At 48.0% G+C, this 132,028-nt stretch overlaps 3 protein-coding genes across 4 annotated transcripts; all 3 read right to left on the bottom strand.

Annotated features, from left to right (window-relative positions):
- Window positions 1-35,280: 35,280 nt before the first annotated feature.
- On the bottom strand, window positions 35,281-53,441 carry IGF2 (insulin like growth factor 2). The gene is made up of 4 exons (XM_059849042.1): window positions 52,923-53,441; window positions 45,192-45,354; window positions 38,345-38,511; window positions 35,281-37,896 (listed from the first exon to the last, which is right to left on the bottom strand). The coding sequence occupies exons 1-4, from the start codon at window positions 53,025-53,027 to the stop codon at window positions 37,654-37,656; spliced, it is 678 nt and encodes a 225-aa protein (XP_059705025.1). The 5' UTR covers window positions 53,028-53,441; the 3' UTR covers window positions 35,281-37,653.
- A 19,374-nt stretch (window positions 53,442-72,815) lies between these two features.
- Window positions 72,816-76,067, bottom strand: INS (insulin). 2 transcript variants are annotated; one of them, XM_059848176.1, is made up of 3 exons: window positions 75,992-76,067; window positions 75,272-75,475; window positions 72,816-73,063 (listed from the first exon to the last, which is right to left on the bottom strand). In XM_059848176.1, exons 2-3 carry the CDS (start codon window positions 75,456-75,458, stop codon window positions 72,927-72,929), a joined length of 324 nt encoding a protein of 107 aa, XP_059704159.1. In that variant the 5' UTR covers window positions 75,459-75,475; window positions 75,992-76,067; the 3' UTR covers window positions 72,816-72,926. The 2 variants fall into 2 exon arrangements, with proteins under 2 accessions (XP_059704159.1, XP_059704160.1); XM_059848177.1 differs by having other exon boundaries at window positions 75,272-75,509; window positions 75,992-76,039.
- Window positions 76,068-84,589: 8,522 nt separating this feature from the next.
- On the bottom strand, window positions 84,590-107,256 carry TH (tyrosine hydroxylase). The gene is made up of 13 exons (XM_059849041.1): window positions 107,153-107,256; window positions 102,589-102,792; window positions 99,528-99,702; window positions 98,618-98,706; window positions 98,337-98,404; window positions 96,586-96,636; window positions 95,654-95,799; window positions 95,180-95,315; window positions 94,984-95,053; window positions 94,656-94,712; window positions 93,981-94,076; window positions 93,684-93,817; window positions 84,590-91,412 (listed from the first exon to the last, which is right to left on the bottom strand). Exons 1-13 carry the CDS (start codon window positions 107,240-107,242, stop codon window positions 91,253-91,255), a joined length of 1,476 nt encoding a protein of 491 aa, XP_059705024.1. The 5' UTR covers window positions 107,243-107,256; the 3' UTR covers window positions 84,590-91,252.
- Between the last annotated feature and the right edge of the window lie 24,772 nt (window positions 107,257-132,028).

Genomic DNA, 132,028 nt, shown 5'->3' with positions numbered 1-132,028 from the left:
AAATGATATGTTTACTGAAATAGCAGTTGCTGCCGGGTTACCCAGTGGGAGAGAGCTCTCTCTTACCACACCGGTCCGAGATCCCGGTGTCGCTCTGCTCCGTGGCCTTCGACACCCGTGACTTCCCCCTTGCCAAGAGGGTCCTGTGGGAAAAAGCAGTGGTGGTGCTGGCCAGAGCTGAGGCTCAGCATCCTCCAGTGGCACCTTTCTGGTGGTTCCGCAAGCCCTGGAGGAAAGGGGGGAAAGGAGGAGGATTTTAAGGCATCGCTTTCCGGAAAAAGCATGAGTCAGAGGAGAAGGGGCTAAACCCAGGACTTCAGGGAGGGTGTCAGCGCTTCTGTGGGAGTGGGAGAAATGCTTGGGGCAGAGGACAGGTACTGGTGCCATATGGATGAAGACTCCCTCCCCAAAGAATGGGCAGAGGTGGTGGCTGGGGAGTGGCGGAGCAGCTCCTGGGTACAGCAGCCCTGGGGGGATGTGCCACGGGAGGAAGGGTGATATCCTTTGTGGTCACAGTAAGGAAAACACCATTCCTGATGGCCGGGATGAGATGGGCATGTTGCAAATGCCCCAGGCAAAATCAGCCAAGGAAGGGAAAAAAGGGAGGTAGCCAGACAAAAATAAAATCAGGGAGGGAGGTTTCTCCTTTATCCCAAGAGTCAAAGCAAACCACGTGTGTATTAGTACATGTGTACATATGCAGGTGCACACACGCTCACCCTCCTATGCACCCAGTCTCCTAAATTCAAAGGTAGTTTGTCAATTTATCTTTATTCCACTAAGATTCAGACAGCAAAAAACCCAATAATTGAGAAGCTTTTGCTCAGGATGACTGCCAAGCAGACATCAGGTTGGCTGCAGCACTGTTTGGTGTGGATATGGCTCTCCAGTGATTCATAACCAGCCCAATGAGAGCAGGGTTCATCAGTGCCCCAACCAACAAAAACACAACTGCAATGTTTTCAGTTCTTTCCCTTCTCCTTTAAAGAGAAATACACACACACGCAGAGGGAAAACAGAGCTAGAGAATGCTTTCTAACCTGGTACAGCATACTACACTAATTCGGGGATGCTGTTACTCATGCATCATTCACGACCCTGCCAAAACCGGGAACAAACAGTCCCTACAATCTTGATTGGACTGTCTGAGCTGAACTTTGTAGAGTTTCCCAATCTGAAAGAGCCCAAATAGGAAACATCCTTCCCCACTGCTAGCTCCTGTAATTGGCAGCATAGCAGGCAGTGTCCTTACCCTGATCTGCTTCTCTATTGATATTTTTGTCCAGCAGTGACTGCAGGGCAGGTGAAGGGATCTGCAAATGTCATGTGCTGTCATCTTTGCACTGGGTTGCCTCTGAGACCTCATAGGCTCTGTGTTGGGTCAGCTTTCCCCATGGTGACAAAGTCCCTGGAAACAAGGAGGAAGTTGAACACAGACATCACCTCTGCCCTGGAGGTAAAAGCATCTCCTTGCTGAGATGGCCTTTGTTCTGGTTGCTGTGGTGATCATGCTTTTTGGTGTCTTGTTTGACACCACAAGGGTGGGGGGGCACTGCTGCCAGGACAGCCAGAGGCATCTCCTCCCCCCAACATTTCTTGGTGAGGAGAGAAGGGGAAGTCACAGAATCAAAGAATCATTGAGATTGGAAAAGACCTTCAAGATCATCAAATCCAGCTATCAACTCCTTCAAGGTGTCTCCAGCCGGTGCTGAGAGGGGCCAGGGAAGTGTGCTATTTGTATATGTGCCATGAGTGCATCTCAGCACCACACTGAGAAGGATTGACAGGAGCTGCAGAAAGGCTGAGTAAAATTTTCCAAAATACCTAAGTGATGTGGAAGCCTCCTGTCCTATTTTTAAGATGTGACTGAAGCACGTGAGACCCAGAGCCTTAAAGGTATCTGCCTCTGCAGATAGATCTTTAGAGCTGGGCACCTAAAAGTGCACCTCCTGCCCTGATGATCCATCCTCCCCAGTCTGGGATCCTATCCCCTCTCAGTCACATCATTTCAGACCCTGACATCCAACAGGAGGTTGCCTCTTCTGCAAGCCCTGCAGGGACCTGCACAGACCTTTCTGTCCATCCCACAACAGAGATCTCCTCTCTTTCCTTCACTTCAGAGTTGCATTGTACTTGGGTTTTACTTCCAGCCATGCTGCCCCTGGGGATTTTTTCTGCCTTCTTTCCTTTGCTTTTGCAGAAACCCCTGCCGGGTGGTAATTCCCCTCCAGCCCAGCCAACTTCCAGCTGGGACCCAACCCTCCAAGCTGCTTTCTGTGGGCACATTGCTCACAGCAGAACTTGTAACTCCACAATAGGAAGCAAGGTGACTTTAGCTGTGTCTTTTCCTGCTGGCCAGTGGGGTCTGTGAGCTCAAGCCCGGATGGCTCGGCCCAAAATATCTCAGGCTGCTTCCTCAGCAATGAAATGTCTCCTATTTATTGCTGCTGATTATTGCTAATGACAAAGGCAGGTGGCTGGGGACAGCAAGAGGAGAATGGCAAGGCTCAGAGAGATCGGAGAAGATAAAAAGGTCAAAAAGCAGTTATTTTAGCTGCCGGCTTTGTGCAATTTTGGAAGCAGAGGACTGTTTCCATTAGATGTAGAAAGCACAGGTTTTAGCTGCAAGAGCACACTCTTCCCACTCCATGTTTTTGCAAAACTTTCTGCCTATTTGTAGCACCTCCTGCTGTATTGCTCACACCAGCCCTCCTCGCTCAAGAAATATACTGGAGCCATACGTCGGAGCCGTATGTCTCATCGGCATAGTGAGACTTGAGCAGAATCTATTGCCAGAGGCAGAAATACTCTCATGGATGCAGCCAGTAGAATAGGTGGAAATTTTCCAAATTTCTTTTTGCAGAGGGAACATTTATCCCCGTGAAAAATGTTGAGGGACTGAAGGAAAGGCTTAATAATGACTTTTATGACATGTCCTTTCCCATTTCTAACTTTTTTTAATTGTCTTTTCTATCTTACAATGCCCTTGTGGAGCCCCTACTCTCTCACTGATGTCAAAGCAGGAACAGTGAGGAAAGAAATATTGTCACCCAAGCTGCGGTGCTGAAAGCTCCTTCTTGTCAGCACTGATACAAATAACCATATAGATACCAGGACGTGCTCCTAAAGTTTCTGTCATTGCGCAAGGGCCCTTCTGGCCTCTCAGCTGCTGCTGCAGTGCAGTGCTCCTGACATTCCCATGTTTCTCCTGAGAAAATCCTTTCCCTATGAACTGGGAGATGGCATGGAGGGTGCTGCTTCACAGTGGTGCTGTTGTCGGTTAGGATGGAGGGAGAGGTAGGTAGGAGAAGATGAGGGTTTGCAGAACACCAGCAAAAGGCAGGCTGAGTGCTGGGAGCCTGGACACTTCAGCTGGCACCTCCAAACACCATCTCTACTGTGAGAATTCACCCAGTTTTTAAGTGCCAGAATGTCTATTTTGCTTTACTTTGAAGTTGCACGATGCTGGTAGAGCCATCAATGATTTGAGCTTGTTTCACCACCACACACCCTTCAGGTACCATCAGTTACATCCCTTCTGCTGTCATGCAGCACTGGCCCTCACACTAGGGAGCTGCAGACATGTGGAAGCCACGGCTGCTCAGATGAAGGCCTCTGATAATTATCCACCCTCCCACTTCCCTGCTGCATGGACCAGATAGCTGCAAGCCAAGGCCATTACTCAGCGTATCATCAGGTGTGTGGCTGTGTCCTGAGCACTCCAAATTGGCAGGGAGATGACTATTGGAAGGAAGATTAAGCCAAAAGGGCTGTGGAATCTGGCCAAATCTGCTGTCGATTTTAAAGCTGATTCCGCTGTTCCTCCCATGGAGCAAAACAACCATATTTTTCATTTTGCAAAGGACAAAGCTCAACAGGGCTTTAATTTTTTTTTATTTTCTTTTTTTGCCTTTTTTTTTTTGGTTGCGCTTGCTAGGAATTTATTGAATGCTGTTACATTATTCTTTTTGCTGTCAGGAAACAGGCTGACTGCCCTCCCAAAGTTTGGCTACTGAGCAACTAGGCTGCATGGGGCTTTTTGGCCAGTGGTGAGGCTACTGTCTTAGATGGTGGCCTATGAATGTCCTTCAAACACTTGGCATTGAAATGCTTTGCTGTCAGCCTCTGGAAGTTCCCCTATCAGTGGGAGGTGAGTGGGCAAGCACAGCTTCTGGGCCCAAAGAGAGCAAAAGACTACTACCATAAAATCTGTAACACAACATCTGCTTTGGTTTATACTCTGTGTGCTGCATTTCAACCTCAGAGAGTGGCCTTGAGCTCGGGATGTGTGCTGCATGGGCCAGGGCTGTTGGGGAAGGTGCCCCATTCCCTGGCATTGTCAGCTCATCCCACAGGCTGAGAAATACATAGTCCTTTGATGGAAAATGTGTGAAGCTGAACCCTCCTTCCCTATCCCTTCAGTGGCAAGCATGGGAAGAAAAAGCCTGCAGTATTTTCTTGGGGTGGGGATGAGCAGCAGAAACAGGTTGTGAGAAGGGACAGGAGCATGAACAGAGCAGCAAATTGCACCCATCTTCTACTCCTTCCTCCTAGTTATCCATCATGATTTTGCACCTGACCCATCCACCTCCATATACAACAAAAATTTTGTGCTTGGCCGCCTGCCAACCATCGTCTTTCTGTGCCGGAGTGGGTCTCATTCAGGGGAAAATTCCCCTGCCCTGGAGAAACCAGAGCGAGAGGCAGTTTCCCTGGGTTTATTCCATTATTCATTGTTATCCTCCCCTCGGGCCGCCCTGAACAATTTCCTTCCCCTCCCCTCCATGTACACCCTTCAAATGGTTTTAGAATATGGCACTGAAAAATAACGTTTAAAAAAAACCACCAAATACCCAAGGCATTGAAAACATTCAAATATATTGCTCAGCTCTTTCCTCCCTGCACCATTGTCTTAGGAGGGCTGGCACGGGACCAGACTTCTTCTTATTACCAATCTTAACTATTCCACTGGGCATCGAAAAATAAAGCCCTATAAAAGTCACTAATTAAATAAGTTCTCCCATCTGACCTAATACAAGCAACATGGGAGGTTGCATGATTTTTTTTTTTTTTTTTTTTTTTTTGGCTTTTTTTTTTCTTTTTCCCTCCTTTTTGTAGAGCCCACTTTTCTGACGGGGATTCGTTGTTTTTCTGGTAGGGGAGAGGGATTTCAAGGTCATGGAATGAATAAATGATGATAATGCGTGGCCGCGGGGAGAAGCGAGCCCAGCGAGCGCGCGACGAGCACGGCAGCAGCCGAGGTGCTTCCTGCCTGCCTGGTCCCTTCCAGCGAGGACAGGCCTGCAGTTGTCCCTCCCTGTGGCTGCTGAGAGTGTGCTTGTCCTCCCTGCTTTTGTTTGCCATGGTGGCTGCTTGCTTTTTTAATTATCATTATTATTTTCTTCTCTCACGACTCAAGAGCGGATGATTATCTCATCTGAATGTCGCCCACCCCAAGGCTCTGTGGGGCTCCTTGGCTCCGGGCCTTGTGGGATGTGGGCTTGCCCCAAAGCAAGCGAAACAGAAAATTAACGGCTGTATTTCCTGTTATTCTTGGGAATTTTAGATGGATGCATGAAGATAGATACTCGCCACACTGAGCTGTGGTGGTTCAGTGTGTGTGCCCATGCTCACTCTTTCTCTCTGCTCCTTGGGCTTGAGCCCATAAGCGGGTGAGTTGGGCAGCTCCAGCTCACTGCCCATGGCCGGGGCTGCATGGGGCAGTGCTCTTTCCTTTTCTCCTGACTCACTTGCTAACGAGCTCTCCTCTTGCGAGAGCATCCTGAGGTTTTCTAATAACAGGAAGCGGCATGCTGCCTGCCCCGGGGTCCAGCCACATGCGGGAAGAGGTGTGGCTGCCTCCAATTTCGAGGAACACCAGTGTCATGACCTGCCCCAATCACAGCATGCTCTCCCCTTGGCATCCATCTCCCTGTTTCCGGCACTGTTGTTTCGCTTACTACCTGAGTAACCCAAGGGATTACAGCCAGGATTGGCCCTGCTGGAGCAGACGGATCGGGGGACAGGGTTGCAGCTGATGGAAAGTGGCAGGTAGGGGTGGGGAGGCTGAGTCCAGGGAAATGTGCAAATTTACATTTCTGCTGCGGCTGCCCTGGTCCAGGTTGGCAAAGATCCTGAAGTCTTCAGTGAAACAGGTGCCAAAGGGTTTGACAATCACCAGAGGATTTCCCAAATCTCTTTCCCTTTTTGAATGCAGGATCCCTGGCAGTGTAGGGTCTCGTCCTTTAATGAAGTGATGGATGGGATCTGCCCAGCCAGACAAGCTCTTCATCTGGAGAGCCCGGCAGCACAGATCCCTGGGGACGCCTCCCAACAGTCCTGATTTAGCTTATTCTAGGCCATGCAGGGAATTATTAGCTGCAGGAATCTGCCTCTCTCCTCTCCTTGTTGAGACTACTTTTCCTATTTTAGCTTGGTGCTTTGCTTTCCCCCCACATGAGCTATTTATTCTATAGCTTTTACACCATAAAATCTAGGAAAAATAAACAGCAGCTGAGAGGGGGGCTGTGGCTATCAGGGAGGGCAGGGATGTGTGCACAGAGCTCGGAGAGGGTGGTGGGAGCCTTCCCTAATGCTACCTCATGCAGTATGATCCCTGAGCCAGGGACCCAGCATCTGCCCTGCTTTATTCCTGTGGCTGTTGTGGTTAAGCACAGCTGTTCGTTTCAAGCCCAAGGTAGCAAAACAAACCAGAGTCACCTCATGGAGCCAGCAGGCCCATTGCTTAACCCATGGAAAGACTTCACATGATTTTTCTGTGACCAGTCACTTCAAATCTTCCGTGAAATGCCCCCTGGCCATTAACGTTACGTGAATATTCCTGTGTACTCATTTATTAATGAGCGGGCCGTGGAAATGACAAACCCTAAACAAATGCAGGAGGCTGTTCATAGAACAATTATATTTGCTTTTCACCAGCTTGCAGCCTGGAAAAAACATCGCTGAATTTGGATCATGTCAATCTAGTCATGAGACAAATATGTTGTGTGACTTGGCTTAAGTGATGGGGCTCTCCACTGGCTTTCCAGGGGTTAGTGGTCGCTTTTGGGACTCAGCAAGTTCCAATTCAGTTGACACTTCACACAAGTTGCATTATTTTTCTGTGCACCATCTGTAAACTCAAAAGGCTTCCTGCCGCATGGGTCTTGTGCTGAATATGTGGTGGAAAAAAGTATCAAAGATACCTGCCCAGGCCTCCTAGGAGATGGTTTCCAGAAAGGAAAAGCAAATAAGTTGCAGACCTAACATCAGGATGAGGACAGCATGGAGCAAGTTCATTGCCAAGCTTCCTAAGACATCCTGGTGAAGGCCTTAGCAGGATCTTCTTGGCATCTTAGCCTGCAATTCAAGGGAGGAACCCTTCAAATTTCCATATTCTTCTCTACAAAGAATATGAGACACATGCACTGTTGCCAATTTATTGCCTCAGGAAAGTTGATTAGGAGAGAGGCCAAGTCTTGAGCACAGAAAGGAACAGTCCTCCATCAATAGCAATGATCACTGAATATTTAATATGATGTCCAGCATCATAAGAGATCTCAAATGGGAAGATCTGTGGACTTGGCTCTCTCTCTGGTGACTTTCTCTGGGCAGCTGAGGACTCTTGTTGCTATCTTACATTGTGAAGTTCCCTAGCAATATCTGTGTTCCTTCAGGCTACCCTGTGGGAATGACCTCTACTTTTCCATGGGTTTAAGACTGACAGCAAGAAATTGGTGTTTGGATGCTGTTCTGGGAAAAGATGGAGGAAAGTCACATCTCTTCTCTAACCAGGAAAGGTCACAGATAAAAGAAAACAATTTACTTTTCTGCAGGTGCTTCCTTTGGGAGGCACTGCCTGTCTTCTGGGAGTTCTTGTGCTTCATGCTCAGTGCAGTGAAAGCTTTTTTGGTGGGAGAACCTGGCAGTGGGTGAGGTGGTATGAATTAGTGTTCTGCAGAGCAGCAGAGGGCTGCAGGGCTTTTGGTAAGTAAATAAACCATTCGTTATTGAGCAGTAAAGAAAATGTGAATTGCCACAAAGCTTTTTCTGCAGGAAAATGTTGTCAGCTCATGATGGACGGCCAGGTTTAAGGCGACAGGGAAACTAAGTGGATCATAAATATATTCTAGCTTACCCTCTAACAACAAACCTCCAGAAACAGCTTTTGGGTGGTTGGTGCTTAGGGACTTTAAAAGACAATATAACTGAGATGTCTCCTACAGAAGGCATGCAAATGAATCAAACTATATTACAGTTTTGTTTAAAGACCTCCATAGAGAGTACAGAAAATGGGGTATTGTCTGGTATTCAGGCATACCTTAAATACCTCAGTTCAGCTGTGTATTTGCATCCAAGTAAATCTGTAATCAAAGGCTTGGAAAAAGGACCTTGTCTTGACTTCATTTTCTTTTTTTCTTTTTTTTTTTTTCTTTTTTTTCCTTTTTTTTTTTTTTTTTTGAATGCTTCAATGAAAATACCCCCATGTTTCTAGCTTGTTAGGACACAGTCAAGAAGGGAATAACTCATTACACACTTCATTATTTTCCAGATAGCAGAGGAAATCTCCTAGGAATATTTGAAATATAAAGGGTAGTATAATGTCTAAAATCAAATTACATTAATTTTGATAAAGTGTCAGCATTTGCAACTAATAATGCAAATGCTGATTTTTGGGGGGCCACTACTCAATCTGCATCTCAGTAGCAAATGAGACCAGGATTGCCTTATAAGCAGCTGCTCTGTTCATTTTCTAAATAATACTACAAAATATGGTATAGATGGATCCCTATGTTTTACCTTTCCTTATTTGCAAACCAAAGCTTCAGAATTATCCCTGATATTTTGCAACATGAGCCTCTGAGTTACAGAAATGCTGAAGCAAATCCCTACATGCAAGCAGCACTTGATGGGCTAAAATATTTTTTATGATAGTCCTAAAACCAGAATTACCCAGTCCAGTACCTGCTGAAATTTACAGTAGTGCATTAAAGCTATGAAAAACAACCTCTGACAAATAATTTGATCATAACTCTTATTTCAGTACACATTATGGTGAAGCAATGTAAGTGGAAAAGGATGCTATTGGGCACCACCTTTCAGTGCCAGACTCCAGCTTTCAACTCCAACAAGCAAAATTATCTTAACCTACTTTATGCTTTTTTTCCTGGGGAAAAAAAAAAAAAAGAAGTCGTCTTCATTTTTTTTCAGAAACTCTCTATTTTATAATATGTTTGAAACTTGAGAAGAGACTGGATATGCTTTGTCTCCATGAGTCCTACTTCATTCTGATAGATTTAGTGGAGAATGTGTCTGTGCTCCATGAATCTTCCCTTAAGAAATAGCTGCATGTATTGTTTCCAAACACTAATTCTCTCAACTTCTTAAAATCCCTTGGCACTTATTATATTCATTCCTCACAAGCAGTAGTGAAAACAAATGTTCTTTGTGTAAACAGATTTTGACAGAATGTGGGAAACTTAAATAAATATGGTTATAATATGGTATAAAAATCAACTTCAAATTTAAAGCAAACTGAAAGTGCATGGGTAAAGAGTCTTGTCACTCATCTTCAAAAAATATCCAAACCCAAATATATCCCGAGATATATTAAAACAGGTAAATATCAGCTCTGAGGCTCCCGACTGCGTCATATGTTTGAAGACATATTTACATGAGAACTGTGTAAATATACAATGTTAAGTAAAACAGTTGCTCCAAAATGTCCTTTCACATAGAACATGCTCTCGTATGTGTTATTCTGCTCCAAGAAAAATGAGCATCCTACCAGTGGTGTTTTCCTCAGCTGGCCAGAGGTGTGGGGCGTAGCTCTTCCTTTGGGGTGGGCAATGATGTCATAGGACTGATGGAAACTAAGGGTATTTTGAAACATTTACATGGCTTATTTAAGTTAGGAGGGAAAAAAGAAAAACGTACTTACTCCAGAAAGCACAACTGGCCACAAAGACTTTCTATGAGATTGGATACCCTGGGTGGTTTTCTGAGGCATGAGGCCAAAGGCCAAAAGAGCAAAGCCACCCAAAAAGTGTCATAATTACCCTTTGGGGCAATGGCTGCATGAAATGGAACTTATGTATAAAGACGAGGAAAACCCATTAAGTAATGTTATTGACATGTGTCTGACATCGCCGACAGCCAATCAGCACTTGCCACTTGTGCTCTGGATTTCTGAAATCATTTCTTAATGGAATAAGGGGTTTCCAATCCATAATGTCTTTCTACAGATGCTACAGGAGGCAGGTTTGCCAGCTATTCACGTTCCCAGCCTACATGCTGTTAATAAATTCAAAATTTAGTTGAAGCAGGGTAGTAGTCCTCTGTTATATCAGTATTGCAAACAAGTTTCAGCTTCATGCAATAACATAAAATTGCCATATATCAGCATTTCCTAAGCACCTGTCCCTGACAGTGCCAAGCCACTCTGAGAATTACAGGGGGAAGAAATGAGAGAGACCATTTTCCATGCGAGATGTAGTGCTGTGGCAACAAATATACCTTTTGATTACATAGTGCAAACAGACTTCAGTGCCAATTTCAGAGGCAAAATGAAGGAAAATAGGGTTCAGACGATGCTACAAGCCTGAAAAATGTGTCTGGACCACATAAGAAAGGCATAAATGGAAGATTTGTGACTCCTGAGGTTTTTAAGCTTTAGGGTCCAAACAGCTGTTTTACTTCCATGTTTAATAGCAAAGCACTTTTAAGGAGAAGTGAAATCAGAGCTGAAAGAGGATCAGCTGAGTAATGCAGTTGTACAACCAAAGCTGGATACCCTTTTACTGGAGGGTGATATGATGGTCATGAAGAGGGAGGTAGTCCTGAAACCAGGCAATATCTCCCCTCCAAAAGCCCTTCTCCTCACCTGCATCATGACTTGGACACAGGTCCTGTTGGGCTGGATGTGGAGAATAACTTTTCTAAAGGACAGTATATAAGCAAAGTATGCTCCCACTGCCTGGGCTTATGGAGGAAATGGACTCCTCTCTCTTTTTATGTACAGTGAGGTGTGAAGATGATGATGGCTCTAGAGAGTTGAACCTTTTATTTGATTTTTTTTTTTTCAGCAATAAGGCTCTGCCCTTTTAAAAGTATTTCTTTTTTCAGAGCTCAGAGCAAATCTACATTTGCTTAATTTAAGGAAGTTGACTCTGCTTTTGAGAAGCAATATAGTATTAATAATTCCAAAATTCAGATATTAATCACAGCTAAAAATGACACTTCAGAAAGTGCATGACTGTTAATCTTTTGGAGGTGTTTTGGATGTGCATCTGCTGGATGAGTTGTACTTTACAACTTGGGTTGGGATGGCCAGTGAATCACAGATGCTATTTCTGAGACTTTTACTTAGCCTTCCTTATACATATGTTATACCAATCTTAGCGCATATCCTGATGGCTTTACTGTGTCCTTTTGATCACTGAATCAGGCTGCATGATCTGATGATGTGTTATGCACCAGGAGCAGCTCAAACACAACCTTCCTGTCTTGCCTACACAGTTGTGGTTGGTGAGATGGCTGCAGATTGAGTTGGACGGTATCTGGCATTCTTTGTGGGAGTTTCTGCTCTGCCCTGTGTGCCAAGCAAGACAAGCTAAGGTGTCCTTCATGTAGTCAGGAATGCAAGGACCCAAGGAGGGACACAGCCTGGCAGGACAAAGCAGATGTGGGTGTGAGACTTTCCCCCATTTCCTCCATAGGGATGCCCAAGCAGACATGGACCCCAGATTTTCATGCCAAGACCCTTCTCTGCCTTGCAGGGACGACACAGTGAAGGGTGGCAGCTGCTCACCCGTCAGTGCCCCAAAGCCATCCTTCCTCAGGGTCTCATGGAAGGGAAGGGTCCCTTGAGGGAGAAGGCTAGGGCTGCCTGGCAAGGTGAAGAAAGCCAGCCCTCGGACCACCTTGTGGTGGGAGATGGACTTGTTTATCAGCAGAGCTTGCCTGGTGCCACCCCTTTTCATTTTGGATTGAGTCAACCCCCCAGACACCAGTGAATTGCTCTTGTAAACAAACACCATGGTTGTTCAGTTTATGTTGCTGCCGTTGCTGCTGTTGCTGCTGTTAAATGTTTTTCTTCCTTTTCCAGATAAAACTGCTTTGCCTTCAGAAAATGGGGCAACATAACCTTTGCAGACACTTGAGCAACTTTTAAATGTTCTCGGTTGGGATGGGAACCTTTGCTTTCCTGGTGAAAAAGGCATCACCATGGGCAGTAAACAGCTCTGGGGCACTGGAGAGGACACAGTGAAAGTGCATTAAAAATACAGAGAATCAAAACTCTTCCTTGACCTCACCACCTTTAGTGACATGTGGGAAGAGGTGCAACAGGAGTGTCCAAGGGAGTCCACAATGTCTTGTCTGTCTCTTTCATGTTCCTGCTCTATTTTCCTCTTTGTTAAGTGATTTTTAATTTCATTTTAAATTACTATTCTGCTCTTCTCATGCTTGTGCAGCCCTGGTTGTACTGATAGCTTCCCTTTGCCCATGGTTTAGCATTAGTGGTTAACAGCACAGGGTGTCCTACCAGCTGGTGTATGGCTGGCCCTGGAACTTACGGCTTTTGAGGGATGTAGTGTCCCCTCCACTGTCACCAGAGTGGATAGTTGGATGCCTCTGGCAGCAACACTAATGCAAGTCTTTGATTTTCCCATTTTGTCCTTTCCTGCTCTCTCTGTCAGATCTGGTGGCCCAGGAAAAGAGGGAAGCTGTGTCTTGCTCAGATGCCAGATCCTCCTCCGTGTGGGGAAGAACTTGGTTCTGTTTCCCAAGATGTCTGTGCATGTCTTTTGCTTGGCCACAGCAGCAAATTGGAAGTGGTGGGGCCATCTCAAAAATCAGAGGGGATTTGCCTTTGCACATCAAAGTTTGGGTATTATGAAACTGCAGATGACTAAACTGGTCTCATGGGATATTGCCTTCCCTTGGGTGAACATGCTCCCAAGGGTTTGTTTCACTCATGCATTAAATTGAGTGACTTCACTGTTGTTAACTGCAAAAATACAATTTTTTCTATGCCTACTACAATAGCTCAGCCACACACTGGGAGTTTTAGTAAAGAAGAAATTACTCTTCATTTTAGGGTCAGCCAGAAAAGCTTCCTTGCCACCAGCTTTCCTCTTTTTCTTTCTCCAGTTTTTCCCCTTGAAGCCATTGAAAACCAAGAGGCCCACTTCACACAATGCTTTTGGTATCAGTGGACTCCTCCTTGCCACACATCAAGCAACCCTACAGCAGCATGGCAGCTCTGGATCCTGACACAATCAAGTGTGAAGGTGAAGGGACATCAAGAAAAGAACGCTGCACGTTCCTCCCCCTTGGCTCGCCTCTCCTAGCACTGCAAGACACAGAAGTTGAAAGTTAAGCTTTTGAGTTACCAGCAATTTCCACTTTGGTGCATTATTGACTTTGCTGCAGTGCTTTTATAAGCCTGTTTATAAGACAATAGACAATGGGAGAAGTTGCTGAGGCTCCCAGTGGACATATGTTGACAATAAACCCCTGTAACAGAGGTCAAATGTGTGTTCCCAGAATAGCAGAGGGTAACTTGCTGCCTGAGGAGTGTCGCACTGCAAACGAACTGATACAGAAGAGAAGTCTGATTGTTTGAGCCACTGAGTCAGCTTGGCCCAAGAAGACTAATTTTCCAGAAGATCTGATCTCTCTATTTGCTGCAAGGATGTGACAACATGTCTCTCCCATTGGTAATGCTTATGTGTATGCAAAGGTCCCTGCAGTCATAGATATAAAGCTGCTTGAAACTATTTGGAGTGTAGAGGCAGCAGCACCCTGAATGTCATGTTCTTGACCAGGTGCCCCCGTTGGTGGAAAGCCTCTCTCCAAGTGAGACATGAGAGTGAATCAGACAACAGTTTCATGTGGGTGGGATGGCTCTGCACAGTATTGGGGGAGTGAAGAAAATACAAAATGCCGTGTCCTATTTTTAAGAAGTTGTAACTTAGCTTTACTTTTTACTTTTCCCTCGTATGAAGTCTCCTTGGGCGGGAAAGCATTTTTAACACATGGTTAGCAAAAAAAAAAAAAAAAAAAAAAAAAAGTACAGCTGACCTAGTGGAGATTTTGTCTTTTGCTGGCCAGTCCAGCTCCTTGCAGTTGCCAAAAAGAATTCAGAGCTTCTTTTTTTTTGCAGTGTCTTCAGATGCACTGATTATGCTCTGATAGCCAGAGAATGGTAGGATGGCTGACTGAATAGGACAACCCATAGCCATTTGTGTCAAAGACTAATTTCTGGCAGATGGGCTGCTCAGATTGGGTTTCATGTTTTGGGAGCCTGTCACACCAAGCTCTCCCTGGTGCTACAAGAGCTGTGCTGTCTGCAAGGTGTTTTGAGTAGCAATGTGAGCACATACATGAGCCCTGGGGCAGGCAGGATGGTCTGCACAGGCTGCAGAAGCACTTTGTCGTACATAAACTCTGTCTTTGAAAAAACATGGGTGTCAATCTATAGAAAATACATCCATCTACAAAGTGATCCAAAGCTGGCTCTGGGACAGTCCAAGTCTCCTCCATGTGCCATCTCCACAGCAGCAGGGAAGTGAAGTTGCTAATATGCGAGGACAACAATTGTCCTATGTTTAATGCTTATTTTTACTCTTCTTACCTCAATTTTTCTTGGCACGTGAATGGCTGAAAGCAGAGGCACCACACCCTGGTGTGGTAAGAGATATTACAGTGGGAACACATGCCAGGGTTACAATTAGATCCTAGGTTTCCCTTGATTGGCACCACAACAATTTTGTGACAAACTTTGTCTTACGAACATCCAAAGCTCTGGGCCAAGAAACAAGTGTTGGTTTCTTTTCATTCTGGAGCCCTTTAGTGAGCAGCAAGCAGTGGAGATTGGAGGCAGCTGCACTGTAAAGGTCATGTTGGTGGGCTAAATACATTTTCTTTTCCAGAATACTGTGTTGCTAAAGCCAGTGGAGTCACTCAAAGACCCTGAGATGTGTAAACTAGGACCACAATGCCAAGCTAGCAGAGGGCACTGCATCCTGGCCAATCCCTCATGCTGTTGCACAGCTATGTTCCATTCAACTTGCAGACTGGGCCTCCAGTTCAAACGGGCATGGATCAGGGTGTGAAGAGTGACAGGGTTAATGGTACCAAGCAGAAAAACTGGAGGGATAGTGTCTGCAATCAAACATGCAGCTTCAATATTTCCCAATCAAATTATTAGTTCTTCTTGATTATTGAATTTCTGCAGCCAAATTCACAGCTCACCCATCCAGCCCAGTACATTGATACCTTCACAGCAAATGGTTCATTTTGAGCAAAGTTCCTTGAGGGTTTTTAAAAATTATTTTCTACTGTCTGATCTAGAATAGATAGGTAGTAAAATAATTATTGCATCCCTGGAAAGATGTATTTACTTGTGGAAATCTTCTTCTACCTTCATGAATTCCACTGCTAGTGGTAAGTTTTGCCTTACAAAAGGAAGCCAGCAGTGACAATCATGACCTGGACACCCCTTTGCTGGTATAGTAACCATGAAGATCTTGCTGAAGGAACAATTTACGTAGGTCTTTTAAATTATATGCATGTCTATTTGATAGGGACATGCACTTTCTTGAAGCTTTTGCTGACCAGCCACATAACACACTTCTCCATTCTGTGCAATCCATGGGAGAGAAAAACTTTTATGATGCCATGCAGTCTAGTTACAGCAGGTAGCTGGCGAGTCTTCACATCCCCCTTAGTTTTTATGTCAAATCTTTCACAAAAATGCCAGAATTCTAGGAGGAGTAGGAAAATACCTGTTAGACAGTCAAACAAAGCAAGCAAATTAGCATAGAAGGTAATCTGAAGACCCAGCTAAAACACTGTCCTGAAAAGGGTTTACCCATCTTCATCTTGTCAGAGTTGGAAATAATATCGAGATGTTTCTTCTCCATTCTCTAGTAAACAGGTAGCAATGAAAATGTTTTGCAGATATTTAGACCTTAATAACCTAGGGAATAATGGAATTGTAGTATAATTTTGGTTGGAAGAGGCCTTAAAGATAATCTAATTCCAAACCCCCCTGCTGTGGACAGGGACTCCTTCCAGTGGAGCAGGGTGCTCAGAATCCATCCAACCTGACCTTAAACACTTCTAGAGATGGGGCTGGAAGTGAAGCCCCATCAACAACTTCTCCACAACTTCTCTGTGCAACCTGTTCCAGTGTCTCACCATCCCCAAGTAAACAATTTTTTTCTAATATCTAATGTAAACCTACTCTCCTTAAGTTTGAAGCCATTGCCCCTTGTCCTGTCTCTACATTCTCTTCTAGAAAGTCCCTTTCCATCTTTCCTGTAGGCTCCCTTCAGGTACTGGAAGGCTGAAATTATTCAACCTGAAGCCTTCTCCTTTTCAGGTTGAACCCAAATTGTCTCAGCCTTTCCTCATAGGAGAGATGCTCCATCCCTCTAATAAACTTGGTGGCCCTCCTTTGGACTTGTTCCAATAAGTCCAAGTTCCTTCCTGTGCTGGGGACCCCAGAGCTGGATGCAGCACTGCAGGTGGGAGTCTCACCAGAGCAGAGGGGAAGAATCACCTGCCTCACCCTCCTGGCCGTGATCCTCTTGATGCATCTCAGAGCACAATCCTTTCACCTGTGTCATTAATGAAGATTTTAAATAACCCTTGTCCCCATAGAGACCCCTGAGGGACATTACTTGCCATTGAGTCCATTGGGACTCTGAGCCATTGCTGCGACCACACAATCATCTTCTTATCCATCTAACAGTCCACTCATCAAATCCATCTCTCTCCAGTGTAAAGAGAAGGATGTCGTGGGGGACCGTGTCAAAGGCTTTACAGAAACCCAGATAAATGACACCTGTATCCCTTCCCTTGTCCAGTCCCTCCATCACAGAAGGGCACTATGTTGGTCCGGCAGGAGTTCCCCTTGGAGAAGCCGTGCTGGCTGTCTCGATCACCTCCCTGCTCCCCATGTGCCTTAACATTTTCAGCAAGAAGTTTGGAATTTCTTTGCAACCATCTTGGAGGGGAGAGGTGAGCGAAGAAAAAAAAAAATCAGTAAAATCAGCACTGCATCATCTACTTTAGCCACAAGCATTTCACTCACGGGTCTCTCTTCTCACATCCCAAATGGACTCCACAGACATTTTTGTTTCTGGGACACTGCTATGGGCAGCAAATATCCCACCAAAGCCACTGATTCAGTTGCCTCGTTGGCTGAGCTGTCCTGTAAATGAGAAAAGCAAAATCTTCCTCTACCCCACCAACGCTTTAAAAAGTTGTTCAGGAAAATTTGAAATGCAAGAGGCAGCAGCAGTCTCATATTAACTCACAGACCCAGATATTATACAACCTGAAGCTTTCCTTGCTGCCCTCAATAATTCCTGCCTACACTCACACATCCAAACACTGTTGCACACATGTGGAAACTCACACATGTGATTTAGCCTTTATTTTTTTTAAAATGAAATGTTTGATTTGCAATCAGCTAGGAAAAAAGTAGCTGCTCCTGACAGTAGCAATTGTTTCAAACCCAGAACATGGGACTCTGATATTCAGCCTCTCAGAGAAGAGGCAGAGGGGCCTGGTGTTGGTGGACACCTTGCTGAAAAACAGCTTTGTCCACCACTCAATGTAAGTGTGCCACTCAGCAGCAACCAGTGACTTCACCTTCAGCTGTCTATTTGAATTTTGCTTAAGAAAAGACAATTCTTGGCTTGCTCAGCTTGGATGCTCCATTACTTTTAATGTAAATTAAAAATTATCTGTACACATGTCATATTATCCCAAAGCCTCTGTAGCTGGTCATGATATGGTGATCTTCCCCAGCTGATCAGACAATGCTGTTCCTCTTTTCTTCTCCTCTATTAGTAGTGGAGAAAGTCAGGAAGACAATGGGTAAGGCTTTCTTGCACGTATCAAGTGAATATGAAATATTATTTCTTGAGGAGTTTTGCAGTTACTTTGACCATCCTAAGTTCTGGCCTAAGTTGGTTCTGCATTGCCTGTCATGAGAGTAGCTAAACCTTGTTTAAAGCAGATTCTCCATCCAGGAAACTGAGCTGGCAGAAAGGTTTCCACAGACGGAAACTGGAATGCTTCATGGTCCATGAGCCATGATATATTTGGGTGAACTTGTTCCTACTGGTTCTTTTGCTGCTGTCTCAAAATCATCTAGTTGCCTGCTGTGTTACTTAGTATTTGGCTGAAGGCATCAGCCCCTCTGTTCTGTCCTCACCTGCACCTCACTGTTGCCTGTTGGAAGGTATTATCCTTTCTGATGTCTGAACTGCCTGGGCGTTGCTTTCTGAGCTACTTTCAGTTCCTTGCCAACCAATCTGAAGGGGCAGCATCCTGCAGCAGGAGAGTGGTTCAAGATAGCAAGTTGTCCAGCTGGCTCAGTTGCTTTTGGAAGAAGTGTGATCATGCTGTAAATAGAACCATTTCCTGTGCTTTTCCTCCCTGACTTTATCTTGTTTATTCATGTGAAAGGTACCTGGGGAATAGCTGCGCCTGGCCTTGGCTTTAATTTGTCTGTAATTCAGCAGTGTCATTTCATTACATTGGTGCAACATCAGAGCTGGAGGAAATTCATGTGGGTGACCTATTCTTGATAGCCCTTTAAGTGTGGCCAGATGGAGCGTGACCCACTGGTGGCCACACATTGCACAGTGAGGAGCAAAAGTTACTGTGCGTGGCCGGGAATGTATCACAACTCTCATCACAGCTTGCTTAATAGAGGGTTTTGCTCCATGAAGCATAAGGCAGAGCAACCAGCTAAAGAGCTGCAGGGTGTTTCTTGGAGGTCTCTGATCAAGTGAGGAGCTGGTCTCTTCCTCCTTTCTTTGGGGAGCCTTCGGTTAAGCAGAGGAGCTGCAAGCATGACCCTCTATGGCAGCATCTGCAGTGTGACTGCATGTGCATGGGATTTCAGCTCTACTCCCTTGCCCCCAGTCACTGTGGCTTTGGAAAACTGCATTTCACTGCACCAGTTCCCCATGTGTCACCTGTAGCACTTGGAGCAAGAAGTAGCTCTGCATAGCCATATCTAAGGCACCCACTTTATTAGCATCTTTCCTGCAAGGATCTCAAAACACTTCATACAGGGAAATTTTCTAAGGTTTTGCCAAAGGGCTGCCTAGAGCCAAAGGACAAAGTGATCTTTACAGGAACACTTTCAAACCAAACTTCCTGAATGCTTTTCCAGGACCTGTTAAGGAATAGTGCTTGCATCCATCAGTCTCATCTAGTTCTGGTTCTTGTGGCCACTAAATATTTTTTCAGTGTGTGACTGAGAACTCTCCACTTTAGGACTTAGGAGAACACTTAACTCATTACTGCTGCTATGTCACCGTGTATCACCATTAAGTCAAGGCAGTACAGGAAAAAAATGTTCTGAGCCACTCAGATGGTTAAGTGGGAAGCTTCACCAAATATTTAACAGAGCCAATCCAAAGAGCAAAAGGATGGCCACCATCCACTTTGGGAAGCAGCAGTGGGGTGGCGAAATGCTCAGAGCTGCTGAAGGGTGCCCCAGTACTGAGGCAGTCAGGAATGTCTTCACCTTCACCCAGTATTAGAGGCTCAGGGTTAGAAGCAAGCTGGTTTATGGGGGTGGTCCTTGTGAGCATGAGGCATGAGATACTTGGATCACTATTTCCCATTTCATTACCACCTCATATAAAATGTTTTTAAAGAAAACCTAGGTTTCTCACAGCCCTTTAATAAAAGCTTAGAAAGGAAGATAGAGTCCTGCAGCATGTTGGGGAGATGGGATTTGCTGATATTCAACCACTCCAGCAATGCACTTGGCTCAACACCCCTCACAGCCTTACATGATTTCCAGGGCCTGAAGATCTCCTGCAGCTGGACCTATCATAGTGGTTTGTCCCAGGTGATCATAGCAAAACACAACTTCACTTTCTAGGATTAAACTCCATTATTTCCTCGCTCTTCAACAAGTTGCAACTCTCTGGGGTCAGCAGCAACTCGGCCAGATCCTGCTTTCAATTGCATACAGATGTAAAAGGCAGGGTAACGTGGTGCTCTGCTATTCCCCCTGGGCTGAGCTGCTCTGCTGGATGCTGTGCCTTTCCCCACCCATTGGGAGGCCAGACAGATCCCCTCAAAACAGCACAGTGACCCACTCCCCAGTGTTGCACTGGGACACCGTGCGCCTCCATGCTGTCTGGCTCTTCCACGGCTGGGGAAGGCTTTGGATGGAATTCATTCATTGCAATCAAAACCCAACAAGTACTGGAAGAAAGTTCAAATGTATGTGAAATAGCTTGTCCAAAAAGCTGGCAAAGGCAGCTTATTTTTCCTGTCTTACAAGAAGTTATGCAATCAAGTGATTAATTACCCGTGGCACAGTCTGAGGGGTGAAAGATTAATATTCCTGGAGACTGCTGCTGTTGACCTTGCGTTATACCCAGCATGGGAATAGCCTGAGCTTCCCAGCAGAATAAACCTTGCTCAATGGTGAGATTCTCTTCTCACTATAGTTGAGTGAAGAGGTTAAAGTTTTATTTTTCTTCTAAATTCTGTCCATCCAGCAGGAAATAGTACCATCAAAAGTCTCCCACCCATCTCCTGGAGAAAAAATAAAGCTCGAGTCTTTTATAATTCCAGGGCTGTGCCTCAGCCAGCTGCGGCAGTGGAGTGGGAGCCCAGCCTTGGACATGGGCGCAGTTGGGAAATGCTGTAGCAGCATTGTGTGTGTTAACCAGGGTCCAGACAACGCTGGGAACCATCACAACTGGTCGCAGTTAGTCCTGGGGGCACGAATCTCAAATTCAGTCACAATTGTAAACATTGGTTCTTGCCTGCGCAGAATGCTCATTAATGCACATTGTAATATTATTTCTTTCCTGGGGGAAGAAATCCTGGGATGTGACAGAAGTTAAATCTGTGTGTGGTTGCAGCACTCATTCATTCATGCTGCTTGTCATGTGCAGCCCAAGGGTGCCACGTTTCTGTGGCGTAGGAGGATGTGCCTTCCCCAGCACATTGCTCATTCCACCTTTCTTCCTCTACGCAAGCCCATGTGCAGCAATCACTTTCTGCTGGAAATCCTGCACTGGCTTGCTGTCATCAATCTTAGCTTAAACCAAAATTATCTGGTACTTTTCCCAAAAGGTTGCTTTTCAGTAGCTTTTAACTTTGTCAAACCAAGTGTTCACTTCAAGATGAAGTTATTTAGCCAGGGAAGGGTACAGTAAATCGTCAGTCATTTTAGTCACCTGATGTGCAAGGAATAAAGTGTAGCTTTCCCTATAAACAAAACCTTGTCCACTTTGTTATTGTTTTCAACACCATTTGTTGGAGTATATCTTATCATATTCTGCCTCTCATGGCTGGATTTGCAGTGTTAAATACTCCTCTAAGAAAACAAATGCTCATTATTCAATTTTAAGCTATACTCAATATATAGCTTTAGTGTTTATAGTGTTTTAGCTCAATATGTAGAAAGAGGGAGTAGAAAAAAAATCTCGTGCAATTTTTCTTTCTCAAGTAGTGGTTTCCATCAAAGCAACTTGGCATGTGAAAGCTCCTACTGAAGGAGAGAACCAAGTGTAAGAAAGGAAACCAGAAAAAACGGGGCAGGGGGCAAGGGGTTACTTCATGTGCATTAAATAAAACCTCCCATAATCTTTGGTCTTGTGAAAAGATCTATAGTGCTGGTGCCAAATAATTCCTCCCATCAGGAAGACTGGACAGCAGAGGGGCTTCCGGGGCCAGTGGGCGCCTCTCAGCTAAAACAAATGGAAGGGATGAGGCCAAAACAGTGAGAGGGTGAATGGGGGCTGGGTGGAGGGCTTAGAACAGTGTTAACAGCCTCCAAAAATGCTGCAACAGACCTGACTTGGTGCAAAGTGGAGCTCACAGCTCCTCACATAGTCAAGGATAGTGTTGGTGGTATGACTTGCGTCTCACTGTCAGTCTAGAAGAGCTTGTGCCCATGATCTCTTATCCTGCCACTGGGCATCACAGGGAAGAGTCTGCCTCCATCTTTCCTCCCCCATCAGATATTTATACAGAGTGATAAGATCCCCCTGAGCTTTCTCTTCTCTGGGCTCAGCAGTCACAGCTCTCACAGTCCCTCCCCCACAATAGATGTTGCAGTCCCTTAATCATCTTTAGGGCTCTTTGCTGGGCTTGTTCCAGCACATCCATGTTTTCTACTGAGAAACCCAGAACTGGACACAGCTCTCCAGGGTTGGATCACCATCTGGGACCAGCTGGCAATGCTCATCATAATGAAGCCTAGGATGTTTTCGGCATCTTTGCCATGAGGCCATGTTGCTGTTTGACATTCAGCTTGTTGTGCACCAGGACATTAAGGTCTTTTTCTGCAGAGCTGTTTTCCAGCTGACTGATCGTCTCCCAGTCCATACTTCTGTCTGAGGTTATCCTTCTCCGTGTTCAGGACATCCCGTTCCCCTTTAAACATTGTGAGATTCCTGTTGACCCATACCTCCAGCCTCCTGAAGTCCCTCTGAATGGCACCACAGCCATGTGATCTGTTCCTGTAACTTCAGCTAGATTTCAAGCCACCTCACTATCCATTTAGTGAGGATTCCGTCAGTTTGTCTGTAAGTATGTTATAGGAGACAGTGTTGAAAACCTTGTTAAAATTGGCATAAGTAACATTTACTGCACACTGAGCCACTCATCTCATTGTGGAAGGCTATCATGATGGCCAGGAATGATTTCAGCATATCAAATTCACCAGAGCATGAGGTTTTGAGAAACTGGAGAAAGGGAACCGCACCTCATCTCCCTCCAGCCTTGGTTTTCATAATAGTTGGAGGGAAATTGGTGTTTTAGCTTTTGTTGTAACTAAGAATGTCTGTCTCCCTTCTGGGGAGTTTTGTAGGAAAGGCAGAATTTACTGTAAAAGCTTAGTTATGTGTGCTAGAATTTTAGTCTCTGCTTTGGCATGGATTTAGAAAAATAATAATCATTTAAAAATAAACCTAGCTATTGTATTTAACCTTGGCTTGTGCAGCCAGTGATATTTTGTAAGACGTTCCAGCTATCCAAAGATTCTTTTCACCGAAGCTTCCCTTCAGGAAACAAAGTAAATTAATGATACAAACAGGAAGCAGCTGTCTTTTCCTAAATAATGATTAAAATGGGGTCCCCTTAGCAGAGAGAGGAATAAATGGGAGGGGAAAGACCTGAAGTATTGTCGGTTTAATTTTGACCAGCCTTCAGAGGACAGACTTAGAATAATGACACAACCTGTGAGGCTGGGAGGACTTATTTTCTTATGAGCCATTTTTGGATTTGAAAAACAGATAAAGGTCTTCATAAGGGGCAGATGAGCAAGACAAAGGAATGCTGCTCTCTCAAGGCACACAATCTGTCCTCTTTCGGTAGTATTCACATGGAAAGAAACATTAATCATTGTAATCATCGATGCTGTTCTTCAGCGGCTTTCATCTGCTATCAGCAATCGCTAGGAAATTCCAGGGTGTTCCTGGATGTGCTTTTTTTTGTTGGTGGGTTTTTTTTATCTTTGTCCCAGACTGTTGACTTGACACAGTTCCTTGAAATTCCACTTTAAGAAGGAAGAAGGACAAGAGAGATGGAAATTCTCGTCTCTTTCCAGCTGGCTGGGAGGAGGAGGTGGCGGCAAAGAGTGTGGTGGCTCCTGCTGTGGCCCCAGAGCTTGGTCTGGTCAGGGCTTCCAGATGTGGAGGGCCCTTGCCCCTGTGGGCTTAGCAGCTGAGCCAGTGGGTGACCGCAGAAACATATTGGCCAGAGGCAAGGAAACCATGGGAGAAAACTATGGCCAGCAAAAGCCACAAGCAGCACAAGAGCTGCCACTTTTTATCTGTCATTCCCACTGGGTGAAGCAGCACATTGATTCAACAGGGCAGTGTTGGGGAAGGTGCATTTCTTGACAAGGTGAAATCACACTTCATTAAAAATTGGGTTTGTGTTTGCTCCATCTCAGGAAATAATGTTGGTGTGTAAGCAGCTGACATGGCCCTGAGAGATGACTTGGGATGCACCTGCACTTGGTGTTCTGCTGTTGGCTTGAGTAGGTGGGACTGGGTGACAAGTGGCTCTGGTTATACAAGGAGTGGCCTAATGTCAGTTTTTAAGGCTGCAACCAGAGAACCAATGCAGAAAAAACCCGTGCCATAAACCCAGTGAGTTAGCCAGTGCCACCTCCCAAAACAGAGAGAGAGTGGAATAAACAAATCTTCTGTCTACTCTCAAACATATCATGGAGTTGCTAGATGTGGCAGGGATTTACAGGTGAAAAAAGAAGATGGCAGAAAATGGGTTATGACATGCCTTATGACTCCTTCTGGTATTTGAAGGCACCATCAGACTATCCTAGATCTTTAGAGGCATGGAAACTCCAGAAAGGCCTCATGCCAGAGCCTTTTGTCCATGAATCACAGGTGGCACCAATTTTGACTTAAAATTTTTTTTAAAACTGTTTCCTTGTAAGATGGGAGGGCAATAAGGCATCTGGACCTGAAGAAGATTTTGGCATGGTCTGTTTACTCTGCACTCAGCTACCCTAATATCTATGCAACTTTTCTTCCATCCTTTTCTCGTTGTATCTTGCCTGAAAAGCTGGTATTCTCTGAGCAAAGTGAGCAGTAGTATATGTTCATTTCTAACTGGGCACAGCAGTCTCCTGCCAGTCATATGTCTTTAACAGTAAGGGGACAAAGCTAATCTTGTGGCGAAAGTGCAAATGCTTCTTTTAGCAGCACAGAACTTAAAAGTGTAAGAAAGTTCAGCCAGGACTGTCTGAGACACTTAACAGCCTTCACTAGTTCACAGGGAAAACTTTTCCATGGAAAAATTTATCTTGAATTACTTTCAGATAAAGATGGTGTACTCAGTCACCGGGGAAATTCCCATTGATGTTCCCTCTGTGAGAAGGGAAACCCGTTATGGGCCTCTGAAGGAAAACATTGCATTTCAGCGTGAGGTTTCTGGGATTCTCTAATGGCAGTACAGTCCTGTCCCTGCTGTAATATCCCATAGTAGTTAAGATACAGACTCTGCATCTTTCCTGCCATGAGGCACACTGGAAGAGTAGCACAAGCCAGGGATTCTCCTGCAGATGCTCAGAAGGAAGGCAGGTGAGCTGATGTGTTATGGGCAAGCACAGCTGTTAAGACAGAAAACTTCAGGGACAACAAGAGAGGGAGTTAATATTTCCCTGTGGGTATGGGAGTGCCTCCACAGGGTCCCAAGAAACTGAGCAGCTGGCAATATGATCATCTTTGGTTTTGCAGATGCTTGCACATGGCACTTGCACAAGTGAGATTCCTAGTAGTGGTGAACTTCTGAAATTTGTGGGGAATTTTCAAGAAAGCACATTTTAATCAATGTTTAGATTTACAGAGCACACACACCAAAAAAAGAATAGTATTAAAAGGGAGACATATGTCATTTGAGGCTTCCTGACTCCCGACAGTACATGTGCCCTCATTTTTAGTTTAAACTAAATTAATCTATTAAGGTACAGGAAACCTAATTTCACATCTGACTCTTCTCAGGCACATGCTGGAATACCAAAAAAGGCAGCTAGGTCCTTATTACAATGTACAATTCAAGGGAAGTGAGAGGTATTATTCATGTGGGTGTGACCTGATGGCCATGCTGATTCACTCTTCCACTCCAAAGCCCTCCCTGTCCTTCCTAAGCCTTGCAGTCCTTGGCGCCTGCCCTTACAAGGGTCCTTATTTGGTGAAGAGGGCTACTTATTTTGGCCTACTCTCTTTCCTCTCTGCTACAAGTTATTGTTGTGGAAATGGCTCACAAAGGGGTTGTTTTTTGTCATTTATTTTTTTTTAACATTAGGGTCCAAGCTGCTAAGAATAGCTTCTGCCATTATTTGAGCAGCAGCAAAAAATAGTAAGAGTATCAATAAGGTGAATCTCACCTGAGGCAAGAGTCCCATTAAACCCATTGCAACAGTAGTCCACTTTTGGAGATCTCCAAGTGGTGCTTGGCTCATTTTGAAACATCCTCAGTGGGCATCCACAGTTGGTGTGACAAAAAGGATGGCAAAGTTAGGATCATAATTCTGCATCAAGTAATCCCTGCAGTGCTGCAAACATGCTGATACTTGGGCATCATTGACCCCAGCAAGTTTTGAATGGCGAGAGAGCTAGGGTTTTTGTTTCCACAACAGATGGCTTGCTATGAAATCCCAAAAATCTTCATGTATTCATCTCAGAAGACAGTTCGTGCCCTAGCCATGTATGCTTCTCCCTCTAACTGTCTGGGAGAGAGAAGAGGGTCAGCAGGTATACATATTTTCTCATGTTCTTTCTTTTTTCCCAGACCATCTTTTCCTAATTCCCCTTCAGAGCTAACTGCTGTTCTTCTTGCTTTTAGTTTACAGCAGTTTCTCAAAGCCATGGTGAGAGACCCAGGACAGGAGAGCAGCTGAGAAGAGGTGAAGGGAAGGCTAACAAGGCCACTTGGTTGTTATTCAAAGACTCATCTTTCAAATGCTGTTTTTCAGAGAAGAGAGGGGTGAGAAAGGCTCTGACTGTTATTGCTACAAATAAAGCCTTTAAAACATATCCCAAGTAGGATGAATAAAGTCCCAAAGCAGTTCATCTGAGATATGTGCTGATTTACATGTCTTGTCAGCTTCAGCAATTTTTAACACAGATGTCAATAAGGACTCAATTTCCATAGCCAACTCAGTACCAAGTGGTGACCAGAGCAGAATTATAATTCGCTGCAAACAGACAGTTGAGCTCAGAATAGTTTTGAAACTCTTTGCTAAGATGGGAACAAATAGGGCATCACAGAGGTGAGAGAGGTAGCAGTGACCAACATTGATATTATTGCCAAACACTTGATAGCATCAAACCCCGAGAGCGAGCACATTTCAGGCATACAAATATTAAGCTGTTCAAAAAATCTGTCTGCCAGCAGTCAGGATCTTCAGCTGCTCAGTCAAATGCAGCCTGGAAAAAGGTGTGCCTGATGCTTGAGCTGTGGTGAGCAGTGGGTGAGGGTGCTTGAGGGTGGTGAGCTTTGGGAAGGAACCATGCAAGAACCCATCTTGTCTGTATAAGAAGTTACATAAGGACATAAAAACAACTCTATTGGGTCAGACTAAAGGTCTGTCTAACCTAACATCCAGACCCCAACAAAGCCTGTGAGTGGAAGCCTAGGGAGAGTAAGAACAAGGGCAAGCATATACAATACTTCCCCTCAGTGTTGTCCCAGACTGCAACTATTTTCAGCTCAGGAACTTCCTGAGCCAGATAGAGTTTCTATGTATTTAGTAACTCTCAGAGGATTTCTCTTCTGTGAACTTTCCTTGAATCTATGCAAGCTTCTCATATCCACAACACCCTTTGGTAAGAAGATTCACAGATCTACTGCCTGTTGCATGAGGAGCCATCTCCTTCTGTTTGTTTTCCAGCCTGACTCTACTAACTTCCTGTAATGCTGCCTTGTTGTAAGGAAGGGACAGCAAAGCTTGACCCATCCCTGTTTCCAGGCCACTCACAAGCTCAGAAACCTCTCTCATATACCTCCCAGTCATTCCTTTTCCAGCCTTAAGATACCTGGCTGCGTTGGGAAGGACACTAAACTGTAAGGTGGAACTTTTGAAGGACTTGGGCTATTTTATTTTCCAGCCTCATTTCCCTTCAGACTCCAAAGGAGTCTTGTTGCCTCTTGCAGACATGAATGAAAGCCTCCAACTTGCTCAGGTCATGAGTTCTAGCTCTAATGCTGCAGGCACCATGCACTGGCAGAGCTTTGAGAGTATAAATAATAGCCTGCACTCAAATTCCAGGCAGGAACTGTTCCTAACCATGCCGTACACATGCACAAGCCATTCCTGGAAGCTTTCCATGATCCCATCCTCCCTTATACCTCCTCAGTTTTGCCAGCAACCCATACTCCCAGCTTCTCTTCCAGGGGTCTTGTAAGGTTATTCATGTCTACAAGCTGCACTCTGTAGACAAAATTGTGGCATTTCTGGCAGTGACCAGCAACTTATCCTTTTCTGTCATTGTGCTGGCATGTAAATCCATGGTGAGTGCCCAGGGAAACCAAGAGCCTGCCACCTGCATAAACATTACAGAATACCTACCAAAAGCATAACGTGCTCTCCCCTCCATGTGTATGTCACAGTGACCTCTGAGCACACCATCTAAAATAACCCCATGCACGGAACCAAAAATAGAAAGAAAGGAAGGATGCATTTTATGTAAATGTAGTCAAAAAGTCTGCAAGACAAATTGCTTGAAGTGGTTCGAAAGATGAAAAAATATGACTCACTTCCAGAAGGAACTGTTTTTGCTGGGCTGGACTGAGAGTAGCACTGTGTCTTAGGCATGAACGTGGTTGCCACTGGGGCTTTACTGACATCCACAGGGATAGGTTGGACACCCAAGGAACTGTGTGATGGTCATGCAGAGCAGGTGTGCTTCGTGAACAGGAACACGAGGGAGCTCTTCAAGCAGGGGATGCACTTGTTTATCTGCAGTGCAGATTTACACATAATATTTCCAACCAGTGGTACTAACATAAGGATTCTTGTCATGCTTTTGATAGAAAAAAATCCTGCAAAGCACCTTTGTCTAGGCAAGCAGAAACCGCCCAAATGGTTCAGAGCAGTGCTGTATTTAATTAAACACTGCAAGGGATGAGGTAAACGTGTTCAGAGACTAACAAGCTGCTAGCAGAAGTCTCCTCTGCCCCCCAAGTTATCATCACTTAGCTCCCCCGAAGCATGAGGGTTTAGTGTTGTTTATCAACACTTCCCCTGTGAAACACAGCTCTGTGTACCCTTATTTGTCACACAGGCAGCATTCTCTTCCCAGTGTTTTTCTTTCACTAACTCCTTGCAGCAACGAGCGATTTCACTGAATTAATCTGTGGCTGTTGACGACATTGGGTATTTTATTTCAGACCATCTTTCCTCTCCATGCGTCACTGCCTGCTGAAACCAGGGTTGCTGTTGCATGTAGGAGAGCTGAGAGAAGTTCTTCATGTGCAGCTCCATGGCATGTCCCTGCCCCACTGTACCAAGGGGACAGCAGGGGCAGGTCCTTCCTCCATGCCATGCCAGGCATGCAGTTCTGGAAGCCTGCTTTGGCCCGGGTGCGTGTCTGAGCAGGACCCGGATATCGTTAATTGCCGGCTGCCTTGAAACAGACCAGAGTCTGAATTTTCCAAAGCCGTGCTTCCATCCGTATCCATTGAGTACAGGAATGCAAGTTCACCTGGAAACCGCCTTTCCCTTTCAAGTGAGCACATTTTTGAGCTGGTTAGGTATTTCCCATCTCTAGATGGGAAATTTTTTCCACTGACTCCCCAGGCAGCGCCAGGAGTTTCACTGAAAGCCTAAATCCATCAGCGCGCCAGGAAGTGCAGGAAGCCAAACACCGAAGATTCTCATCCCATTTTCAGCAGAGGGGTCAGAGCTGCCTCTGCCCTCTGGAGCGCCGACCGATTTACCGTCATCCCCTCAGTGCCGGGACAGGAAAGCGCTGGCAGACGGACTCCATCCATCCCGGCGCCCCCATCCCTCGCAGGGATCCCCGCCCTGGCGCGGGCGCAGCCACCGAGCTGCGGGCGCTGCCTCTCTGAGCACGGGGGTTTTTCCTTTCCCTCTTCCCTCCGCCGCCTCTGAAGATGCTGGGTGAGCCAGGCTCTCCCGCACATGCCGGGGCCGGTGGCAGGGTGGCACAAAGCCGGCATTGTGCACGCTCGCCGCCCTGAGAGGCGAGCTAATTGTCTTTCCCAGCTCGGAGCAACAATTTGCTGGCAGCCAGACTTGTGTCATTATATAACTGGAGATAGTACGACTTGTAAACGGATCTCCAGAACATGTCTCTCTTCCCTTATTTTGGAAAAACAATAAACTCGGGGCTGGCTGACACCTTGATGCTGCTTGCAGGGTCTCTCCCTTAAAGGAAGAAATTCGTCCAGAGTATCACCTCCTCTTATCGAGGCAATGGGAAGTCAGCAGGGGAATCCCAGGAAAGGCAGGAGCTTTAAAAATAACCCTGGAGGGCTCTTTCAGCTGCACCTCATGCAATGCAGCAGGCTTTCCTCTGGCTGGGAAAGGAGCTGCGCAGGGAACGCTTTCGATCATAAACCTGGAGGAGCTCAGACTGCTAAAGAGGAGGAATTTGATTTCCGTGCTCACTTTCCCTCCTCTCTCAGCTCAACTCTATCCTATGCCAACCGGTTGGCCATAAGTAGGTGAGAGAAAGACAAAAGCCATCCTCACCTACTTCATTTGCCTTTCTATGCATGACTTCCAGGATGGTGAGAAATGGCCAAGGGCATCTTCTCCCGGTGATTGCCAGAACTGAAGCTGAAGGGCATCACGTTGTCACGGTCACTTGTGCTCCTTAGGCTCCTTTTCCCCTCCCCATTGCTGCTGCTCTGCTCTGGTGCCTGTATCTTCCTTAGGGAAGGAAAAGAAACTACTCTCCCTTTCTGAGTTTCATCTTTCCATGCTTCTGCACATGCTGATATTGGTGGACAAAATTTAAACTCTGAAAAACTGTTTCTCACTGGCTGCAGGAAGCAAATTAATCTTCAGGTTAACTTCAGTGCTGGGCTCCCCAAACAGCCGTTTTGCTGACTGAGCCTGAAACTGGGAATGAGGATGGGGCTTCATTATTTATTCGGCTGGAAACTCTGAATTTTCTGTGTAAAGACTAAAAAGGCTGAGAGAAAAGGGCTGCTAGAGCCTGGTCAGAGCCTGCCTGAAAGCAGGTGTCTGCATAAGGACTGCACCTGAGCGTGCCAGCACTAGAAAGGGGCTGTATACCTTGTAATGATTCCTCCTTGTCACACCTTTCTCCTGCTCTCGGTGCTAAAGCCTGTCTCTACTGTTTCTCTCTTCTGCCTCACTTTCCCTGGGCCTCCAAAGCTCTGATCATCGCATCCCTCCCCCAGAAAGAGGATAGAAAAATACTGGGAGACTGCTGCTCTATAATAACTTGGCAGCTGCTAGCTCTGCGCGTCCATCTTCCTCCACTCCTCTCTCCCCCACTGTTTGATTCAATTTCATAAATAAATACCCTGCGTATTGACGTCAGAGTAGGCCTTGAGAAATAATACTCCTGCCGCTCTCTCTGCTACGCACGGGGAACAGAGGGGACAGGGAGGAGGAACAGAAGCAACAACGTCTTGGAAGATGAAGTCTTAATATTCTCCTAATTGCCTTCCTCCCTTTTCTGCTATGCCCCAGCTGTGAAGAAAACAAAGATTACCGTTATCAGTGTGCCCTTCTGGCTTGAGACAGGACAATCAAGTATCCGAAATTCCTGTTCCTTGTGATTTTATTTTTATTTTTAAGTGAGGGGGGATAATGGGGAGAAATCTGTCCTAGAAGCTGGAGGGGTAAACACCATAGGTCTCTGTGCTCCTCACATGGAGCTTAAGATAAGTGTGCCCAAAATGCTGTCACCTTGGTGAAATGAAGGAGTTGGTTCCTCCATCCAGGGAGAGAAGACAGAAGACAGGGTTGCCATTGGAACAGGTGTGATCATAGGTGGCTTCATCTGGTATTTAGGAAGTGGTTTCTCCCAACCAGAAGTGATAAGTCACCATGGCCCTGCCAGTAGAGGTAATGGGACAAGGAACTTGGATGCTTTGGGGGGGAAACGTTTATTAATAAATTATTTTTCAAAATAGCATTTGTTTGCAATGACATGCTTTGTAATGAGCTCCCTGGCACTTGACTGCCTTTCTAAATCAGTTCCTTTCAAGTTTGACACAGCTGAAGGATGTGGTTGTGTACAGAAGGAGCACGACCTTCATTTAAACAAACTGGTGAGGGGACAGGGAGGCAAAGAGGCTGTGCCAGTACTTCTCCCATGGAAAGGCATAAAATTACATTGTTTTACATTGCAATCATTGGTATCATTTCACCTCATGGACTTAAAATTGTGCGCTATGATCCTTCTAAAGCTGGCCAGCAAAGAAATACAAGCATGTTCAAGAACAAGCTGCAAGAGCATTGAAAAGTCAGCAGAAGCTGAATTAATTCCTAGTAATTTTGAAAAGTGAGACAGGCATTTTACTGCTGCTGACAGGGTGCAAATTCTGCACTCACCTTGGCTGCTCTACCTGTGAGTTACTCAGGTATTTGAATAGCGTGTTTTTTCCATCTAAAACTGTGATATGCTTAATACTTTCTGGTCAAAGCTGTGTGTCATGTTGCCCTTTGCAGAACACACACAAAGATGGATGTCCTCTGATCACTGTTGCATGCTGTGCCTGTCCTGAAAACCCCAACCCAGAGCTGCAAGCACCAGACGAAGACCAGAACAGCCCATTTTGCATGTCAAGTTTGACCTCCCATGATGCCCAAGTAAAAAAGCACCATAGTTCAGAAATTTCCTGCCTTCAGGCTATTGCTGGTCCCTGAGCCAGAGCCTGGCAGGTTGGAAACCTCAGCTTTCAGTCTGCTGTTGGCAGGTACAAGAAGAAAGCAAGGAAAGAGGCTCTCGCAGGGCTCTCCGCAAACTCTGACATGATTTTAATGAGCAAGTGAATTCCTTGGGTCGTGCACAGCTGGGAGTGCAGCAGCAAAGCAGGCCAAGATTCCTGTCAGGACTTGTGCCTTTCCAGCAGGTTGAAGTTATGTCTGCCACTGCACGCTGCCTGCTGGCACACAGAGCATCCTTCAGCAACCTGGGGGAGGGAGAGCCAATGCTGGCACCTTGGTGGCAATGACAGACCCCTCCTAGGACATGGGATCTATTTATCTTTGAAAACCAGACTTCCCCCTTTGTCTGCACTGGGAGCAGTGGAATTGCTCTGCTATCCCAGCCTCGGGGTCGTTCATGACTCACCTGCTCTTCAGAAAATAAATAAAGTGGAAGGGGAAAGTTATCAGCTGCCAGAAGATTGTTAGAAGTTCTTTGCTTTATTGATGCTGAGTTACAAATGAAAAGCAAAAAAAAGGTACAGAAAGCATCTGAGTCTTGCCTACTGCTGAGTGCATGAGTGAAATAATCCATGGTACAACAGTACCTTAATCAAGTCTCCTCAGAGCCACATAAAAAAATTGGTGGACAATTATAGATGCAACAAAGAAACCAGGTGATTTTAAAAAACAACAAATGTGGTTTTTCCCCTTTGCCTGGTGCAGGTAGGTCCTTCATTTAGTGCAGCCAGGCACATCACTGAGAGACTTCTGAGAACAGGCAGGATTGAAGGGATGAACCTGAAACACAGAGGAACCAGTCTGGAGGCTCAGTCTATTGTGATGGCACTAGTACAACTCACTGAAAGCTAGGTAACTGCTGATCTGCATTCTGAATTAAAAAAACCCACCAAAATAACCCTTAAGAAATAATGTAAAATGGGGAAGAAAAGGGAAAAGTATCTCTTGGTTAGTGGTGTTTTTTTTTCTCCCGTGTCTCCCTCTATCCAGACAAATCCAGAGACACTGATTTATATACCTTGGAAATACTGTGGCCACTTCCACACAGCAAGCTGGACCTTCCCTCTTTCCCAGTATCCCTCTGGGTATCTCCTGGGAAAATGCCCTCCAAAGAGATGTTTTATGCAAAAAAAAAACATTTGCCCTTTGCTGCTTGCAGAGCTACATAATAATGCTGAGACCCAGGGGCCAGGGCTGGGGCTGGGCTAGGATGCAGAATTAGCTCTCCCAGTTGTTCCTGGGTCTCTAGGCAGCATTTAGGACTTCTCTGATGAAACTATCCCTTGCCTCCCCACCCACTTGCACGTCAGCAGAGCAGTGCGTGGAGGTCCCTGGACCAGCTGGGCTGGATGTGGAGGTGTTTAAAAGCCCAGCCATGCCAGCTGTGCCTCCCTAGGGATCACTGCCCCTCACCGCTGCAGCCATGCTCCTGCAATCCAGCAGCTAAGCACTCAGAGCTGTGCCTGCACAGAGAGGCACCATTACAAAAACCAGTTCAGCCCATCCATCTGAGAAAACATGGCAGGCTTGGGGTTGCTCTCAAGACTGCTGTCTGAGATTCCCAGGCTAAGCCCATGACTTCCCTGCCACCTGGCCGAGAGCCTTTGCAGGCAACAAAGATATTTGGGACAAAGTAAAGGTCCAGGTTCATTCAGACTCCCACCCTCTGGCCAGGATGATGCTCAAAGGCAGCTTCTGCCTCTCCTTGCAAGTAAAGACAGTCCTTAACAAGCCAAAAGGTAAGATGGCACATTTTGAAATCTCTTGATTTCAAAATTCCAAAGAAATTAGCTGCTCTGGTCTGGCCCCATGGTGACTCCTGATAGGATAAGGCAAAGCAGAGGGTTTATGAAGAGCTGTGCTTGGAAACATCATCATCACCTTTATGGTTCTTCCAGCTTTGTTGCTTTCCTTCCTGGGGAATGCAGCAAGATATTTGGCTGAATATTTTCTTGCTTTTTAATCAGCTCTAAACACCCCCCATGACAGCGGCTTACACAACAAATAGCAGAAAAGGACCAAAGTTCCCAAAAGCAAAATTTCCATCAGTTACCACCAGAAGCTACAATGAAATCAGTCCTCACTCTTCCTAGGGACACATATGAATGTGAATGAAACCTGCACCGGGTCTTGGAACGTGGTCAGAAAGGCAGACACATCCTTTCTCCACCTGCAATAAAGTACATGGCCAGAGGAAGCAGTCAGGCCTACATCTGTACAAAACCCTCCCTGACCAACCACAAAAATCCCAAAAGGAAAAACCGTGTGAAATTTTTCTTGTTGTTGCTGTTTATTGCAAATTTTTAAAAGGAACTGTGGGCACTCTTTTACCCACAGTTGTTCTACAACCAAATGAACTGCAGTGTTCTATTTCCAGTGGTGCATGATGGTTGTGCGTGATGAAAAACAGATATTTGGGATTCTTAAAACGTAAAGAGAAGCTGTATCTACCCCAAGAAACCAGAGTAGCTCCATCTATCAGGAAACATAAGCTAGACACGTTTCTTTGCTCTTTTTTGCCATCTTCACTTCCCTTCCAACTTTCAGGTCCCTGGGATCAACCCAAACTGGTAAAAGCTAAGCAAAGGCCAACAGCTGGTGAGAAACAACTCCAGATCTCACCAAGAATCCCTGGGCAGATGACTGGGGGATTCAGGTGGCATCTGCCCCAGGACTGAGGTTCCATGTCGTGTTTAAGGGTACCACACGCTCTCTTGCAATTTTGAGCTCCAAAAGAGGAGCTGCAGTGCACCCTGCTCCTCCACAAGGAGTGGCTCTTGGCATGGCCTTCTTCCCACCCAACTCTCACCCCAGGAGCAAAATTAAATGAAAAGCAAAAGAAAAAGTCAGGCTTCATATTCTGGATGGATATTTATTTGCTTAACAGGTTTTCTTTTTTTTTTTTTTTTTTAATTTTTTTCTTTTTTGGTACAAAGCATCCAGGAAAGCTTTTACTTCTCTTTTTAAAAAATAAAAACTAAGTTTTTTTAAAAAAAGACACATGAAAAGGAAAAAAAAAAGTCAATTATTTGCAATTTCTCTGTTTTTATTCTGCCTTCCCAGCCCACCCACTTCCCTTTCCCCCTCCCTAATTTGGACTGATTTTCATTCTTTTCCATATATATTTAATAAAATAAATAAAGGATTTTCTTTGTCGTGTATTGCAGTGCCATTTTTTTAAACAAAGGCTTCATGGCTCAACATTGCAAGGTAATAACAAACAAAAGGATTATACATTAAAATCCTCCCCCTCTCAAGACTCCCCTAGCCCTCCCCTCCAAACCACGAAATAGAATACAATTCAAGTAGTCTTTTTTTTTTTATGTTTTAAATGTATGGATATATAAGACAAAGCAAGTACAGAACTGGTTAACAGAGTGTCCCCATTTTATTAGCAAGTGAGAGTATATTAGGGAGATGTAATTGATTCCCCCCCCTTTTATGGTTTCTAGACAGATAATATATATTATTTTAAACCCAACCTATTTTACAGCCCTCTGCCCACCTCTCAAACCCATCCGCTCACTGAGTCCCGAGGCAGAGCCTGGCCTTTCCCCCATCCCGTGCAGCAGCCCCAGCCCCGGCCGCCCCGGCACAGGTGTGGCCCTTCCTCCTGCACAGCCCCGCAGGGCAGCGAGGGGAGGAGGGCAGGGACGCCAGGGTTCGGCCAGAAGGACACAAAAGGCAAGAGAAGGAAAAGGAGATGGCAGGGCGTGGAACTGCTGCTTCTGCAGGGGCTCGGTGCGAGGGCTGCCTGCCTGCCTGCTCGCTGGACCATCGGCACTCCAGCAAGGACAGGGAAGGGCAAGGTTCCCCTTGGCTCGGGAAGCCAAGCTCCAGGGGGTCCAGGGGGTCTCCATGGCCAGGGGATCCGTGCAGAAGCAGGGCTTTGAGTTCTAACTGGCAACACCTTCACCGTTCAAAATAGTTTGTCCCCAGAACAGTTCCCTTTCAGTCTAAGTTGCGGTGGTTGTGTTGTTTTTGTTTCTTTGAACAAAAAAAAAAGGATGCGTGTCGATGTATTCTGTGTGTGCGTGCATCTGTGTACATGAGTAACAGCCAACTAGCTCATATGGTCATGACCAAGCTATATTTCAGAAGAGAAAAGAAACACATTTATCACACTTTTCCTAAAACGAAAAGCTAAAATTTCAAGTTCAGTATTCGCTATCTTGTCCTTCCCTCCCCACCCTCCCTTGCTATTTCTGGGTTTTTTCCCTTCCAACTTACTTTAGCACCATAACACATTTTAAACATTACAATCCCTCTTCAGATACTACACAAAATGTCCCATAAAAATAGTGCTTTTTTGCCAAAAAAGTTATATAATATATTATATATATAAATCAACTAAATCCGTGGCAAATGTGCAATGCAGACGCCTCCTCCATTTAAAGTGAGCATCAGCTCACTTTTTTTCTTTTTTTCTTCTTTCCCCTTTCCTTTTCCTTCTCTCTTTCTTGCTTTCTCTCTCCTCTTCTTCTCTTTCTCCCGTCATCGGTGATTTCAAAAAAGGTGCAAGTCGATTTGGAATCTTGTAATGAAGCACACACACAAAAACGCAGATGGGGGCTCCTCAGAACTTCTTCTCAGGTACGTTTTCTTTTAAAGGTGCAAAAGAAAGTTATAAAAATAAGAAAAAACAAAAGAAAAAAAAACCAAAAAAAAAAAGAAGAAAAAAAGTGGGGTGGGAATGAGGCAAAAAATTTTTATCCCTCAATGTTTCTCCCCGTTCTATTGTTTTTTTTCACTTTATTGTCAAGAAAGACACGGAATGGACGCTTCTCGAGAAAAAAAAGATTAAAAAAAAGGATTTAACTTCATATCCTTTTTTCCTCTTGCTCTTTCTTTTGTCTTCTGGCGTTGGCACCGGGGATGTCACGCAGCACCCAGCAGCAAAAAGTTCAAGTGCCAAACTGTCCCTTCGCAAGTACAGGTTTGGAAATACCGGGGGCGCGGGGAAACGAAACAGGTGTGGGAAACGAAACAACCCTCCCCCCCACCCCAAAAGGAAGATGCCGTGGGAGCGGTGCCGCTCGCCACCGCCGCCGCCATCCCCTCCTTGCTGTGTCAGTTGTTTGGTTGGGGCCGGAGCGGCGTGAGGGTGCCCCGCCGCCCCGCTCCTCGGCTCAGCGGCCCTGGGGACGGAGGGGCTTGGGGGTCGGGAATCGCCAGTCCTCCCGCCCTCCCCCAGGAGATCAAAAATCGAGACAGCTGGTCAGGGTTCATTTCTGGGGGCCAGCCGTTTCCGGGGAGGCTCGCGCCGCTGGGGGCCTCTGGCTGGGCAGGGAGATGAGGGGACGGTGCAGCGCCTTGGCTTCCTCGGCCGCTTGCAGCCCCTCCGCCTGCCACCGGTACTGGCGAGCCCGCAGGATGTTGGGCGCGTCCCGCTGCCGCCGCTGGGAGCTCTTCTTCTGCCACACATCGTACTTGGAGTACTTGCCGTGCGAGGGCTTCTGGAAGCTCTCCTGCAAAGAGAGGGACAGCAATATTAGCCTCCACTCAAGCCTGCCCGCTCTCCAGATGGGGATTCCCTTCTTGGACCTCCATCCCTCCCATGGAAATATTGCCTCATCCCTGGAAACAGTCACAGAAAGGTTGGACAGGGCTCTGAGCAACCTGATCCAGTGGATGCTTATTGCAGGGCGGTTGCACTAGATGACCTTTAAAGGTCACTTCCAATCCAAACCATGCTATGACTCTGCGACCCAGCCCACCTCTGGTTCCCCACCTTACTAAGAGCTGACTTTTGGCAGGCTGTTTGGCGCGACTTGCCAAAGGTGGCTGTCGCTCAAAAGCTCTGCAGAAACACAAGACCTTGCAGCTGGGGTTTGTTCTCTCCACCCATGGCCTTCCCGTCTTTTCTCTCTCTGTTTATTTCAGAGGAGGGCCACCATCCCTGCGCAGCCTCCTCACCTTGCTGAGTGCCGGCAGGCCCGCCAGGGAGGTGGCAGAGAGGTCACGCTCCGACTTGACGGATTTGGCGCAGTATGTTTCCAGCAGAGCCAGGTCGCAGCTCCGAAAGCAGCACTCCTCCACGATGCCCCGGTTGATCCGCCGGTTATTTCGTCCCACCGGCCTACCTGCAACAGCAGAGACCCTGGCATTAGCCACCATCCTGGGCTGGACCCCCTCCCCAATTCCTTGTAGGCATCCCTCCACCACCAGCCACCAGAGACTGGTGGGCTCCACTTTCTTCAGACACAGCAGCGCTTCTCCCAGACCAGCTGACACGGGCCCGCAAACCAGCCAAGTCTCACGTTAGGATTTCCCAGACAAATGCTACTGATGCCAACACGTGCCTCCAGCAGCAGTTCAAAGGCACTTTAAACGATGGGGGTTTATCTCCCTTCTCTATCTCTGGCACGGGTGGCCTTCTCGGGCCCAGCTGAGGGGAGGAAGCTGAAGCCCAGCCTGACCGCCAGCGCTGTGCCGATTACTGCGACCGTCTCCGATGTTGATCCTGGCAAGCGAATTTTATTAGAAAGAAGCAGCGCAGCGTTGTGGCTGCCAACCTCCCTCCGCCAGATCAACACTCAGGCAGGTGAAGCGAACCAAGGCAGCTAAATTTTACCAGATGGGACAGCTCTGAGACAGCTGCAGAAAGAATACAGGCTCCCACACCCGCCAAGAATAGCTATTAAACTTAATCTTTTAATAAGGGTTCCTCTCCCATTTCTGCCTGCAGAAGGATGCAAAAGCCCAAGTCTGGTGCAGCAATGACCAAGTGCATTTCATATCACTGCTTAATGATGGCCAAACTGCTCCAGAGGAAAAGCTTACATCAGTTTTACCGTGTTTTCTCCCCCTCTCAAAATAAAAGAGACGGGTAAAGTTGAATTTCTGATGCAAAGCAAATTTGCTTGGGAATTGTACCTTCCAGAATGTGAGCCAGCCCAAAACAAAAGGATTTTCTCCATGCTTTTGCACGTAGCATGTTATGCTGTTGTGGGGTTTTGCAGCCAGGCTTCTGCACACTGCCACGAGCACCTCCTCCCAGGGCAAGGTGCTCCGAGGGAGGGAAACAGAGGCCAGCAACAGTGGGGCTTGCAAACAGGATTTGGTACCACATCCCAGCCAGGAGATTTCTGGCACAGGGAAAACTGAGAGCGAGTGGTGTATAGCGCAATGCTAGCACTGCTCACTATGGCATGCTGAGCCCTCACCTCCCAGCTGGCCTGCAGGAGCACACACCACTTCCCACATCAGCCCTGTGCATGACCCATGATCCACACCCCTGCACTCCTGATGAAACAGGCACTCAAGTCTTAGGCCTTTGTGAAGACCTAAGCCTAGCTAACATGGAGCTGACCACTTTCCCTGAAGGGTATCCCACCCTGGATGCCCACCGAAAGTGCCTCAGGACAAAGGCTGTAAAGCACAGTTCTCTATGCATACAGTGCAGCCACACATGTGAGAAGCAGCCCCAGATGTGCAATACAGATGTGCATGTGGGATGCAGTTCTGTGCATTCAATGCAACCCCACATGTGCAATGCAAACATGCATATTCAACACAGTTCTCCATGTACAACAGAGCCCCCTGTGCGCGATGCTGGCATGCAAAACTCCCCGAAAATGCCTCGCTGCTGGCCCTGTAATAGCCTGGCAGCAGGGCACCTGCTCTCTGTTCAAGTCAGTTGTGTTCCCATAGGCCAGGAGCCCCCTGGTCCATGCTGGTGCACTTCCACCATGCTCAGAGGTCGCACAAACACAGCATCAGTGGGCTGGTTGATGGGGCAGCTGACCCATACCATGAGACCTGCCTCTGGGAGTCACTTCAAATGCTTTGTTGTCCACATTCGTCCCCTTGTGCCACAAACTTCCTTTTCTTTTTCTCTAGAAGAACTTCAGGCATGACCTTTAAGCAGCCCCACAGGGAGATGAGAAGGCTGGTTCCCCCTTGGCAAAGGTTCATTGAAGGGATCACGGTTAGGAGTTTAATTTTCTCTCTTGTGGTCAATGAACACTGGATTGGGCCCTCTGCTGAAAGGTAGGGCAGATGTGTTAGGTGTCCACAGCTAAAGTGATGCCAGAGCAGGCAGCCTGGGTGGTGATGGCCAAAGGAGACAGGGACAAGAGTCAGCTTAGGGCCAACTGCATGTATTCTTCTCTGTGCCTGCAATGCCCACTGAGATCTGTGGGAGAGGTGCACTCCAGAAACACCCCACACCACACATGGCCCGTGCTTAGGTCCTATCAATTCCTGTGCCCAACTCAATCCATGGCAGGCTGCTGAAGCATTAAGCTGCTCCACAAAGGCATCCTGATATGGGCAGAAGGAGAGTTCAGAAGGGAAAGAAAAAATTAAAGTCACCCCCTCTTGCTAGCACATTCCCTAAGGGCTACATTCACACTCCCGCTGAACAGAAGGCTGCACAAGTGATGACACACATGGTTTGAGGAGAAGTTGAGGTTTTCAAAGGTTACATATCTCCTCTCAAAAACAGAAGTTTCCCACTTGCAGTTATGTGTTTGTTTGGAAAGAAGAGGGGAGGAGAAAAACAATGAGGAAAGCGGAACTACATTCACCGCCGCGCCTTCAAGGGCAATTTCTGGCGTCGGTATGCACGGGAAGATCACGTCAGCTTGTGTTCGCAAATGCCCAGGTGTGCCACCACCAGGGTGAGCTCCCAGCAGAGACCACCACAGCTTCTTCCTCCCTGATTGCTGCCCCACCTGCCTGTCAGGTACACATGTGGCCCCCAGCCCCAACGTGCTGCCCTTTCTCTCCTGCACGAAGCTGCTGCAAGCCGTTCCCCTTGCCGGCACCACTGCCAGCTCCACCGTGACTCTCCGATGGGGCACGTTTCCATTACATAATTGTCCATACAGACCTTGCCAAATGCCACTACAATCATCTGGGGCAGAGTTACTTTAGGAAAAAAAATAAGCAAACATAACAAACAGGAATTTAGTCTCAGAAAGTACCTGAAGACAACAGGACATTGCTGGCTAACAGCAATATTGCTGCTGACCTGGATTGGGAAGAGCGTTTGTTCTGTAACACAATTTACACAGGGACTAAAGGTTGAATTTCCTGGCTTTTGCCCATGGGTGGCATCTCTCTGTACCCAAAGAGGGTTTTGCAGCTCTGTCCCTTGCCCGTAGGGGAGAACTGCGTGGGCAGCAGGCTGCGGTATAGCCAGGGCACGCGAGCAACTTCCCATCACAGCAACGACCTCCTCCTCCTGAGGAAACACGCTTCCTCTCAGCCTTCAATGAATGGCTAGGCTCCCTTTTTCCCAAAACTGTGCTTCACCAAAACTTTCTATGGCCCTGCTGAGGGGACAAGCCCTGAGATGAAAAGTCCTGTGATGCAAAGCCCAGCAGTGCAAAGCCCTCCAGCTGCCTGGGGTTATTCCTGCCTAGGTACAGGCTCTTCTGACAGGGCATCCCAGAAGTGGCAAAAAAGCCAAACCCGTTCCTGGGAAAACCCAGAGGCCACGTACCTGCAGCTCAGCTATGCCACTGTGCCAGAGGAGGCACAGTGCCCACCACCATGGGGAACAGGAGGGTCCCTTCCCTAGCATGAGCACCCCACTGCTCCTGGCTCCCCACCCTCACTGGGGCCGAACAGATGCTGCAGGGAGAGGTGCATGGTGCTGGTGCCACCCTGGCTGGGTCCCCTCTCCTCCGGTCAATCAGGCGGTCAGCCGAGTGGAAGGGGACTTTGGGTGTAAACAGTCCCCGTGCCCCTGTCGCAGGAATGTTGGGAGCAACAAGGGGGCCTTTGTGCAGCACCAGGCCCCGTCCCAGTGCCCCCGGCCTGGCCCTCCCCCACCCCGGCACCGCACTTTCCCCCCTGCTTTTTCCTAGTATTATTCGGAGGAGCGGCGGGTGCGCAAGAATGTGCCCCGTCAGCACAAGCGGCTGCAAAGAGCTAAATTCTTATCAGCTGTTGGAAAGGAGGAAACAGGAGCTGTTGTTTACAGAGAAGTCGGCCGCCTCTCCCCCTGCAGCCCCATCTCCCTCCCTGCCAGAGCTGCATGACAGCAACTTCAGGGCTGAGGCTTCCTCTCGACCAGCCCTGCTTTTCACTCCAGGCTGGACTCAGCATCCCTCCGTGGGCTGTGCCACTGTCTCTGGGTGCCTGCTGGGGAGCAGGGGTACCAACCCTGCCACAGTGCCATGGCAGGAAGCCACCACCTTGACAGCAGCTGCAGCCAAGCCAAATGACTTAAAAGTCATAGAGAGGAAGCATCACCAGTGCAGAGCAAAGCATGCTCACATTCAGCTCTAGCTTGCCCAGGCTAGGTAACCTCAGTGCTGCCGGCCCTGCCCCTGTCAGTGCAGCTCTTCTGCAGCCCCAGCTCTTGAAGGCAGCTTCAACATTCTCAGCCCCAAGCACCTGCCAGCCATGGTGCTCCCCAGGACACCATCTGTGCATGCATGCCCCTTGCACTGATGCAAAGATCACTGTATCTCACAGACAGCTTCACTAGCAAAGTGCTCCCTTGCAAGAATGCAGAACATCACAGGTTCTTAAAGAATTGCTGCAGCAAAAAAAGCAATAATGGATTTTCATACCATTTTGGTTTTTTTCAATACTACCAGCCTGTCCAGCAAGAAAGCCCTTGGGTTTGCACAGGACGAGGCTCCCCAAGTCATTTGTTTGCTGTGTGAACAGCTGCTTTAGCACAGGCTGCTCATCAGGTCACACATCCCAAGCTGTGAGGTGCTCAGTGCAAACCCAGGCCCAGTTTTAAGATGTAACCCACGATGGTGCAACACAAGTGTGCCCTATTGCATCTGTATGGTGACAACAGTGTAGCCATGTGGGTTTAGGGGTGAAGATGAACATGGTCAGAAATATTCACTTAGGGAAAAATTAAGTGAAATGGGGATGTCCAAAACCTTCATCAAGTAGAGGCATTGCCCAAATGTCTTCAGCCTTGCATGGCACAGGCTGGTCAGATCCTGAAAGGGTTTAAATATTGGACTATGTTTCACCCCCAGTACCTGGGCTCACCAGAAATATTCAAAAAGGTAGAGACAGGAGAGGACAAAAAGAAACAAAGTAAGAACCCCCTTGCAAGCACCCGACTGGCCACTTGGCACCAAGAGACTTGAATGCCTTCAAAAGTGTTTTTATTTTGGCCTGGGCAGCCGGGTTATTTGAGGTGAAAGGAGGTCAGTTTGACCTTAAAACAAAAGCCCCATTCCCTTTCATCCCCAGAGAGAGGGAGGAGGGAAGAGAAAGCAGGGAGAGAGACGGATGCTCCTTTACATGTAGAGGGAGAGGAAGAGCTGTGAGAGCAGGAGAGGCACTTGCCTCCTTGCCACGCCAGAAAGGGAAGGGGAGATGAAAAGAGGAAGGGCAGCTGCCATGCAAACCCTCGCTGCTTGGCTCCATCACAGCAAGGAAGTGCACCCAGAGTACCCCAAAAACACCACCTGCCCCCAGTACCCAGGGAGCCATAAGAAGATCCCGCTGCTCAGCTGGGATGGGGCAGGGGGATTGCCCCCAGAGGGCTGCAAAGCCACCTGTAGCCCGACCACCCACCCAAAACTGAAGCTGAAACCTCTCCCAACTGAACACTGTTGTAACTGGGTGTGAGATCCCCGCACCTCTCTCTACCCAACATCAGCAGGCAGCAGGTGACAAGTCTAGTAAAGCATCCAGGTTGGGAAGGGACATCCAGGTTGGAAAAGGACGTCCAAACTCATCCCGTAACTTTGCAGCACCCCATTGTTCCCTGCACCATCAGACTGGAACAAGAGGGAGGCTGGCGCTCAAATCTACTCCAAAAAAACACTCTGTTTACTTGAAAGTGACTTTTTAATTCCTTTTCCCAAGGCAGAGACAAGACTGCCAAAAGCACCATGTGCAGCTGGTATCTCCATCCTCTTCCCCTCCATTTGGCTTTGCATCTTTCCTGTCAGTCACCCTGTGGCTCAGTCCTCAGTGGGGAGCAAGACAGTGTTTTCCCATTCCCAAGCAGAGCAGGGCACAGAAACACCAAAACAAGGTTATTACACTCAAGGCACCTTTGTCCATAGATTACTGAGCATCCATTCTCACTGGTGTACTCCTCATCCTCCCTGTTTACCAGCTAATCCATTCTACTTCCAATGGTCCAAAGACCCAAAGCATCCTAGTGGAAAGCCCACTGCAGTCAGCTGGTCTGAAGCCATCTGCACGCTGCACACAGCAGCAGTGCTGCATTTTTTTGCATTAGCTGCCCTGCAAAGGGGTAAGACATCACTCTTCAGCAACAACTTCACCAGGGGTAGCTGGGAGGTCACAAAACTTTGTCACAAAGTTTTGGGACCAGCCAAGAAGGTGCTGCTACACCCAAGCAAAGCCTACCTGGGAGGGGAGAGTGCTCAGTTTCCTGCCTGCTGTCAGGATGCAGCTTTTTAACTTTGCGCTAAGGCAGCAAAGTTTCAAAATAAACCAGGACCCAAGCTCAGCAGGGCACTGGCTGCAGACATCCTTGTTATTGTAATGATTTTCCCTCATCACCGGTGAACCAGCCACATATGGTTCCTCAGAGGCATCTGACTATCCCAAGCATCATATGTGGGACCCAGCTTCCCCATGGTACCAGACAGTCCCCAAAACCAGTGCCCAGCGGACGCCTGTCACCCTGAGTGTGTCCATTTTCTTGCTCCTCTCCTGCCCTGCTGCCATCCACAAGGAAATCACGAAAGCATCAGGCTGGGAAACCCCTCCTTTCCCTCCCGGCCCGGCTCTGCTGAGACAAGGTGTGGGCTGGGGGCAGCCTCCTGCCCGCTGCTGGCAGCTGCCCAGCACTTACTGAAGTAGAAGCCCCTGTCCCCGCAGACGAACTGCAGCGTGTCCACCAGCTCCCCGCCGCACAGGGTCTCCGCCGTGCCGTAGGCGGCGGCCGAGTCCAGCGCGTAGGCCAGGAACGCCAGGAGCAGCAGCAGCATCCTCCTCGCCGCGCACATCCTCGGCACCTGGGGACAGAGGCACAGCGTTAGCACCGCGGGACAGACCCCCCTCTGCCGCCTCCCCGGCCCGTGCCCCGCCTGCAGCACACCGAGGGGATGCCCAGACATGTCGGGATGCTGCTGCTGCTGCTGCTGCAGGGAAGGAGCGGCAGCGCTGCGACAGCCGCTGGGGTGAGGCCAGCTCCCTGCGCTCGGCCCGCCGGGCAGCAGCGCTGGGCAGACAAGGTTCGCATTGAGGCAGGTTTTCCATTGGAAAATCCCACTTCAGCCTACCTCTAAAAGGCTTTTATTTCCCCTGCTCTTTCAACAGTATGATTTTTTTTAATTTTTCCCCCCTTTTAAAAGGGAATTTATTCAAATTATTATTAGTAGGTGTTGTTTTTTTCCTCTTATGATGACAAGTTTTTGTGCCTTGTTTGAAAACATGTCCGTGCAAAGCGAAATCAAGCGAAGCTTCAACCTGTCCTAGAGCTGCTTTTGAGGAAAGCTGGGAAGAAGAGCTTTCGTCCCAGGCATGTGAGAGAGATGAGGCTCAAGCAATCAAGAGGCTGATTGCACAAGCTGTGTTTGCTGGCAAGAGTTGGGACTGAGAAGACATCCCTCAGGAATAGTGTGATCCCATGGGAAACACACCTGAGGCATCACTAGGGAGGGTAAAGGCAGTGTCAGACAGTGCAGAGCATTAAAAAGGAAACTCCCTGGATATTTGCTAACTAGCCCAAAGACTTGGCTCCAGCAAACAGCTTTACCTCCGTGTCAGCCTCCGCAGGTGTAAAGCAAGGGTGCTATTGCCCCACTGGATGGGGCAAAACCCATGAATGGCTCAAGGCATTTTAGTCCCTCAGCGATGAGCCTCTCAGTACCCCTACAGCCAAATAACACTGGGTTTTGACCAGACAGGTAAGCTCAAAATGAAGAGATGCATGTCAAAATAGCAGACGGTGGGTGGCAACCCTAATCTCAAGCAGAGTATCCTCTCTCCTTGCTAATATTCAACCAAGACACTAGGTCTCACATCCAGCTTTCATCACCATAGCATCTGAGCAGCTCGAGAATAATATCAGTTAATGAATATTACCTCACTCCCCCTGGGATGCTCGGAGATGGAGCCGAAGCCCAGGATAGATTAAATGACTCGCCCAAGGTCACAGGGGAAGTCTGCAGCGCAGCCAGGAAATTAGCCCAGGTCCCCCGAGGCCCCACTACAGTCCTGCCAGCAATAAAGACACCCTTGCTCCCGAATTTTTAGTAGCACGTACTCAAATTGTCACTGCTAGAACTGCATCATGCTTACAAGTCATGAGCTCTACTGAGCAGTGGGGAAACAGGGATCAGCAGCAGGAAAAGCCAAAACAGAGGTTTCAAGGTCTCGGTGGGCTGTGGGGGACATTCCTCCTGCTTGAGTTTTGACGGCCATAGTATTGCTCAGCCTGTGCTGGCAGAGATCAGCAAGACTGGCAGAAGCCCTCCAAAGCTCTGGACAAGCGAGGCAGCAGCCCTGGGAACAAACTGGTCTCAAATCAGCAAGTGATGGGACCAGGACCAGCTTTTCCAGTAGCAATGGTCCCTTCAGCACACTGGAGGGACTTTGTTCTGTATTACAGGAGGAACAGAGGAATGGCACCAGGCTCTGACACTATGCTGCCAAGCTGTAGTGTTTTACCACCAGCACCTTTTCATCTCCTTTTTTTTTTTTATCAGGTGGCCCACAGTTGTTTGTTGGGCCTCTCCAACATGAACACAGCATCACTTTCACTGCTGGAGTCATGCCCCTGGTACTGCAGCATCAGGAGCCAGATCTCCAGCTGACAACAAATTAACCACCCTGCTCCTGTGCCTTTTCAGCCCTTTTTTTTTTTTACATGCAGATCCCAATTGCTGGTGTCCCCAGGTCTCAGGTAGTGCCAGCACTCATTGCAGGGGTGATGGATTTGCCAACAGAACCAGTTTTGCTGTCAAAGGCACTCCTATGGGACTTCAGGACACCCACATGATCCCATGTCCCCAGTTGGGCTCACGTTGGCTGTGGGCACTGTGGCTAATGAGCAGGCTGCATGCTGGCCTCCTCGAGCCAGAGCCAGACCCGACATGAAGGGGTTGATTGGTGGCACAGGTGACAAACATCATTTTTCCTCCACATTCAGTCTAAAGAAAAGGGTGAGATGCTCTGAAGCAAGGGGAGAGCGAGATTTTGTCAGCAGGAGATATTTGATGCTGAGGAGACCTGATACCTTCTGTGGAAAAACACTTGTGCTCCTCAGAAAATACCCGCTCCTGCACAAGCCGCACTGCAAGCCCCTGGCAGCCTTCCCTGCCTCCACTGCAAGCTCCTTCCAGGTGCCCACACACCCCATAACTCCAGCCAGGAAACATCCCTGAAGCAGCAGGAACAGGGACAGCCCCAGTGCTGTCATCCAGAGCATGTCTCACCATGGTGGGGGTGGGAAATGCAACCAAGTCCACCTTTGCCCAGCCACCAACCACCAGCCCTTCCCTCTGCTGTCACCTTGGCGTCTCCCCTCTCCTTCCAGCAGCTGTGTAATGAGAAACCAGGCAGCAAAGCAAAAAGCATCTTTATTTACTACCCAGTGCTGCAGTTTCCCTCCACCTTGATGGAGCTGCAACCCAACTCAACCCCACAAACCCTTCCCTCTCCCTTTGGCCCTACTGACTCTGCAAATAAAAAGCCCCCAGACTTCACACAAAGTCTACAGAGGCTCCCAGGGTGCCATCACTGGCTCAACATGTCCTAACTATCTTTCAACTGATCCCTCCCTCCCTCACAAGCAGGGATGAGCAGACCCGTGCAGGAAAGCTTGCACGTGCCTCGCCATGGCTGCCAGAGCAGGTGCTGCTCACCCAAAAGAGGGTGTCATGGCACAACTGGGTACCTGCAGCCCACAACCTGGCTGGTGCAAGCACCATGCCAGCTGCACCGGTGGCAGGAACTGAATGGCTGCTCAACATGATGAGTCTAAGCCCTGTGAATACCCCCGAGACTTCATTCTCCACTGGAAACATGAGACAGCGCAGCTTTTGTTTCTAGTCCTAAGCATTAGGACAGGCATGGTCTCCTCAGCTGTTGAACAGGAGCAAATTCACACCAATGGCTGGAAGAACCTTCATATTTTATTAGAAAGCCTCTCCTACATGAAATGGAACAGGAAAAAGGCAGCAGAAGGGAAGTGGGACACTTCCCTAAAGGACAAGGTCCTGTCTCTGCTAGAAGAGAGACTCCAGCTACCACTGTTCCATTCTTGCCAAAGCAGGTTCAACCAGCCATGCTGACTGCTATTGCTCCTCGTGTGCCCAGGTAGAGCCCAAAGGCTTTAAGATGAAGTGGGATGGCAGCATGAGATGTGCCAGATGCCCAACAACCTGAGCACCAAATTCCTCCTGAGGAGGGCTAGGACCCCACAGAGTGCAAGAGGGGGATGCAAGAGGAATCTCTTGGTTGCACAGGTGACCTGTACCATCCTGGGAATCACACCTGAAGCAGCATGATCAGTGCAGAACAGGCTCAGACAAGGTACCAGCACACACTGCTGGCCTCTCCCTCCCTGGAGAGGGTCTGCTTTGCTCTCCATCCTTCATGCCCCTCTCATGCCTTTCCTAGCATCCCCAGCCCCACACACAAAGCCAGTTTGCCACTGGAACCAGTTCAGCTGCAGGCAGCCATGTGCAGGATGTTCCTGCCTTGGAACTCCTGTGTATTCCTCCCTTGTGGCACTGCACCCAGAGCCAGGGACCCCCAAACACCTCTTGGCAGCCCCCAGCCAGCAGAGAGGGTTCTCTCTGAGTGGCTGTGATGTGCTGGGAGTGAGCCCGAGGGCAGGTCTGCAGTGGAGTCACCCTCCCACCCGAGACTGTTAAAGGATTTTGTCAGGATCTGCTGCTGAATCAGCTGGATCGACAGTTTCTGTCCAGCTGCTGGGGAGCTGGGGGCCAAGAGGCCACAATGTGCTAAAAGGCTCAGTTGCCAAGTCTCAGAGTACAGCTCAGGCATCCCTTGCATCCAGGCTTGTGCTGAGCAAACCAAACCATGATGCCTCTTGGGCAACAAATATCTCCCCAAAAACAGAGACAAAACCTCCTGTCTGACCTAATTCCTTCTTCAGTCTGGCCTTCATTGCAATTTAATATGAACAGAACAACGTAGGAGGGAATTGACAGATGGCCCAGTCTGTAAAATTTGGATTTGGACAGCAAAAAGAAAAAAAAAATCTTGCTTCTTTGTGGAGCAGTGCAGCATTAAAAAGGGAGCATGGCAAAAGAAGAGTCATCAGCCCAAACCAAGTGGCACATGTCAGAGGGGAAAACCCCAGTTTACACATCCCAGCATCCATCACACTCCACCCCTTCAAAAAAAAAACAATTAAAAAAAAATAAAATTAAAAAAAAAGGCCAGGCTGATGTTTTGCTACTCTGATGATTGCCTCGATTGCCTGTGAAAGATGCTGAACATCTGCCTCTCTGCATTATTCCTCTCTGTGGCCAGCCCCAGGAAAGCAGGGAGCTGACCCGGTTCTGAGCGTGGCAATCCCAAAGGAGCAGGATGTAGGCATGGGCCAACCTCTCAAAGGCCAAGAGAATGCTGCCCCTGCCCACGGGGCAACCCAACCTTGCACAGGGCGCTGGGCCATGATGCCCCAAGGTGCCAAGGAGCAAAGGCATAATGGAAGCCAGGGTGAGAGGCAGGTGCCTTGGCAGCTGAAAGCCACCCAGGAGCCACATCTTGGGCAAAGGCACAGGGATGAGGCGCCCAGCAATACCTGAAGGCAGAGGAATCACCTCATGCTGTGCCACAGAAGAGCCTCTCTTCATCTGAAATAGAAAGGAGATTTCCAACCACCCACAGCTTGGAAGAAGCAAGCTTCAAAACACAAAACTTTTGGCCACTGAGTTGTCAGGCGAGTAAAAACAACTCAGGAGGACCAGGGGTTTTGCTGTTTAGCTCAGGCTTGAAAAAAAAAAAACACCTTCTGATTCTTGGCACCCGGCTTGCATGACAATCATATGGCTGAGGCTGGCAATACTGCTACTGTTTTTAGCCCTCACTTTTTTGTTTTCACTGCTCATCCCCATGCTGGAGGGGGGTCACCTTTCTGCCTTCCATCCTGTGAGCCCGGAGAGACACCTGCCTCCTCTGCCTGTGGGACAGGGACCGGGTCAGGCATGGAAGTGCTGCCTGCACCCCATGCCTATAAGTGCTGCAGGAGAACTACTGTGCCAGTGGAAAAATCAAGCTGAAAAAGGTGAATGGGGTATTCAGTACCATTTACTCACCCCACTGGGGAGTAAGAGTGTATTGCATAAATTTTGGTATGCAGCCCAGAAATATTTGATTTATTGTATTAAAAAAAAAAAAAAAAGGAAATGCAGTCTTGCTTAACTCTTCTAAAGACAGCTGGCAGGACCCAGTGAAGGGATTTAAGTCTGTTTTAGTAGCCTCACTTAACTCCTTTCTTTATTGTTCCTCTCTCCTTTCTGCATTCCCTTCCAAAACCTGGAGTATATCAGGGAAAGTTAACAGCAAGTTAAGCTGTTAAATCAGGAACTGTGGTGACTGGAGTCTACTGGCAAATGATATTCCCACAACACGTTGAACTTGCTTTATGTCTTGGCAGTGCAACTTTAACCCCTTCAGAGCCAGGCTGTAACGCCAGGGCAGACTTCCTCCCCTGGTGCCCCCCACCTCTCCTGACCCCTCACACAAGCATGCCGAGGGAGGCCGATATCGCTTTCCCTGCTAAGACACTCATCAGCTTTTAAAAGCAAAGACAATCCAAAGAAGGATAGGAGAGGTCAGCCCCAGGACACGAGCTGGGAGAGGGTGGGCCACTTACAGTGCTCGCATGCACTGCTGGAAACACACCAACTCCTCGGTCCCTCTAAAAATAAGACCTCACCTGCTGTGTTTGCTTTATTTAAAAAAAGAAAAGTACAGAAATGCTTTTCTCTGGTGCTCCGTGAGACAAGCTGGGCTCGTGCTGAAGCCTATAGGAATCAAGGGGAAGACACACACTGACAACTCTGGGTTGACTGGTCAGAGCAGCAGCCCTCCAGCCAGGCTGAAAAAAAGATCACCTGTCAGAAAGAGTGCTGGGACACACACGCAGACACATTTTGGCTCTCAAATTTCATGCAGCGGTGGGAGGGGACCTGCAGTGTCAAATCTTTTATCCCTTAATGAATTTTCACAGGAGCTGGGATAGCCCCTTTGAAAGGCTGAGTGAACTTGTGTGGGTGTCAACAACACGGAACAAGATTTACAGCTCTGACCCATTCACCCCCACCAAAATTGTCAAGTTGGGTCCAAAACAGCACAGTGGAAGTCAAATCAGAAGTGTCAGTCAGTTTTATACCTCCAGATGTCCTTAGCACAAAGTCATCCTTAACAAAACCCCACGACCCAGGCTCTTCAACTCCACTCTAAATCAAGGCAAGAGGAGGAATAAAAATCCCAACACATTGAACCCTGCAAAGTAAAAGGGAAAAAAAAAAAAGCCTCCCACATACACACACAATCTGACAATAAACAAACCCAAAGAAAAACATGCCTCATTCTCCCAGGCACATCCCAGCATTTGAAAGAAAACTACAAATTTTGTATAGGAAGCCTGGGTTGAAAGCAGAGGCTCTCCCGAGGTGTCTGTTTAAAACCACCCACACAAACCTTGTTTTTACACTTGATTGCTCCACACCACCCTAGCGAGACCTGGCGTATCAGCAACCCTGCTGAAGTACCCTTGGCTGGAGGGGAGGCAGCCACATCTGCTGGTACAGTTACGCTAAATCCGAGTTCCCTCATGTGCCCCAATTCCCTACTGCTCAACAGAGTGCTAAAACATTTCCAAGTTGCGCTCTTAAAACAATTACTGTAGAGAAAAGCAACTGGGAAGGAAGAAGAAGAAAAAAAAATTTAAAAAATCACAGAAAGTCGAAGGCTGCACGCCAACCATTAACTCTCACTCCATTTTGGCTTCGCTTTCTTGTTTTTCCTCGCTGTATTTTTATCCCTCCCGAGACCAAACACACCGCAGTGTTTTGCAGAAGAGAGTTTAATAATCTCGCCGGTCTCCGGAGCCGGAGCACCGCCGGTCCCCTCCCCGCGCGTCTCCCGCTCCCGCAGCCGCCCTGAGCGGAGGGAGCGCCGCGGGCAGCCGGGGGCCGCGCAGCGCTGCGTGACCTCGCATAGCCCCGGCCCGGCCCCCGCACGGCCGCGGCCGCCCGCACACGCGCGCTGCCGCCCCCCGCCGCTCCCCACGCGGGACCGCGCCGGCAGCGGCCCCGCCGGCAGCATCCCGGCCGGCAGCATCCCGGCCGGCGGGAGGGACCCCGGGATACCCCGCGCACCCCACCGCAGCGGGGCCGCCCCGCCGGCCGCGGCTGGCCCGGCGCTCGGGGTCCCTCTAGTGACACGCGTGGGGACGGCGGGGCCGCGGCTCTGCCCGGCGCGGCTTGGGATGGCTCAGCGGTGCCCGGGCGGGCGGCGCGGCACGGCTCTGCCCGGTACGGCGCGGGCAATCCCACCGCGCTCTGCCCGCGGAGGGCCAGCGCGGAGCGGCGCTTACCTTGGCACTGCCGCTGCTGCTCTCAACTTCTTGCGGCGGCGGCGGGCCGGGGAGGAAGGCGGGCTGCCGGCAGCGCTCATCCGTGTGTGCCCCGGCGCTTGACATGCTGCTCTCCTGCCCTGGCAGCGATCGCGGCTTTGGCTTGCCTTCCTCGCGCCCTGGCACGTTCTCCTCGCCTTGCCTTTTTGGTATGTCAAGTCCCTGCTGGATTTTGTCTGAAGGATGTTATTTTGTTACGATCAGGTATTCTGTTATTCTAGAGAAAGAGCGAGCGCTTTCTTTTCCTCTCCTTTTTCTTTTTCCTTTTTTTTTTTTTTTCTGGGTTGTTTTTCGCCCTTTCTTTTCTTTCTTCCCTTCTCTCTCTCTCCTGCTTTGGCTGCCCCTTGGGTGGCTCTCACTTTTGTGTTTACTGAGTGCGTCCCTTTGGTCGGGGCGAAGGGACCGTCTGCCTCGCTGCCCGCTGCTACCGGCTGCTGCCCCACGAGCGAGGAGACAAGCACAGCGCTCCGGCTTTTATACCTTTTATACCCCCCCCGCAATGGGCATGCTCTCCCGGCGAGCACCAGCCCGGCCACGCAGCCAATAATGTTGCAGAGCGGTCTAACCCCCTCTCTTCCCTCCCTCCCTTCCTTTCTTCCCTCCTTCTCCCTTGTAACCCTCCGGAGTCCAGCTCGGGAGGGAAGAGGGGACAGAAAGTTTTTGCCGCACGGTTTCTTTGCGTGCTGCTACCCGGGATGGGAGCTTTACCCCGTCTGCCGGCCCCGGGTGGGAGGGGGGCTTCGCGCATCCGCGGCCGCCCCGCAGGTGAGGGGAAGAGCTGTAGAGCCGCACCCCGAGCCCCTGCCCAAAATACCGGGGGGCACCCCCTGCACACCTCTCGCTGCGAGGCGGCGAGCCCCGAGTCCCGGCGGGATGGCAGAGGGGAGATCACCCGGTCCGTCCTCTCTCGGGTGCCCCTCTAGGTGCGCACGGGCACAGGTGTCGGCGCCGGCCGCCGAAGGGCTCGGAGGAGCTCCCCGGCAATGGCACGGGCATTCCCGCCCGGCCGCCGTGCCTGCGCCGCTGCGGGCAGCGAGCCCCGCCTGGGCGGCAGCGAGCCCCCGCGGCCACCCCTGCGTGTCCGTGCGGACAACATGGACGCTGCCCCTCCGCACTCGGATCTTGCACCTCGCAGAGCGCCTTCCCGCCGCGGTTCCCGCTGGCTGGGTCGCCTCTGCTTCCCGCCGGCCGTTGCAGGCGGGCACTGCTGCCTCTAAGCCAAAGGGACTTTTCCCAGGCTTTGCTGTGCGTGTGCAGCAGCGCGGGCAGAACGCGCTCCCGCTGCTCCGCGCTGCTGCGCGGCAGGCACACCGGGCTGCATCGGCTCCCGAAGCTCTGCCTTCCAAGGGGAAGGAACCCCGCTGGCTTTCAAAGGCAGCCCCCAGGCAGCCTCCGCTGCCCCGGAGAGTGCCCCTCTGCGGGGCCACGCGTATCAGGCTGCGCCACAGGCGCGCACCCTCGTTGGAGCGGAGAGGAGCAGGGCTACCTGAGACCTGGACGGCGGGTTGGCCCACCTCAGGTAGCGCTTGCCATAGCTAGTGGTGCGAAAGGGCAAGGATGCAGCAGTCCTCACCCCAGCATGAAATAAAAAACCCTTTTTTTTTTTTTTTTTTTGAGTTTGTACTTTATTTTTCTCTCCAAGGATCGGAGGTTTGCTTCATCTCTCAGCAGTCAGAATTGCCCTAAAGGTGCCCAAGAAAACGTGGGCAGGATTATCCTTTCTCACTAGGCTTTGGGCATCCCTTCCTTTCCTCCCTAGCATCCTTCTGTTTGCTGTGCTGTTCTCTGGGATGTGTCGCTGCACATCACACCCAGCAGTCCCGGTGTCAGGGCTCTAAGCTGCAACCGAAACATCGGCACATCTGGGAGATGCTGAGGAAGCGGTTCCGTGTACATCACACTCAACCACAGGCATCAATTCTCAGTTCCTACGCTGATATTTAAACATGTAAAGAAGTGACCTGGCCGTCAACGAGACTGAGCATCTGCCGGTGTGTGCCAGGGCTCCAGATTTCTCCTTACCTTGGGCTTTTGGAGTTTCTCCTAGATGCCTAGGACTTAGTAAATCCGAGTTGTGGGTCCTCGCAAACTGCTCAGCAGAGGTGGTCTTAACAAAGAGCAAGCCACCTTTTCCTCCCTGCAAAAGCAGAACCCCATCAAAGGAAAGGACCCAACCTTGGCAGGGGGGGTCAGCAGGGCTGTAAGCTACTGTTAATAGCTGAAGGAGCCCTGCTCCCTTCCCCCAGCTCACCACAAGGACCTCCTGAGAGTAGACAAAAGAAAGCTTGGAGGGTTAATCTCCCTGAGAAAAACAAGTGATTTTCCAGTAAACAACTGCAATAGCAAACAATGGGGGTGAAAAATAGCGATCATAAAAAAGTCGGTTTGGAGGAAGAGGCGACCCAGTAAGAGAGGTGTCCTTTGGCTGGGGGAAAAACACGGCAGCAGTTTGATGAAGATTCAGCAGCAGCAGCAGCAGCCGCCACAGCAAAATAAACCCCACAAGTTGCCACTGGATCTACTTGTGTTTGTGCCTTTTGATCTTTTAATTGCTTCTTAGTTATCCTTCAGTGCAAATAAATAGTGCATTGTGTCAAGAAAGAGGAGGGGGGCGGGGAAGGGAAGAAAGAGACACAAAAGAAAGAGCTGTCTCCCAGAAGAGAAAAGGAACAGGTTCTTTCCCCCCACCTTTAAAGGAGTGAATATATCTGTATTGGGGGGGGGGGGGGGGGGGGGGGAGAGGAAGGGGATAGGATTAGAAATCAAAGAGAAATTGGAGAGAAGCACATTAAGCCTCAGGCATCCTTACAGTAGGAAGGAAAGAGTGAGGTGGTAAAACCCTCGGGGAGTTTATTCGGTGAGTTATGAGAGGATCCACGAGTGTAATATTGTTAAAGGTCAGCCGAAACCTAATTTAAACTAGGGATGTGTGACCTCCGCCCTTCATTTAATACAGTCATAAGGAACATTACACTGCAGATAGCTGGAACAATAGATGCCTCCACCCCAAACTCCAGCCCTTGGCATTGCCTGCGAGGAGGGCCGGCAATGGGGAGCAGGAGAAGGACCAATAAAGCCAAGGACGCAGCAAACCTGAAGGCAGGGAGGCAGAAAGAGAGGGATAGAAAGGCCTCTAGAGCACAGCACTGACCACCAAAGGTCTTGCAAAATCCCAGGAAGCATTTCGGTTTGAAAATGGATGGGGCTGCAGCAAAGCATCCCCTGAACACATTGAAAATACAGTAAAAATAAACCACTGCCTCTTGCATTTGTCTGACCTCTGGTCATCAGTGCAGCTCAGGAGAGAAATTACAGTTGTGGGTTCCCATTAAATTTTCAAGGAGCGAGGACAATGTTCACAAAGCAAAGTCAACCAAAGTAAGCTGAAACGAAGTGAAGCTAAAGACAGAGCTGAAATAAAAGCAATATCTGAAAGGTGTCCTGGAACGACATGGGGATGTCAGGGACTCAGAGGGGAAGCCTCTGCTGCAGCAGCAGCTCGGCAGCGCTGGGGCAGACTGCAAAGCCTCCTGGCGGCACTGCCCATCTGAGCTGATCAAAGCGTCTCGTGGGTGGCCACCAACACGTGGCGTTGGGCCGGAAAGCTTCCAGGGAAAGGGGGAAAAACCGGAAAGCTTGGGCCGGCCTGGACCTCGCAGACAGGGATGCGTGCTTCAGCAAAGGCAGAGGAATGTAAATAACTGCAGAAATGCAGTGGTCCAGGGCCAGGATGGATGTTAGAGGTGCTGCTAGGGAGGTGAGCCAAGCAGATACCTTCGGGGAAGGGAGCATTTACATGACTTTTCCCTTCCTCTCCCACACAGAATCCAAAGAGAGAAGAGGTCACCTAATCCCAGCCCAACCAAGACACCCTGCGACGCTGGTTTGGTTTATTTCACAATTACAGCCCAAATGACCAGGTGGGCAGAGCGGGGGTTTGCAGTACGTGGTTCAGGTGCTGTGCAGTGCCTGCAGCACTACAGAGGTACCCCTGTTTGTGTTCTCACATGTCCCCCTAAATCCTCCTGTGTCAAGAGTGAGGACAGCCAGGAGAAACCAGACTGCTTTACTGACATGCCCCACAGGTCTGGGTTGAGATGTCCAAGATGAGCCAAAAGGAAGGTGAGGGTGGGCTGTGGGTCACTGAGGACTAGAAGCCGTCATCCATAGTGAGAGTGGAGGGGGATTAGCCAGAGTCCTACATGCAGCTGTTTAATGGCTGAGGAGTAACCGTGCTTGGCCCAGGGCATCTTTCAGTGGCTTTAAGAAAGTGATACCTTTTGCTTTGTACAACCCAGAAACCTGACAATAACACCGTGTCCTTGCATGCTGAGATATATTGATCCTGGGCCACACTAAACTGTTGGAAAGGGAAAGATTCACTGGCAAAGGGGGATGTGATATATGGAAGGTCCCTGCAGAAAAACTGAAGTCAAAGAACTGAGTGAGAGAAGTAATTCACCTGGGGCCTCTGGTCAACGAGGAACAAACAAAAGCAGAAGCTGGGCAGGTCTGTTTTAAGACTCCTGGCACCCCTGGGTAGTAAGAACATTTTGAGGCCATGCTCCCAGCCCGGAGGGTTTCTGCTGCAGGATTGTTTTATGGGCAGTAAAAAAGCCACTTGCCCTAAGGCATCAGCAGGGCATCTTTTTTGGCATGTTCAGAGAGAAAGAGGGACTCTTATATCAACTCCTGTCCAGATCTACCGATGCCTTGGAGCACTTACTGGACTAAGGTGTTCAGGAGAGGTGTTGACATTTGCTTCCTGAGGACCTGGAGGTTGCTGAGCAAAGCAAAAATGAAGTTATTCCACCATAAGTTATTGCGCCGTGCCAGAGGAATTTGTGACAGTGGTAAAAGGCACTGTCAGTGAAAACAGGGTAGTGTTTTCACCCCTGTTTATATGGAGGACAAACTATGCATTTTTTTATGGGCTGGACAGACTTGATATTCCTGTAATGTCTTTTAAAATTCAATGTCCCCAGTGACTAGAGAAAAGCTCCAGTGTGAGCAGCCTCACATGGCTCAAGAGGCTGTGGGAAGGATCATGTGGGGTAGAGAGGTGTCCCTGTGGCCAAGTGTGAGGGAGGAATTGAAAAAGCACCAAGGATGTTCAGTGAGTGGAGCTCAGTAGGTCTGTTTGTTGGGATGCTGTCTGCAGCCTGGCCCAGAAGGAGGAGGACAAGGGGTGCTGGGGTCAGATGATCCCAGAAAGGGAGAAAAGTGTCTCCCTTCGCCCCATCATCTGTGGAACAGCAAACATCTCTTGGTTATCCTTGGTTGCCAAAGAGGACTCCAGCTCAGCTTAACAGCTTCACAAAAGGAATTTCCAAGAAGGGTAGAATAGGGTCAAAAAGGAGAAATGCCTGCCCTCACCCCAGCTTCTTTTATTGCAGAGAGAACCCAGAAGGCTCAAAGTTTTGTCTGATTATTTATGTCAAAAATGTGCAACAAACAGAGTAGCAGAGAAATAAGATGTGTCTGTGCCTATATTAACAGCTAAGCACATCACCATTTCCTGTTTTCCTTTTTTTTTTAAGCATTGCCATCAAAATACCCATTGGAATGTCATGGGGAAGAAGTGGTCCAAGATTGTTTAATGACCAATAAAAGCTCCGGCAGGTACAATTAGTTCTTCCAAGCACCAGGGGATGAAGCTGGCTCTTTACAGCATTGTACAAATATGGGTCTGTCCACAGAGCAAGCTCAGAGTCAAAACATCCTGCAAGTGAAACATGTTACAGGAGACAGCAGGAAACCCTTTGGACCAGGAGTTCTTTGGGGTGATGACAGTGACCCATCACTGTGTCCCTGCGAGGATGGCCCGATGAGAATGTTCTGGGAAGGCAGCTCTGCTGGGAGGCATCCCTGTGACTCCCAGGGAGGAGCTGAGCAGTGAGAAGGTGGTGTGCAGGGATGCCACCTGCCTCTGAGCAGGAGTACACCATGTCCTCTCAGGGTGTCTGTGTCTCATCTTCCAGCAAGGCACCCTCATACACTTTGCTCTGTTTGCACTTGGAAAACTCAGGGATCACCCTTAAAAATGTTTTATCCTGCTCACAGGAGTATCAGTATGAACTGGTCAGTCTGGCTGCATATTGCTGGATCCATGAGAGAAAACAAGTGAGCTTTTAGTAAGGTCTTTCCCAAAAAATGAGACACAGCAGCTGTTTCTGAGATCCTCTCCAGCAGCTCCAGCAGAACAGCCATCACTGGATGGCTGATAGCAACCCAGTAATGGGCCATGCCAGAGGTGATTGCAGTCCTTATGTGCACCAGTATTGCCTTGGTGCAGCTTCTTGAAGAGCTTCCCCCTGGCCTTGTTGTCCTGAGGGTTGTAAATCCCACCCTGATCACCTGGCAACCAGCTCAGAAAAGCTGCCCAGGTGATCAGGGTGGGATTTACAACCCTCAGCCCCAATGCAGCTCATGCACCTCAGATGCACCCTTGAGAGGTGCATGGTTTGAGCACCCTTTCAATACTCCCCAGAAAATCAGACACAAGAGCCAGCTGCAAACCCCACCATGGAATGGGTTATTTTTCCAAGTGCCCAAGGGAGCTGGTGGCATGGAGCACGGAGGGTGATGCATTTTAGACAATATATGTGGGGCCCTTATTTGCCACAGAGAGGTGGAGTGGTGCAGATATGTCTCTGTTGTGTAATTAATGGCTTTAAAAAAAAAAAAACCTGAGCCTGTTGGCTAAGCCCAAATACCTCTGAGGGGTTCTGGAATCCCAGCTATGTATCTTTCAGGCGTTTCTTCTTTTTTTTTTTTTTCTTTTTTCCCCTTTCTTTTTGGATTGCTGCTGTGCTTCAGTGCTGGTCTTTGTTTGCAGCTCTCATTGTCTTCATTATTGTGGCAGCATCTCCTCCAGGCCAGGGCTTCACACCTTATCAGGGATCACTTCTTCAGGCCAGGGCTTTTTGGGCAGGATAAATGTGCTGCCAGGCCTAGCAACTGATGCCTTCATATCTGAGCTGAGCAGTGAAGACCCCAAAGTAAGATGTGGGGCTGGGGTCCCATGGGCAGGTGGCTGTGGGCATGGGGACAAGGGGCAGAATGGGGCTCATAGAGAGCCTTCCTCTGCCACTGCATCCACACATCACCCTGGGCATGCCACTTAATTTCCCTCCGGTTTTCATCCCCATGCACCAGTTCATGGCAGGGATGAGTCTGTTGTTGTTGTTTGTCGCTGCCTTTGAGGCTGGGATTTCCAGCACCCACAGCTGGCAGGGGCTGTAGGGGAGTTTGCAATAACTGACAGCCTCACCTCATTCCCATTCCCGATCCAGGCGGCACAGGAACACCCTGTGCCCACCCATGCTGCCAGTGTCCCCTCCAGAGCGCACTGCCCTTGCCCAGGGTGATGGATGCCCACTGGGGAGGGAGGAGGTGTGAACAATTTGTTTTCTTACTTAAACAGAACTCTCTCTCATAATCATAGTGAAGAAGAGGAGGCAACAGCTCTTGGCAAAGCAACTCACACTAAGTGCACTTCACTAGAAATGTTTATATTCTGCTGCTGAAAAATTCACTGAGCATGGCAATAGTGTGGCGTGGTGCTGGCAGAGCCAAGCTGGCTATTGTGCCCTGAGCCAGGTCCCAGCCAGGGTGGGCCTGGGGGTGCCACCAGCTCACAGCTATTTCGCCTTCAAGGACAGGTGTATAGCTGGGGTTGGCATCTCTCATTAGTGTCACAAAGCAAGTAGGTATAACACAGTCCTGTGTGATGGAGAGGAGGGCTTTTTATGGTGCCAGCTGTGTTTCAGAAAGGCTCTGGTGAGAGAGGCAAGGATTTTCCCGAGATCCCAGCACTTCTGGAGCAGGAGACCTCACACAGGGTAGGACCCTTGAGACTGCTAAGCTAATTACTCATTGCTTGGAAGGTAACCTCCCCAAAAACCTCATGCATGTAAGCTTTTCAAAACAGCAGGTGGTATGCTTGCGTAGCACGTGCAGGCGTGTGTGTGTGAGTGTGTGAGTGTGTGTGTGAGTGTGCGAGTGTGTGTGTGTGAGTATGTCTGTCCAAATGTATTTTTGGGCTGAGGGGGAAGCGACTGCTTGTCTGAGTAGGTAGAGCCAAATGGCAGGTGATTCAGATGCTACCCCCTGTTTCCGGCACCACTCCGGTGCTGTCACTTGAGTCCCCGTCTCTTCATCAGCCAGAGATAACAGGCTCCAGAGAGGCCTTCTGTGAAGCCAGCATGCAAAGGGTTAACTGAATTCCCAAGGCAGGTGGGAGCTCAAGTCAGACTGGGTGATATCGCAGACATGTTATTTGAAAAGCTAAGAAATTGTGGAATTCCTCACCTAATCCAACTTCCCCACAGTTTAAAGAAAACTGCAGTGAAAGATATCACCACAGCCAAGGGAGACCCCCCACGAACGAACGTTTCCCTGCATAATCCGTGTGTGATACAGGCTCCTTTTCCCTGCATAATCCATGTGTGATACAGGCTCCTTTTCCCTGCATAATCCATGTGTGATACAGGCTCTGTCAGCCACCTCCCGTGGCGCTGGGATCCTAACCTCTGCTGTGTTCCCTGCCGAGCTCATGGGATGCACACCCTCGGGGCCTGACCTGTATGAGCTGGAGGTGACTCCCTGCCTGCCTGTGGCACTGCTGGTGTGCAAGGCCCTCCCTAGGCCTGTGACAGCCCTTCTGCCTTTATCTGAGCCCGTTGCAAAGGCGTGCTGATGAGGCAGTGAGAGCAGAGAGTAATTGAAACACCTGCATCAGCAAATGTTCAATGAGACAACACAAAACTTACTGGAAATAATGCTTTTGACTTCAGCTGGTCCCAGTTTAGGGCATCCCTAATTATGAGAGGTGGCTGTAGTGAGCCCTTGTTGCTATGCAAATACCTGGACATATCTAATGATCAGCAAGTGTAATGGCAATAATGGAAATCGTGTCCCTATTCCAAATCTGCCACCTTGCCGCCCTTCATTTCTCCAGGTGGGTCTCTTGCTGAGCCATCTCAGTCCACCAGGTAGATCTTCATGCCAAAGAAATTTTTGTTTCACCCGAAAGTATGTTGCAGAGATTTTTGTTTAGTTTTTTTTTTTTTTTGCATTAAAGGCAACCATTTCAAATATGTAGAGATCACACGGGTGTTTTTTAGTCAAAACAAGCACAGTAACCACAAGAGGTGCCAGACTGGAACAATCTCTTCTCCATGAACCTAATCCAAAGCAGAAAAAAAATAAAAATATGTTTTCCAGAGATAGAATGAATTCCTTTGTCTCTACACGTGATAGAAGGAGAGAGAAAAGTCCTGCAATGGGTAGCAGGCATCCCCTTTCCTTTTAGAGGAAATTTGCTCTCCCTCCAAGAAATCCCAGTGACCAAGGTGGGGAATTATTTCTGGCCAGACCTGCTGGGTCCCCCTCGGGGCTCCTGTCATTGGAGATGATGAGTGCCTGCATCTGCTGATTCCTATGAGCTGCTTTGGGATCCCTTTCTGGGGGAACCTCACTGTTTCCAGTGAGTCAGCCCAGGGGCTTTGGGCTCATTTGGGCAGGCTGAGTACTACCCTCACTCACTAATTAATGAGCATCATTTGTCTGAGTCACTGGGGTGTTTCAACAGCTCCCATGCCAATCCACTGAGACCCCACTCACGTAGGTCCTACCTGCTCTGAGCCAGAGCTGTCTTGGGGAGGCTGATATCTCTGGGGATGCCTCACTGATCCCCCCACATGCAGCAGTGCAGTTGGGGTGCAAACCCACTCTGGGCTGATGCTTCGTGGCCGCTTTCTGCCACCCACGGCCGCCCTCGCGTTCCCAGAGACCCACATGAGAGCAGTAATAGCACTGCCGGGGCACACGGAGTAAAGGATGACTCACTGCTAAGCCTTTGCTCCCACCTTCGGGAGGCAACCAGATAGGGAGTAATCTCCTGGGGAAGGGGGGTGGAATTTAAGTCAGACTGGTTTTTTTTCCTGAAAACCTTTCATTTAGTCTAAACAACCAGCTTGGGATGTTGGCACTTGGCTTTTAAATTAGGCATGCTTTTCTGGGCATGATTCTGCCAGGATGGCCATGGCTGAAGCCAGGTTCTGGTCATCAGAGTGGAAACAGCCCCAGATCCCTGCAATAAAATGGAAAACAGCCCTTGAGCTTCAGTAACTGCTTTGAAGGTTTGCCCTGGCTGATGGGTAACCCATGGGGGTGAGATCCAGGGAAGGGTGATAGTTTGCAAGTGGGCTACGTGACCTGCACAAGGCCACCGAGAAAGCTGGGGCTGAGGAAGGCACTCACACCATGCTTGGAGGGTTTTGGTGGAGGTTCCCATCTTGTGGGCTGCTCTTATCCCTGCCACTACCACATGGCTCCTGGTCACCAACATGCCAGCCTCTGTCCTACCTCTCTCTGCCCACTGGTTTCCAGCACCAGGATTGATCCCATGCTGCTTTTGCAAGACCATCTGACGGGGGCAAGGATCTCCTGAGGTCTTAAGCCCAGGTGGTGGATGGAGCTCTCTTGCAGGCTGCAGCATCTCTGCATCCCAAATCCAGCTGTTCCTGGCAGAATTAGGTGTGGGGTGGGAGGCGGAGGTGCAGGAGGCTGCAAGAGCCACTCAGACCAAACACTTCACTTGGTTCAACCTGGCTGTGCTCTGCCTGGCTCCAATGTTCAACACCTGCCTGAGGAGACACTGCTGACACACATTTACCCAAACAGCATCTGCTTTCCCACCTGCCTCTTCTCTGGCATGGCTCACAGCAGAGGTTATGGGGAGCCAGCCTCCCAGACACAGCCTTTCTTTCATAATGCAAGCTGCTCCAGGGCTCTCTGACAGACAACCCTAGCCCCCACGGGCTGTTCCTGAGCTCTGCCACCCTGCTGCTCTCTGTGACTTTGTCAGGAAGGTAAAGCAAAGCATGCAAGCCCCAGCTCCCAGATGGAGTGGGGAAGAACAGCTCAGCTATGAAGCTGGGAGACCTGCAGCCCTGATGAGAAGTTTCTGTCGGGAAAGCCCTGACTGTGCCCCAGTGAGTGCCCACATCTCTGCTGGGCTGCCCAGAGGATGCTCTCTTTGGCATTCAGATATAAAATCTGAATAAAATCGTTGGCAGCACAGGTTGCAGGGGCAGGGTGTGGCAGTCAAGGGGAAAGGCCCCACACCAAAGCTCCCACCTCTCTGCAGGATGGAGTTTCCTCCTGCTTCTGCACCAGGCATCAGGTGTTGTCAAAAAGGGTATTTGCAGTAGCACATGTGGAGGATATTACCATCTAAGACTGATTTTAGAGGGCTGTTCATATATAAAATGGATTTTCTGACAGCGTGGTTGTTCTTGCTGATTTTGAGTTAATAATAATAAAAGTCCAAATGAATCACTGCTTGAGCCATTTTGCATTACCTTTTTTTTCCCCTATTCCTTCATTGAACCTATCACAGGACTTGCCCTTCCATCTTCATGAAGGCTTCCCAGTCCCAGTTTGCTGTGAATGAGACAGGCTCAGCTTTTGAAGGAGTCATCCACACCACAAGCAAGTGCTGTCTTTCCTCTCAGACTTATTTTGAGTAACTATAAGCTGAAAATACCATGCTGTCTTGGGTCAAGGCAGCTCCACCTAAAAGTGGGACCAACTCACTGCACATGACAGAGTTGAGGGACAATGTCTTCTGCAGAGCTGCATGAGATTTATCCTGACCAGGGAGGAAGATTGAATTGGAAAGCAACTGCAGGAAGGAGGGAACATTTCCTTCCTATGGATTTATTCTCCTCATTTGATCTGGGCTGGTGGCAGGGTTCACTGCCACATCTCAGCTGTGATGGGGTATATCTGCAAAAGGGGAGGGTTTCAAGCAGAGACATTCCCTGGCCTTGGCTCAGTTTGTTGGCTCTGTTCCACTGAACATGTGTCACCTCCATTGATTCAAACCCTACAAACCTTTCCTGCTGACAGCTGGACTGTCCCTCTGAGTAGCTGCCTCTGGCCCACCAAACACCACTCCAGTCCAGATGGGCTTAACTTCACCTTCTAGGCATTAAATCTCAGAAGGCATTTGGCCACTGTGCACCATCAGGACCCTTCTCAGAACCACCACTTTGGTTGCCACCAAGTCTCTCTCAACATTTTTCTTCAGATATGTAGGGCAAGCTTCCTTGCTCTCCAGTAGAAAAGCAGGTTTCAGGCAGGTCAGGTCATTCCTGGTGCTCTTTTCTGCTTCTTCCCCCAGCTCCCTTTCATCCCTGATGTATTTAGTGGTGCAAATGTGTCCCATTGTCTTTTATCAGGCTTGCAGCAGGGTTTGCATGCAGTGTTAATCAGCCCACGGTGGGGCTCACCGTGCACAACACCTTCCCAACACTCAGCGCTAGGCTTTCCCCACTTAAACCTCACCCTGAAAGTGATTTAATGGCATTTATCTCATCCACATCAGAATCCCCTCATGGGCTTGTCCTAACACAATCCAGAGACACCTGACTTCATTACATTGCTTTTAGTTATTGATCTGCTTAGAGATGAGTTGCAAAATTGCCCATTGGTGCTTGAAAGGCCTTCATTTAAAAATCTGGGGAATCCACACAGTTAGGAAAGGACCAGGCATGAGTCTTTGATGGTGTGCATTTGGGAAACTAATTATATTTCTAATATTGTGTGTGAGTGGAGAGCCCCCGCCACCACTGAGACATTTCCTGGAGAATAATTTAAGAGACTGTTACAGATATTGCCCGATGTTAAGTCTTTAATTCACTAAACTAATATAAATTGCTCTGTTCGGCCTAAAATCAAATGAAGATCTGCTTAAAATATTCATTTGGTGGGCAGAGTCAAGCCTAAGCTTCCCACAACTCCCAGCCCACAGACTGCCTCCTGATTCCAGCACCTCTGTGAGGCACAGGGACAATTGCTTTGGAAATAAAATGCTGTGGGGATGGCTCCTTACTAATTGAGATGCAGCAATGACTTCATTTGGAAAGCCCAGAGCCCAAAGTTAAGAGCCCATAGCCAGAACTGAATAAATGGGGGAATTTCACTTGGCAGTTTAGAACAGGTTCTGCAAAATTCCTCGAGTCAAAGAGGCTCAAGCATTGTGTTCTCTCATGGATCTTCATCTCTGGCTCATCCAGTACCCGAGGTTTCCAGGAGGGTTCATTTCCAGGCAGATCCATTTCCCCATCCTCTCAGAGCTGAGCCTCACCAGGCTGGCAGCTGAGCCAGGGAGAAGCTTTGTTTCAGCACCCCATCGCTCCCGCCTTGGGTTCAGTACGTTTTCTCGGCACTTCCCAAGCTGTCCCTGTGCATCCTGAAGCTCTGAGCACTCCCTCTGCTGGCTGTAGCCTCATTCCATAACCCTCATTCGGGCCTCATCCCCCGTGAGGAGGTGCTGGCTGGGCTAGTGGCTGTCCCCAGCAGCAGAATAGCTGCTCAAAGCTGCATCATGGCCAAGGATGAGGACCAGGATCCCATAAAATGTGATGTGTGGGAGTGAGGATTTGAGCACCAGTCCTGTGGCAAAGCTGGGTGGGGAGATGTCCCAGTTTGGAACTGCAGTGTTTCATTCAGGACACGTATCTGTGCTCTGGCAGCCCTTCAGTGCCAGTGCCACAACAGCCCAAGGTGTTGCTGCACAGCACAGGCTCTTTGCAGCTGAAGACCTAAATTATTGCAGACCTAAACCTTGGTCTGCTCAAAAAGGTGATTTGTGACTTGAAAGCACAGGCCCATGCAACCCAAAACGGGTCATGGGTCTCTGCTGTCTCAGTGGAAATATTGGGCAGAGTGCACAGAAAGGAGGTGGGCTGCAGGCTGAACTGGTGCTGAGGGTGCCCTGGGCTGTGAGAGCCAGGCTGGAGGTCCCAGCTCCAAGGAGGTTCAGAAAGGCAACCAAAATCTCCCTTGAAGGAAAACGACCTTTAAACAAAGAGAAGAGCAAGAGCAGCATCGGCGACACAGCCCATCCCCGCTGCAGGTCTCCGGCCATGCCGGGAGCAGCCTGTGGGTTCACAGGCAGGTTGTTTCCATTGCTCCAGCCATCTCCTGGCTGCCCCAACTCTGCTGGTGCCATGGCCTCGGTGCAAAGTCTTACTCCAGCATCTCCAGGGAGTTTTTCTCCAGCACGATCTGTAAGTATCAGTTTTTCTCCCCTATATTTGCGGGTCCCCGGTGCCCGTGCCACCGTGCCCTGCCCTGGATGGTGGTGCCAGGCAGCTGCAGGCAGGGGTGCGGATCCAGCTGTGGGCTGACCTGCGCTCCATCCCCTGGCAGCAGCCGGGACTGCAGGAGAAGGGAAAGCCGTCGCAGGAATCCGGCTTTAACAGATTCCCAACATTTTTGCGTTGCCCTATGTCAGTGACAGAGCCACGGGTAATTGCTTTGCTCTGAACAGATATGTGAAACCTCGGGATCTTTTCCAGGTTGTGAGCACTGTGAAGCCCAACAGGAGAGGATGAATTCCTCAGGAAAGGTTCCAGAAACTAAAACTGCACACAGGCTAAAGGGAGAACTTGGGATGTCAAAGTCTTTTTGGAGATGAAGGAGGCCGTGATGTGAGGTTTGCGAGGAACAAGGCAACTGGCTTGGAAGTTGCTCCCAGTCCTGTCTTCTTAAATGGGATGCATAGAGAAATGGGGCAGTTAAAGCAACAGCTCCACAGGGTGAGGAAGGGCAAGCATCCTGAGAATGATATGCAGGCTCTGTAGTCAAAACCATAAAGGAAAAATGGGCATGATGTCAGTGCTCAGTGCTGCTCACTGTTCCTGAGGTGAGGTCAGGGATCTTTCAGGGCAAAGGAGCTGCTGCTGGAGGAGTGCCTAACAAGAGGGACTTCAGCCCTTGGTGGTCCTCCCCCAGTCTTAAGGCATAAGCCAGGCTGAGCCAGATGACCCCTCTGCAGCCTGGATGCAGGGACTGAAGGGTGACCTCATCCCCTCCCTGTCACGGCTCCCACACCTGAGAGAAGCGCCCATGGTTTGGTGAACCAAAATGCCACAGGAGCACAGGTTTGCACATTGACCACCTGCCTCAGAACATCTGCACCAGGACTAGGACTGAAAAATAACCTCTCCACACTTCATCAGAATTTCATGGGGACAGAGTTTTTTTCCTTATTTGGTGTTGAAATGCATTATTTTCAGACGAGGTGCCAGCTTTTGGAAAAAAATGTGGCCAGGTTTGGGCTGCAGGAGAGGAGCAGGCTGTGGTGTGCAGCCTGGATGTGCTTTGACTTTTTCACTTGGTGATTTCTTTTTCTTGCCACTGAAATCAGTAGAAACCCAGGGGCCAAGATGGCATTTTTTTGGGATAAGTTTTAAAAATCTCCCAAAACACATAGGAAAAGCTTGAAACTTGGGTGTGCAAGACCCACTGGGAGGGAAGTCTGCAGAGCCAGGACCCTGCTGGGTCTCAGACTCCAAAGTGGAGGAGGTTTCTGATAAGGGGAAAAAAGAGTAGAATTTTTTCCATTGAAACTTCCACAGAATGGTTTCTCGTCAGTATAGGGTGGGTGGTGTCATTTATACTTGATTTTCCGTTTTCTGATTAGAAAAGAGGAAGCTGCATTATTTTCTGACAAAAAGTTACATTTCAGAAGTTGGCAGTTATGTAAAACATCCCCACTGCCAAAATCCAGCATTACAAAGCCCAAACGACAACAAATGACAACAACCTGGAAATCAAAAGCCTAATTTATTTCTGTTACCCATTTTCTTCCAAAATCTGAAAACATTTGTGGGAAATTTTTCTGTGAGCAACCACATGCATTCTGGAGATCCTGGCATTCCTGGCACGTACCAGGCATGAAAAACATAAATAAATAAAGTGGTATTTTGGCTGTCTCTTTTCAGGAACAGAAAGGAGGTTGGAGGAGTTCAGGAGGTTTGTCCACCTTTTCTTGACAGTCCTGCAGATGACTGGGAATGGAGGGAAAGGATTGAGGGATGGGAGGAAATGATTGAGGCTCAGATCATTTCCTTGTGTGCTCCTACGGGCTTGCTTTGCTTCCCGTTATTGTCCTGGATCTGCCCCTGCCTGCTCTGCCCGACAGGACTGGGGGGCATGTGAGAGTCAGCCTGGCATTGGGCTTGGAAAAAAACAGCCTCCCTCCTCCCCACAGCATGCAGGAATAATTCAGCCAGCGACAATGCACTGGCAGTGACTTTCCAGATCAATTTATAGCCTGACCTAAAGTTTTCTTCCTGCCCGGAGTGAAAGGAGAAGGAAGAAAGACTATTTTTTGTTCAAGATAGGTGTCTTTGGTGAGGTTGGTCTAAACCAGAGTGAATTTGAGGTCTTAACACAGAATCTGCTCAGTGCATGCTTTCCAACTCAAGTCATTGCTGCAAGTCTGTTATTAGGAATCACTCTGCAGATAAGGAGAGATGCTGTAAGCAGGTTTAAAATTTCCCAAAATGCTGATAAGATGGTTAAAAAGAAATAAATCCCAGAATATAGTCTGACTATTTCTTAAAGTGGATCTCTTAAATTCTCAGAGTAACAGAGAGCTCTCTATCTGTAGTTTCCCGGAAAGGAAATAATAGAGTCGGATTAGCTCCGGGAAAGTGGCAGCCTTCCCTTCCTCTCCAGATAAACTGGAACAGCAGAGTCCATCTAGCAGCCTGGAGGACATGATCTGATCCCCAATCACCAGGGACCCAATGGCCAGTGCAGACCCTGCAGAGGCTCCCCTCATTCCCATTTCTGTGCATGTCACTCCCTTTTTCCTGGAAACCGTAGGGCTGCCCTTTTGGATGAGGGTTGGTGCACGTGGCAGACAGGGGCAACTTCGGTCCTTTCTTTTCTAGGCAGTGTTAACAACTCAGCAGCCCAAGGAATTTGCCTTGCAATCCCCTCTGCGGCTCAGCTTTCTATTCTCTATTCAAGAAGCATGAATGAACCAAAGCCTTTATTTGCATTCTCTTCAAATTGCCCTCCACCACGAGCATGAGACCTTTGGAAGTTTGTTGCAAGAGTAGCAGAGCCAAGATATTTTAGTCAGGCATGATGCCCCACCGCTACCGCAAAAATCACTTCAGAGCAACTGCTGAGTCAGAATAAAGGGGACTGGATGCTTTTGCTTCCCAAAGATCACAATGCAAAGCCTGGCAAGAGGAGAAGCAGGGAGGGAGGTCAGTGGATGCGGCATTCCCTGTCCTTGAATCATTTCTCCTGCAGGAATTCATAAGATCTGGCATCTCCCAAGCACATCTGAGAACAGGAAATGGCCTGAGCAAGGGCACAAGGAATTGAGGGAGGCTTTATAAAGAAATTCCATCCTGGACCACCATTAAAGATGTCGGGAAGGATCTTTGGGACACCCACACAAAGGGACACCTTTAGGTGGGGAGGGGCTAAAGCTGCCTGTCCTGCCACAACACAGGGTCAGCAAGCCAGCAGCAGCACGTTTCCAAGCCAGGGAGCCATGTGCTCCATTGTGGAAAATGCATAGGGTTTCTTCCCTGGAGTTCCAGAAAAAGGGGGGAAAGTACCTTTGTTCTCCTTTGGCCTTCACCTTACTGCAGCTTTTAAAAAGTGAAGAGCGGGCCCTTTATGTTATTTTCAGTTCTGGAAAGCAAAAGTGTTTAACTTTTTTTTTTTTTTTTTTAGTCTTTCTACAGTTTTAAAACTGATGCATTATTTTATCCTGCACCTCCTGGAGGGTAGTGTAGCTCACCGTAGGCCACTCATCTCCAGGACAGCTCTCGCTTTGGGGAGCAAGGAAGCAACAGCACCTTCATGTGCTCTGCAGAGAGTCAGACACCTTGGACATGTGGCCATCTGTCCCTCCCTGACGTGGGTGCTCACCTTCTGGAATCTTTCAGCAGAAGCAAAAGCATCCACCCTTGAGCAGCCCAGAGCCTGGTGACGGCTTGTGGTCTTGGGCAACTGGATGCAGAGGATGAAGAGCAGGCACCTAAACCTTCTATGTCCCTTCATTCTTTCAAATCCTGCCTTGCTAAAACCAGTCCGGTCCTGCGGGGTGTGCTGATCCTGATGAATCAACATTTTCCAGCAGAAAAAGTGGCATTTGCAATTTCCCAACAAGTCCTAATTGAGAGCACTCAGAAAAAGCAAACAAACAAAGGATCAGACCAAACAATGGCAGAGGGCAGGAAATGAGCTGGGCATCTCTGAAGAGCTGTCCTCACCCGAGCAGAGCATCGCTGCCAGGGCAGGAGTGCCAGCAGATAAACAGGGCTGTGCCAGATGGAGAAACCACCATGGCTGGATGTCCTTTCCCTCAAGAACATCCAAGCAGACCTGAACATCTGCCTTTTGGATCAGGGTGGTATCTCCTGGATGGATGAGATTGCTCGTGCTTGGCTGCATGCCTGAATATGTTGGTGGCCTTACAATGAGCAATAGCTCTGCTTTTTTTTTCTTCCCTTTTTTTTTTTTTTTTTTTTTTTTTTTTTTTTTTTTTTTTTCCTCCAGTAACACTTGTCCTGACCTCATGGTTCACCAGGATAGGTAGAGGAATTGCTTCTGGGGAGTCCCCTCTAGAAACCACTGGAGCTATACAGTGTGAGGTTTGGTGGGAGCCAAGTAGCTCAGGAACAGAATATATCTTGCTGTGCTTTCATAACCACATGATTTTGGCCTGAAGCTGCTTGTCACAGTTGAAAGCTCTGCTGCTGGGAATATTCAGTGGGGCACAGCAGAAGGGGTGATGGAGAGGGATGAAAAGGTGGTCAGGGAGAGCAGGACTGGCTGAGGAGCACTGCGGCACTGGTGTGGCATCTGTAGGAGGAGGCCACCTTGAGGCAGCTTTTGGCTGCATCAAGGGAATTTGTATGGAAGGTCACCACGGGGAATCATGAGTGCTTTCTGATTTCATTCTTTATGTCTGTATTTTCTTTTCAACAGCTCATCCAGCTGCTCTTCCAGCCTTTCAGTTTGTAGTGGTTTGGCCAGTTTTGTGCTTGTGATAGGATTGGGAGTAATGCATCCTGGCAGGGATGAGATGGCAGCTTCCATCTGTGCAGCTCCACTGGAGGCAGTCGGAACTGGTTTGGGAAATGAGGCTGTTAAAACCACAGGCTCCTCTCAGACCAACTTTCAAAATCTGTCACCAGCAAAATGCAGTCCTGGCTGTTGCTGTCACCTCTGCCAGGCTGAGCCCATCCCACGGAGCCCCTCTGCATGGCTTTCAGCAGACTGCCACGGGAGTCCCTCGGCAGAGGGAACAGAGCCCTTCCCTATGCTCTGGGACACTCTGGCCAGCTGGCACTGCTGGGCAGGTATTCCTCACGGAAAAGAGCAATTCTGGGACCAGATACTTGAAAGAGGTTTGCAGCACCAGGAGCAAGGATACTGCCCAGCACATGGCCAATAGATTCAAAACTCCTTCTTGCATTAAATTCACTATCAGTACATGGCTTGTGATATCCTTGTGAACAACAAGCATACCCCACGGCAGGGGCTCTCCCTGGGCTTCCCAGGAGCACAAGTAGGAGCTAGACACACTTTCTGAATTGGCCATGGTGGTCATCCATGATTTTTTCTGAGTACAATGAATAGGTGACATAATTCTTTGCCTAATCTTTACTGTTTCCATTATGTAGCTGAGGAAGTTCAGTCTCCAGCTGCCTGGCTATATTTGGGCTGTGAACTGCAGGAAGCTGATCAGCATGACATTGTTACAGATGTAATGTTTCCCTAGCAAGAGAAGTCTTGTTTAAACCTCTCTGCCTTCTCCTTCTGGTTCTCCAAGCACTGGGTGTGCCGGATGCTCCATATACCTGCTCCAAAGCTGTGTAATACCCTTCCCTCCCTCATTCCCATGGAGGTCATTTGTGTGGCAGAAGGATAATCTGAAGTGATGGCTGAAAAGTGCTCTACCCAAGCATGGATCCTGACACTCTAAAGCAGACAAAAAGATGTGGACACATGAACCAGCACAGTCCTTCCAAGAGATCCACAACATTTATTCAATTGCTTTGAAGGTGCAGTAGCGTAAGTGCATGTTTCTGCCCGCAGCCCACGAGCTCCCCAGCGCCAGCCCTGCCACTAATTGCAGTAGTTTTCCAGCTGGTAGAGGGAGCAGGTGTTGTGGCAGCATTGCTCAACGATCCCTCGCTTCACTTTCTCAAACTCCTCCTGCTGGAAGGGCAGCTCTCCCAGCTCACCGTGCAAGGGACCGCTCACTGCCAGGGGAGAAGAAGAGAAGTTGAGGGACATCACACGGCACCAGCCCTGGCTCTTGAGCCCTGCAGACACCCCCTTAGCAGGCACCAGATTTTTAATCCAGAGTTGGCTGGAAAATGGGAAGGAAGTTGCACAGGTTTCCCCAGGCTGGTGCTGCTTGTAGCACCCTGTTTTCTCTCCCAAAATAATCCTGTGGTGTCCAGAAGATGCCAAGCTGAGTGACTATTGGCAGTGTGAGGGATAAAGGGATACAGAGGCTTTATTGGGGAAGCTGTGTGGAGAAGAAGAGAAATCCTGAGCCCTCCCTGGGGTGAGCAAGTAGTGAGATGTAAAAATGGGATTGTCTGCTCTATAGAGAAGAGTTTGGGACCGCAGAGCCCTTTAGGCAGTTACCCACTCTTCTGGGAGCCTGGGCAGACAACTGGGATGTTTGTGGGATTGCAGGGACAGTCCAGTTCTAAAGCTGGGTGCATTTCCCAGCTGTTCCTGAACAGCCTGATTCAGTTGGCTGCCTGGATATTGCCCCAAGCTGACAGCAAAAGCATTTGTGTGTGTCTGTGTTCACAGCTGGGGGCAAGTTTTAGAAGCAGTGATAAATTAGGGTATTTGGACACAGATAACACTCAACAGAATGATTATTTGCTGGTGAGAACTTGAAAACTTGTGCACAGATCTGTTCAGGTTTTAGTTGCCCAGTGAAAATATGGAAAATGGCAAATAAATCAGTGAGTTTTTCCTGCAGGAAGAAAAGAGCCCTTAACAGCAAAGAGAAAATGCCTGGAAAGTGAGAATGAGATGTGGTTTCTAGGGCAATACAAGTAGAGTACAAGATACGAAATCCCCAAGCCCCCGAAGCATGAGGCAATGAACAAGGCACAAGAGTAACACAAAATCATTATGCTAGTGTGCTAGAAGGGAAATTTGGGAAAAATTTGGTCCAATGTTAAGTAGAAGAGGAAATAGCTAGTCAAAGTTTTGTGATTTACTTGTCTTCATCCTTCAAGCCAGCTGTGAGCAGACTGTAAACTTAACCAGATTGTGTGACAAAAAGGTGGTGGCTCAGGCAAAAGTGCTGGAATAAAAGGTAGAAAATCCTCAAATACTTGCATTCATGTTGGCACGATTAAAATTCTCTGTACAGTATTTAGGTAGTTTGGCCAATGAAACCTCCAATCCACTTATAGTGAACTCCAGAAATAAATAATAAAAGAATGGAGCAAATGATATCCCGAACAAATCACGGGCAAACCCTCTGCTAGGGCATTATCTTGTTTCACCTTACAAAGACCCCTAAGACTATTTCACAGGGTGGTTACATACAGGAGAGAGAATTGGATATAAATGAAAACAGTATGTGATGGAAAGAGGAATGGTGGGAGAGATGTATTGCAGTCAGGGGATGTTACGTGAAGGTCGATCTTGAAATGAGAGGATTGAAATGGATGCAATTTGCACAGGGGTCTCTTTTTCATCTATTCAAAGTCTTGATTAGAAGCTTGGAAGACAGGATGTTCAATGTGCTTCTCCAGGCCTCACCAGCCAGCAAGGATGTGGACAAATGCATGTTTAGGGATCTAGAAAATATAACCTAGGAAGGCAGTAGGGTTGTGCAGCTGAGGAGAGGTCAAAACTAGACATGGGTACAGTGTTCAAATATTTTGAAAAGCAATCATAAAGATGAAAGAACTAGGCTCTTCCCCCTGTACACTAATGAGAAGACAAGAAATAATTTACAGCAAGGGATGTTCAGGTTAGAAATTGGGAAGAAATCCTCAAGAAGAAGATCAGTTAAGCTTGGGAATGGGCAGCTCCAGAAGGCAGAGGAAGCTTTCTCTCTGGAGGTTTTTATGAACATAGCAGACAAACATGGCTGAGAAATAGAATGGGGACAACAATGGGGATCCTGTCCTGGGGCAGAAAGAGGCTTATTGAGTTCCTCCCGCCTTTATTTTCTATGAATACTCCCAGGCTGGTGTAACAACCACGTAAGGAAATAGACGAGTTTGAGCTTCCAGGCCCAATTCCTTTTGCCTCATAAATCCTCTCTCCCTGCCCACCCTCTCATCTGCCTTTTTAACCTGAAGAGCTTTTCATTGGCAACGTGAGGCTGTTGGTATGCCGAAGGTATTCCTGGCATTCCCCACGGAGGACATTCCTGGTGTCAGTGTCAGAGACAGGCAGATGCTGCATGGGTCAGCCCCACTTACCCAGGGGCTGCTCAACGTCCCGCCGGGCTTTGGGCTGGTAGAAGAAGCCGCGCTCCCCGCAGACCAGGTACAGGGCTTCCACCAGGTGGGAGCCGCAGAGGTGTTGGTTGACAGCGGCGTGGCTGCTCCCGGGGCCCGAGAGGGCCAGCAGGGCCAGGAGGGGCAGCGATCGGATCCAGAGAGCCATGCTGGGCTGGCTGAGGCCTAGGGTTAAGAGGCAGAGCAGACACAGGAAAGTCTAGGAGGTAAAAATAGGTTGTAGTCAAGCATCCTGCATCTTTCAGATCCTCTGGCAAGGAAATGAGACCCAAGTAGGAGATGGACCTTATAGTTTGAGAAGGAAGAGAGTTTTCTGCACCAGGATTTACAAGTGACAGTAAATGACTATTGACTATAACCATAAGTCCATCTCCATGCTCCATCAGCCTCAGGCTCCCTGCTGTCTTGCCTGAAAAGGCTGGTAGAGTCATCCCACCAAGCCCTCACATGCCCTGGAGAGCCAAGGTCAGCAGACACCTTCAGAGGAAAAACCCTCTCTGCCCATTCAGAAGGGGCTGTAATGTGTGATGATGGCCCAAAACCAGCACAATCTCCTCAAAGACCTTTGGAGGCCTCATTTTCTTGGGTCAATGAGCCACAACTGTCACTGCCTGCTTCATCAACTTAAGAAGGCAGGTCTGCACAACAGGTAGAAAGTAAAAGTGAGGCAATCCAACTTACCCTAGAGGCGGCAGCAAAAGGTGGAGAGAAGTTCACTCTGAGGGATGAAGATGGTTGGTAGTGATGTCCCCATTCTCTCTTTCCCATATTTATATGCTTTACGTTAGCCCAAGTGACACAAGAGCTACCAAGAGCCCCTCCTCCTTGATGACACTCCAGCCAAAATTTTTGCTACTTGTGCAAATTAATTTCCCTCTGCATAGCATCCTCAGGTCTTTATGCAAGTCAAGACAGAAGCAACTGTTTGCTGTTTCCATCTCATTTAGTCTGCTCTTTTCACATCCCGGAGCTCTGTCCAAAGCCATCAGTGACCCTTTTAGCAGGAGATAATGGTGCTATTACAGCTGCAATCACTACTAATGACACTAATGCTGGCAATAGACACTGTTGCCATTGAGGTGGTTCAACAGCTGCTCCTAAAATGTAAAATTAAAAGCAAACATGTTAATCTGTTTGATTTTTATCACCTTGGAAAGTATGCAGCAGTGGGACCAAGTGGTTGGTGAAATCATGCTACTGTCAGGTGTTAGGAGAAGGAAAACACATTATTGTGCTCAGGTTCACTGGCCACGCAGTGCTCAGCCAGAGACACGCGTCCATGGCTTGGGCAGGGGGAGGAATAACATCTGCATTTTGCAGGAGACCTTGGGTGGTCGTTTTGGCTCAGCACAGGGCCAGAGTCTGAACATTTGAAACTGTGTAGTGAAAAAAAATAAGCCTTTTTCCCTTCTCCCACTGAAAGGCAGGTTCCCTCTTTACCTGCCCCTTCGCATTCCTGTTTGGGATTAAGCAGAGTAAAGGCTCAGCCTCTGCCATGTGCAGCTGGGAGCTCTGAGCACCTCAGCTCTTCTCGCTGGGGCTCTGTCCAAAATGGGGTCTTCACCACCAAGAAACATTTCTGGTAAATCCCAGTGAAAACCAGGAGATACCTGATTATCTCCATTCTGGCTGCTAAGTTTGCTTTTAAGAGGAGATAGATGGTGGGTCAGCAGTGGCCCACTGGCTTTTATGGGTCTGATTTTGGCAACAGATCTAGCTCTTGCTCTTTTCCACAACATTATACAATTTTTGAGTACCTTTGTGCTTAACTTTTCTGCCACCAATAGCCAACTTGTACTTTATTCTGCTTAAAGCATACTTTCTTTCCCTTTCTCCTTTTTTTTTTTTTCTGCCTGAAAAGGCACATCTTCAATGCTGGGGATGAGATCATCTTGAAACTTCCCATTGCTCCAGCTTTTGAGATTTCAAGTGTTCAGGACCACTGAGTAGGAGACATTTTCATCCGTTTGAAGTCTCTTGCTTGTTTAACTTGGAATAAGCCTGATTCTCCATGCACGGGACAAATCAGAAGGCAGTTCACCGAAATCAACGCAGAGCCTTGAGATTCCAAACAGGCCTTTGATTCCTCCAATAGTCAAAGCAGTTCCATCCATCAACATTTAGGAGGTAGGAAGTGCCATATGCCCCTGTCAGGGCTGTGAGTGTGAAGTATCATATGTTTGCTAAATGACTGTGATTGCAAAAAAGCTCATGAGAAGCGCTAAATCTCTGATGAGCACACAGGGACAGGACCCATTTGCTCAAACGGATGCAAGACAAGGTTATCAGTTACATCCCCTGCCATGTAGGTCTCTCAGCCCCCTGCTAATAAATCCAAGTTGTGATGCTCAACTACAGCTAATAGCATTTCTGCCCAATGTGTAACACTATCTCTGCCTCTCTTCCCCTCAAAAAAGATATTAGATGTACTTGAATGACCTAGTGGTATACCCATGGAGAGGGGCTCAGGTTTCAGCAAGACAGGAGTTCAGGGAATTCACTTACTGAGACCTTCTTACTACTGGGTAAATTAGTGGGGAATTAGCAGCTGCCTAGGATGAAACCTGGCATTTTACCCCAACTAAAGTAGGTTGCCAGAGCCCAGAGCAGAAGTTTTGTCTGACTCATGCTTCCTGCAGAGCAGGGACCTTGCACCTGGAATCTCACACAGAGAGGACACCCCTCAGAATTGCCCTCCAGATCCCCTTGGCAATCATTTGCCTGCAGTTATCAGTCACTGCTGACTGCAGTTTCAACTGCTCCAGGTACAACCGACCTCAGTCAAGTGACTGCCTTGGAAAGGCTCCTGGGCAGGGTGTTCCCCAGGTTAATCACATGCTGAGATTTGCCATCTAGAGCTTTCCTGCTTGAACTTTTGAATGTTACCTGAGCTCACCTGAACTCAAGTTTTACTGACAGAGGGGCTTTGTAAGGAGACTCCTCCATCCACTATTGTCTCCCTTCCAGGCAGCTTCCCTGCTGGACTCTCCCCTTCCCTGAGGCTTACACCACTGATGTCACAAAAGAAGCTGCTTTCTTTTGCTTTGAAAGTGCCATGGTCTTAGCCTGATGCTTCTCTTACTCTGGGCTAGCCAAATCCTGGAGGTAGCTTCAAAAAGCTGGTGGCATTCCTGCAGCATGCCGCAGCCGGGGAAGGGCTGACTGTACCCGAGCGTTCAGGAATTCCTCTTGGCTCACTGTAGTTTGGGTACAGAAGTAAGCCAGAAGATTTATTGGAAGGAAAAAAGATATCATGCTGGCTCAATGTTCAGCACAGGCCAATTTTTTTTTTCCCCAAAAGTTTCCTACTACGATTTTTTTCCCCTTCCAAAATATGATCACTTTGATTATTTATTGGAAAACGTATTTTCTTACCATAAATGGTCCTCTGGAATATGAAAAATGCTAGCAGTCATATAAATGGATATAAAACGGATACAAACTGCGGAAAGTTTTGTCTTAGAGGGAAAAATCCCATGTCAGCAGTGAACTGAGAGAGGGGGCCAACAGGGGAGCCCATTTCTCGATGGAAAAGCTTTTTCTACAGAAAAATCTCCACTTACTCCTTCCAGGCTGGGCTTCCCCATGGCTTTCATGTCATTAGGCAGTGATGAGCCAAGCACTCATCTATTGTTTCAGCTATGCAGGGCTCCTGTGATCCCCCCAGATCCTCAGGTCCACATTGGGCTCACTTGGCTGAAGGGTGAGAGCAGCTGGGTGGGAGTGGGCTGCTCCTGCCCTTCATGCTAAAGCACCTCCAGACGTGACTCAAAACCACCTCCCTTCCTCACATCCCCCCCAAGCCTGAGCAGTTGCATCAGTGGGAACAAGGTTTAGGCAATCCCCAGTGTCATGTAATCGAGTTTTACAGTCTGCTGCCAGCACAATAAAATCTTTACTACTGTAGATGTCTCGCATTTTCAAACCCTGTCCTGAAAAAATAACAAGCCCACTACAGGGAACTAGTTAACAATTACAAGTTTGTGCAAGTCTTAGTGACAGCAAAGGTCAGGGCTGGAGCCAAGTGAGTTCTCAGCACCCAGGGACCCCAAAATACCACCCACATCCCCCTTGCTGCTCTGATGCCCTGTGGCCACTGCCACTGTCCTTCCCACGCCCACGTGTGCATTGTCCCAGAGGAACAGCAGGGATCCACACAGCAGTGACCACAGACTCCTCTTCCCTGTGGGGTGAATTCAGTGGCTTTTGAAGCAAATAGCCCCTGTGCTCATCTGCCCTGTGCCAGCAGCCTGCTGGAACACAGCCCCAGTCACCCTGAGGAATCTGCACTCCCAAGAGCAGGTTTTGGGGGTGACCAGCATCCTTGGTGCTCCCTGTTTCCACCTGGTTTCCAGCTGCATTGCTCCCAGGGACGTGTCCAAGCACGTGCAGAGTGGCACTGGTGTGAGATGAAGGGCAGGGAGGTGAACCTGGTACTGAGGAGGGGGATTAATTCTGGGAGTACTTGCAAAGATGCCTGCAAAGGTATGTTGCCCTGGGGAGAGAAGGGGTGGCTGTAGCAAAGGGTGAGGCCTTGGCTTATCTGGAGTCACACAATGAGAGATGCCCTTGCTTCAGAGGGGGCATTGAGCAAGCAGAGCAGGAGGGTGCCCACTTCCATACAAGTAATCTCAGCTGCTTCCATAAGCTAATGCAGGCAGCCGCCTGGCTGGGGGCCGTGTGAGCCACCCCCACTGCCCACCGGCCACCAGGCTCAAGCAAGGTGCTCCTGCTGAACTGAGGACTTCACAACTTTCCAGGCTCTTCCAGACCGGGGATATTATCCTAATGCATAGAGCACAAAGGATGGGTTTATGAAAGAGCAAGGAGTGTCCCAAAGTTCAGTGTAGCTGAGCAGGTCTGAGCCATCCGTTCCCATCAGCTCCGGGCTGGCTGCAAAGAGCAGAGAGCACTGTGAGCACAGGCACACCCCTGGAGATGCAGCTCACTGGCAGAAGATGCAAATGGCAATTCCAAAGAGACAGTACATTTCCTTAGAGAACAAGGGAGGTTCCCAGGTGTGCTGCAGCTCTGAAAACAGCCTCCTGAGGCTCAAACCCTCTGGCCACCCCTCCTGAGTGCATAATGCCTCTCACAGGGATATGGTGACTTTGGCAAGCCCAGCTCAGCAGGGACCACAGAATTTACAAATCAGTTTGGTTGCACCTTGTTCAAGTCCCACTGGCCTCTGCAGGTTCAAACCTCTCCACAAGTGCAGCTGCCCAAGTAAGCTCAACCAAAATTTAATGATCTCCAGAGTAAAGCTCTCAAAATCTTTCCCATCCATTCTGGGAAGAGCATATGCAAGGTTATAAATAGGGATGGAAAAACCAGCTATGCTTCTTTTAACCCTATGAAAATATTAGCAGCCACATGTTTTTTGAGAAGGTAAAGAAGAAAATAGCACCTAAGAGCTGTTATTAGTTCCTAGAAACAGCTATTAGCAGACACAGCAGAACAAATTAGTTTGTTTATCAATGAGGAGAAGATGAAATCTGTGGCTATTAATGGCCCAAAAGTAATCCTTGGTGGAGATGGAGAAACATTAGAAGAGGTGATGACAACCTGCCAGAGGACAAGTACTGAGAAGCAAAAGTAACAAATAACTTCCACTGAGTGGAGGAGCACTGGAAAAGTAGCCTGATCAGCACCAATCTAAAAATACCCATTTTCAGCACTGATACCGCATCTGTCCTTGTGTCGTCGAGTCCACGAGAACAAAGAGAGGATCTTGACCCAGTCCTCGGGAAACAGCCATGAGGGGAGCCCTTGAGTCTGTCAGGGAGTTTTCTCCAGTGTCCAAAACTGTAGGCACTAAAGTCCCATAGTGCCACCACCATGGCTTCCACAGCAGGTGGCATCACAGGTGCCCCTTGGACCTGGAGAAGCCTTTGGTGAAACAGAGGAGAGGATGACCTGGTCCTTGGTCATGGTGCTGGAAAGGATGGGCAGACACAGAAGAAAGTGCTAAAACTGGGTGCTATAAGCCATCAAAGAATCAAAAGGGTAAGGAGGGAAAAGCCAAAAACAAAGGAATGTTTTTTACTGGCTCAGACAGGATCTCTCCCAGCTGTAAAGTGGTCTCATGGACTGAAAATAAATCATTGTGTCACATACAACTGTTTTTCGCCATTGACCTAAACCCCCATTTTCTCCATGACTTCTGGAGGTGCTGCTTGCTCCTTTACCTTCACAGGGTATACCTCGAGCTTCAGCACTTAGGGTTCCTCCAGCTGCACTGGGACCTGAGACAGGAGCTGTGATTTTTTTCCTCCTTCCCCCTCACTCCTACAGCATCATCCATGTGGCATTTGGTGTTTTGCCGACTGGCACAGCTCTGTGCCAAAGCACCTTTCCCAATACTGCATCTGGAACTGAAAAAAGCCCAGCTCACCATTGCTCTTATGAGCTGTGGTTGCTCCCGGGCATCCATCTTCCTGGCACTGTCGTTCCTCACTCCCAGGATGCTCCACTGGGGCCAGGAGGTGCCGAGGACTTGCAGAAGGGCTGCCCCTTCTCCTGCTTGTGGCCGGCCAGACCCCACTGTAGTGTGCTCTGATCTCCCCTGCCAGGGAAGGGGAACTCCCGGGTCTGATACCATTAATTATCACTGGGTAAGTGGATTGTTTTGAGCACTTAAAGCTACTTTAGGGATTTGGATGCACATCGGTAACTAGTCCATAGGCTTTCCTATGGGTTCCTAGACAAGGAGGTGTAAATCCTGCTGATAAGGCTTGTTAGTGATAGGGGGCTGGGCAGGGGAAGAAAGGGGGGTGTTTGGAGCCAGGCACAGGGATCTCCAGGGCCGGGAGGGTTAAGCCCACTGCTGCAGCCCCCTCCTGCTGCTGGAGAGCCCCTGGCTGGGGGGAGGCCCTGGGGTGCTGCGGGCACTCGGGGTCAGGCTGATTTACAGCAGCAGAGGAACCGGGGCTGTTAATTCAAAGTTGCCGCTTATCGGTGTTTAGAAAGCAAGCTCCGATCTGTTGGTTAGCGATTTGGCCTTTGCTGTAAATAGAGGGGCCCCGTGCTTTGCTCTGACATTTTTGTCTTATTATCTTGTCTCAGCCTCCGAGGGAGGTGGGAGAGTTATTTAAGGCTGACCTTAGTGGAAGGAAAATGAACAACTCCCTTACCCCACCCTGTTTTTCTCTCACAGTCCTTGGTAACAACTGTTGCATTGAAATATCTGTGCAAGATACTTAATCCTCCACCATCCCTGAAAATATTTTGTAGATCAATTCACCCTGCTGTGCCCAGAGAAAATAATCACAAGATACCAAGTAGAACTAATGTCAGGAGTAAAAAAAAAGGATTTTGTATCATTATATCTCCAGAAAAATCAATGAGGACAGGCCTTGAATCCAACAGAGAATGGAGTTCACCATTCAGCCTGTTCAGTCTTGCATTGCTGTAGTTCAGGTTTAATTCAAATCTTTGTATCACGAGTTTGAAAAGCAGTTGCTTTATCACAAGTAACTAAAGATAAACCTCTGAACATAATATAAAGAAAGACATACAAAGTGGCTGGTTGGAGCTGGAGAGAGTATTTTGGATTCGGGAAAATTTAGTTTGAGATGCAAACCCTCTACAGCTCTGGAGCAAAGCACTCAGGGGATGGACAAGGAGTTTGTATGGGTCCCATCCACCCTGTTGGGATGTGCCTGGGTTTTGGGAGGTTTGCTGTATACAGAAGTAAACATGTGCATGCGCTGCAGCTGCCCCCAAGAGATTCACACCTCACACAAGATGGTCAAAGTGAATGGGTTAAGAGACACAGGAAGAAATCCTCATCCATTTGGAGCACAGCACTTGCTAGACTGAAAAACGTCTAATCTCCAAAAGCTCGTTTTATTGACCTGTCACCGCCAACCCCGCTGACTGCACAAGGAGAGTACTGAAAGGCTACAGTAGCATATCTGGGGTGCAGACACTTGGGGTTTTTCAATCCCTTACCTAATCTTTGCAAACCTCTCCATTCAGTTAAAAACAATGACAAAGCCAGAGCAAAACAAAACAAAAAAATCACCACCCAAAACCCCCTCCTGATAAATTTTCAAGGCATTTTAGATATTTTCTGCTTTCAGCCGTGCCAGAAAAATGTCAAAAGATCATCCCTCCACCTAGAAAACCTAGTATTCTTCCAAACACTGCAATGAACCAGTGTTGGAAAACTGAAAACAAATTCCTTGCAGTGGAAAGTGCAGTACCCATTCTGGTCCCTGGGGAAAAAGCCAAGACTGATTTGAGGTGGATTAGCAGCACGAATGACAGCTCAGGTCAGGCGCAGCCTTACCCGAATCAGTTCCCCTCTCCGGGGAGGCGGTGCGTGTGTGTGCGCGTACCTGCGGCTATGGGATCGGTAAATAATTGAGTTCTTCTGATCCCTACCACCGCGGCACAAGAAGAAAGATTTGGTCCTGAGGGGGCTGACAGAGGTTCAAGCCCCAGATCTGCCACTTAGACACTTCTTCCCAAAGCTGTTTAGGCATGTAATTACTTTTCCGGCTCTGTGCCTGGTCTGAGTCTCTGATTCTCTGCCTCCTTTTATCTGTCAGCTTTTTACAGGGACAAGAGTACTCCTCTACCTCCCAAGCATGTAATGAAGATGAATTCAGTGCAGCTGTAACACTTTAACGAGCACTGTGAAGATACAGGGTATCCTTACAAGTCCTAAATTAGGAAACTCCCTCTCAGAGTGCGCTGGGGTGCCGGGATGCATGGCCCAGATCTGTGCTGGCAATATATTAATCCACCTCTGTGCATGACTCTGGAAGGGATTTTAACAACAGAAAGGGTCTGGCTTTCATGTAGAAGCCAAGCTTGCAGTGGTGACCAGAATTAGTTTCCTCTAACATGAGGATAACTCCAGAGTAGGAAACACTTATGTGATTGGGCATACCTTCTGGTCTCTGGACTTGCATCCCAATCCCTGGGCATCCTGTACCCCATCCACTTGGGTGCAGCAGACACAGAAATGGTGAGAAATACTGGGACAAAATGTATTTAGTGAAGGCAAGTCCCCTGGTGTTTTACTGTTTAAAAGAGACCTCCCAACTACTGTTTCATGCATAATTGTGCAATTGGTAATATCCTGCCAAAGAAAGGCTTAGATCATCTCGTCTGCAAAGCATTTTCCACCTCCAAATAAACATTTTGCACGAGCGCAAGTTGCAGGTCATCCACCATAACGTGCCCCAGGCTGGATTTTGCATACTGCCCACAGGCAAGGCAGCCAACCTGAATCTGGACAGCAGAAGGATTCAAGAGTCAAACTCAGGATGCTAGACCAGAAATATATTTTTTTTTATTCTTAATATCATGTGAGCAGCAGCACGATTCCAAAATGAAAAATAATTCTGTTTCATATTTCTTTACACAGAGAGACAGACAGACAGATCCACCCACAGCAGCAGCAGCAGCAACAACAGTGAGACTGCTCAGCGAGGCACTGAGACAGGCACACACCAGAGGGGTGGTGGGGCCTGGCTCTGAGGAAGGCTCTTCCCCCTTCTTCCTCCCTTGCCAGCCCATCCTCCTTCTGGGGAGGGTTTACCCTGGGCTGACCCATCACTTTGGTTTTCCCCAGTCACTTTCTATAGAGCTTGCAGTCACGTTTGGTGAGGTCTGGGGGAATGGTGAGAAGGTTCCCATGACACACCCAAAGGACACGAGCTCGTGCTTAGCTCTAAGCAGCCACACAATCCTACAAATCTGCTCCACAGTCAGGAAAAGGGAATTCATAACATCTTTTGGTGAAGGGTGTGACTGGGTAGATCCTCAGAGTCCTTTTCTCTGAGTGATCTCGAGGCCAAGCTGTATGGAGCTCTGAGTAACCTGGTCCAGTGGAAGGCTCCCTGCCCATGGCAGGGGCTGGAACCCAAACCATTCTATGATTCTATGACCTCGTTCAAGGCAACTCTACAAACCTAACCAGCCTTGTGCACAATACTTGAGGGATACCTTAAGACAAAATTGAAAGCATGGGAAAAATCCAAGATGACTCAGGAAAAAGCCCAAAACCAGGAATACTGAAGGGCTGCAGGAAATCCCAACAATATCAGAGATTACAGCAGTGGCTGTGGGCGCCTCTCTAGCCCACAGGAAGCCGATGGGTGATAGAGACCAAATGTTTCCCGATATGAGAGAGTGGATGAAAAGAGACTCAAGGATTCACTGCTTCTATTAATGGGACTGTTACGGGGAACAGCAATAATCTATACCAAGGCAACACCAGAACATCAGCTGCTTCAATGGGAAAATTGTGTTTTGAAAGGGTCTATTCAGTGTCGTGAAATCAGCTTGTCTTTAGAAAAGGAATACCATCTAGTGGCCCAAAAAGGCAATAAGGATGTGCAATGGAAATTAGAGAATCAGAAGAATTTAGAAAAAGAGAAGGAAAAACTACAGAATTCAGGAGGGTGATTAACATATATAGTGCAGTGGTTTGCCCTGGAGCAAGGGAGAGCTCAAAAGGGACCTGATCATAGTAAATGCAAAGCTAAAATTAGACACTTGCAAAAGCAGATTGGGATGCAAAAATTAAAAATAACTGCTGGAGTTCCAGAAAGTGGTGTAGAGAACTGAATCGGGAGCCATCACAGGAAGATGATTTCAAGGATGATATGGGCAAATGGGAAAAGAAAGAGAAGTTGAGAATAGCAGCCTATCCCCCAAAGACTCCAAATGCTGTCCCAGGGTAGATGGGTATGGCAGATCAAACTGTTGTAGCTGTTAAAATGGAAAAAAAAAAAAATTCCCCAAGGCAGGTAGTTGCAGATATGAAGGCACTGGAGGAAGCACAACAGTAGAGAAACTGCTTATATTTAGAATTAAGTGGGGATTAAGAGGTAAATTGATTAGAGTGTGTGCTCCACCAGCTTTATCCACTGTACATCGGGCACCTCCTTGATAAACCTTTAATCTTGCCACCACGGGCATTTAATCAAGTTGCCCAGCAGGATGGCAGGACAAGGATCCAATTGGCACAATCACTACCAGTCCACAAGCTCGAGGACGATGGAGAGTCTTTAATAAACTGCTAGGGGCCTGCTTGAATGTCGTGGACTTGAGCAGCAGGATGTGATACCATGCACCAACAAACCACTCCCAGCAGAGCACAGGTATCTCCAGGGTCCCTGGCAGCCCTGAGGCTGAGTCAGGCTCCTTGGACAGCGGATGAATTAGGAGAGGTAGTGGCACAAATGCACCCCCACGATTCACACTAAGCTTCCATATGGCAAAATGCAGGGGAAGAAGCAATTAACAGAGTTGCTTTCACATCAAGAGACAAACAAGATACCTTTACTTGCATCCCACAGGGCCGAGCACCTGCCCTACTGCACATGCTCGTGTGAGCAAAGGGTTTGAATAATGTTTGTGGGGGACAAAGAAATGAGATTGCCTCATGTGATGTTATTGGGGGAACCACAGCTGCAGAAGAAGAGGTACAAGAGAGATGCAGCTGAGTTTTAAAATTAATAGACCAAATAGTACTTAATGTCAACTTGAATATAGCACAGTTAAAACAACCTCAAGTTAAATGCCTGGACTCTGAAACTGGTGAAACAAGAAGATGGATAAATGATAGAAAGGTTAAGCTTTCTGTGAAATAAATACTCCCACTAATCAATCCCAACTGTGAAGAATGCTGGGAGAATTTAATTTCTTATGGCAGCATATCTATGGCTGTGCTAGTGTCTTATGGCAGTGTATCCATCTTTTCTAATAGCAGCAGAGCATTATGGAAACGACAGGAGAAGAATCAGGGAGGGAGCTGGAGCAAAGACCAAGACAGTGCTTTATCTGACATGAAAGAAGCTGCTTGAAAAGCTTCTGCACTCAAATTCTCAGTTAAGGGTCAATTATTCATAACAAGAATTTCAACATGAGCGGATACTGTGGGAGCAGTGCTGTTACAGAGAAATAGTGGAGGAAAATGGATACCATAGCGTATTAGTCCTCGCCAGTGGCTGGACCAAAATTTCCTTGGCCATGAGAAAAACAGGTTAGAGGCAGTCTGGGCTGTGATGGAGTTTGAGGCTTTTCCCCTTGATAGTGCAGTTGTACCCCAGTCTGCTCTTACTCTGCTCTTACACACAAAGGGAAGAAATGGATATTAGTGTGGATATCCTTTGAATGGAAACCTGGTATTGCACACTCATGGGAGTGCTACATTTGATCAAAGAGGATAAATAACCCAAGACACTCCTATCAGTGGAATGAGGGAACAAATAGTGGGCAAATTAGAGAAAGGATCATGACAAGAAACTTACAGGCTGTGAGTAGATGACAAACCCTTCTACCAACATCTCTCTACAGACAGCTACTATCTGGTAGTAAAACAAAATAGTGGTTGCATAGTGGGGAGAAAAGCAATGGCAGGCACATGGTGGGACACCTATGAAGAAAACAGGAGTTCTATTTTACAAGCTTAGAGGGACGGTGGGAATAGAATATATGTAAAAGATGTTAAAGTAATGTGAAGACTACAAGCAATCCTGAGAAGTAATTTAGTAAGCAAGTAGATTAATTAACTCAAACTTTGTTTACTGCAGTCCCAATCAGGTGTCAGCTAAAAAAAGATGGGATGAATAGTGTGGCCAGTTGAATAAAAGCATCCTGCACTTCTTTATGTAGCTCATTATGAGCTAAGTAATTGTCTAAGGTAATTGTCATAATGAGCTACATTAAAAAGTGTAGGGTAGTCTGAAAAGAGTGCAAAGAGTTTATACTCGGCCTCAGTTGAAGAAACATAGGACATAAATAAAAACTGCATAAGGTGTGCAAAAGTGGGTTAGTAAAAGAAAGTTGCCAACTCTACTGCATTGGCTAAACTATGACAAAGTGACAAATACTGCCAAGGGATCACCCCAATAAACTGTCACAAATCAGTATCTGTTTGCCACAATAAATACCTTTCCTGGGCAGGCTGAGGTTCTTCCACCTAAAAGGAATACAACTGCTGGAACCGTAACAATGCTGTTACAGAAAATTGTTCAGAGGTGAGGAACAGCACCTGAGACAGGAGAAGATGAACAGAGGGGAGGGTTGGGAAGGGGGAGGCTTTAAGTGAAGAATTTGAGTCTTAATAACTAGCCTGAGGATTGAGCAAGAACTGTATAAACTCTACCACCTGCAATCACCCAGAATGGTAGAAAGAAATTAGTCAGACTATTAAAAATAGTCTAAAGACAATTGTAGGACAATATCCAAAATTATGGGTTAAAAAGTTAACCTCACTATCAGTAGCTTTAATAGCAGTGATAGATTAGGGATTGGGTTACAACTCTACCATATTTTGTATGGATAGCCTGTCTTTTATTGGCCCTGTGTCTAAGAGCCTAAAATATTAGGGCAAGATAAGGAAGAAAGCAATGCTCTTCTGGTAGAAGAAGCAACATGAGAAAAATGTGTAAAATGAGAGAGCAAGGGTCCAATTCCTATATGGCTTATGAAATAAGGAGCCAAGTAATGAATTTGAAAACAAGGATAAAAGGAACAAGGCTTAGAGACAAAGTGTAAGGGGACCTATTAAGCTACTAATATGACATCCTCTAAGATATTAAATAGGTGAAGGTAATAGCAAATACAAACAGGTTCATGTTTTCACATGTCTCCATAAGGGGTCAAAAAATTCTGGAATTTGTCACGAATTTGTGAAGAACAGAGACACTGCAAATGGCTCAAAGAGGGGCCTCTGGCACCTGTGCAGCCTGAGCCCCTACACTCAGAGCCTGCCCCAGCTCAGCCTCAAGTCCCAAAAGCAAGGGAGTGCAACCCTCCTGGTGCTCACCTTCCCCCAGCTGCAGCACATCTGTTTGTGTGCTTGCACACTCATGGTGCTGGAGTATGCTGCAAGTTTTGCTTATTTGCTATTTTTGCAGGACAGCAGATTTTACTACAGCTCTTCAAAAAAGCAGCAGCTGACAGAGTCAAGAAGCAGCAATGCAACCTCCAAGGCAAGGCAGAGGAGTTGAGGTCTCCTGCAGTTGCAAGGATTTCTAAATTGGCTTATCACTCCATATTAATGAGTTGGGTCTTTTTACAAATTGCATTAATTTTAGATATTTAAGAAGGCAGATAATGACTGTGAAGTGCTTTGGAGACCTAAAGATGTTCATCTTCAGACCTTTACTGTCCCGGAGAGCAAATGCCTCCACAGAGAGATTCCCTTGCTGGTCCTGTTTAGGAGCCTGGCATTGCTGCAGGGTTTGGAGTATCCTTGTTGCTTTCATGGGCAGCAAGCCAGGAGCTGGACACTACCAAAGGAGAGGAGAAACAGCAACCTGAAGACCAGCAAAGTGGCAATGCTCTTGTTAACAAGATCATAACCCATGCATTAACTGTACAGACAAAATTGTTACAGCTTGCCTGTTTTCTCCTTTTATTTTTTTGTTTTTGGTTTTTTTTTGTTTTGTTTTTGGTTTTTTGTTTCTTTTTTAGTCTGTTTTACTGAAGTCACCAGTAAGATTTTCATGGCTAGATACTAAACTATGGCCTAGCCTGCCTTAGTCTTGCATAGCTTGCTCCAGCTACTTAATCTAATAGTAATATCTGAAGAACCCAAATGAAAAATTGTTACAGCTCTTAAGGGAGCCTTGAGAGTTACAGCTCATGATCTGGATCCACCCAGATTGGGAAATCATAGCTGCAGCTTTGGAAAAAGGGCTCTAAAATGACAATAACTGAACTAACTCAGTAGTTTTATCAGTTTACAGAAAAATCCAAAGAGGAGGAACAGCTTGAGGAAAAGCAGCTAGCCCTGGTGTCAAACTGCTGATTTCAGTAATGGCCTTTTAAGCAATTTAGGAGGAATTTAGGAGGAAGGGTCAAATAAGAAAAGAAACAGAGAGGAGAGATTGAAGCAGGCAGGAGACTAAGAGCCATCAGTAGCTAAGGAGTTAAAATTTGAGAGAACTGGGGTTAAAGCACATATATGTGGAGGTCTGAAATGGGATAAAGAATAATGGATTGTAAACTATTATGACTGAGCCACAGTAGAAGTAACACTGGAGGACAATGTTAGCCGTGTTAATAGCCAAAACTTCACTGCCAAGTCTTGCAGTTCTTTAAAGAGGAAATTATAAAAATCGTATATCGTGGACAAGGACAGCAAAAGTCGACACAGAAATGTTATAAATGATCATGCAAACAACTCTGTGTAATTCTCCCCTTCACTGTCCCCCACAGCTGTTTAGCAGCCTCCACACATCCCAAGCCCAGCTCTGATACTGCACAGCTGCATAACCTTGGGCCAAACTTCTGAGCAAACCGCTAAGTTATGAGACAGCCTGCAAGAAGATAAGAAGGGCAAAAGCAGGGGGAGGAAAACCAAGAGCTTTGGGTCAGATCAAGCCATTAATATCTACACTGAAAACTGCATGAAACTGAGTTTGAGCATCCAAACCAGATGTTTACCTTCCTTGGAAATGGCCAGCAATAGCATTAGTCACACACCTGAGCTACATCAGGTGATAGTAATATTAGGATAACTGAGAACAAGACTCATAGAGTTGCTTTGGGGATAAAAAAAAAAAGGCAGATTAAATTTTTCTCTCAAATTGCAATTAAAAAAAATTATTGCTTCTCTTTTTTTTTCTTTTTAAATACAGTAGATTTTCTCCTCTTCCTTGCACCCAGGAGCTTAGCACACAACTCTTGACTTCAACTTTTTAGCCTGGCCATGCTTTGTTTATCTGCTAAGCCTCTTCCAGCAGTCAATAGACAAGCTACCCAAAAAGCCAGCAGGCCTTGGGTGCATCCCACTGCCCTCCTCCGAGCTGGCCCTACATACAAAAGTGGGAAGCTGTTGGGGACGCGTGGTGACAGGCAGCAGTGCCAATGTTTGGAGCAGACAGGTAGGAAGGATCAGCTGGGAACCAGGAGTGGGCAGGGCGGGCGCTTTGGGGGCTGGCAGGGGACGGAAAGGGCTCAGTTCTTGTATTAACTGATAACATTGAGTGCGTTAATCAGCGAGTGAAGCTCATCCCTCACGCTCTCCAGGGAGTGGCAGATCATCTGGGGGCTGTCCAGGAGCTCGATGCTGTGGGTGTAAGGCTCGTACTTCACCGAGAAGGGCCGCTTGATGTGCGCCGCGTAGCTCCTGCAAGGGAAGGGGCAGAAGGATGGGTACAGGGCAGGGGTCCTGAGTCTCCCTCCTACTCAGCACCATTTTCCCAGGAAAATCAGCTCAGGTTAATGCCTCCTTTAGGCAGAATTTCCACCTTTCCAGCTCCACGACGGCAGTAGTCAAGATCCCTTCTGTTTGTCAAGGAACACCATGAGTTTGACTGTGGCTCTCTGTGGGCTGTACCAAACAGGAGGGTACATCAAACTGGTCACCTCCATGGCCATTACCAGGCATCCTCTGCTGCAATTCCCTTTTTAAAAAAGGCCAAGGAGATTTGGAAGCTTATTGCAGGGAAAGCCTGTGGTATTATCGTAGTATATTACTAAATCCTTTCTGACATGCATTTATTGACTAATCTCTGCTTGGGGAAGGGGGAACCTAGCTGTCTGGCATATTAAGGATAGACTTGACAGGCAGTGGCTCAGACCTGAGCTAGAGGAAGAGAAGAGTGTCACCAGAGCCTCGTGCTTCAGCAAACCTGCACTGCTGTACCCAAAGCCAAATTCAGCCTGAATCTCAGTGATGAGCTTGACTTTACCTGATATCTCTCAAGAGCAAGACCTTGTTGCTGTTTTTCTAATGGAGAAACATGAGGTCAAGTGAAAGCCAGTCAAGGGAAGGGTGTCCCCAAAGTTCCCACATTCACTTCCAGCACTAAGATTTGTATACTTGACAAGGCAGGGTTTTTTCATTTGGGGGTTGTGTGACTATGGAGCTGAAAATCTATAGTTAGGTGTTTATGGCTGCAGTCTCACGCTGGAAAGGCTTGGGAACATGAGGGGACAAACAGCGCTAACAACAGGCATGCCCCCGTGCTCTGCTGAGGCTTCACCCTTTCGCTCCTGGATTGCTTAGCTTAGGCTACCCTCTTGTGGCTACCGCGGGTCTGCTCTGGCAGCGCTCGGGGAAGCGCAGCCCTTTCCCAGACGGAGACAGATGTTCCTCCAGCTGGTACTTCATGGCTAGGCCGGAACTGGAGGGATCTGGAGGAAAAACACAGCACAGAGGGCCAAGGGGAAACACAGTGCAAGGCACAGGCTGGTGCTGGCAGGGAGCTGCCATGCCATTGCAGGAAAACAACGAAAAAAAGCATAAACAAAGGAGGTTCCTGCATATTCACGTTGTCCTCCTCCTAAAAGATGTGGTTCCTCTCAGTTCTGCCGGGCAAGGTCCTGCTCACTCTCTTGTTAATGTCAGCAGCCACAGCGATGGCTCGTAGCACGGCCTCTAATGACTAGAAACCTGCCCTCCAAAATGGGTGTGCTCACTTGACACCTTTTGAAGCAACTAGATACAGCATGGCTGCTTGGAAGGGCACTGGGGGAGTGTGTCCTTTCTGAGAAAAGAGGTTTTTCCACAGGAGTAACACTGATAGTCAGGCCCGTGTTGCAAAAGGGACGATGCTTTAATGTTTTCACCTCACAAAGTAGCATCTGTGTGGTCTCTGAGCTTCTTAAAGAGGATAATTTACAGTGCCTGTCACAGTCAAGACCCTCTAGCCTAATCTTGGCTGTGTATGTGGTGTATTTTCCCTTTTAAAATGCAAGGAAATGACTCATTAGGCAGCAGTTGGGGTTTTTTTAAAGCAGCCTAGTGTGTGTGTGTGAGCACAGGCTCCCCCGTGCTTGCTTTTGAGCAGCTGGACTCCAGGTTGTGTGAACAGTGCAAGTGAGGGTAATAAAAGCAGAAGTTGAAATACAGCAGTCCTCACCACGTTATTTATATTAAATACCCCTTTTGCAGGAACTGTAAAGTCATGTACGTCATGTTTGCCTCATCCTGTCTCTTTCCTTAGTGAGGATAAAAGTGGCAGAGGCAAAGTTTTCCTCTGTCAATCAAAGTAGTCCAAGGACTGAGCTTTCCTCCTGTGGGCAATTCTGGCTATGACCAAGAAAATGCTCTTCTGAACAGATGTCTGTGAGTAGAGCTGACCCTTACCATCCTGTTTGCAGTCCCATGGGATTGGGAAATCCAATTACCATGGTGGGATGGTATCTGGGGTCCAGTAACATGTGCTAACAAGTCTAGGTGGCACAAGTTAATTTTTCTCCCTGGATAGATCTATTCATGTCATGTGTGTTCCCTGTAGGATCTGGAAACTGCTTTACTTTGGAAGACCTGATCAAAGTTTTCAGAGCACTTCTGAGAACTCAGACTGAAAGCAGCCATAATGTCAAGCCCTATTTCAATAGATAACATCTTAATTTCCTATTTTTTTGGGTCTCTCTCATTGCCCAGTCCTACCTCAATTTATTTTTGGCATCACTGAAGCTCTCAGACACAAAATAAACAGGCTGGTAGTTCTGGTCCTGGTAGGGCTGAACAGCTGCAGCATCAGGGTCGAAGTCCCTCACCTCTGGTTCGTCTGACAAGGAGTGCTGTGAACACGGCAGAAAAAATCCAGTGTGAAACTAAGGGCATTGGGGAGCACGTATGGGGTAGGCAAAGGTGGAAAACAGACTGAGGAAAGTCATTGTGCAGAAGCAGGAGGTGTTTTTCTCTACAGGGTCTAGAGCAGAGCCAGGTTATGGTGGGACTTACTATGAGCTCCCCATAGGAAGAGAGGAGCCCGGCTCCGTAGGCTTTGACTATTCCATTCTGCCTGCAGAGCCCAAACTCCACTGTAAACCAGTAAAGCTGTGAAAAGAAAAAAGAAAAATTCCTGAGGGACACAGCTCCCCATCCTCATTTCCCTGTCACTTCTGAGCCCTTACACCATGGCCAGGGTCTGGGGTTGTTTAAAGGAACAGGCACCTGCTTCTTTGTCCCCTGTCCAGACTTTGCTTTCAGAGAAAAGTGCTAAACTAAGTTGCTGCTACACCAGGACAGAGTCTGTGTCCCTGGATTTGTTCCATCTGCTGTGACACGCTGCTGTTTGGTGTCCTTGGAGCAGGACAGGTGACCTTGCTGAGGAAGAGCCAAAGGAAGCAGATGTCATTTAATCCCATCCCAAAGAGTCCCAGCAGTGCTGCTGTTGGAAATACGATGCTTGGTGATACTACTGGTGCCCGAGAAAATTGGGTTAATGTGCAAGCGAGCTCTGTTGTTTAACTGATCTCTGCTCTGCACAGTCATCATGAAAAGAGCATGGGGCAGCTTGGGTAGGAGCTCTGAGCCTGCAAATCTTGGGATACCAGGCTGGACCAGTCCCACTGATACCACAGAAGCACTGCTGGAGGTGTTGTGCCCCCCCATCCAGCAAAGGGGAAAACTTACCGTTGATAGTTTCTCAATTTCTTCATCAGTCGCTCCCAGAGACGCCAGCCCAATGTCCTAGGGAGAGAAGGGAAGGGACAAACATCAGGACTGAGGGCCTTAGACATTGATTTCTCAGCTCAAGACCATACATATTGCTGCCCTGCAGTGCCAGGCATCTGCTGGGACTTCATCATGATCAGACTAAAAACACTTTGTTGCAGAGTCAGTATTTAGGGGCTTGGTCCATCACAGAACTCATGGTTAATAAGAGCAAGAAAGGTTTAGGTGGCCACACCGGGGTCTGGATTCCCACCTCTCAAGGGGGAGAGAGCAGATACCACCTTACCTGAGAGAACTGGGCAAATGTCTTGTCAGCCAGCATCGGGACATGCCCCAGCAGCTCGTGACAGCAATCCCTGCGGAGGGGAGGGGGGAAAGGAGGCAAACACAGTCAGCAGCAGACAGAGCGTGTCTGCTGGGGGAAAAGGGTGCTTGCTGGCCAGCTGGGCCTCTGCGGGCAGGCAAGCAAGGGTGATACTCACGGCTCGGGGGAGTGCATGGGCGAGGACGCGTGGCGGATGTACTGCGTGCACTGGAAGACGCGGAAGGCCAGGCTGGCCAGGAAGTCCCGTGCTGACAGCAGGCCAGCCACCGGCCGCAGCTGGAAGCCAGTCCTCTCTGAAACAGCACACACCCACTGTGCCCCACGGGCTGTGCCACTGCCCCCAGCACTGGGAGCTGCAGGGCTACACCAGCCCAATCCATCTGCTCCTCCTAGGAACAGCACCTGCTCTTCAGGTGCTCGGCGGGATCAAACTCGCAGGTTTGCCCTTCAGCCACAGCCCGCTGTGTAGAGCTGCAGGCCCCAGCACTTGGGATCTACCTCTGCCCTCTGTGAGCAATGCCCAAGGCAGCTCTCCTCCTAAATCTCAGCTCACTCACTACTCCTTTGGGTTCCCATCGCAGCTGCCCCCACTGGCAGAACCTGAACCTGGCTTCCCTGGGCTTGTACCTACCTTTCAGGAAGCGGGAAACCTCCTCCAGCTGAGGGATGTTGTTCTCATTGTAGCCACAGAATTTCTCCAGTAGACTGAAAGCCTCAAGGTACTCCTTGCAGGCATGGGTGGGGTACAAGCTCTTCAGGGTGCTGTACACCTCCTTCCTTCAGGAGGAGAGGTGGCAGACATTCAGTGGTTAATGTGTGCGGTCCCCTCCTGTGCTCTGGCTATGCACTATCAGGGACTCATGTCTTTAGGCTCCGTGTCCTTTTGCCTTTCTCCACCTAAGTCTATGTCTGCACATTGACAGAGGTATGTAAACACACAGACACACATTCAAATGAACCTGCAAAGGCAGCACAGGTCTGTGTCTGCACAGACCTATTTCTGACTTGGAGGTCAGAAAACTGTATGAAAGGTATTAGCTGGAATTAAAATATTCCCAGTAGGTTAACTCCTGAAGCTGGACTGTGAAGACAGTCAATAGAACCAGATGACCTTGTTGACAAGCCTGTGTACACAGCTCACATGAGCTGGCCTTGTTTTCAGAAGCACTCCTGCAGCAACACTCCTGGAAAAGATCACGTTCAAAGGGAGTGCTTTCCTAAGTGAGGCCTGGGAGGTACCACACAGATATTCACCATGGGCCTCACATTTCTTCCTGCAGCTGTGATAGCTGCTCTTTGTTTGGAGGCTGCTACTGAGTCAGGACCCTTAGAGAAGTAGGGTTCCAAATTATCTACCTTGCTCTGTGGGGAGGCTCCTTTGGAAGAAACTCCTGGGGGCTGCAGCATGAAAATGTTTTTTATAACAAGCCATTAAGTAGGATGCTTGCACTCCTGACTCGTTTTTCAAGAGGTCATGCCCTAAATGTTTGGGTTCTGATTCCCAGCTTCCAGTGGTGAAGCAGTACTAGTGAAATCAGCACAAATCATGAAATCAGCACTCACCAGGTAGCTGTCTCCTCTGCCGTGTACTCCACGTGAGGGATCGGGTCCCCACTGCAAGGCAAAGGCACCATTACTGAGCAGAGCCCCAGCCAGGCTCCTCTTCCCTAGGAGAAGGAAGCACTCTGGAGAAGCTCTGCATGATGTTCATAAATCTTTAAAAACCAAGCAAGGAGGGACAAACAGGAAAGACAAAGCCTTTGTACTGGGTCATTTGTACAGGTGCAACAAATACGCAGATGCAAAGAAAAGCGTGAGTCTAGTCAGAGATTATGAATGAACAAAGGATGAGCAAGAGTTTAGCAGGTGTAATATTTATCAGGGGAAAAAAAATGGATTTCTCTGGAAAAAATTGAAAGACTTCATGTGTGAAAATAAATTCCTTTCTTATGTCTGAACTTCAGGGAGCTGATGGCTCCAAGAATGAACTGGTGGCTGGGAAATCAAAGCAGCTAATAAGGAAAACTAAACGCATTTCACCTGCAGAAAAATATATTGTCAATAAGGTTAGGGATGTCAGGAAAAGAAAATTTCAACATTGATGTAAATGGGCATTGATGAAATGCAATTTTGCTTTTTCTCATCATAGTTAGCAATTGTATTTCCTAACTCTTTCTTTTCTGTGTTTGGACAAATGAGATATTCCTATATTCTAAAGCACAGTTCCTGAAGGGATGCCTGAAGGGATGCCACACAGTGGCTTATAAATGTTAACCTGCAGGTGAGATGTTAGAGGAGATCTCTTAAATTGATGCCTCATCTTGGGACAGTATTTAACCCTGTGTCACTTGGGACTCTTCCTCTGGCACTGTGACTTTCTGTGTGCTTAGTATTTGAACAGGATAAAACCATCAGTGTCCATACTCTGGGCTTCAAATTGGCAAAGAAGAGAAGAAGAAGAGCAGAAGCCCTTGCTGGGATCACACCAGTGGCAGGGGTAGCTCAAACAGGTGACCCATATAATTTCTGTAGTCTGCTTTCAGCACTTCAAGCCCTGCTCAGAGAGAGAATGCTAAGGTGAAAGGCAGCGTCACTGAATAGGATCTAGGGAAGATTTTACAAACCTAACTGAATATCAGACTCTGTCTGATATTGTAGTGAACACATGGCATGTATCAGAATAGAAGTATTAAGTAAGAGTACAAGGCATAGTCTTAAATCTATATAAGACAATGATGAGAACATTACTAGAATCTATTAAATTTTGCAGAGTTAGGAGGTGAATCATTTAGCCTATAAATACCCTTGTAGCAAAAAAGAAAAAATCTGATAGCAGTATTTTATCTAGCAGATGAAAGGCATGTGTGATCCACTGGGTAAAAGCTAAAGTTATCAAAGTCCAGCTTAGAAGTAAAACCCACATTTTTTCACAACCAGAATAATGAACCTTTGGAACAGATTTCTGGGCATGGGTATCTTTTCCAGTACTTGAAACACTGAAGTCAAAACTAGATGCCATTCTAAAGGGATATCACATTTCCAAATGAAGTTTGAGGTCTGATGGATATATATCTGGCTTTTGTTATGCAGGAGGTTTATTCTTACTATACCCTTACGAATGTATGAATTAATGACATCAGATATTTTTAATTAAAGAGAAACTGGAATGCAAAGAGAGAAGAGAGACACAAAAGGAGCTGAAAAAGCTGAATGGGGAGACAAAGGAAGAGAAGTGTCATACAGGTAGCACAATGACTTCCCAATAGGTGCAGACATGTCATTATCCCCACATGAATGTTAGGAAGGAGACTTACTGCTTATAGTGAAAAGCAATCTCTGCTATTGATTTCCTTCTCTGGCGATATACTTGGTCAGAGTAGCCCTGTGGTGACAAACAGGAACAGAGACAGGACTTTTAATCAGTCATTAAAGTTTCTCACCCAGGAAAATTCACCACTGGCTGGAGAGACTCCTGTCAAGGTGGCAGTCGCACTCCAGTCCCCTGACCAGCTGCACTGATGGGTGTTCTCAGCTCCCTGCTTCTGTGGGACAGCTCAGGAGTTCAGTGTGACAGAGTGCACACAGACTGACTCACCGGGTGATCCAGATCCAAGTCAGGGTCAAACTTGGTGACCAAATGGTGGCACTTGTCCAATTCGCAGATTTTTCTGGGAAACCAGTGAACTATGGGGAGAGAGGAAGTGTCAGTCTGTCTGTGGAAGGGAAGATCTCCTAAAGAGAAGGGGCTCTGAGGCTGAATAAGATACACCTGACCTGGTGTACCAAATGCACACATACAACACGGCACAGCTACTTCCAAGCAGTAGTTTCACAATCTCGGTGCTCCCTTCCTAGAGTCATGTCTAACACCATGATTTGCATTTCATTACTTCCTTGCCCATCTCTCAGCAGAATATTTTGTGGCAAAATTGAAAAAGAAGATGAAAATGAGATTTTACTGAATGATTCACATTAAAAAATACCCAGAGATCCTGCTGGTCATATTTCTCTAGGGATATTCTCCTCCAATATTATTCCACAACAATCATCCTATCTTCAGATAGGACAGGATGGCACAGGAAGTGTTTTGTAGAATAGTGCTGAATCTGTTCAGAGGTCCTAACACATAGGTAGGAAACTACTTTGTAGTATTTATAACACAAAATACAATACTACTGTACTTATAATACAAAATGCTGGAGTAGGGATGGAGAACTCATGAGGAGAGGTGTGAGTAAAGCATGAAATTCAGCCTCCAATTTCTGGGGTTTTTTCAATCTTTTACCAGAAGAATGGGCTATGAACAATGGAGTCTGTTGAGAAAAGGACAAGGAGGGAAATTACTTTCAGGATTCAGTTATCCCAGAGGCAGTCCCTTCTGGTTTGCCCAAATTCAGCACACAGCAGCCCTTTCCTTTTACTGGGAATAAAAAAGCCTCCACCCTGTTTCTACAGGGAGAGCTCAGCCTCTCCACACGAGTGAAAATGTTTGTAAAGTTCCTTACATTTGTCTTCCTTAGTGGTCCTCACATCTTCTGCTACCCTCTTGATGGAGCTAATGAAAGTATTGAGGTCAGAGCTGTGGACTTCACAACGCACAAAGTATTCCAGCTCAGCGATCCCTTCACGGGGCTTTCGGCTAAGCCTGGTCTCCAGGTGGTGAATTTTAGCTTCAAATGTCTTTTGAGACATAGAAAAGAAGAAAAAAACCAACCATTAAGCAACATTTGAAACAGCTTGTGCTACTACCCAAAGATGTCCATATGGACACAGAATTATAGAACAGTTTGGGTCAGAAGGGACCTTAAACATCATTCTCATTCCAACCTCCCTGCTTTAGACAGGGACAACTTTCACAGACCAGGTTGCTCAGAGTTCCATCCAACCAGACTTTTAACACTCCCAGGCATCCACAACTCTGGGCAACCTATTTCAGTGCCTCATCACCCTCACAGTAAACAATACCTAAACCTACTCTCAGTTTGAATCCATCCCCCCTGTCCTACGTGCTCTTGTAAAAAGTCCCTCTCCATCTTTCCCCTAGACCCCCTTCAGTTATTAGAAGGTTGCAATTAGGTCACCAAGAAGCCTTCTCTTTTCCAGGATGAACAATCCCAGTTTGGTACGGACTCCTTCTTACTGTTTTCTTCATGCCCCCACCTCCCTCCCGTGTAAACACACCCATTAATTCCACATTTTCTCCTTCTGCACAAACACCGAGGCCGTTCAATAACTACCAAGAGAAGACTTCCACCATTGCAAAGAAGACCAATTGATGTGGCAGAGTGCCATGTTACATTTTCCCACCCCAGGCTCTCCCGAGGCGTGTGTTGGCGGGGGCTGTGGTGGGTTGGGTGCGGCTCCGGCGGGGTCCCGCAGATCCTGCGGGGTCTCACGGCTCCGGCGGGGTCCCGCGGGTCCCGCGGTCCGGGCGGGCCGGCGGCGCGGCGCTGGCCGTGGTGCTGAACACCGGGGCTGCCGCGGCTCGCCCGCACCAGCGCTGGTCTGGGTCCACTGCCAGCGCTGATGTCATTTGGGCTCGCTGTAGGAACTGGCCTCCCCCATGGAATAAGGAGGCAAAATGATGTCTGCAGTCTCGCAAAGGGCACTGATAGATTTGTGGGTATTTTCTTTAGTTCAGTGAAAACTGGCAGAACAAGCCCAAGGCACTAGGCAATGACCCAACCTTCCCAAAGTTCCTGCAGGACCTTTGATAGAGGAAGGGACGTGATTTCTTTTGTTAATCAGAGGCAAAAAGATGAGAAGGAACAGATGCGATGCCACAGGTAAATTAAATTTAGGATGGTGTTTTTTAATGTACCTACCAACTTCACTATTACATTGTCCCCTCAACAATCGATACCTTTGCATTAATCTGACAGCTGTGATTGCATTACCTATGCTTCAGCTGCATGTAACACATACACAAGAGTGAAACCAGCTTCCCTGCAGCCTGGTTCATGATGAGGTAAATGTCATTATGCCCGTCTGCTTTCATATCTTGTACCTGCATTGCCAGAGGGATCTGGGAAATGAATCTTCCTCTGCTGGGACTTGACATGCTTGTCTTTTTATTATATTTAAAGCTCTCTCTGTGACAAGCTCAAAGAGCTTTTTTGCTCCAGGAAGAAACAAACAATATTTGAACATAAGCTGCCACAACTTTTCGCTTGATGTTTTTAAAATTGTTTAAATTACAGAGTTTAAATGCAGTATAACATAAACTCTTCGAAGTACAGAGCTTACACATCTGTTTCATACCCACTTAGCAGCCTGTTGAATGTTACACTGATGGATTTGTCATGCTTTATCTGGCATCTGTGTGTTCTGGGAAGCTGACCCCAATCATCACAGCACATGGGTTTTGTCTGAAAATTTGTCATAAATGTTCTTTTAGTCTTGAGACAAGAACAATATATTGTCCAAAAAACAGCTTTTCTTTCAACAGTCCTCATAGAGGAATTGTAATTTCTGAAGATCTAAATGTTTTTGATAAGATTATCAGAGGTAATACTAAATGGGCAATGAATAACTAGGATGCCCTACGATTTCAGGGAAATACTTATCCCCCAAACACACTTTTTGTATGTTTACACTTTTTAAGTAGCAGGTTTTCTGTATAGTGTACAAAGCCTCAAACAACCTGCTGTGACTGGACATGCTCTGAGCAGGAGGTTGGACCAGAGACCTCCAGAGACCCATTACAAGGCACGTGACTGATTAATAGGAACAAAGTGTCCTGTCCCCTCACTGCTGAAGTCAATGAAATTAACTACCATAGATAAAACACATCTCAGAACCTCAGTTTGCAGAACACTTCTGAATCATTCTGGATGAAAACACACTACATGAATGCAAGCTGTCATGCTTGGATTACTGTTTAAATAGGCAGCACTTATCTCAGTCTTTCCATTCATGGCACTGAGATCCTATATAATGCAACATTACATTGCTGGCTGAGGGAAAAAGCTTGGTTATCAGTTTTCCTTGGTATTAAAGGCATAGACAGGATGCATGTCTTGAGGGGAACCAGCAGAACCTTTAACATATGAATCAGAATAATCCTTGAAGTAGAAAGGTAATTTTGAAATCAATATGCCAGTTTTACACCCAGGTCGAAGGTGTTTCTGTAACTATTTGACTGAGAACCAGTGTGGTATTGACCCACAAGTGAGATGGGGTTAGTCTGTAGACAGGCAAGGCACAAAGCTTGCTTTGAATGTGGGATCAGAGCCCTGTGCCTGAAGTGCTGCGCAGTGGGAGGGCTGTCAGAGTACACTGCAAACCATAAGGGTGTGGATTCAAGTGTGAAACTGAAAATAATTAAGCATAATTAAGGCCAGAGTTTAAGAGCACTGCAAGACGGAGGCACACCTCCTTCTTAGTGATGGCAACTGAGGACACACTGGGCCATGAGCAAAGCATGACTTCAGAGATACCAGACAATAAACTGATAATTTAAAGTAGGCTGACCTAGTCTGAGGCTTCTTTATTACACCCAAGTGATGCTTCTCACAGCCCAGTCATGAAACCTGGAGTGTGTTCCTTGAGCACCAAGGTACTCACCTCAAATACCTTAAGGACACGGGACAGTGGTGAAGTCTTGGCTCCCTTGAGCATGAAGAAGAGGTTCAGCATGGCTCTCCCATCCTTCTCCTCGAATACAATGGTCTCTGTGGACTCTGCAGCATCAGAGGCTGCAGCCGCAGCCTCTCTCTCCTTCCTGGCATCTTCAATGAGGCTTTGACGTCTTCCAATGAACCGTGGAGACTGAAGGCAGAACAGAAATGAATAACACTGCTCACAGAGTGGAGGAGATCAGAGGCATTCCCAGTAGCTGGTTGAGATGTGACCGGTATGTGTCAGCAGAGGAAGTAGGGAAAGCCAGGACTGACTTGCCTGGCTTTGTAGAGGAAGATCTGCTCATGAGGATTGAGGTTTTAGAATTGAACTTTCAGAAATGTGAATCTTTGGGGAAAAAAAAAATGTGTAAAATATCTTTTTAGCATAACTGGAGAGTGGACTTCTCCCCTCACCTCCCCTAGCAACAGTTTTCAATAGCCTCCGAAAAAAACCAAAACCCAGAAACAACCTTATGTGGTTTTCAGGTGTCTGATTAACTCAAGTGGAGAGACATCAGATAAACCTGAGGTCATCTGAGAAAAGATACTTTGTGAGAGACAGGTGAAGCCCACAGCTGTGGCCTGGCCAGGAAATGGGAACTGTTTGCAGGTGTATTAGCAGGGCAGCTTAGCAAAACTGCTCCCAGGATCCAATATGACATTTACTTTTGACATTAAGTGGATGCTTATCCATTGAAGTGTAATTGAAACCACAACCATATACCCCAGAAAATAAATTCCTCCCACTTATCTGTAGATTTGTTTTGTCTGAACGAACTCCTGCAGATTTCTGTTACTTAGAATTGAACCTAAAATGCAACTCTGTGCCTGAGGTCATGTCAGGACACCTGTTTATACTTATAGTGAACTACAAACTATTTCAGTCACCGTTGTTTCTTTTGTTATACAAATAGCTCATATACCAACTTATTTGTTCTTGGTCTTTTTACAACCAGTTTTCTCTTCAGAGGCAATGCATCTGGTTCCAGTTTTCTGTGTTCAAGACCCAAACCAGATGACAAACCTCCAGAGCTTGCTAAAAGAAACCTGGCGCAGCACTGAAGAAGGACCCAGAGTGGGACTGACTGCAGTTTTCCCTGTGAATATATTGAAAATGTTTAGAGCATGCTAACTAAGCAGTGCTTTCCCTACCTTGTGAAAATTAAGAGTGTTTTCCTTTTAACAAGACAGCCTGACTGACCACTAAGTTTATTTTCTCTCTGATTTTCAAAGCCCACTATCAGTAACTGATGTTTCCTGTGAGAATCCTCTTGGATACTTTAGGAGTGTAAAGCCTCACTCAGCACATCGAGGCATCAGCCCACACACCTCTATCTGCTCCTGTTTCAGTAAAGATACCCCTCCAAAATTATATTTCCAGATCCCTCCTTTATTTCTCAGGGCACAGAAAAACACCTTATAACAAATAAGTGCTTGCTGCTGCTTGTCTGAATTGCTGGTATTCGTGCCCAAAGAGAGCAGACATCTAACAGGTGATCTCAGTCGTAACTTTAAAAATCTGGTGAGCATGTGCTCAGCTTTAAGTGTGTGTTTGCCACCAGTGCAGTGCTTCAAGATAAGCTGGTGTTTACTTTAAAGTGCCTGCAATAAGCAGGGCAAACTGTGCCCTGTGCCAGCCACAGAAAATGAGCTCCAGAGCCATCCCAAGCCAGGCAGTGCTTTACCCAAGGGTGCTTTGTCACACTGTGCCCTGAGGTACAGCAGGATTTTACTTCTGGGTAGGAGGAGGGGAGAGGAGGGAAATTAGACCCCCATATTTAGCATGTAAACCAGGTTAAGGTCCAGCTGGGTGGGGTTTAAAATGCCAGCATTGGGTGACTGGAAAGCTGCACCAGGAGAAGCAGACTCAGCCAGTCCCACACATGTGCTGGGGCTGGGTGGCCCCTGGCAGGCAGGAGTGGGGGCTTTGGCTCCTGTTCATAGCTGCGTGATGGCATAGTTTAAGTGAGTAAATTGGGGGGAAAAAAAAATCAAAACAAAACAGGAAAAGGCTGAATTTTGCTTGGGAGAAGAGGGCTGGGAGGAATCTGCCTGATTGCTGCCTCCTCTTCCAGCTGGAGGCTGCCTGGCTGTGTGTTCCCCACCTCACTGTCCTCAGATCTGCCCCTCACATTTATGCTCATTGGGCTATTATCTGCTTTTGCTGGAAATTAGGAATATGGCATATATAATAATAACCAAACTGATCTCTGGATGAATGCCTTCCTTTCTTCCAAAGGCACCATCATATGATATTTCTGAATTACCTTGCAGACTCCCTCCCTGCGTGCATATCTGGCTACAGTGAGAACTGTAATTTGATTTTGCAAAGCATTTATTTGCCTAACCAGGCCTGACTCATTCACCTCTTCTGAAGGTTAGTTTGCACCTCTTATGAAGAATTTGTTCATTTTTCTTTCCTCAAATTTGCTGCAAGTCAGAGTGTCCAGCCTGCATATTGCCATTAAAAATACTGTGTTCTGAGCTATTTTGTTGGTTTTTTCCCCCCAGCTCAATATTTGCAGCAATCAGGAAGGCTTGTAAAGACTGGGGACATTAATGTCCCATCCCTGCTTTCCTGGGTGATTTTTGCTGCTTTTTTGGCTCCAATGGCTGTCTCCTGCCTGGCTCTGTAGCCAAACTCTGCCCCAGCTACAGTCCCAGGGTCTCTTGCAAAAACTATTAGCAGCAGAAAAACTTCATACGTAACCAAAGATTATTCCACGGAGTTTGATGTTTGGCTGCCCCAGCTGAGACGTAAAATACCTGCTGGTGTAGAGGAGTTCTGGGATTGCAAAGGTCTGGATTTCCCCCCCAGTTTGCAGCTCCCCTGGCAAGGGAACACCTCAGAGCTGGTGGAGGCGATGTGATGGTGGATGATGGCTGTGGGGCAGATCACCCACGGTCACAGTGACAACATGAGGGCCAGGGACATGCCATGTCACGTACAAATGCAGAGTCATGCCTCTTGCCTGGCAGAAGGCAGGGTTGTGGAGATCATCTGTGCTAGGTGAGAGCAAAGAGAAAAGCTTTCCATGCATCCAACTCTCAGAGTGATCCTCACAGGGCAAAGGGATTATTTGTTTTCCCTTTTCTGAAAGTTTTCATTCAAAAACAATCACAGGCTAAGGTTTTATGTACCCTCCAGGCTGGAGGAGCCACTCACCCCAAGCAGGTTGCCTCACTCTTGTCAGCCCACTTGTTGAACATGAACTCCCCTGGCCCCTACGTTCAGTGGCCCATTTTCTCATAAAACACAGAGCAGCACCCCAGAGGGTGCAATAACCAAACACTCTTCACTTCTCCAGACACTGAGCATCTCAAATACTGATTTTACAAGTTGCCTGGAAAATATCGGGTTTTCAAGGGCCACTTGAGTGTTCATTATTTTGCAGAATGAAAAGGACTGCATGAGAGGGAAGCCTTTCCTGATTTCCATTTATTAGAGAAAGCAAGCTTACCTCCTTGTTTCCTAAATGTTTCCCTTCTTTTCCAGCAAACTCCACTCTCCAAAACACCTTTCTGCCAACGCAGTGGTTGATTTTAGTGAGGCAGAGCATTGCACAGGGTTAAGAGGAGAGGGGTGAAAAAGGCAGCAGGTATAAGGGAGAGAAATGGGGAGCTCTAAAAGTGACCTGCTGGAGTCACACTGCAGACACCTGCCAAACATATCTGCTACCTCACCCATCTCTATTCCTAAGGTCCCCTCCTGGTGCACCCATTGCCACTGGCTGCTCTGGCTCCTGAATTGTCACCTGCTGCCTATCCACGTCTTTGCCCCACAGGAGCGTTCAATACTGGGAGTCTTCAAGCTCATCCTGCCTGGCAAGGCTTCAAAGTTAAGAGCTGAAATGTCCCTGTCCCTACAGCAAGTCTGATGGGTTGGCCAGGCTTGGCTTTCTAAAGACACTTGATGCTCCTCTCCTTTCCCTGACACATTCAGACCTGGCGTGTGCAGGAGCTTTCCCTGGGCTAAACGCAGGGCTGAGAACACATCAAGGAGGACTGGGAACAGAAATGGGGGAAGGATGTTCTGGGAGATAAACTGGATACAGCAGCCATGAACAAACAAGTTAAACTGCCTGTGCCTTGTGTGCTGTCTGAAATGACAGCCCCACTTTCTTATTATGCTAAAACAGGTGAAATCTCTGCTGTTTAATGCCTTGAAACCTGGAAATCGTTAAGATCTTCAAATTGCCTTTCACAGGGGGATTCCTTGCTGTTCTTACCTTAGGTCTGTGGGTTGTTCACCTTAATTTTTGTTGAGGTGGTTTCATTATTTCAAGTTTTCACCCCCTTAAATGTTTTCATTTCACATGTATCAGTATGTAGACAGAACTGTTGGAGTAATTTCCCTTTGCCAGCCTGGAGCCCAGACGTGCCCATGTCGGGGAAGTCCCACAGACAAAGTGTTGGTCCATCTATCCTTGCCTGCCTCTGCCTACAGCTATGGAAGAGGCTGTGGTTTTTGGAGGGGGAGGGAAAGAAGTGGGGTAGGGTTGTCTTACCATGATGGCCTCGGCTTGCTTGGAGTCCAGCTCCGACACCGCCCTGCGGAAGCCTTTGGCTGCAGAGGTGGAGATGTTCGGGGTTGGCATCTTTGCTCTTCCACGAGCTCTGCTGTCTGCTTTCCAGCTCCTTGGCAGCTTTTTATAGGGCAGGGCTGACGTCAAAGACTCTTTCAAATCTTCTCTTCCCCTGCCACCTCCCCATCACCACCTCCCTCCTTTCTCCCCCTCGGGCTGAGAGGAGGAGGGGATGTGAAGGAGAGAAACGTGTCTGTCCCATTAAATCTAATCGCTACAAAGATTGCAGACACCCTGCCTTCACAGACCAGACAAACCCCCACCTGTTTGCCTGCATCCAAAAGATTTCTTCTCTAATTTACCCCTTCTCTCCTTTCCCCCTCCCCCCACTTCTGGATGGAGTTTATTCTCATTACATGCTTCAGTCCAGCACATTTGCTTCCCCAGCTTGGGAGTTGCATGAAAGGATTTTGATCTGTGAAAGGATGAAAGAAAAGGAAGGCAGAGATTTAGCCCTCTCCAGCCTTTTCCCCCCTTGTTTGCCTTGTCATGGAGGCAGTAAAGTAATAGGAAAATAACACTGATTCCCGCAAGGCAGCTGCGGGACTGGATGCCGTTCTCATTGAGCACATCCCGGTGCCCGGCTACTGACAATGCTGTTTGTGTGCCTTCCAGGGCTCCCTCACCACCTCAGAGCTTCATTTGGCCATGTCACTCTGACAGCAGGAGGGCAGAATCTGACTCCTCAGAAATGAAAAGGCTTTAGAGGAAATAACCTGGAAAAACCCGGGCAGTCCTGCCTTCCTAAGTGCTTTGCTCCTCTTGCAGTAATTCCTAAGGGACCAAATGCCTGAGTATAGCTGGGGCTGGCAGTGTGTGACAGGTCAGACCCATGCCAGGGTCTCTGCTTTGCTGTGAGTAAAACTGGTGTTTGTCTCTGATTAGATTTGCAGCAGGTGTCCCGCCCAAACAAGTGCTGCAGGAATGCATGGCTGTGCTTTGCGCGAGCCACCTCCATGCTGGTGACAGGCCACTGACTGGCACAAATCCCTGTGGCAGGGAATCTGGTGGCCTTTCACCAGCTGACTGCCCGAGAGCTCACCTGCAACCTTCCTGACCACAACACTGACATTTGGTGGGGTTGGTGGCTCATCCTGCACACAGCAGGACAGCTGAGTTCGTCCCAGCCTATTGATGACTTCTGCAGTGCCAAAAGCTCTGGAGGAACAACAACCCATTGACGTCCTTGAGGATGCAAAGCTGTTGATGTTTACCAAACATCAGGGAGCAGGCAGTGTGACCAACATTGCCTGCCCCACCAAGGCAGCTTGGGAAGCTCATTGTTGGGAGTGGAAACTGAAGTAAGCAGTTGGCAGCAGCTAAAGATTGGTGCAGTAGTGAGACAGAATTGATTTTAAGTCATGTGAAGTGTCTTCTCTTATTGCAGATGCTGAGGGCACTTGGCTAGTCAGTACAGTAAAAACCAGAGGAAGGAGTTAAGCAGCCATCACGGCTCACCTATCCCCAGCCTCTGTGTCCTCACATCTGGTATCACCTCACACACTAAGAACAGCCCTTGCTTTTGCTTTAATTTCATCCCTAATCCCCCCCCTAATCTCTCCTAAACTGTCTATTTGCTCTCTGCTAAACCCTGGATGCTCAAAACACAAGATAAAACCCCACCAAACTGACGGAGGGTAAGGCTGCCTGGTGTTTCAAGGTTTTCTCAGAAAATATTTTGGGAGCAGGTTCCAAGGCACTCCACTGCCCAGACAGCAGTCAAGGAGTAACAGTGCAGGCACAGCTACCTCCTGTCTGCTGGGGTGGCTTTGAGGACCCTCCTATTGGGGGACAAAAATTAGCAGCATGCTATAGTTGATTTAATTTTGTGTCCCTGGCTGAGGTGAACCATGGTTATTGGACAGGCTGGGATGCCAGGAACAGGGCTCTGAAGACTGTAAGGAAGAAAAGAACCCACTCCAAAAGAGGCCACAAAAATAACACTCAGGTATCTTTCATGGCAGGCACCAGTGAAGAGACCTCCGTGGGGATTCTGTAACACCATTAACACCAGTAAAGGTGGCACAGAAAGAGGGCAAAGGACACGGCTCTTCCTCACAATCCAGGATGAAACTGCAAAGGTATTAAGGATGAAAAGCCATAGTTACACTAGGTACTCCAGAAATATTTAGTTAAAACTATTCAGAGACTTTGCTAGAGTAATACCTGTTAAAAAAGAGCATTGTCAATGAAGGGTCTTGCCAAGACTGGGCCAGCTTCACTGGGATTTCATTTGAAAAGGAAATAGGGACTTGGGTAGGAGGAGAGTTACAAGAGTTGCATTTGAATGTATTTACCAAATAAAATTTGAACTGTGGATGAATGATTCTGCTTGCACTACCTTTAAAACAGCATGTAGAAATGGAATTACAACATTTTTCATTTGAGGTTTTCAGTTCAATTTAGGAACAAAGACAAAATTTAAATTAATTGATTAATTTAATCCCTTTCATTCGTGCTGTTTTCTTACCTTTAAATCAGAAAAAGAAATCATTTTGCTAGACTTATTATTTTTGGAAACTGACTTAGTTTAAAGGTCTCTTTAGAGAAGTATTTGCCAGTGATGATAAACCTAAAATCAGCCATCACAGCAAGCTCCACTTGTCCAAATCTGTAATAAATTTGCTAAGCCTTAAAATGTCAGTTCATGTAAAGAATTGAGAAAATTGGAAAAACAGTAAATATGGGAACAGAACAAGCCACTCAGCCTTCCTGCAGGCTGTAACCTATTCAGAGATCACATATGAAAGCTCTTCTGACAAGCAGAGGCTTTAAAATGTGCCGATAACATCAGACAAGTTCTCAAGATTATTGTATGCCTAGATGGAATTTCTCTGAATATATTTCCTGCTTTCCTTTTGTCTTGTTGCACGTTGATACTTCCCTTGTAAAATACAGTACTTTATTCAAGATCATCAGTTCTATTTAGTTATCTCATCCCAAAGCCCTTGATTTTTATTCCCTTGTCTTCCTACTGTTGGCAAATTAGGCATACAACTCTCTTCTTCTTTAAGCCCTGGTAATCTGCTTGCCCCATCCCTGTCTGGTGATGAGGGTCCTGCATTGTATGGAAATGCTGTCCAGCATGGAGCCAAAGTTCTGCTTTCCATGCAACCAAGGGCAAAACGTGCAGATTGCCATGAGGGGTTTACCGTGGTAGGAATCTCACACTCTGATAAGAGTGAAAAATCAGGTTGGTTCTCCTGTCCTGGAGGAGCTGACAGAGGAGGGAAGCTGGCAGAAACCATGTGGCAGCAGGTCCTCCTTTTGGGCAGCAAGGTGGGTGAGTGTCCTTCAGAGTAATTATCAGCATGGCTGCAAAAGGAGTTAACTTTTTCCCAGACAGTCCAGTGCGAAGCTCTTCAACACATTTTCCACCTGTGTCCTTTGCAGGCAATTTCCCATCTTTTTGGAAACCAGCCACATCTTAGAATTTTTCATCTCTCAATGTGTCTACATCTCCATAAACCACCTGCCTGGGTCCATGTTTAAGTTCTGCTGATATCAGACGAGACTTTTGTGGGAGTGTAAGCCCATTTGTTAAACCAAGACAGGTTTGTCTCAGCTTTTGTCATGTTTGACTAATTACCAAATTTGCTAATAGAGAAGAGGAGCCTTTAGGAAGGTTTACAAAGGAAATACAACAGATGGATGGATCTCCATCACTGCTTTGTTTCTCATGCTCCAAGCACATGACCATCCTTGAATGTGTGTGGGTGCCATGTGTATCCAGCTGTGTGTTTTAAGGGATTAATCTGACATAAAACAGCCATGGCAAACATGGCTGGACACTGTTTCCCTGCACTAGTCCCCAGACAGAGAAGTCCATAAACTGGGATGCTCTGACTGTGCCTCCCTCAAGGGTGAAGCAGACCCAGAAACAATCCAAGAAAGGCATTAAGGTGCAAAGTACTGCAGGTCCTGTGGCGGCTCGTTTCACCTGCCACAGGATGCAGAATTGGTGGTGCAGAGATAGAGACAAGATATTAATATCAGTGGCTGGACTGGAGCAGGCAAGGCACTGCTATAAGCATAACTATGATGACAATCAATACATACAAGCCTATCTTTAAAATCTCTTTCTACCACGGTGCAAGGCTCAAATTATTGAGTAGATCATCCAACCACGTCCCAACCTCAAGCATTGTTTACAATAATCACCATTTCTGGGCACCTCGGGTATGGGGATCAAGGGGGAGCCCCACCTGCCAAACACCCACTGCTAATTGGAGAGATCTCCACAAACCAACCTGTACTCTTGATGCAAGCCCCAGGGTGAGCCAGTGGCAGAGGCACTGGGCAAGAGTGGGGGTCTCTCTGATGGGCCAGGGAGCTGCAGGGACAGGGTTTGTGCTGTGACAGTCCCCCAGCAAGGCCCAGAAAGGGATGGTGTACCCTGATGTGAGGGCGAGCTGCCATCTCCCATCACAACCAAGGCAACCCTGGTGGCCATGAGGGCTGCCCAGGCACCCTTGCTGCTCTTTCTTCCACCCACCTGCTCTCTCCCCCTCTTCCCCTCCACAGCACGAATAATTACAGTCTGCTGTAATTTTGAAGCAATTATAGGGGGGTGAGCCAGCTCTATCAAGAGATGTTTTTTCCTCTTCTCCCTTCACGGCTCCATTCAACATCCCCAAGTGCCACAAAGGAGTTTAATAACCCATAATGACACCTCAGGCCTTCACATCATCGCATCCTCCCTAAGACTGGGCCAGCATCAGGAGAGGAAAAAAAAAAAAAAGAGATAATTAAAATGCTCACCTCCCTCTTAACTTTGCAGCCTCCTATTATCTAGAAAATGTGGACTTTTGTGCTCAGACTGTCTCACGACAGATGAGCCCTGGGAAAGGGGGGGCTGCAAGCAGCAGAGGTGTGCTAACATCCAGAGAGATGGTTTGTGCCACCCTGGGAGAAAAGCTCTGCCATGCCCTCCACTGCAGAGGCAACCTCTGGGACATGATGGGTCTCTGTGCAGGGCAAAATCCAAGGCAAGATCAAAGCAGCCAATTATGTTAAAAAAAAAAAGCAAAACATGCACTTTTCTAGAGATGGTGGAGGGGGCTGTCCAACCTCTTGCAATGACATTTTGCCTCAGTGTGTGCCAGTGCATTTCCACAATGCAGTGTACAGCAGAGATCTGCTCCACAGGTGCCAACCAGTGGCTTAAGGACCAAGGCCAATGCCCTCAGCAGCTGAATGCAAACATCCATGTCAGAGATTTCACATTTCAGAAGGGCAGATTCGCCTTTAGCTAAACCTGAGATTATTCCTGTAACCCACAAAAAATGTCCCTCTGCCCCTGTTTTGAAGCATAGGGCTGGTCTCATAGCTCTGTTTTCATCTTCACATTCAGACACAAAATTCTGTACCCATGTTGCTCGAAACTTTCCTCAAAACCCATTGAATCTCCACTCACTGGAAAACAGTGACAATAGAATTTTGGGAAGTTTTTGCAGCAATCACCTTTTGGGAGAAAAATAACCTGATTTCTAGGAAAACGGTGAATTGTTTGGGGAAAGGGTTTTCAAAGGGACTGGAGGCTACCTGGATGGAGGGGGAAAACAGCCTCTTCTCAGGAACTGAGAATTTAGCCCTGAGTCTTCAGAAGCAAACCCAGCTCTCTATTTCAGCAAATGGACCTGGAACAGGCAAGCGAAAATTCAGAAATATTGTATTGATGATTCACCCGCTGCTGCAGAATCCAAAACACCCATCTTGCCTCAGATCAATGGGGAAACACTTAGGAACAATTTTCTCTTTGGAAATGTGGCCAGCAAGCAGAGAGTCAGCAGCAGGCAGTGGAATATAATGCACACCTCTTGGAACATGCCATTTAGTGGTGTTGTAAAATTAATTGATGACACCTCTGGCCCACTGTATTTCAGCTTGTGGACAATTTCTTTAACAAGATCATCAAAGAATGTCATCTTTGTACAGAAAGGCAATTTATGTGTATTGCAACAGATTTTCTGCACCACCAGTACTCCTGATTTTATTTAAGTCTGTGACACCAAATATTTTATTCCCAGTTCCTGGTGTTTACTTAATTTAAAACAAAAAAATAATGAATGCAAACCTTTCGAGAAGTGAGGAAAGATTGAAGAGTATTCTATGAGCTCCCAGAAAGGTGGAAAAACCTTCAAGAAACAGTAATTATCATATGGAGGTCTGGCACAGGGTTTTTGAACATTGAGTTTGACAGTGAATTTGCTTTTTTTGGGAAAAAAAAAAAAAAAAAAGATTGTGCAGCTTAAGAGCAGCCAGAAAAGATCCAAAACATTATGACAAGAGGAATCAAATGTCCACAGCTAATTCTATTGCCAACCATGAGCACAGAAAACAGGGACTGCCTTTCTGACAGCTCAGCTCATGGCCGTGGGCAAGTCATTTGACTCACTGCTTCGTTTCCTGCCTTCTGCCACCAGGCTGGTAATTGCTGTGACCTTCAGCCGTGAAGAACCAGTTAATGGTGGGCAAGAGATGCAGAAATCAACAGAAATATTTGGGTGTCACCTCCTTTCATTCCTCTCACCTGATGCTTGGTCTTTGCATTGCTGAATACATGTGGAGAAGGGACTCCTGCTGCTGCTTATTTATCCCCAGAAGTCCCAGCACTAAGAGGTTTACAGTGACCTCAATTTTTCAGCTCTTCCTGTAGATGAAAAAAGAAAGTTAAGGACATGTCCCCATTTTATTGCCAAGTTCATTAAGTCCTAGTCCTGCTGTATTCATCCCTGAAAGCTGGTTTTGGGGAATTTAGTCTCTTCGTTGCTGGTGATTATGGTGTCTGGCATGATTAACCTTCTTGCTCATTCACCCATGCCATGGAGTAAGACAGAATTTATGTAAATCAAAGCAGCATCAGGAAGGAGAAGGACAAGCCTTGGGGGGGTACCAAAGCAAGTTCCCACTGCCCTTCCAGAAGGAAACCTCCACTGTGTGTTGGACTGGTCTGAGCATGGCCAAAGCTGATGACATGGGACCTAAAGGGACTTCAGCCCACGGTCACCTGTGACTTAGGACCCAACTGCAAGGCTGCACAGTGTGCTGGGATAGGTCTTGGCCCCATATCAACTCTTGGTCCCTTCCTCTGAGTGTTGTTTTCCCCTCAGTTTCCTGGCCACCCGTCCCTGCTGTTCCAGCTGTGGAAGGAAATGATGCTGGAAGAAGACAAGGGTTTTCCATCAGAGCTTTGTCAGTGTTTGCCCAACACACTCCGTTTTCCTGAACATGTAACTTCTCTGACATAGATACATCTTCCTCCCCCTCCTCTTACCTCTTTTCTCATCTTCTGTAACAACAGCTCAGGTCACCAAGGTGGCCCAGCAAAATGCAGCTCAGTGCTACTTCCATGTGAACAGCAAATCGTCGTTTCTTACTTCAGTCAGTTCCCTCTCTCCTCAGGCACCGGGAGATAAAAACCATCCACCTGTCAGACAAAAGGTCTGATGTGATTTTAGTGTTACGTGTCACACAAAGGGTCTCAGACCTATGAAAATGTCACCATATTGACTTCATACAATTATTCATCGCTCTGTTTATGCACAGAAAGGTGTTTTGCATTCAGCATAGAACAGTGAGATTTATTACAAAGACACAACCAGATATCTACTGGAAATTATCACCACCATTTCACAGTGAAGCCAGTGCTTTCCTACTGATTCACATCTGCTTGGGATCACATCTGTTATTCCTAACAGGTAGTCATCAAGTAAATAAATGCATGAAAAAAGAGCACGAGAAAATATTTTCCTCTCCTTTTCAGAGGATGGATGCAAATGCATCATCCATGGCAAGGTTCATTCCACCCAGCAGGCTTAAGGGGATGACTCATCAAAGCCCTGTGCTTCTCTTCTCGATCTTCAAGGTGTATCAACAATGTTTTATTGATTCACAGTCATGGAAAGTAAAGAAAGAAGAGTCTGGGATCTCTACTGGAACAATATGCCTGACTTCAGTACTTCTGCCATTAAGCTGCTGGGATGATGTCATGGAAAAGCATTTATGAGATTACTTTTCCTATCCTCCCAAATGGTGGGACTGTCGGTTACACTCATGGGTCCCTAAGGATCTTTAGATTCACACAGGTCTTAGTGGAGAAGAGAACAAAAAGATCAACAGCTGAAAGTTAGGCAAAGAAGAAAAGTTCAAGTTAGCAGTGGGACATATGATTTTAATAGTGATGGCACGCTAGCCAAATGGGCTTTGGGAATGCCGTGTTCCCCTTTGCCTGAGCTGTCCTCCCCAGAACGGGTGCCTCCCTTGAAGGTTTTGTCTGAGACAGGACAGGGTAAGACTAAGGGGATGGACAGCCCACACGCTGTGCAAGAGGAGATCTGGCTTGGTGCCCCACTAGGCACAAAGCTGGACAGGTACCTACTGCCCCCAGCCAGGAAGCCCCAGGAAGGTAAGGCAGACCCCTCCCAAGACACACTAGCACTGCATGGCTGAGGTCCTTCCACCTTGCACCTGGCCAAGACTGGTTTCAGAAACCTGGCATTTTTCCTGAGAAAAGACAGGTAAGAATACATCAGCCCTGCAGAGGAAGGGTTTCACCTTTCCCTGTGTTCCAGCTAGGAAAATTCATCCCTCTGCATCACTAATTGTGGTAGAAATTACGTGGTTTGAGTGCTCATCCTTTCCCCTTTCCCTTTGGTGCTGGCAGTGCCTGCATCAGGAGGTTTAATAGTACTTTCCCTTATTTAATTTACATCAGGGACGTGCTGGATGGCAACAAGGTGGGATGGTCCAGGAGGAAAAGCACTACAAAGAGGGTAAAAACTCCCGGGTCTTCATTGCTCTGTCTCCCTTCTTGTTCCAACTTCCAAAACATCACCAAAAGCAAATAAATACCTTTATAGGAGGAGGCAGGATGTGATTTTCTCCTCTTTCTCAGATATATTGCTTCCCTGCCTCTCCTGTGGGTTTGCCTTCCCCCACCTCCCCGTTCCCTTCCTCCCTGCCTACGTTTGACCTGAACAGCAGCAGAAGCCTGACCATAGCCTGAAGGGATTTGCCTTGTGCCTTTAGTGGGATGGAGTTTGGATTTCCTTATCTGTCCCCGCTAGGGCCATGTGTTTTTTCTCTGCTCCCCCTCCCTGCAGATGCGTGTTGAGGGCAACAAGAGACAAGGGGTCCTTGTAAGTGCCTTATGATAATTGCAGAGCAGCGACTGCTCAGAAAATCTAAATTCCTCCCTGACATTTCCAGTCTAAAGCTCCCACTGACTCAGCTGCTGCTTGTGATATTTAAACAAGGATTATCTCCTTTTTTATTCTTTTCTTTTTTGATAATGGGATGGCAGAAGGTTAGTTTAACACTTTCCTATGGTTGGTTTGGCTGTTGCTGATCCCATACTCTTCAGGACTGCAACCAAACCTCTGCTTCCCAAGTCACTCATGTGGCATAACTAGGAGGATCAAAGGCTCCTGTCATAAAAAACAAGGATTTTTCTTCAGATTTTCATATTTTCCAAATTTTTCTCCAGAGTGAGCTTTAGCATACCTGAAAATTTACAGCTTTGGGTGTAAAAGGACACATCCCATTGGCTTCAGCCCAAGTGCACTTAACATGCCTCCAGGTTCCCAAGCATTCCATCTTACAGCAGTTTTCTGTCCGCTAGAACAGATTTCATTTCACAAGGATGCTGAGAAGCATCTCCTCGAAGAAAGTGCAGGGCGCTTTTTGACCCCCAAGAGACACAAATGCAGCATCACTGGGAGAGAACATGCACTAATGAGAGCCCACCATCAGTTCAGGAATTACCTGACAGCAGAGCAAGGAAGCAATACCCCATCCAGCTCCCCATTTCCATGCTTAAAAATGGTGTCCAAAATGCAGAAATGTGGTCCCCTTCATGACAGCACAAAAGAGACACCCAGCCCCAACTCTTCCAAGAGTCCCCATCGTCCCAAGAAAGTTCTCCACATCCTAAAGGATGCTCTGGGGTGCACAGGCTCCAGAAGGCTGTCATGGGGATCATTCTCTTGGAGTTGCAGGAGAGCTGCAGCCTCTCTCCAGCACTCAGAAATGGGAGCAGGATCAATATGGCTGATAACTTATTATTAAGGCATGCACTGAGTCAGAGTCCCCTGCCATTAGCCAGAGGTTTATTCCTGAAATTGGCTGAGAAACTGGTGAGGATGAGGCAAGGAGGAGCCAAGGGGAGCTCAGAGCGGGTCTAGACTGGGGTGCAATCCCAGCACCACATGCAGGACCAGCTTCCTTCCCTTGTACTGGGGTTTGCAAATAACTGAGCAAAAGACGAGCGTTCCTTTCTGCTTTCCAGAGATTAAAGGGTTACGAGGCGGGGAGGGGGCGTTCCCAAACCCCATTGCGGAGGCTAGGGTGGGGTGCACTGGGGAAATTTAAGCAGAGCAGATGTGCTTGAAAGCATAGGAGAGGTGGGCACATGGAGAGCCAGCGAGGCTGAGGATGGGAGCGAGGATCTTCCTTTGCACAGGCTGTCCATAGCCCTGGCAGTGGCCGTGGAGAGTGGCAGGGCCCTGGTGTCTCACACATTCCCATTCCCTATCGCTCTGCTGCAGTCGGGCAGAGCAAACATCCCTCATGGAGCTGCTCCCGCTGCGCCGCCGATAAGCAGCGCGGGCCAGGAGCAGGGACAACAGCCTGTGTCTCCCCATGTTTTGTGATGCAGGGCTGCTTTTCAGCCCTGGCAGCTCCTGGAGACGGCCTCTGTTAGGGCCCTGTTTGATCAGGACCAGCTCTGTTTGGAATGCCTCCCTGATGCAGGAGGATGACAGCTTGGGCGTCTGAAATGAGCACATGGTGCAGAGCTGGTGTGGCTCCCCCGAGTGTTTTGGGTCACCACCCCACCCTCGTCACCCCCTCCCAAGTGCCAGATCTTGCTCACATGGACTCAGGGACATCATCCAGGGCAGGAGCAGTAGAGGCCATGCCACACCTCAGATGGGCAGAACACCTGGTCTCCTCCTCGTGATCCCAGCTTCAGCACTTGTTTCCACTCATGGAATGTCTCCATGGCAAATTGCAGCTGCCAGGCAGTGGAAGTTCATGGCTGAAATAAAATGCTGCTCCCTGGTTTACTCCTTGAGGATAAAATTCCAGAGAAGGAGTGCTCTTCTCTTCCAGCACAGCTTGGGGACCCAGCAGTGTGATACAGCTGTGCACTGGCTGTGCACAAGACCTCCTCTCCTCCTCTCCCACCTAGAGAGCAGCAGGCAGCCACTAAAAACCACAGTCAAAGAAGTGAAGCTTAGGCACAGAGAGATAATGGGGGCCTGAGTGCAAGGGCGAGACCGGTTATCCTTAGATTATCTTTCCTAGCTTCTTGTTTTTACAAATTAACCTCTCTATCTGGTCCAGATCTATTTGAAAGGCCTTCTGTGCAAGCAGCTCTTAGAGCATGTTTGGGGCTAGTCAGGTGACAAGGTGTTTAGAACTTCTCTGTCAGAGAAATCCATGCTCCAAGGCGGAAAACACCTTGTGGGTAGTTCCCACTGGTCTCTTTTTTGTCACCTCTGCAGACCCAAAAAGGACTTGGAGGACTCCTCATTCCCAGGAAGGGCTTAAAAACTAGAATTGAAGTGAGGTTATCCCAGGTGACATGTGACACACTGGATGGCCAGATGGCTATGGTGCCCTTCCAAAGGACCTTTGCAGGATGAAGAAGTGGTCAGCTCCAGCAAGTGACAGTGCACAGTCCTGTCCCTGCAGGAGAACAATCCCAGGCACCAGCACATTCTGGGAGCCAAGTGGCTGGAAAGCAGCTTTGCACAAAAGGCCCTGTTTTGTGGAGATAATCAAAACTCTACAACTTTGTGAAAGTTGTGAAGCCAGTATGTTTATTACAGCACTGGACGCGTGTGGAAATTGTTCTTTTAAAATGACATGCATGTTTCTGGGAACTTCAGGTCTCTTTTTATTTCTCTCTCAAATGCATATGCATACAACTTCATAAGAGGTTCATATATATTCATTCTACTGATTTCATGTGACACTTGCTACTAATTCTTCAGAAGGAACTCTTGGGTCAGGTTGCTTTGCCCTGTCTGCTTCTCTCTTCTCTCTTTATTTTCTGTCTTTCGGCTGAAGCAGTCTCTCTAAGCACAGGCTTTTCAAGAGAACGGGCAGTCAGACTAAACAGGAAGCTACAGACTCAATTCAAAGATGTACATTTCACCTAAATCAAAATGGATTTCTACCCCGGAAAATTTCTACTCTGTCTCAGCCCTAGGGATACTGGTGGGCCCAGCTGAACCCAGTCCCATGCAGCTGCTCTGCCTAAGCAGGGAATGGAACAAGGCAGTCTTGAAATCCCTTCCAACGTCAACCACTCTGCCATTCTGGGATCATCAATGCAGAGAATACAAAAGAAAAGGAATATAGCAGTGCTTGAAAAAAAATCCTCTTCAAAATTCCACCTGAAACAATCCCTCCCACAAAAATTAAAAAACACAAAAGCAAGCAAAATAAAAGAACGAAAAAAGAAAGCCTCCTTCCCTCCAGCTGGTCAACACACTTTTCAGTTTGCTGGGAAAATTTTTATATAAGGACCACTTACTTAGTGCCCTTGCTAATGATATGACACCTTATTACCTTCTTCTGATTGCCATGACACATTGCAGTGGCTTCCAGACCAACCACGGGGCTCTGCACTCAGCCCCATTGGGTCCCTGATGCCCAAGGGGCCGCTGTGAGCTGTGGAGATGGACTCCTGGCAGGACCAGGCGAGCACGGGAGCAGGCGCCTGGCTGCTGCTTGTGACGTGCCTGCTGGCCTGTCCTCTGCACTGGCACAGAGTGACTCAGTGCTCCAGGCTGGCCCCATGCTGAGTCACAGCCAGGGACCCTTCCCCCACATCCTCCAGCCGTTCTTAGCACAGGTGGACCAGGACAAATGGTGGCTCATGTGATTCTTCAGAAGGTGGCTGCTGTTTGTCCATCACTGGCTTTGGATTTCCTAGAACAGGAAGGTGCTGCCTTTCTGTTCAATAGTAGCATGAAAAATTCATATTTACATCCTTTCTAAGGCTCTTCTGTAATCATGGCACCACACACTGGTCCCTTCCCTGTCTCCCATAATGTTTTTTCTATCAGGCCTCCAACAGAGGCTGAGTGAGAAAAACAGGCTGAGTTTCCCAATGGTGCCTCACCAGCTCTCCTGTGTCATTCTCCTGTCTCACTGTAGGTGGTAGGATTGACCATGGGTAGGTCAGTCCCTGGGCTTCTACTCTTGCTAGCAAGTCCTGAAAAGCAGACCAGCTTCTCCCAGAGTCCACAGCTGTGCAGGACATAAACTTCTGCTCATAGCCCCACGTGTATGGCTGAAAGAAACTCCATTCTTGTGTTTCTTGATAACTGGTGGCCTGGAGAAGTCTGCAAGACAGTCCTGAACACGGAATCTCCTTCTGAGGGCCATCTTGCCTTAAAATAGGAGGTAAAGCTGATGTAGAAACATTCTGTGTTTATTCTGTATGCAAATCAGCTATAAAGTCCCGTGGCCATCTCCACCCTACCTTTTGCTCAGTGCTATCAAAATTCTGTTAGGTCTCAAGGAGATGGAATCAGAGACGCATCCGGGAGGAAGTGAAATCCAAACCATCCTCTCAGCTCCCCTGACTCACCATCCACAAAAGAAATTGGTCAAAAATGTTCCTGATGTTGCAAGTTTCTCCTGACCCTTTCCCTTCTGCCCCTGGTTGCTGGTGGTCAGCCAGGGGTTGAACTGGCAGGCAGAAGGCTGGAGCAGCTCCCGAGGGCCCTCATGCCAGGCAAGGCAGGCAGGCTCTGCCTTGATGGGGAGACACATCAAAGGAAGATTACAAAACTTTAGCAGCATTCAGGTGTGCTCCTGTCCTCCTTTCCACTGACAGATGCTTCTTACAAACTCAGGAGATGTCCATAAAGAAGTGGTTTCCTGAAACAAGAGGGACTTGGAATAGCTTTCTGCCTTTCAGTAAACATTCATTTTTTTAATGGGTGGAGATGGGCATGAGGGAGCCTGAAATCTCATTCCCCTGCTGAATTTCCAGGAAGCCAAGCATGCTGAGTCCAGCTGGATGCACAGCCCCAGCCCACAGACACATCCTGTCCCTCATCTGCCCATGATAGCATGTTTGCTCACCCTCTCTCACCCTCGTTTTCACACTTCCAAGGGCATCCTGCTTCACTTCAGGGTGACTGACAATAATCTCTGGGAATGGCCATCTGCTTCTCCTTCCCCATCAGCCCCACCTGCAGCCTGGGGAGTCTCCTGAGTACAGACAGGGAACAGCTCCAAAGATGAGCATATCCCCTGGCAGGGCAGGGCAGGGCAGGGCAGGGCTGGCCACTTCTCCTCTCCCTTTCTCCACACTCAAAACCCATGCCACCCAAAAAGGTTTCGGTTCAGGCCCCTGTATTGAAGTGACTGTTCTGGGTCCAGTTTTTGGAAAAGCTGGAGACTTAATCCCCTCTGAAAAATTATCTGTCTGCTGTGAAAAATAGGGCCACAGGCTTCATCTGAAACTGTTTCTAAAAGGTCTTAAATCCCCTGTTCCTTTAAATGCATTTTTTAAACTGCTTTTTCTTTCTTTTCTCTGTTGTTACTGCTTTCCTTATAAGTGGAGGCATGGGTCAGTTTTGCTTCGCTGCATTTCTTTTCAGCATTAAATAGTGACCTGCTGAAGTGGCACAGGGATGTGCTGGCATTTTGCAGCCTTTTATTAGGCAGCAGTCCACTTGTGAGTGCTGAAGAGGGCTTAACCACCGTGGTTGTCAGGAGGCAGGGAGAGGTGAGGGAAGGGTAATTGAGGGTTTAGACAGCGTTTGGCTGCCTGAGACACCGACCATCAAACCCAGGCAGGGCTATTGATCAGCCCCTCAAGTGGTCTGCCTCTCCTATTAGCACTGTCCCCGGCAAGGCACAGGGTATTGAAGAGGTATCGATTTTTTGTTGTGCTTTGTGGTGACACCGGAGGCAGGTAGAATGGGGAGGCACAAGAAAACAGCAGGACATAATCTCTTTATGGGAAAAAAGACAGGGTTGCTGCCCCAGTGCAAAGGCAGGTCTTGGTGGTACCATCACCTTGGGGGTAGCAGTGCATCTGAGCTGGTCTGGGACACTTTCATGGTAAATCCTTCTCAAATAATGTAGTCTTAATCGAAAGCACCCCAAATTACAGACTGAAAGCTTTTCTGTTTAGGGACATGAGCAGTTAAAATGCAAAGAGGAGTCAGTTGTGCTAAGAGGAGTTAAAAACAATGGAAAACCAGCCCTAAAGAAAGCACCCTTGGTAAAAGAGAGGAGGGCACCCTCTCTGGCCAAGGCAGTTTGATATCTTAACCACAGGCCTGAAAGAAAATGGTGGCAAACTTTACAGATAGGAACGACCTGGTGGTGCAGGGAATGCAGAGAAATCTCTATTTTACTGTGTAGTGTTTTAAGGTGGAAAACAAGTGAAACAGATAACCTGTGCAAGATAGGGATGATCTGTGCATGCCTGAGGCTATCAGGCTAGTGTGGGCTTTGATGAACGAGTGATTTCCTTGCAGCACTGTGAGGGCTGCAAGGTGCAGGAGGAGGAGCCGGGGTTGGAAGGTGCCATCCCACCAATGAGGAGACCCTCACTAAAACAGCCCTGCTCCTGAGAACTGCTTCCCTGGGCGGGCATCCCCAGCCTGCTGTGTGTGAGCAGTCCGTGAGCCGCTTTGGGGCTCCACCCGGGCCTCACACGCTTTGCCCAGGGGATGCTGGACAAGATCAGGGGCACAGACAAACTCAGTGACAGAAAGGGCACGGCGAGAGCTGTGCCTCAAGGCAAGGAGGGCCCTGCTGCTCCGCTGCTGTTTCACCCCCGGGAAAGGCGAAGGAGGGGCCGGAGTTTTGAGAGATGCTGTCCCGGGAGATCTCGGTGCTCGGCGCAGCCGGGCCGGGCCGTGAGGGGCGGGAGCAGCAGCGCAGTGCGGCGGCAGCGCACCGGGCGGCGCTGCGGCTCCGCCGGCAGCCAGGGCATCCTGCTCCGCACCGCTCCCTGAACCCCGGCATCCTGCCCCGCATCCCTCCCTGAACCCCGGCACCCTGCCCCGCATCCCTCCTTGAACTCCGGCATCCTGCCCCGCACCGCTCCCTGATCCCCGGCATCCTGCCCCGTATCCGTCCCTGCTCCCTGACATCTTGCCCCGCACCGCTCCCTGCTCCTCGCTATCCTGCCCCGCATCCCTCCCTACTCCCTGGCATCCTGCCCTGCACCGCTCCCTGATCCCCGGCATCCTCCCCCGCACCACTCATGCTCCCCAGCATCCTGCCCCGCACCCCTCCCTGCTCCCCGGCTTTGGGGCTGCGGGCAGCCCCGCTGCTGCCCCCCCGAAGCGGGCACCAGCAAAGGCGAGCCCCTCGGCCCAAAGAGCTGCTCCGCGTCAGGGTCCGTGCCAGCCCCAGGGAGGTCTGCCTCTCCCTGCCTCGGGGCTGGGGCTGTCCTTGGGGCAGCGGGACGGTACAGCTGCAAAGCCCCTCTCCAGGCCCGCAGCAGCCCACACCCGAAGCATTTAATGGTTTACTGCAATACAAGGGCTGGCTTTTTTCCTTTGAATGCACGTGCTGAAAACGGGCCATGAAGATAATTATGGAGAGGCTGGAGTGCCTCTCCTGTGGGGACAGGCTGAGAGAGTTGAGGTTGTTCAGCCTGGAGAAGAGGAAGCTCCAGGAAGACCCCAGAGCAGCCCTCCAGTCCCCAAAGCAGCCTAAAAAAGGCTGGAAAGGGACTTTTTACAAGGGCATGTAGTGAGAGAACAAGGGGGGACATGGCTTTAGACTGAAAGAGAGCAGGTTTAGATTAGTTATTAAGAAAAAATTCTTTACTGTGAGGGTGGTGAGGCACTGGATCAGGTTGCCCAGAGAAGTTGTGGATTCCCCACCCCTGGAAGTATTCAAGGCCAAGTTGGATGGGGCTTTAAGCAAACTCATCTAGTGGGAAGTATCCTTGCCCATGGCTGAGGTCTAAAGACAGTCATTGGCCTTGCTCTGCTTGTGCTGCATGGGCTTGCACAATGGAGATACTCTATAGTATCTCCATTCCAGCAGTGCTTTCCTGGGATGACCAGGAAGAGATCAGAGTAAACAGGTTTGGAAACTGTCAGGCAAGCATTGACAAGGTCATCTTATCTGTGACTTACTCAGGGAAGCAGGAATCAGAATCTGAAAGGAGGAACATGTTGCGTTCAGCACCTGTGTTACCAAACTGGCACCTGCGATCAATCAGAAATGCAACCGGGACATCTCCAAGTCAGGGAAGATGCACACCACTGGCTATCAAGCCTGTAGGGTAGGGCATGTCCAATCCCACATATTTAGCCATCATCTCCTTTAATACATCCCTTAAAGGCAGATTCTTGGTAGCCCTTAATAATAGGAATAGCATTAATTATGAAAAAGAAGAATATACTGTTCACTTCAGAGTTGGAGGGGCAGGCAAAGTTTTCAGGTTCACAGAGAAGATGTGGGGTATAACTAAGAGAAGTGGGAAGGCAGCAGAGGCAGCAGTGATGCCCCATGGCAGGAGGCTGTGTGGCAGTCAGGGGGTCTAGGCATTTACCCCAGCATGGATGAGATCCAGCTACATTTCACACTGCCAGATGCATGTGCAACTTACAGAGCTGGAGGCTGAGATCTGCCACGGGGCAAATTCCTGTCCCATGAGGGAGAACATTATTAATATAAATATCAACTTTGCAAACTCATCGTGGATCTCACAGGAGTTTTTACAGGCAGTTGCTCGTAGCAGGTCTCCCTCAGCAGCTGCACACAACCTTTCTTATCACCTCTTGCTGCTGTTTGTACCTGAGCAACATGCTCGTCCTCACCATCTGTCCCTGCTTATGGCAGTGTAAGCCCACTGCTCAGTCCATGTGGTGGACTGAATCCCAAAGGTTCTGTCTTTGCAAGGCTGGGGAGCATTAAATGTCACTGCTGCCACAGCCAGGAGGGGACTTGGACAGCCAGGTGCGGCAGACCTCTCGTTTCAGAGGAGCCTTTGGCGGAGACGGCTCTGCAGAGGAGACCCACAGCTGAAAACAGGCAGGGTGAGAGCAGGGGAAGGTTGTGTAGATTTGGTACAAATCCCACCAAACCCCTCTCAGACACTGCAACAGCTCCCTTAAAGTCCTTGAGAGCCCTCTTTCTGCAGCATATAAACGGAGACTGTGGGCATCACTGATGTGGGAAGCTCTGCTTCCCAACAGCTCCAGATGAGCTTCTCCTGCTTCCATTCAGTCAGAAGGGTCCCTGTGGATATACAAAGCAGTGGGTTCAGAGGTTCTCCGACGCACACCAGACACTGACTTGCACAAAAGATGAGGTCAGCAGGGCCACCTCCTTACCTTCTTTCCTTCCATCTGTAAGGAGGCAATTCTTCCACCATTTAAAAATATCTCTCTGGTGAATTTTCCCTGGCACTTGCAAAGTTGCCAGGGAAGCTGAGTGCCACTTCTGTAGATTGCTCAAGCAGATGCTGTGTGTAAAAGTGTCTTCTACATTAGAATAGCATCCTGCTTCCTTGCCTCCAGGCTCTTTGGGAAGGGCTCAGGCTTCCAGCTGATCTGGCAGACATTTCTGCTGGTAATGTACAGCTTGCACCAGAGCAAACCCCGCCAGAGGAGCCCAGGGATACCAGGGGTTGGGTACCTCTTCTCAGGGCTCCTGGTAAGTGCTGCCCACCAAACAGAAAATTGCATTACTGAGCCCACAGTAGCTTTCCCTTCTACACCATCTTTTCAGCCCTACTGAGAGCTGCTGAGAATAGCAAATAATTAGGAATATTTAGTTTTTACGTCCCTTGGACCTAGATCTGAGCTGAACCAGGAGTCACAAAGGGGTTTCCTTGAGGACTGCCATCCTTTTCTACTCCAAGTTCTCTCCCTTCTCCTTCGCGGGGATCTTTCTGCAAATAAAGGGCGACTGTAGCAGCAGCTCCAGCAGGTGCTGAAAGGAAGGCAAAAGGGGGAATGGATTCATCCTCCAGGAAAGAGAAAAGCATCTCTGTGTGTCTTTCAGGCTGTAAATGGTTAAGTGTTGGGAAAGATAGGAAGCAGCTCCTAGACTCGCCTAGAGAGCAGCAGAGGCACAAAATACGATGAAAAGAGCAAAATGACAGCCTGTCACTGGAGGGCTTCAGAAGCTAGAATAAATGATTAAAAAAAAAAAATAGTATGTGGATCCATGAGGAAGTTCCCACAATGGCTGTGAGTGAAACCTTGACCCTCTGGCAGATGGAGGGGTTCCCAAATGTTTTCATCTGCATTCCACTGCCCCCCCGCCCCCCTTCTCCCCCCTCCTGCTGGGTGCAGCGACTGCAATGGGTGCCCTCCAGAGCACCACGGGGGACAGAGAGCTTGGCTATGCTGAGAAATGACACTTGGAGACAGAAGGAGAAGGGGAAATGCCAGGATGTCACTCTCCCGGGGTCTGGGGACCTGTCAGCCATGGGGGAGCACATGCAGTGGGGGGAGCTCTAGCAGCGTGGAGCCTTCTCTCTGCTTGCCCTGTCCACTGCAGGGGTGGGAGAGCAGCTGGGATGAGCAGCTACTGCATCCCTCACACAAGGATGGCTGAGCCAAGGGACACCCACATACAGCACATCCCTCTCTGCCACACCATCTCTTAGTTAGGAAAGGGCACAGAAGGGACTTCATTGAGTTGTGCTGGAGCTGGGAGGGAGCCCAGGTCAATGGTCAACCTCCAGAGCTCCTGTTATGAGTCCCTGGGGATTTTCCAACTCAGGTCCCCAAACCCTGAGCACCAAACAGCCCTGGGACCAGGCACACCAGTTACTTTCCTGATGCCACTCACCTTTGCACTGTAAGCGGGTGGACACATCTTGTTCTCTTGTAAAATTGTATATTAAATCCCATGGCAGGGCTCCTAGCAGGTTTAAGGAAATGAAGGATAGCATGGATGCTGCTGGAGTATAAAGAACATTTCTTGACTATACTTAGTGGTTACTCTAGTCCCAAAAATCTGCTTTTTCTCCTTCTCCCTTGCAGGAAGCACAGGCAGTTCCTGAGCCCCAGACCCTGTGCTAACACCAGGAGACTGCTTTGTGTCTGTTCCGGGGGTGACCCTTAGAGACTATTTTGGATTCCCACCACAGGAACTTTAAGGTATGTTGCCCACCTGAAGTTCAGTTAAGAGCCCACAAGAATATTTTCTAGGTCCTCCAAGGCTTTTTTCACTTTTTACCAAGTGCTTGCTTCTTTTGCAGATTGCCCTGGGGTTCTGGGGCAGGCACAGATGGACCCTGCACAGAGGTGCTTTGACTGCCAACTTCTGCTTGCTGACCCTGCCAGGGTAGCTCTGTACTGTGATGGTCGGTGCTGCAGCCTAATTTTAGGGTTCCAATGCCCACAGTCAGGAGGCAAGGGCACAACACCAGGGCTCCCCAGGCCATGGGGCAGCCAAAAAGGATTTTTTCTTCCTTTCAGCCTCTATAAAGTCCTGGTTGTGCAAGGAACTCGGGGCATGGCAGGGGAGAGATCTTGTGTCCAGGGACAAGAGCTTTCCTCCCCTTTCATCACAGGGCAAGTTTTCCCCTTGATCCTGTTAAAATCTCACATCTCACAGTCCTGTGTGTTGCCCACAGCATTCCCATGCCAACATGCCAGTTAGAGTAATAAACCCAAGACCTACTTGTGTCTTTTTTCTTCTAGCCTCACTTGCAGCATGGTGATGGCAATGGGACAGAGACCTCGCCAGCAGCATTTCCACAGGCTCTGGGTTTCAGGCCATTGATCTTTGGGCATGGCTGAGCTGTTTCAGATTGGTGTGTAGGCAGGGGAGTGCAGTTTTCCCCTCAGCTGGCTGGCAACTGGATGCTCAGAAGTTCTACAGCCAGTGCAGGGATCCTGGCCCTGGGCTGCTTTGATCAGGGTGAGATACAGCCTTGCCCGAGGCAATGTGTTTTTGAGCCTCTGCCTGCCAAGGTACAGGCTTCACAGAGCTGCCAGAGGAGAGACGTGGGAGGGGAGTGAGTTTGGTTTTCTTCTGAGCCAGCTCCAACTTTGGAAAAGTTGTGTCTACATTTCAAGCCTGAAAGCATCCCCTCCCCTTCTCAGGGGCCTAGAGTGCCCCTGCATTAACCTCTCCCGTGTTAGGTACCCCCCATAGGTTTTGAAACTTTAATGTCATAACCTGTTTGTCCTGTTTAAAGCACGGGGTAGGGCTGGGGAGCTGACAGAACCTGAGCAAGCTATGCCTCCAGCTACCTTGCATCTTTATGGCTCAGCAGGGAAGAAAGAGGGGGAAAAAACCTCTTAGAGCCTCTAGATTTTGCTGTCTCAGGGTGGGATTTTCCCCCTCAAAAGTAGCATCAAAAATAGCACAATGACATCTGGATGTAGGTCTTGGCTCTGAGAGGGCTCAGTGGTGTCTTTAGCAGTGTGTTCACCTGAGGCTTTGCCCCCAGACCCATATGTAAAGGCTGCTCACAGCAATCCCTGAGATGAAAAGACTCCTTCCCTATCTCCACACTAAGTCTGGCATCTCTCATCCCGACCCATGTCAGCAGCTCTGCACACAAAGCTGTGAGGCTACAAGAGCTCTGGTGCAGCTGCAGCCCAGCTGCCTGGCACAGCACACCTGACTGGGCACAGGCACAGGCCAGCAGCCAGGGCTGGATACAGAAAATGCCCTTCTTGCTTCATCATCTGTCTCTGCATGCCCCTGCCACTGCTCACCCTCGGACAGACCCCAGGGAAGACCTCACAGCCAACAGCCATCGATGGCAGCACAGCAGGTGCACACACATTGTTGGGGAGCATCGCTGCTCATCCAAACACACCCTGGAAACACCCACTGCTTCCATAAACCCTTGATGCAGTTGTGACATGGCTAATGAGGGAAGTGGGCTATGGTGCTCTTGGCATCCATAAGATAAACAGTCAAAAGAGAGATATATCACATTTTTAATGTCAGCAGTGCTTTGTCCAGCACATGGTTTTTCTGGGATTTCTGTTACTCAGGATCTCTGAGATTTTTTAGGCAACTTGTCACTTGAAGAAAGGATAAAACTTCAAAACTTTTTTAACAGAACAGAATTTTCATCTTAACATAGTCAAGACTACTTTCAAATACTTGAGGTCCTATATATTTGCAATACATTTGTAGAAATAGGACATTTATGTTTTGGTCTGTTCTTTAATGATGAAGAGGGGGGCTGTGTATTGTTTGGTGCCTGAACGTGATAAAGCCTGTGCCAGGCTCCAAGATTAATGCAGTCAGGAGTGGGCCAGGACTGAACCCCTGGGCAGTATCTGGTCACCCAGGATTTGGTAAGGTCACAGGTGAGGTCAGGTGTAATTCTCTGTCTGTTTGCTGGTCAAAACCTGAACCTGGTATGAGTAAGATGTCTGAGCAGTTGGCCAGAAAATGCTTTAAAACCCACTTGAAGTGGCAGTGGGCAGATACCCATTACCACACCTTGTTTTCTTCAGTGAGTCCTTTTGGAAATGTGTTTTTAGCCCAAGAACAGATATGAAAGTCCTTTGGCACAGATGCAGGCACGTAGAGACGTGAAGCCCTCGGACCTGGCACCTCCTGGGGAGGCAGCTTGCACGGCTTGGTGGCTCAGCATGTGTTCCAAATGGTGCTGAGCACCTTGGCCTTTTGGAAGTGACAAACAGAAAGCCAAGCACTGCTGCCACCTGACAGGAAACATCTGCAATCAGTGAATCATAAAGCAAGACCGTCATGTTTTATCCTTTTTTTTTTTTTAATGACAAAAATAAAGTGATAAGTTCACTTTGAAACTCCTTCAGTGCCTAGGAACTTAAAACAAGCTGGCTTATGCCCCCCCCCCCATTCTGATATCACTGCTTGCAGGTGGCAGAGGCAGGCTCAGCCTGATAAGACTACTGATAGAGGGGCAATGCGGCACAGAGCAAATGTGCTCATTAAGCAGGAATCTTAAGAAGCCGGGGATATTTGCCTACTGCCCTCCTCCTCCTCCCCATTCTCTCAGGGGCCAGGCAGTAGCTGGTGGAACAGAGGGGGAGCAGAGGGGCTGGGGGCAGAGCTGGGCTGCCCAGGCGTGGCCAAAACTCAAGCAGGCACAAAGGGCAGCAGGGCTCAGCTGACCCCTTGCCATCGGGATTGCAGCCCAGGCTGAACGTGGGTCCCTAAAAGTACCAGGGCTGTCTGGTGAGCCTAAGCTGAGCAGCTACACCAGGCTGCCCTTGGCATAGCACCCCTGAAGACACCACTGCAGACTGCCTCCAGATTTGGTGTCATCGTTGCTTATGCAGTACAATAACTTGCCCTGGCTTAACATGTGATATATGTCTTAGTCATGGGACCAAAGACAGGGAACAGGCCTGCAACAAGCACAGCTCTGTTCCACCTTTATTTGAAGACCAATTGTTAAGCAACCCATTTTTGTTGGCCTTTTTAGTGGTTTAGCGGTTACACCAGACATGTTTCGCTCTTGCCTTTTTCTTTTCAGGAGGGGATAAAACTGTCACGGTGAAAGGAAATAAGTTCCTCAAACTGATTTCTCTCTGTTTTCTGCTTTTTGGCTGAGCATTTCCATATGCCTGAATTCAGAACTTCCTTCTTCCTTATTTATTGTCAATTAAAATAAAAGCAAAACCTGTTAGCCGTGATGGAAATAAGAGAGGGAGGCACAAAATTATGGGGTGTCCTCTCCTTCCTTGCTCTGCTCCTTCCCTCCCCTGATGGGGCAGGTGAGACAGCCAGGGACACCAGGGCTCAGGGGCTGCTCCACCTTGGTCAGTTTGAAGTTTTACACGTCATTGGAGAGATAGAGCCCTAAAGAGTTTAAATCTTGAGTGTTTCAGCCAAGATAAAACAATTACAGGGAGAACAGCACCATGTTAGAAAGGGCACAGATTTGGGAAACCCAGAGTCCTTAATGGAAGAGAATTTCTCACGTTTCCATGAGTTTATTTGCTACCCAGCAGCAGTAAAAACACCAAAAAAGAAATGCCTGGAAACTCAAAGTGGGACTGCTATAGTTGAGTATATTTATAACTTGGTTTGATTGCATTTCTCAGCTTGACTCTAAACTTCCTTTAGGAACTTACCAAAAAGTAAGGATAGGTCCCAATCTCCATGGCCTGACCCCTTCCCATGCAGTGTGTCCTCTCTCTGGCACAGCCTTCTCTCACCACATCTCATCTGTCAGCTCTATGGCAATTACTTAGGGCAAAAGATAACATGCAAACACCTAATTAGTATTCAAAGTGCTCTGCAATATCAGCTCATGGAACCACTATATAACAAAGCACAGAGACCACAGATCTCAGCCCATGGCCCAGGCCTGGGACTTGCCCAGGGAAGCAATACCAGATGTAAACACAAAAGCTGCACGATCTCTTTTGCATGTTAACCAATCAGGCTGGGTAATCATGGACACAGGAACAATACCTCCGTCTCACTGAGCCTCCTGATTTGCTCCTGTGGCCCATACTTGGAGATGTTTCACCTCTGTCTTCTCCAGGCATAGCCTTATAGTGGTTCAGGTACTTCTCCTTCACTCACAAAATCACAACTACCAAGGTTTTCCCCATCACTGATCCCTCACTGGATGCACTGCCTGGTGCTTTGCAAAACCCACCTCCAGCAGCAAGACATGGCCTGAGTGGACAGGAGGGAGATTTCACAGAGCTCTTACCAAAAAAGGGTGGCACCTCTTTATGTGCCTTGCTGAGGACTGCACGGCTGAGTTGCAGGGTGAAAAGGGAAGGTGTCATCTAACACGACAAAACCCTGCAAAGATGTGAACAGGGAGGGATGTATGGAAACAGAGAGTGCAGGTGAAGCATGGAA

This window comes from Haemorhous mexicanus, chromosome 6 (genome assembly GCF_027477595.1).
Source record: "Haemorhous mexicanus isolate bHaeMex1 chromosome 6, bHaeMex1.pri, whole genome shotgun sequence".
Classification (NCBI taxonomy): domain Eukaryota; kingdom Metazoa; phylum Chordata; class Aves; order Passeriformes; family Fringillidae; genus Haemorhous; species Haemorhous mexicanus.
This window is presented reverse-complemented; position numbering and strand designations above follow the sequence as displayed.

What these genes read in the sequence shown, in the direction of transcription:
- IGF2 (XM_059849042.1), bottom strand. Translation starts at nt 53,027, where the DNA reads ATGTCAAGCGCCGGGGCACACACGGATGAGCGCTGCCGGCAGCCCGCC. An exon ending in GCAGCAGCGGCAGTGCCAAG is followed by an intron (nt 45,355 to 52,922) that starts GTAAGCGCCGCT and finishes CTCTGTCCCCAG; the next exon opens with GTGCCGAGGATGTGCGCGGC. An exon ending in GGACAGGGGCTTCTACTTCA is followed by an intron (nt 38,512 to 45,191) that starts GTAAGTGCTGGG and finishes CTGCTGTTGCAG; the next exon opens with GTAGGCCGGTGGGACGAAAT.
- INS (XM_059848176.1), bottom strand. Translation starts at nt 75,458, where the DNA reads ATGGCTCTCTGGATCCGATCGCTGCCCCTCCTGGCCCTGCTGGCCCTC. An exon ending in GGACGTTGAGCAGCCCCTGG is followed by an intron (nt 73,064 to 75,271) that starts GTAAGTGGGGCT and finishes CTCCCCTGGCAG; the next exon opens with TGAGCGGTCCCTTGCACGGT.
- TH (XM_059849041.1), bottom strand. Translation starts at nt 107,242, where the DNA reads ATGCCAACCCCGAACATCTCCACCTCTGCAGCCAAAGGCTTCCGCAGG. An exon ending in CCCATGCACTCCCCCGAGCC is followed by an intron (nt 95,054 to 95,179) that starts GTGAGTATCACC and finishes TCCCCTCCGCAG; the next exon opens with GGATTGCTGTCACGAGCTGC. An exon ending in CATTTGCCCAGTTCTCTCAG is followed by an intron (nt 94,713 to 94,983) that starts GTAAGGTGGTAT and finishes TTCTCTCCCTAG; the next exon opens with GACATTGGGCTGGCGTCTCT.